We start from the raw sequence: 109,588 nt of genomic DNA, 5'->3' as shown, positions 1-109,588 counted from the left end.
GGAGCAGCAATACAAGTTGTTTACAAAATTTACATATATATTTAGTGTCAATTCAATGATCTAAAGCATGCAGTATTTTGTTAGCACAACTTTTTTGTTTTAAATTGCTGAACTTAAAAAAGTACAAAGCATTTAAGTTGATCTCAGTAAAGATATATTGTGATACCTCCATCCCCAAAGAGTAAAAAGTAAAAACAAGGCAGGGATTTTCTAATGTGGTTATATATTTGATGTGTTGGAAATAGAATTCAGCAAATGAAACAAAATTATGATTTTAGCAACTAAAATTATGTCGTTATTATCATTCCGACAATTTTTGATTTTGATATATTTTTGCAAAAGAACACAAATGATCAACATCATGTGCCCTTTTAAAGAGGGTGTACATACTTGTATATAGTTTTAGATACATAGTTGGATTAGGGTATGAGTATCATAATGTATATATTTATTTATGCGACCTGCTTCCCACTTCAAAGGTTCATTTATTTCTCAAAAGAATGCTATATTTTTGTCTTGTTTATTCCAAAATATAAGGGCCCAGTTCACATTTCAGGATGATCTAATTACCCTTATTCCACTGTAGTTGAAGTGTGAATGGACCCTTAACTTCTGTATATATCTGCTATCATGTACCAGATCAATTAAAACAAGAACAGCTCCGAAAAAGTTCCAAATTGTAATAAGATAAGTTTTGAAGGTGAATTTGGTGAATTTTTATTTTAAAGAGTCGTTTATCTATAGAAAATGTTTATAAAGGAGTAAATTTACACGAGAGAAGTACATGCTGACTTTAATACATGTATACTATTTCTTTTCTATATTTTGGAGCTTGTGATTTTAACAAGACTACTGATTAGATAAATATGTATTTCAGCAGTACAGTGGAAACTCATTGTAACGAAGTTGTCATGGACAGAGAAATTACTTTGTTATATCCAAATTTTGTTATATCAGGGTTGTAAAAACAATAAATAACATAAGAATTATGTATCTTGGTTCTGGAAAAATACTTCTTTATAATAGTTTTTCTTGTATCAGATTTCGTTATAATGAGGTTTTACTGTATTAGCAAAGGAGGATACTTCCCACTTTTTTTTTTTTTATAACAAATGGCATGCATGTATATATTAGATTGAAATGAAGTAACAGACAGACTAGTATTAGGTTTTAGCTAAAGTTGAGAATTACAAAATTAGATTCCTGTAAAATGGAAATGTTTGCAGAACATCATTTTGTGCCATTGTTGACAAAAACAGTATTCATCCATGTGTTTGCCCCTATAGACTAGCACGAGCATGGAAATGCTACATTGCACATCCACACTCTGCGCCTGTTACCGCATATTTTTTTCAAAGCAGTCTTGCCATCTTTCGCACAAATGCATAGAGCTGAAATTAAACCCTAAATACTCCATAATAGGCACAAATGGTATGCATGTGATTTGTGAAACGAGCAATAGAATGATCAGCGCTCATGAATATGTGCGAATTCTTATTTTATTCAAAGCACAGGGACTTTGCCTGTTGGTGAATGGTGATGGTCTGTAGTTCATTTGTCTATGGTTTAACCCCCGGTGGGTTCAGTTTGTATTTAAAGGTAGGACGTATGACCGTTCCAGGATTTGAAAATGACCCCTATTTCACGGGGAATCGAGGACATTTGCAGCAATTTTACCCCCTATTTTGCGCGAAATCAAGGAAAATTTGCCCCCAAATACCTCCCCTATTTTCATCATTTTGAGGACGCATTTTTATTTCACTCCCTTATCACAAGGAATCAAGGACATTTTTCCGAAATAAATACCCCTATTTTTACCATTTCAAGGACGCTTTTGAATTTCCCCCCTATTTCACTGAGAAATGAGGACAATAACGAAAACTGTAGCGGTAAAACACAGACAAAAGTACTAGAAATACACCCTATTTTTCATTTCAAGGACAATTTTGCTCAAAAACAGCGCTTAATTTGGACAATCATGAACAATTTTGTCCACGAAGATTCCATGAGACATTTCTTGAAAAGTACCCCTAATTGGAACCATCATGCGTACACATTGTCAGTGAAGACTGAACCCACCGGGATTTAACCACAGTGCTACTGTGTGATCCAGTTCAATGGCTTTCAAATTCACATGATGCAGTAAAGTATGTGTGGTATCTTAAATCTAGTACCTATACTGAGTGACACATGTTCAATTATGAGATCTTAACAATGTAATATCACTGGCCTAAAAAATAATGAAAAACAACCCTTGTATTTTTTGTATAGTTTTTGTATGAACACCAGTATGTTTTGAGGCACTGTTTTATAACCAGGGTGTATTTTACAACACATGGTAGAGTCCCAGCCCATCGTAACTCTTCCATAGGATATTATGAGAACTACCTGCTTATTGGACCAATCAGCAACATTGTTAGAATAAGTTCACCACACAAAAAAAAATGGGGTGAATTATTTGCAAAGCTCCATTCTGATTGGTGATTCAAATGAAGATATAATGTAATTGACCAATCAGAGAGAATGTTAGATCGGCAGGTAGTGCTCAGGGTGTTAAGAGTTACGGTGGGTTTGGTTTTGCAATGATTTATGATGTCGTGATTTATCATAAATATTTAAGCGAAATGCACCCCATGGTACTACGGGGGCTCGTTCCCCTTCCCAATAAAATGATTATGTAAATATTAATTGGTACTGCTTGAAAGTCAATGGTACATATTATTTTTTTGAATTGAAGAAATGCTGTGCAGCATGTAGCATACACTTGACTTGCACCAAATGAGATTGGACATGCAATCTCCACAATCAGAGTAAGTGATAAATAAATATGTAACATACTAAATTGAATTGTGCAATGTGTGATTTATTTGTGTGTACCCACAGACATATATCGTCGGACGCATCACATACTGGTCTATCTCGAAAAACACGCATTTCGAGGAAAATCGCAATTGAAAATCTTCATATTAAGTAAACCTTTCTATAATTTAATTAGACTTTGGATTTTAATGAAAGTGGTTTTAAATTAAAGCATATACTTAACAAATTTATTTAAGGGTCAGTCCATGTCAAAACAGACTGAGTGTACACCCACCCTCTTGGATTATGCTCTCCTTTGGCTCAGGGGTACCTTTCATGGACCCCTAGGTGAGGTCACAAGAAAAAATTCAAATTCAATTTCGTTTCGAATGGCGGGCCATCTAAGTTTGGCGACCTTGACCAAAATTGGGAATTTAAGGTGTCCAAATGACAAAGCGCTCTCTTTGAGAGGCATTTTCTTCTTAATTAAATTAGTTGTGACCCTCTTTTTGTTTGTTTTCACTCACTGGCTGTGTCTCAAATGCCTAATGCCAAAAAAGATTGATTTGAATTTCGTTGGGATTTCAGAGGGGGTCAAAATCAGCACTTCATACTGTTCAATCAAATTATCTTTGATTTTGAAGGACCCATGATAATGCCACAGTGCACTTATAGGTCCTAATTATGTTCAGAATGGATTAACCATGTGCCAATGTCTATGAGCAATTCAAAAAAGAGACATTTCTAGACCCCCTACAGAATTTTAGGCCCCCCTAAAGTGGTTCAGCCACAAATGGCGCTTAAAATCGGCAAATTTTGACACCTAATAACTTTAGGTGTACACCAGATATGAATTTCTAGTCTTTTGCATCTGAAAGAATGTAGTCTTATGTTACTAGGAACATACGATTTGTTTTGTATTTTTGTGTTTTGATACTTTCAAAAGGTCGTTGACCTATGAACATTTTTCGTCATAGCGCCCTCCTGAAAGGTCTGACACATAACAAACTATACATTTTGGAATCCTCATGACCATACGAGTAATTTGATATATTACTTGACATAATTGGGAGCATTCTGAAAATTTGACCCCCATAACCTGTACTTTACATGTGCATCGTTGCCAGGAAGTGCATTTTTGACCCCCTTAAAAATCCATACAGAGGATTAGAAAGTAGTTTTTTCTTATTACTTGACTCAAGAGCAACTTGAAATATCAGGATAAATAATACAAATGGCTATAAAGTGATCAAAAATATAAAAAATATCATACTAAAATTGGCATTTTGTACCGTATCCTGTATGCATGGTATGTTAGGCAAAAATGACTATTTTTGAAAGCGTCAACTTAATACTAAAACACAAAAAATACAAAACAAATCTTATGTTCCTAGTAACATTAAACAACATTCTTTCAGATGCAAAAGACTAGAAATTCATATCTGGTGTACACCTAAAGTTATTAGGGGTCAAAATTTGCCGACTTTAAGTGCCATTTGTGGCTGAACCACTTTAGGGGTGGCCTAAAATTCTGTAGGGGTCTAGAAATTTCTCTTTTTTTTAATTGCTCATAGACATTGGCATATGGTTAATCCATTCTGAACATAATTAGGACCTATAAGTGCACTGTGACATTATCATGGGTCCTTCAAAATCAAGATAATTTGATTGAACAGTACGAAGTGCTGATTTTGACATTGGCTTTTTTGGCATTAGGTATTTCAGACACAGCCAGTGAGTGACCACATTCAAAAAGAGGATCACAACTGATTCAATTAAGAAAAAAGTGCCCCTCAAAGAGAGCACTTTGTCATTTGGACCCCTTAAATTCACAATTTTGGTTGAGGTCGCCAAACTTTGATTGCCCGCCATTCATAAACGAAATGGAATTTGAATTTTTTCTTGTGACCTCACCTAGGGGTCCATGAAAGGTACCCCTGAGCCAAAGGAGAGCAAAATCCAAGAGGGTGGGTGTACACTCAATCTGTTTCGACATGGACTGACCCTTAAGTGGAATCTTGAATTATATTTATGTATGCAGTATTGCTTAAAACTACACTAAAGTTGTAGTTCTGTATGTGAAATAGTTAATTTCCCGATATCGTATTTAAAGTGTGTTTCATACTGGTCTATCTTGGGGCTATCTCGATTTTGCGAACAATGATGTGACTTTAGACGCATCACATACTGGTCTATCTCAAGATAGACCAGTATGTAATGCACTTTCAATACGATATCGGGAAATTCACGATTTCACATACAGAACTACAACTTCAGTGTAGTTTTAAGCAATATTACATACGTAAATATACTTAAAGATTCCACTTAAATAAATCTGTTAAGTACTATAGCCAAAATAACAATTTCTCGATCATGAGAGGATGTACCTTCTGTGTCAGCGTACTTTTCATAGAATAACACGATCGCGCGACCTGCATGACCGAATCTTGACCTTGCCTAGCAACGATCGTGTGATTGGTCAATTCTCAAAAGCTGTGTTTGCGCCCGTAAGCGCCGGTATTTGCGTGAATACGCTCGGCGCAAATAACTGTCGCGTACTTCCAAGTTGGCTCTCATGATCGAGAATTTAATATTTTGGCTATAGTATATGATTTAATTTAAAACCACTTTCATGAAAATCCATAGTCTAATTAAATTATAGAAAGGTAAACTTATATTAATACGAAGATTTTCAATTGCGATTTTCTAGAAATGTGTGGGTTTTTTTCGAGATAGACCAGTATGTGAAAATACGTATTTTGAAAAAATCATAGATAGTTTAAATTAAACATTTTATAACTAATTATCTAGGAAAAATTGAGGTCTGTAATTTGTTGTATTGGAAGAGCTCCGTAAAAATATACCAATTTTCGCAAAAATGTCAAAAATTCAAGATAGACCAGTATGTGATGCACCCGATGATATGATCTACTGCCAGTGGGGACAAAAGGAAGCAATTTTTGAATTTTAGTTACTATAATTATTACCAAATACAAACATTAGGCCGTCATGAAACACCAAAGGTCTAGCATAAAATATATGCATCTACGCATATCTCTCATAGGGGGGATAGGGCTAAACAAAAAAATAACCCAAGTCCATGGCAGTTTCACAAACGAATGTTGTTGTTTTTTTAAGTTTTCTAAAACCTAAAATTTTGAATAACATTTCATTTTCAAGTGTTCAAAAGTACACAGCATAAAATTGTGGTTGATTTACACAATTGAAGTACAAATATCAATAATTATTGTTCTATACTTAAACAATGTATCAAATCAAGCAACTTTTCTTCCATAGTACATACACATCCTATGTGGTTACCACAATTTTGTTCACACCAGTGACTATGGCGTTAAATTCGACTGGAGTAATGAGAAAATTATGTGCTTTGTTCTGATACCAAAATTTCAGTTATGACGAAGACAAATTTTGGATAAGGCTATCGATTGGGTCAAGGACCTTTGAGTTGGGGGGTATCAGTGTGATATTTAAGCCCTTACTCCCTCGACTTGTGACATTGATAAATATGCAAATAATGAGACAACAAACTCCCTGCACCATAACTGGGCTTAGTATTTGATCTGACCTTTGACATGTCATATGTTGCAACCAGCAGCTGTCTAATTGCCTGGGACAATAGCAATGTACATACATTCTTACTTTATTATAGACATGTTGTTTTGCAGCTTCGGAATTAGTATGTAGTACTTGTATTGTTTAAATGTTTAGCTCATTTAAATAAGGTCATGTTCACATATGAATCATTTACCCGGGACCCGAGTTAATCCGGGTTGCACCCGGGTCCCGGGTTGAAAAAAATTCTGTTCACACTATAGCCACTCTCATGAAGAAAATTGACCCGGGTTGATTATTTTGCCTAAGCCTACTGAAAAATGCAGGCGTATACATATTCTGTCATTACCGGTAGATATGCAAGCTCCCGACTGTAGTAATTATGCTAATTTTTTTAATTTTTATTTCCTAATTCCACCTTATGTAATTTATCTAGTTGCTTCTTAATTGCCCGGGGGGGGCACTCACATGTTAAGGTGGTACGGGTATGTGCGGCGGTCAAGGGTCCCTTTTTCAGGCTCTCCGGCAGTTCCTTAAGCCCTACATTTGAATCTAATCCAGTTCTTTGAGCCTCAAACTCTGACAATTGCAGCTCTTTAAGCTCAAATTTGGAAAAAATTGGAAATTTTAGCTCAACAGCCTATAATTTGGCCCAAATTTCAGTTCTTCAAGCCCCTATTTTGCCCGAAAATCAGTTCTCAGTTCCCAAAGTTCGGCGCTCCGCGCCGCACACCCCTACCAAAATTTAAGTTGAGTGCCCCCCCCGGGCTTAATTGTAGCTGTTTTGGGTTAAAAACTCACAAAAATAATTGTTACTTCTTGATTTCGATAATACTAGTAATTTGTTTGCATGAAAATAGTTTTCTTATCTCAGGAATAGATGTTTATTGATTTTATTGCCAAAGAACTGAATCATTCTTTTCCCAGTGCAGACAGAAACAATAGAAATGGGGTGATAATGGTTGCATTTACTTCTAGTAATGCGGGTCAAACAGTGAATTTCTGTTCACACTACAATTGACCCGGGTCATACCCGGGTTTGACCCGGGTTTTAACCTACTCTTTCCTAGGTTGAAAAAAATTGACCCGCATCGATTTTTTTGAGGTTTTTTCCTGTTCACACTTCTAACCAACCCGGGTCTAACCCGGGTTGTACCCGGGACCCAGGGCAAAACAGGCATAGTGTGAACACACCCTGAGACTTTATTACTACACTCCTTGATAAATTTGTAACTATTATAGCATTTTTCTCAAAAAATAATAACACACCGGTAACAATCGTTATGTATAATTATTATAGGGGCAAGGAATCCAGTCACTACACTGGAATTTCAGTGACTCAAGACAAGCGGTATGTTATTTATGATAAGAAAAGAGGTACCGCTAGAATGTACCTCATTTCTTAACATATATAATGAACCACTTGTCTTGAATCACTGAAATTTCAGTGAAGTAATTGATTCCTTGCCCCTATTATATACATAACTTTTGTTACCAGTGTGTAGTTATTTTTTTTTTTTTTTGCAAAATTAGTCACAAAATTTATCAGGTGGTGTAGTACCACCTTAAGTAAAAAGGCATTTCACAGACATTTGGTAAGAACAGGGGTGCAAATTGTGATTTCTTCCTCAGGAGCAAGGTTTTTAGGCTCAAGATTTCCTCAATCATACCAGACACAAAATAGCTATATTATGTACTTCAAAAGATGAGAATGGTAACATAGCGTGTATTTTCAGAGCAACATATTATGTTAAATTGTTAAGTCTTCGAGCTTCCAAAAAAGTGCTTATCAGGACAATGCGCGCGAATTTCATCTGTCATTTTTATTCAGAGGGAGCACAACTTGTTCAGTGCTTTATGGTTCTTCTTTTTAAATTTCCTCAATATTTTTCAGGTCGTTCTCTCCTAACTGGCATTAGTATTGATACACTGAATTCCTTCATGACTTTTGTTCCCCAAATCCTCATTGCTGCCTCTTTATTAGTTTCCTCAGATATGATTGCCGCCTCTCTATGAATTTCCTCAGTTTTCCTGTTATATTACATTGAATACCTCATCTGGTGATGAATTATAAACTTCCTCATATATGCATTATAAACTAATTTCCGTATTCTAATACCAACACCTTCCTCTTTTTGCTATGAATTCCTCCACATTTGGCACAACCAGTCTTTCCTCTCTTCCATTCAGTAGCTTCACAGCCTCACAGCTCTCCCCTATTAATAACTTGTTATCTTTTGCTGAGATCTGTCTCCCTCTACATAATCTTCAACCTCACTCCTCTTCTTTTTCTTTCCTCTTTTTCCCTCTTCCTCTCCGCTTTTCTTTTCTCCTCTCTCCCACTTTTTTCCTCTCTTTCTTTTTTCTTCCCAAGGCATTATTTCCTCAATTTTGACTGTCATTTCCTAGGAGCGGTGCTCCCCGCTCCCGCACAATTTGCATCCCTGGGTAAGAAAATGGAAAATCACAACATTTGTCCAATGTAGTTATTTTAATATATCCAATGATCCATTAAAATAATTATAATAATCCATCTAAAATATCATTATCATTTAACTTATCACTGATAATACATATGAACATGTCGTATAATGTCAAATGAATGGAAGACTGGCCGGGAAGACAGGTGAATACAAGTACACATACATAATTAAGGCTGGATACTACCATACATGGACATACCAAAAAATCACACTATTGGATCGTATAATATTATTTCACAGTCACATAAAGTGTATGTAGATCACCAATTTCATTTGGTTTTGTGATTATTTATTCTGGATTTTTTCCTGCCATGCATTGCATTAATTATTACTTGCTTAATTTAGCAATGGATAAAGAACAAGAGGGTGCCAACAAACTTTTTATCAATTATTTTCTTATTGGACAGAAATGCAACATGCAGAGATTTCAGTAGGGTTGTTGAGACTCAGTCCTGTTAGCCTTTTTCGAAATATGGCGGATGGCGCTGCACGAAGTGGGTCAAGTCTTTTGAATTTGCCAGGTTTTACCCAGATTGAAGACTGCCCTCCTTTTGTGTATGCCATACTTCAAAAAGGCTAATGGGGGCAATCCTCACTAAAAAGTGTCCCATATCTCATGTTTTTAGAAAATGAAAATGTTTTTCAAACCATTAAAAATAATACTAGTGCAACCTTTTGGTATGTTTTTTAAACATTCACTTTTTTTTTCAAAATTGGAGAGAAAAAAAGTAAAGTTACGGGATGGCAGTATCCTCAATGGTTGGTCAGGTTACAGTAAATGATTATCAGCTAGATTCTATAGTTTCTCTCATTACACTTTTTTGCATCCTCTTTTAATCTGAAAACTGTAGTTTTGTTTTTTGTATACTATTAGTTAGCCTTGCTGTCACATTTTTGTGGTAACTACAGTTTGTGGCAGAAAAGAATGGCAGTTGTTTACATTTTGAGAGCATGCACAGTGACAGCGTAAACACAGAAGTGGGGTTCTGATTGGCTGATTCAATCATCTGACAATCATAACGACAGACCGATAATCTGATTGGCCGATTACGTTGATTGGTGCATTTGAAGGGAACACAAAGCTCCGCATATGTCCCTAATTAAGGAACTGCTGTTCTTCTCTGAAATCAAGTGTAATAATGATGCACATTGACCTATTGGTATAATGTATTGAAAGAACTGAATGTTCTCCACTTGTAGTATAACACTGATGAGAAAATTGGTTACTCAAAAGGACATGCCAAAAAAGGCATGATTTCAATTCAATTCATTTCCTCAAAGTGTTAACCGATTACACGCATTAAGATTACTCATGTCCATTCATAAAAATGAGAAAATATTGAGATAAGAAATACAAGGAAGAATAAAAAGTGTGAATTTCCAACTCTGAACAATTTCAAACAAAAACATGCAATAAAACCTTAATGAGGAAGTGTAAATGAGATTCAAATTATGTCTTTTCTAAAAAAAAAGTCATAAATTTGGCCATAAACAGATTTTTGAAGAAAATTCATGATAAACACATATGCCACTCCAATTATTTAAAGTACTGTATTCGTTCCAATAAGCGCCCATGCCTTAATAAGCGCCCACCCAGGGTATTTTCAATTTGCTAAAGGGTACCATTAATGTTGAAGTGACAGTTAGATGTCGATACAGTGAAATAGCTGCAGGACTACAAGTCCTGCGTAAACTTGCAATACATTTTCTACATCAGAAAAGCTACTACATGTAGAACTTCTCAGGATCCTTTTATAACATAAGTAAATTTGTCTCTAATAAATGCCCCTTACAAAAAAATTTGGCAAACAAGGTAAAAAATAAGCGCCCACCCAAAATGACTTTGTTAAGTGCCCTGGGCGCTAATTGGAATGAATTCGGTATCAGAAACTGACAATCCTGATTTTCATTCTTTCTTTTCTATCCTCATGTTGTTAACAAAAGCATTTTTTGATGTCATGGGTCTTAAGTACTCAGTAGTGCAAGTCTTTACTGAAGAGAAACAACACTTCTCTGACCTACAATGTTACTGCTGTTTTGGAAAAATTGTAATTATTCAATTCTGATCCTTTAATTGTTAAAACATTTTAAATAGCTAAGTATTTTTCATGTTTTTGGTCATAGTCCTGTTCTTATGGAATCGCCCATTAGCTGTGTCTCTTAGCTAGCCACCCGTCTGGCTGTCATTTTAGACAGGGAGTTTGCTCCTGGGACAGGCAAAATTAATGCCTTTGACAGATGCTGCATTATAATTGTAGGTGTTGGCAAAGGCTATTGACTTTTTTAGTAGACCAGCTTTGCAAAACAAGGCCATAGTAAGACATATTTGACCTCTTTGAACCACTGGGCTATAAAAGTGTGGTAAATGTTTTAAAGGTGAAATTAGGACAGGCAATTTTATACAAATGGCAGGCAACCCTCATTTTAGCTAGGAGCGTGCCCATTAGTATTAGTATTTTTCATTTATATAATTTAGTACTTCCTTATCTTTTACCTTACTCCTTACTCCTTGTCACTATTCCTGCAAAAATTTTAATCACATGGGAAACATATTTTAAAATTGTACCTGGTTTCCCTGCATGTTTGTCATTTGTATCCCTGTACAAATTACATACTCAGATATAAAATTTAATTGTTCACAATAAAATATGGTATCTTTCATGATCATTTTTATGCATAATATTCATTGAAAATGATTAAAATGTATTAAACAAGTTTTACAATACACATTTTAGTAATTTGTAGTCCAACATAGTATACGCAGAAAATTGCAAAGATGATTACAGATAATAATTGATAATAATAGAAATGCTTGAATTAAAAAAATCTGATAAATCTGTAACATGATTATATATGTACAGCCATAAAAATCAAATGGATAATGAAAACACAATATAGGAATATTTGGTATATTCCAAATAAAATCCATACAACCCCTGAACCACATAGGGACATGAACTTAATTTCTGACACAAGGGGTGTTGATTTCAAATGGAGTTGCCCATTCAGGTGACCCCATTTGAAATTCACACTCCCTGTCTGGAAGATTATGGTTGTGTCTTCCATAGGGGGTGTATGGATCTCAACTCAAATAACCCATTTCAAGTGAGAAGAGAATACTCTACACTTCACTTGGAATAGGCTATATGCGTACATCCATATCAAAACGATGCACTTGTCGGCTGCTACATGTGTCTCATTTCACGTAATAGCTAGGAATAAATACCAGACTCATATCTCAAGTGGAGGTCACTTCCAATCATCCCCAAGTCATAGGGTTAAGGAATGTTCTCTGTATTCCTAAACCATGTGAGTGATGATGTGACTTGGGATGATTTGAAGTGACCTCCATTTGAGATCAGTCTGGTATTTATTCCTAGCTATTATGTGAAATGAGACACATGTAGCAGCCGACAAGTGCATCGCTTTGATATGGATGTACACATATGACTTTAGAAACACACATAGTGAATCAAATAAAAGACTTAATAATAATAATAATACAAAAAATAAATTTTAACTTCTCACTTATTGAAATTTTGCATGTTTTACTAGGAATTTTATGTTCTGCCTAAACAGGAAAAATCACTACTTACTCAGTATATGAAAGTAATAGTTGATATTGACAAGCAAGTCTTCCAAAACCATCTGACTCATGGTCCTGAGAATTGAACTCACAAATTGATTAATAGATACATTTCTTATCAAACCTATTATATTTAAAAATATTTTGGTCGGTGGGTAATAATACATAATTTTACATAAAAATTCTTCAAGTACTGTACATGTTTTAATTTGTGCGCTTAAAATCTCCTCTTTGACCACCTGTTTTACTAACCAATTTCACATCTTGTATAATAATATCATGTGTGACAGCCTTACACATATCATACACAGTCAATGCAGCCACAGAGACGGCAGTCAAAGCCTCCATTTCTACCCCTGTAACACCGCTTGTTTTCACGCTCGATGTTATCTTCACACTAAAATTGTCCGGATGTAACTCAAGTACTAAATCTACTTTTGTTATAGGGATGTTATGGCACAGCGGGATGAGATCGCTGGTACGCTTAGCGGCCATGATACCGGCTATCTGTGCTACTGTCAGAACATCCCCTTTGGCGAGTTTATTGTCTTGAACCAGACAATACGCCGTCTTTCCAAGAAGTACCTTACACTGTGCTGTAGCCGTACGCTTACTTACGGGCTTGTTACCCACATCTACCATACGGGCATGACCGGTGTTATCTACATGGGTTAAAGATGGAGTCTTTGTAGTGTCTTTGTTCTCCTCATTGTCATCGCTGTTGTTACTACTATCTTGAGTTGTTGACGAGGAAAAGCGAATTTGTGTCTTTGCTATTGGCAGTGATGGTTTGAGGTGTACTAGACCTGTTGATCGTTGTAGCTTGTGTGTATACTGTCTGAGATAATTGGTACTGTTATAAACCTGATCCTGATTATATCTTGAAGGCACATTAACAAGACTGTCTATACCTGTTGAAATTAGAAAAAACAGAAAACCATCCTTACATACATTGCTTATTTCCTAAAATTCACCTATGCAAAAGACCCCATGAGAACTACCTGCCGATTGGCCAAAAAGAAGTTTTCATTATCAATTGGACCAATCAGCAACATTGTTAGAATAATTTCACCACGCAAAAAAATTGGGGTGAATTATTTGCGAAGCTCCATTCTGATTGGTGATTAAAGTGAAGATATCATGTAGTCGTCCAATCAGAGGCAATGTTAGATCGGCAGGTAGTGCTCAGGGGGTTTAACTGTTCCTCAAATCTATTTTTCTTTTACCAAATCTAGTTTTCATTTCCTGTAACTGATTACTTGTCCATTTTGCAACATTGAAAACAAATATTTGAATTGTATATTACAAAATGATCACATGTAAATGTTGCAAAGATAACTGAATAGAAGGTGCCACTATAAAATAAATCGCATAAACTAAATTTATATTACTAATATTTTTATATAGATGTCTTCAGACTTTAGATAGATGGAGAACAACACCAGTCATGATCACGATGAAGACAGGTTGGAATTATGCCTTAGTAATAGGAAAATTGCTTTCCTGAGGACACGATCATGTCAACAATGTCTAGAAAAGTTGTCTTTTTACCTTGCGAAAGTGCCAACGTGATTTGCCATTTTCTGGGATTCCTTTTCTCCAATAAAGGCACCAGTTTAATCAACCTTCCTTTTATGCGCTACTGACTAATCAATAGCTGTGGTGGAGTTAAAGCCATAATGTATGATCTTATAATATGAAATTGGTTAAATTTTTCAAACATGATTTTTTTTGCATATTTGTAATGTTTACACACATTATCCCAACTTGCATCTAAATGGAATCAACCAAATTTGTTGTTATTTGTAGGTCAACAGAGCAAAGTTTGACATAAAGTCATAATTCATAGTTATGACTTTATGTCCTCCTATAGAACTGCATGTTAAACGCCAAAATAAGCAGTAGAGTTTCTTTCACTTTACCTTGTTATTTCAGCTCAAAATGGACAGAAACTCTTCCCGACAATTATTACTAGTATTATTTCAGCATTTTGAGTATAGAAGAACAAATTAAAAATTTGAAGGAAATCGTACATTAAGGCTTTTAAATCATCAGACACAAGCTTGTTTCTTTAGCACTGACTTTGATTATAGTGAGGTTAGGTGAGGTGTCTTTATCAATGACTATAATGAAAGACAAAGATAAAGACAATTTATCGCGTCTGACGTCACCTGTCAATCAAACTCGAGCACGGTTTGTTTACAAGTGTCGTGATGATGACTTGCTGAACGCGGATTTATAACCGGGCGCCTTATTGTTGATTTTGCACCTTGCGACATGCAAACCATCTCAAAAGTTAGGGCTTTATAGTAAGAAACTTTCTTTGGTGAAGGCACCATGTCCACAATCCCTAGAAAAGCTGCTTTTTGCCTTGTAAAAGTACGAACTTTTTCGCCATTTGCTGCTATTCCTTTTCTCCGATCAGCACCAGATAGATCGGTCTTCCTTTTACGCGCTGATTAACCTGTGTAAACCAATCAAGGATCGTAATTGACAGTGACATCAGACGCGATAAATTGCATTTATCTCTGTCTTTAATTATAATTGTACGTACAGTCATAGGAAGTAGTATTCACCCACCAATGAGAATCATAGGTCTATTCTTCATCTTGGCTATGTTGAACATACCTGTATGAATCAAAATAAAGAACAAATAGGTTCATGTCAGTCATCCAAAAACATTTCATTGGAGTTTTCTTACAGGTTAGTGCAAATTTCAAACATATATTTAGTAAATTAATAATACAATAATTATTACGGGAACTAAATGCGGGAGCATGGGATTTAAAACTGGCTATCCATGTACCGTAAAACCTCGTCTACAAGCATACATAGTGTTTTTGATGAAAGCTAAGTTAATACGATAATGCATAAATATGCCAATACTATAGATTGGTCTTACAATACTACTTGTTTGTATATGCTTGGATCTGTAATTTATTTGCTCAAATTCCATAATGGCGCCTGGATTAATTTAGCTTTCATCAGAAGCACTCTATATGCTTGTAGACGAGGTTTTACGGTATAGTGTATTACATATTAGCTATGATTTGGAGAGAGCTTGGTTGCTATCTTTATGACCATGATTGTAGCATCTTTTTAAATGATCTGTAAGCCCCAAAATGACCAAATTACTCACTTATGGAATTTAAGCAAATAAATTACAGATCCAAGCACATACAAACAAGTATTATTGTAACACCAATTTATTGTATTGGCATATTTACGCATGTATCGTATTAATTTAGCTTTCATCAAAACACTATATATGCTTGTAGACGAGGTTTTATGGTATTTGAACTTCTTGAACCCCTGGTTGGGTGCAGAAGTCTGGTTTAAAGTCATAATGTACGATCTTATAATATGAATTTGGTTAATTTTTTCAAACCTGATTTTTTGGCATATTTGTAATGTTTACACATGTCACAACTTGCACCTAAATGGAATCAGCCAAATTTGTTGTGTTTGTAGGTAAACAGAGTAAAGTTCGACATAAAGTCATAAATTTAAGAATTATGACTTTATGTCCGCCCATAGAACTGCGTGTTAAACGGCCAAAATAACAAGCAGGGTTTCTTTCACTTTACCGCGTTATTTCTACTCAAAATGGACAGAAATCATTCCCGATAATTATTACTAGTATTATTTCAGCATTTTGAGTATATAATGACAAATTTAAAATTTGAAGGAAATCGTACATTAAGCCTTTAAGTTGCCAATATCAAATTTTGCAAGTACAGGTTCATACAAATGATGTGTGCTTGCACATTTCATGATCATAGCAAAAATATATCTACTTATTGAAATATACAACGCAAAGATTTTGTAATAAAACTCACAAACACATTGACATGGTTTTTGTGTTGCATATGTACCCCTACATAGACTACAGGGAATAGTTGTTGTTGTTGTTGTTTTTTGGGGCGGGTCATCTTGAGTCCTCAAAAAACAGCTTTTCCCTGTGGTCTCTGTAGGAGTACATATGCAACATCAAATCCTTTCCAATATGAATGGCGCAATGCTGACATGTCAATGAATTGCAGCATAGCAACAATCACAGAAAAGTTTGTTCAAGTTTCAAGTTTCTTTCTTGTTCAAAAACCTTACAAATCAAGGTATACGAACACAATTTACAAAACATATGTACAGTAACAACAGTGTGATTTTTAAAGTAAATAAACATTTTTACAGTTTTGTATGTATATATGTGGCAATGCATAATACAAGATTATATGCTTAAAGCTTACAAATCTGAGAAAGCAACTTGAATAAACTAGGTCTCCCCGTCAGTCCGAAACACTGTAAGTCCGAACCACCGCTAGTCCGAATTCTTAGGGTTAGGGTTACATTTAGGGTTAGTGCAAGGGTTAGGTTTAGGGTTAGGGTTATGTTTAGGGTTAGCATTAGGTTTAGGGTTAGTTTTAAGGTTAGGGTTAGCGTTAGGTAAGCTTAAAATTCGGACTAGCAGGGTTTTCAGACTGAGGGGTGTACCCGAATAAACATACATACCAGCATGTTGTTTCTTTTTCCTGCCTACAGCAGCACCAATGACTTGTAAGAGTTCCTCATCATTCTGACCTTCTCTCATTGCATCTCTTAGGGATATCTCAGAAGCTCCAAATAAACAAACCTGATTGGAAACCACAATAAATAATAACAAGTCTTAATAATGTGGAATAGCAAGAAAACCTCACAAAATGTGACCATCCACCACATACGGGATGTAATGTTAGCAGAGCTTGTTTTTAAGATATGATCCATTGAACTGCTCAAAATACAATAGATTACAAAGGATTTCCCAACTCTTTTTACTGGCTTGTCACTACCTTGCAAACAAGCAACAGGGTCATGCAATATATCATTGTAAAGCTTAAAGCTTATTTTGAGGAGAATATGCCTGTCCAGTATCTTACAGAAGTGAAAATGCCGACATTACAGCCCATTTGCAGTGGACATTCACATACAGAAATAATAATGTCAGTTGAGTGTCCATATTGAGTTGAGGACTACCATAGACCTACATCTTCCAAGAACTCTGACCATGATATACATCTATAACACAACAGAGTTGTACTACTCGTAGGAACACTGCAGATTTTTTTTTAAACAACTTTTTCCTAATTTTTTTTTTACATTTTCTTCAATATTTGTTATAAGATGGGAATCTTGTGATATAAATTTACTGACAAGTGCAATATATTTTTTGATATTTTTCTTATGAATTGTATTCTACACATTATGTAATCATCATGAGATTACCTTCAAATTGCCATCAGCAGTGAGTCGTACGCGATTACAAGTTCCACAGAATGGCTTTGTCATTGATGCAATGAATCCCACCTGGCCATGATACCCTGGTACCCTGTATACCTGAAAGATATGTTGGAAATATACTACATACACTATGATGCACAACTGTAACCCACCTACTTTGACAATGTATTGAGATATTAACCCCATGAGAACTACCTGCCTATTGGTCGAAAGGGAGTATTCATTATCAATTGGACCAATCAGCAACATTGTTAGAATAATTTCTCCACACAAAAAAATTGGGGTGAATTATTTGCAAAACTCCATTCTGATTGGTCATCCTGCACATGTCAACACCCTTGCCGCACTGAGCAACCCGGAGGGGGTCTGAGGAGTCTTGGAATCTGCTTGGAATGTGTCCCTGGAACAGTGCCATAGATTTCTTTTTGACATGGGGTGGGGGATGAGGTTGGAAAAATTGTCTTGAAGTATGTGAATGCAGCACTTTTTGGCGACAAAAGAAGTTTATGGTACAAATGGGCGCGAAGCGCACAAACATTTTTGGCATATTGAAGCTAAACTGGTGACATATGGTACAAAAGTGGAATAAATGTGTGTGAAGCACGCAAAAATTGGGCGTTTTAAGGTTAAAATGACCAAATATGAGGTTAATTAATAACTCTCAGAAGTAGGCCTACTTTACCTTTTTTCATGGGGGGAGGAGCAGGGAGCAAGGGTTCAAATTGGGGGGGGGGGGCCCCCCCTGCCAACAAGTTTGTCTCAGATTGTAGTTTAGATATGGAGTTCTCCTCTTGTAAACAAAGCAAAATCTGTATAATTATAATCAAAAGCAAGGACTCACTTTTGCAGTAGCATTTGGTTCATCTTGTAGTGGCGTGAAATCTGGCCATCGTTTCTGGATCACACTCATCATTTCTTGATATCCAAACATTTTCTTATCATTCCACCTGTTACCATCAAATGGCATGTATTCTATGAAGCGTACTTCAATAGGCTGCAAAGAAAAAATGGCATACATGTAGTGTTAGCACACGATCAGCAGAGCATATAGTACTTATTCCCATATGATGTACACTACCAGTTGTTCTAGGATACGCAATGACACGGTAATTTTGGTCGAACTGACTTCTGGTAGAGAAACACATGATCCATGTATTCTCATGTGATTCAGCTTTCATGTTATTTATAGGAAATCAACATGGTTACAAATTAATGGAATAAGTTTGTTCTTTATTAAAAAGGATATAAGTATTGTCAAAATTGACAATAGTTTTGAACTATTTTTTGGTTTAAACATGCGGCAGTATCACATACTTGTTTACATTAAACTGAACATGTCTTATTTTTTTCTCCACTCTTTTTCATCAATCACTTGAAGCTTCCATAAGACCTGATGAAAGTGTATCCTTTACCTAATAAGTGTGCCCTTGACTTGTGTAGAATATGAGATTTGTGAAGAATGCTACTGCTCTCCAAATCTTTGTCGCAGACCTTTGTATTCACACTTGGGCAACCAAACCCTTCTTTTGCACATTGCATGACCAAATTTAACATGAAGGGTTTTTTTGGTCTAAAATGAAGAAAATGTTTCTTGGAAGCATTCTTCATAATAATCAGTAATGCTGTAATATTCTATGAGTCTGAACAGGTAATGGGCTATTCCACAAATTTTCCACACACCCCCACAGATGACATTGTGATTTCCCACAGCATCCCCCTCAATATTGCTTGTGCATTCCTATCATGAAAGTCGAAAGAACATCCCATTTCCCGTCCAGATGCACATCGGAATGTAAAAAATTGGGAATTCCGATCACTTTTTGGTGTAAATCCCAATTCCCAAATGTACACTCTAAATATTTGAAATCCCATTGTTATGTTATGGGTGGCTTGGGAAATCGCATATAATTTTGCAAAATTATTCATGGGAAATCTTACATTTTCTTTTAAATTTAACTTTGTCATCTGGGGGGGGGGTGGCAAATTTCTGGAATAGCCCAATACAGCTGCAGTATATCACTCACCTTATCTTTGGTATATTCTACAAAATCATTGATCTCATCTTCATTAAGACCCCTCATTACAACACAGTTGATTTTGAGAGGATTGAACCCCAGATCTAATGCTGTGTCTATACCACGCATCACATGAGAAAAACCTGATATGGTGTGAAAGATAAAAACAAAAAAAAAATGAGGACATATTCATCAATGTTACAACTTCCAAGACTTAACCCCATGAGAACTACCTGCCTATTAGTCAAAAAGAAGTTTTCATTATCAATTGGACCAATCAGCAATATTGTTAGAATTATTTCACCAAATAAAAATTTTTTTTGCAAAGCTCCATTCTGATTGGTGATTGAAATGAAGATATCATGGAATTGACCAATCAAAGGCAATGTTAGATCGGCAGGTAGTGCTCAGGGGGTTAAATTTAGTGATGTAATTATTTGTTCATGAAAGTTCATCTGTATATTCGGTATGCTGAATGATTAAAGTTTAAAACCGTTGATTCAAATACATTATTCATACCTCTCGGATTTTCATCAGCGAGACTGAGACTGTAATGTCTCAGGTCATGACCTTTTTGACCTTAGATTTGATTACAGTCTCATAGACTCCTGGAAGTTTGAACCTGTCCCCATCTGTGTTGAGAGATCAATCTCCATGATAAAAGCTGATGTATTATATCTATATATTTACACCATACATTGGCTGAACATTTCGAATAAACTGGTGGTATAATTGCGACAAAAATTTTCTGATGCGACGTTAAGTTCACACTTAATTCACCAGTTATGACCACTTTAGACCCACAGATAAATGTAATCACTTTACCCATTTATTATTAAAAGCACATTTATTTGGAATAATTATATGCTTTTCTGTTTGGGAAACATAAAAATGTGCATCCTGCAAAGTTATAATTGGAAAGTTTATTGCAGTGAACAGCAGATTCAATGGATAAACCTCTTAAACGGTTAACCCAATATTTGTGTACATTGTACATGTAAGAAAGGCCCAACTCCATGGAGTTGGGCCCTTCTTCCATGCAAACCATGATTAAATGTACTTGGAAGACTACTAAGTATTTAGAGAGTGGATTTGGTCCCTTCTTTCTCAGATAAGGAAGAACAGTCTGCTGGCAATAAAATGCTGGGTCTAACTCATTTTTGTAAAAAAGTGGAGCTGGGCCCTTCTTCCACTCGACAGGTATTCAATTGCATTTGTTCACTGTCAGTGAAGTTGTTATTTAACTATAGAGTGCATGTATATTGTGAGGAGTGTGAAGACCAAATCAAACCTACCTTTCCTCCTTGTTACAAATTCAAACTTCTGTGGCACCAGAGTATCTAAGCTAATATTGAGTTGATTAAGACCGGCAGCTTGTAATTTTGGTAGTTTCCTTGCTAGAGCTATACCATTAGTAGTCATTCCTATTGCTTTTAAACCATCCAATTTCCCTAATTCCTCTGAAAAGAAACAATCAATATGACAAATGCAAAATGTAGCTAACAAACCTGACACATTCATAAACTGTCTATCATTGAACATTTTGTGATTACAGGCAGATTATCAGAGCAGTGGCGGCACCAGGATTTTTTTTTGGGGGGGGGGGGGCATGGGGGAAAAGTGAATTTCTGGGGGGCAAAATCTGGGGGCCAAGAAAAATATTGGGGAAGAAATGCCCCCCAACTATCCAATTTGCATCTACTCATGTTAGTCTTGCCATTTCCCTGGGAAACAAGGAAGAGCAATGTGTGGCTTTAACATAGAGTCCGAAGTTTTCCGTTTTACGGAAAACGGAAGAAAATCACAGAATCGGAGGTACAACACGGAAAATGACATTTTTGTATGATGTGAAATTGATAAAAGAAAAGAGAAATAAATGTTAAAAACAATCATGAGTTGTGTATGTCAATTTTTATGATAAAAATACTGTTTAATAATACCGAAATAAAGGTATATTACCAAGGCATGAACCCCCTACATGTATATCCCTCCAAACATCGTAATAGTCGGCCTATTATCGTGAGAATATTTCAATCAGAGCATATTGATCGCGATATTGAACACTTTATTGTGACATTTTAATCATTGTTTATACATTTTAAGCTTTGTTCATGACACGCATTTACAGATTTTACAACACGGATTACAACACGGAAAATGGATTTTAGAAAACGGTAAACTTCGGACTCTACTTCCGGCAACACACCCTGTAATTTACAAACCAACCTGCTACTTAAAGGGGCATTTCGTGATCCTCATTCTCATCCCCCACTTTTCTCAAAAAAAGTTGAGATTTTTATACCACTGGAAAAAATTTCTTGCAGATTAATTCATTTAGCAAAAATATCGTCAAATTTGAATTTCGTTCTGGTATACCAGAACGAAATTACAACAGTGGCCTATGGAGCACAGGAGCAGTGTAATACACATAATCATGCATAACTCGCAAACGCAAAATCGGAATAAACTGAAATGTTGGGAATAAGAGTTTTTCGTGGATATCTACTGAAAAATGTCATAAAAAGAGGATGCTAGGATCACAAAATCCTACTTTAAATACTATATAAAATTAGATACAAAGAATTCTCACATAAAGAGCTTACTAACCTACTACTTCTATGACATCTTTTCTGACCAGTGGTTCGCCTCCAGTAAGCCTAATCTTGTCCACCCCTTGTTGAACAAAGAGTTTACTAAGTCGCACAATTTCTTCTGTAGACAATAAGTTGTCATTTGGGGTCAGATCAACTCCTTCTTCAGGCATACAATATTGACCTGAAAACATAAGTAACATAGATGTACATAGGTTATACTAACATGACCTTCCCTTCAAATTTCATTAAATTTTTAACAAAACAAGCGGGCGTCCACACTCACACATCCCTACCATTTTTTTGTGCGCCTGCAATTATGGACCTTGTGTATTGCTATTGAAACGAGGACGTCTAAAACAACATTTAATTGACATACCGAAGATCAAAATGGTGGATTTTGTGCCTGTATAGCTGTGTTGTAATACACTAGTATGAAATATGCCAGCCAACCATGGTTGGTTATCTTTATTGCACAATAGCAGACGAAGAACCAGGGGTATCTATTTTTCAAAAAATTTAAATTATTCCCTCACGCTACTGTGCTGTGGCCACATTCTTTCTGGCCCAACCTGAATCCAATGTGCAGAAATTGACCAAAAAGGGTAAATTGTATGCTGGCTGCTATCTACATGTACCTGTCCTTTACCTTATTGTTTCCTTCCCTTCCTTGACTGAATGTACATGTAGGTATTTGTCAGAACTTTTTTTATATGCCTGTTAGCTAATTGTGAGTTGTTCTGTTTTGATCGGGTTGAGGAGTGAAAAAAGTATATCCCTGCTCTTTAATATCAGATCACTTTCAACTAAGCCTGCAACTGAGTTGAAGATCATAGCATCAGCAGCCCAAATATTACCACAAATATTACCAACCACTGAGTAGACATGGCAGAAACAATCTTTACACTTACAGCGTAAATTACATTTCTCTGATAGTGAAATCCTCAAGTAGTTGTGTTGCCTTCCAAATGTGTCTGTGAGGAATGCTGAAAATGGAAGAATGTCATCTTTTACGAAGTACTTGGGTTCAGATGACTTTAAATCCTCCTGAAAAACAAACAAACAATTATCATAACATATGATAAGAAAACCAACTTACAGTACGGTACAATGAAAAAAATGATGTTTAGGGACCATTCACAAACACTTGTTAGGGGGTCTGATGCAAAAAGGGGGCCCTTAAAAGTTTTGACCCTCCTAAGGGGGGGGGGGGGCCCGGAAAAAATTGATCACAAATATTCCCAGGAAAATTGAGTTTATATACTATGGGCTTGACCCATAATTTTCATGTCAAAAAGGGGCCCTGAAATTTTTGAGATCTGAAATGGGGGCCACAAATAATGTTTGCGATGTAATTTGTTTGCATCAGGCCCCAACAAGTGTTTGTGAATGGTCCCTTATAAATTTACGAAAAACTCCATCCTGTTGTTTCTACCATTGCCAATAGAGGCTGTCAGCATGACGTCATATGCCGGCATCTTGTGGGTACACGCTGTGATGGTCGTTCGATCTCCATGCGTGAACAGCAAAATCACCGTGTTGATGTGTGATTAACAGCTGTGTGGCCCTGTGCATAGTGTGCGATGCATGAACACACAGATCATTTGTACCCACAAGATGGTGAAAGGCTGCTGGCCTCTATACCCCAGATTACAAGATCAGGAAATTACACAATTTTACAAAACGCTACATGCCCCCACCCCTGGGGGAACCAACTGGTTTATCACTATGTAATCCCAGCTTACAATCCCCACCAGTGCCCCTAAATTTCCCAGGATAGTCAATAGTCATGTCAATGAAGAAAACAAATGACAAGTAGGATGCCAAAATCTCCTGACCCTACCCCCCCCCCCCACTTTTGACTTGCCAAAATTGCTTGCCCCTCCCTTTTGCCCTGCCAAAAATTGCTTGTAGGCCCCCCAGCCGGCCGGCAGGGTGCAGATTGATAATGATATTCTTCTTCTTCCTATAAAGTGTAGACTTCAGGTCTGAAGATTTCACACTGCAAGTGGTAGCACGCGCACGTCCTCATGGACGCAGTCTCTAATTTCAGGTGCAGTTATATACAAGTGGGTGCAGTTAAAAAGCTTTGTTGCGTGCTGTCTAGGTGAGGCTGCCCTTCAATGCCGCTTTGAAGGCATTGAGGGATGGCAGTTGAGCAGGCTCCAGTTGGAGAGAATTCCAGTCTCTTGAAGTTCTTGGAAAGAAAGATGACAGGAAAACTTGTGAGCTGCAGTGATGCTTCTGGAAGCGGCTACTATGACCACGGGTGCGAGATGTAGACTGCACTAGGTAGTTTGCCCAGTTGAAGTCGACGAGGCCGAAGCGGATCTGGTAGAGCATTGATATTCTGGTCTGAGATCTTCTACTTTGCAAGGTTGGCCATTGAAGATCTTTTATCATGCTTGTGACGCTTGCTTTACGATCATAGTTATTCAAGACGAATCTTGCACCACCTCTTTGCACCTGTTCCACCTTCTGTATGTTTCGTTGGGTGTGCGGGTGACAGCGGGTCCCACACAGCTGCAGCATACTCTACTATAGGCCGAACGTATGTCATGAAAGCTGCCTCTTTGATCTTACGGCTACACTTGCTGATGTTGCGGGATAGAAATGCACGAGTTCCCTTAGCTTTCTTTGTTGTTACGTCGACATGGTTGTTGAAGTTTAGTTTGCTGTCCAGGTGCACTCCCAAATACTTGGCAGAGTCGACTTCTTCCAGCACTTGACCATGGATGTTGTAGTTGGCAGTTACTGGTTTGCGTTTACAGGTCACTCTCAAGACTTGGCACTTTGAGGCATTGAATTTCATCAGCCAGGTTTGTTCCCACTGCTGAAGGGCGTCCAAGTTTCTTTGAAGAAGTTGAGAATCATTAGTTGAGGTGATCTTTCTGTGCAGCACGCAGTCGTCTGCAGACATCCTTGTTGTTGATTTCTCCACACAATCTGGCAAGTCATTGATGAAAATCGTAAACAGCAGAGGTCCTAGGACGCTGCCTTGGGGGACACCAGATGTGACTTTGGCCTCTTCACTGATTTGACCTTCGACTACAACCTTCTGTGTGCGTTGGGTGAGAAAGTCTTTGATCCAGTTTAAGGTAAGGTAAGGTAATACTTCTAATACTTCTAAGGTAATACTGGACAGGACCAGGCGGTATAAATATCCAGACTTCCGATTACATCTCATCTTCTTACACACAAAACAACTGAGGGTGCAGATAACCAATAAAAAGGGGTGCGCAAATATACAGTGACTGGAGTGAAGTTTAGATGCTTGCAGAGGTGGAACGTCCGGCTGGCCTGCCCATGTACAGCTGTGCCTTGTGGTCATTCATGTACTTCCATGCATTTGTGTTGATGAAGGATTTGGCCGATGTTGATTGAGTGATGACACTCACACTGGCTGGGAGTAGACTCCACTGCTATTGCCCCAATATAATCAGCCAGGGCTGTCAACTCTCACACATTGGCCGTGAGTCTCACGCATTACGGCACTTTCTCACGGTCTGACGCCAAGGTAGTATAATCTCACGCCTAGGTAGTAAATCTCACGCTAAATGAGTAAAATCTCACGCATCGTCATGAATAATTTGTTACTCCTACCCCCCACTTTTCACTGTCTCGAGCGCCGTGGCTCAAATAATCATGGTACAAAATGAACATTGGAGTAGGCAAATCCCGGTACGCCTCTGTCTCACGCCAAGCAATTCCAAAAAGTTGACAGCCCTGATATAATAGTGCACCGTGTAACCCCTCAAACCTCTTTCCTCTTAATTGCAAAATGCAATGAATTAAAGCAAATTGACACCCTGAATGAATATTATTATTAAAGCTTATAATATTAGCTTAAGCTTACTGAAGTTTGTACTTGCTGAGAGTACACAGTGGATTGCGACAAGCATCGCTGCTGCCCTGTTTTTAACTTCTGTAGGCTACTTGCACATCGTCTACATGGTTGCAGCCATCTCGGTGAATATATGCAAACAGAACTGGATATTGACAACAACAATCTTCTGTAAATCATGACGAAAACTACTGTTTTATTGCGATAAAACACTGCGCATTCGATCTAAACTTTATCAGCTACCCTGTGACTGTCCTTGACCTTTGGAAGGTGTGTGGGGTTACAGGCTGTGTTTAGTAGGTTCAAAAACAACAAGAATCATGGAAGCAAGTGATGAAAAAGTTGATGCAAAAAGACCAAAATTAGAAGAAACCGCTGGTAAGATTTGCGATTTTGACATAATGAATGTATAAATATATTAATTTATAACCATTGCAGCTATTGGCGATGGGCCACAAAAGACAGAAACTAAGAAAAGCATGTTACTTGTTAGTCTGTGATTATGCACTTTCAGTTTCCCACAAGTTTGAATGGGAATTGTTTTGCATACATGATGTACTTTGGATTTAATAAAGACCTGAAAATTTTAGGTCTTTTGGGGAAAAAATGTTTATCTTCAATTTTTTTATGATCATCAGTTTTTCCTCCCAGCTGCCATGGCTGCAGTAAGTACATACCAGATTTAAGCTGGTTTCATACTACCCTGCCGCTTGCCGCTGAGCGGCGTGGCGCAGGCGCATTACAGACAAACGGGCACAATCAAGGCTTGTCATTGGTTGAAATGCCTTGCCGCTTGCCGCAGCGGCAAGCGGCAAGAAAGTATGCTGGGGGCATTATTATTATTTATGAACAAATTTGTTGCTAGTTTATATGCCTAGTGTTTCTCAAGTAATGACTTAAATATCAAAATATCAATTTTTTTTTATAACTTATATCACACATATAAAAAAATAAAAATTATTTGATATCAGAAGGACATCCCTCGTATTCAGAATACAATTCAATATGTCTGATGTGCTCTCATGTCCCAGAAAAACTACTGCAAACGTTGCTATCCGAGCCCTAAGTGTACAGCTAACCATCCACTCCATCCAGCGTGTATTTTTTTCCACAACTTCCACCAGCGTCGCGAGCATATGGTTAATGCATAAAAGAAACATTGCAATGACAGATACAGTATTTCGTCAAATAAACGCCCCCGGGGGCGTTACATTTTCCCAAGGGGGGGGGGCGTTTATTAGAGGTCATTTTTAGCACGACAATTCCCATTAAAATCATTAGGTACCGGTATAAGCTTAAAATCACGCTAAAATGACAAACTATGAACTTTTGACACTGACTTTTGGTTCACTTCCGGGTTTCAGATGCAGATTTTCGCCATTTATTGCTGCTATTATCAACCATGTGAGCAACTTGGTAAGCTTACTACACAAGATAGCATTGAAATATCGGAATTTTTGAAACATCTTGGTTGAAAAAAGTGGTGGGGGCGTTTATTTGAGGGGGGGCGACTATTTGACGAAATACGGTAGATTATACAATGCCTAAAAAAGAACTCTGCAGATGATCATCTGCTTCTGAGGCTAACTTCTTTCTATGCACTCAGGGCTGTGCAATAATTATGAGTCCTGGGGGAGGGTAAAATTGGGTGGGCAAGAATTTTTTTTTTTTTATATATGTGTTGCTAACACATTGGAAATAAAGTTGATATGTAAAATGGGGATAAGTGGTTCCTGATTTCTTTTATGACTTCATGAACTTGGTGCTCCACAACTATCAAAAAAGGAACTGGTTAAAATGCTTCTATTTTCAATGTTGAGCTATATTTTGTATTTTTAACTTGCGTAATTATTTCACAGAAACTTAATTAAGCCATAGGTAACAGGTTACCACAACCATATTACAGCAATGTTGAAAAAAATTGTATTTCTTGTCACCTATACCACCATATTGGGTAGTTTTCCGTAAGCTTAACTTTTGTGAATTTGGTAACTATTTTATATTTATTAGTGAAATCCATCTCAACTAGGCATTCTAAATTGTACTCACCATTTACATCCCAAGGTATATTAGTATATCCACCTTGCACTTCTCGATATATATCCAGTTAAAGACAGAATATCAAAATTATGCCTCATTATGATATCACAGACTCTCACATGTGTATTCAAAATTGATGCTTAAATTTGACCTGAACCAATTGACCTATAACCTGACATACGGTGACCTAATAGCCTTTTCTTCTCCTAACAACACATGTAGTATTAAATTGACTATAAATGACTATGCATCCATTGTGTAAGTGTTTATTTAATTTATTCAGTGTTAATATTAACTGTTATTTTGCATGCACCACTTGATTTTCTATAGAGAGTATAACAAAGGATTTAATTTATTCTATTCATGTACCGTACCCTACTTGAACATGTTGAATGGAATAAATTATGGTTTGTTATGAAACACACATTTGAGTTACTAGGATACAGTAAACAAAAAATATATAGGGCTAAAATGATTTACTAAAATGGGTTTAAAAGCACTTTGTATGTAGATATATTTTATAAGTTTAGGACATGAGGTGATGAATATATTTATGTACTTTATAAATTTGCAAGAAAAAAAAGAAGAGGGGTACTGATGAAAATCAGGGTATTATTCCCCCTTAAATATGCAAATTTTCCTGCTCGCTGCGCTCGCAACATATATCTAGACCATTTAAGGTTTGGAAATTGGCAACCCAAACATTTGGCATGTGTAAAGGGGGGGCAAAGATTTTTTTGGCGGGCCGAGAGGGGGGGGCAAGCGATTTTAGGCAGGCCGAGAGGGGGGGGCAAGCGATTTTTGGCGGGCCGTTCGGAAATTTTACCCCCGGGGGGCTCATAATTATTGCACAGCCCCTCATTGCTATGCAGTATGCCTCCAGGAAAATTTGTTGTGTACATTTTGATACTTCACTCAATCAGGCTGGGAAATAAGAAGCGCCGGACAAGGGGCTACTTTGTAAAAATATAGCCCCTGGTTCACAGGGTTTTACACGGAACCAGGGGCTTTTTTCAATGAACCAGGGGCTAAATGGCCCCTGGCCCCCACTTATTTCCCAGCCTGTATGCATCCCATTCAATCACACATAAACATGCAACGTGATTGCATGGCTTCTTCAAATTATAGTCAAGATCAATGTGCATTTATAGTATAAATGTGTATTTTTATAAATGTAGGAAAAGCAAAAGAAAGGTGGCACCCTGTCCCAGTGCTTTCTGATACAGCAACATCACTAGAATTTGGTAAGTGCTATCATAACTGCTCAAATCAATGTACATACACTATCCAAACACCCAACATATTTATGTATAAAACTTTTATAAATTCCTTGCAATCTTATATTCTTTAATAGATACAGATGCCAGGTTTACAGTTTCATCTCATGGAGCAATAAAAATAAATTTTGATTATTGCGAGTGCTAGTAAACTATTTATGGTAGAATATGAAAATCAACTTTGATCTAGAGCTCAGATTCTCATCAAAGGTACCATCTTGCTCATGACGACCTTGAACACAGTAATTATCAGTTACATTGATTGATTTTGAAAATGAATTACAGCAAATGTACTAGTATTTCAAAATTCATTTACATGTAGTATTTATCAGCCCAATTTCTTGTGAAAATTAATTACGGTATTTTTAAAAGAATAATTAACATTTCAAAAACAAGTTCATATAATATTTCAAACATCAACATTTTACAGACTTAGGGACCCTTCACAAAGTTCACAAACACTTGTTAAGGGGGGCCTGATGCAAAAAAAAATTCATCACAAAAAATTTGCAGGCCCCCCTTTCCAGATCTCAAAAATTTCAGCCCTCCTCCCTCTTTTTGACATGAAAATTATGGGTCAACCCCATATAAAAGCATATAAACCCAATTTTGGCAGGAAAATTTGTGGTCAATTTTTCAACCCCCCCTTAGGAGGGTCAAAACTTTTAAAGGCACCCCCCATTTTGCACCAGCCCCCTAACAAGTGTTTGTGAATGGTCCCTTATGTGCTATATATATATATATAAATATATATTTTATAGGATTGCATTGAATATTTATGTTATTTTTTGTATCATCCTTGTAGTTTCAGTTGTGGCAGCACCAATTTTAGATAAACGACAAACACCTCATCTTATAAGGCAAGTCTCATACTTTAATGTACACATATTATTCCAAAGTTAAACCATTAAACCAAACTGTGTGATATGATTAAGTGAAGGTGTAGGCATCAGTTATTTTGAGATTACTACATGATAAATGCAAACATTTTGCACATGAACCAATCAATTGTCTAGGGGTGCATGCAGTAGCACTCCAAATGATATCATGCTCAATTATGTGGAAGAATGGCAGCATACACTGCAGATTAGAAAGAGTCCCTTCTGTTTTTTATTTTGGCAGGCTTGTGGGAAATCAGGGATGGGTGGAGCCCATGGGGGTCACTCAAGTATGATAGTGTATGCATGCATGACCAAATTTTACTCTACCAGCAAATTTAGCCCCTTAATAAGGTAATTTATAATATACAATTTACCCCCTAATGAGTTTTTGGCTAGTAAAAATGAAAAAAATGTACCCTTTTTGGACTCGTAATTACCAAAAAATTGAAAAGGTACCCTAAACAAGTTGTTCAGTTTCAGAAACGACCCAAAATGCGTCACACGCGTAACTTGCCTTGCATAAAAAACACCCCTTTTTTTGGTCACGCATGCGTACAGACCATTTATGTGAGTGCCGGGGGGGTGGAGGCTATTGATTGCCTAAAATTGAGAAAATTACAGACTTTGTCAGATTGTAGAAAACCCAAGGATCATTGGGCTCCAAAGCTACTCCTGGTATCCTACTGGTGCCTTGCCTGTGCTTTAATAAAGACCTTTCACTAAATCTCCAGGGTAAATCTAAACAATAATTTCACTAATATTTCCTTCTCCACAGAGAGTTAGGAGCAGCCTTTCCACTCCTTGGTCTTTCTCATATAAAACGGGTACGAAAGAATCAGGCTAGTGGTAAGTAGTATTTGAAAAACAAAAGTTTGTTTAAAGAAGTGTGGTCTGATTTTTCATGCTAGCTGTTTTCTATCTTAGATTGAGGCAGGGGCGTAGCAAGCGGGTGGACAGGAGCCCAAGGGTTCAGGGACTTGAGCAAATGTGAAAATGTAAATAAGGCTGATAAAGGAGATGTTAAAAGAGCCTCGCACTGCTCTTTGTCCATGGGCCCCTGAGGATCTTGCTACGCCCCTGGATTATGGCATACCATTAAAACAATATGTCCAATTTTTGAGTTGTATTACTCCAGCGGTTTTGATATGGGAAGTAAAAATGTGTATAACAATGCCCCATTGGTTATACACTTCAGGTGTGGTCTGTGGCATAGTATACAAATATTGACTGCTATGAGGGGCATGGTTAAAATTATAGGCCCAAGGTGATCTCAAACCATGCTATGGTTTTGAGATCACCGCAGGCCTATAATTTTAACCATGACCCGAATAAAGCAGTCAATATATTTGCTTTATATACCTCATTAATATAGATTTTTGTCATCTGATTGGTTAAAAGGCCTATATATTATTGTTCATAGGCAATGGTAAAATTTACCAAGAAAGTTTTTTGTTATGAACCGATCGCGTCACTGCAACTAGCAGGCAGCGCGTCGGTGCCGTGTGCGTAACGTGAACACGCCATCGCGCGTGTAGAGTTTGATCAGGACGCACAACAATGAAGTGAAAATGACTATTTCCCGGGGAATAGTCTTTTTAAAGACTATTGCCCGAGGAATAGTTCAGTTTTTACGTAATTCTTAAAAAGGAGGGCATAGCTAATTCAATGACTGCACTTTTAACCAATCAGATGACAGGAATCTATATATGAGGTATATACATTTCTTTACGACATTTGGGGGTTGGGTTGGAAAAATTTCTTGAAGTATAGTTAATCCAGCACCTTTTGGCGCCAGAATAAGTTTTGGGCAAAAAATATTGACATGAACTGATGAAATATGGTGCAAAAGTGGAATAAATGTTTGCAAAGCGTGCAAAAATTGACACTTATGGGGTAAAATGACCAATGAGGTTAATTTGGTCAGAAATGCACATACAGGTGTCCACATTTTGGGGATGATTGTATGGATCATCTTCTCAGTGATCTAAAACATGTTTATGTTTGTTTGATAGGAGGAAGCTTAGAAATCATACTGTGTCTTCAAAATGATGCGCCATCACTCTCTGAAAATCTCAGTCTTGAAGAATTCACCAAGAATATGCCATCCATACAAAGCCAAGGATTAGGCCAGCCATTCATCACCAAGGTTACCAAACAACCACCCATTACCAAGCAGCAGTATGAGGCTGCAGTAGCATTCTGGCCAACTGCATTTCATGAGGATAAGAAGTAAGTTAACCCAATGAGAACTACCTGCCGATTGGCCATAAAGAAGTTTTCATTATCAATTGGACCAATCAGGAACATTGTTAGAATAATTTCACCATGCAAAATAATTGGGGTTTTTAGTCTATTGCATAAAGTTTGGAACCAAGGACCATATGGTTCCATATGTGACCAGCTCCAACAAAACCCGGAACAAGTCGCCAGACATGTTTTTGAGTTATAGGCCTTTAAAGATGCCATTCCCATAAAAAAAAATCTAATTTTGGAATGCTTAATTTCATGGTATTTGACCTTGGGACTGAGTGGACTTTCAAATCCTTGAAAGTACTTATTAAAAAGAAGTTTATTTAATCAATAATTGACAGTTGAACTACATGTATGATAATCCCTTTTCAATCCTGTGTAAGGCAGGAAACTAATTAGCACAATACTCATACTAGCAATTTTGCAAAAATATCAAGGTATCATTTACAAAATTATCCATATCTTGAAAAGTATTGATGCTATGTATATAATTTGGGTATCATTTTGAAGCTTATTGTCCCGTGCTTACATTTTATTCAAATCATGAAATGTCAAAAATGTGACTTGTTCCTGGTTTTGTCGGAACGGCTCACATATGTATCCACCTTTGGAGGTGTATGTGTTTTCATATGAATGTCTGTGATTTACAGCAAACATACACATACACCCAGCACACCCATGAACCCCCACACATTCATGTTTGATACAGCAAAATAGATTATAATATTTTCCTATATGCGTATCCTATATTTTCTTTTCAGAATTGCAAAAGCGATCAGTGGCGAATTATTCTCGAACAAAGATTTAGAAGTGATTGGAAAACATATGGAATCAGCCATTGAGCTTGCTAGAGTAGCAAAAGAGAGGGGAATGGTAAGCATTCCTGTGTACTGCAAAATACAGTTGGCCCCCATGCACACACAACATGGAATCAGCCATTAGATGGCAAACGTTGCAAAGGATTTATTAAGCATTACCTGTGTGCAGCAATAGGCAGTTGAATTTGACACCCCCACACATACAACATAATGGAATCAGTAATTGAGCAGAGGAGCAAAAGATAAGGAAATGACAGTCACATAGCCAGGGGGGGGCAGTTTCCCCTTCTGTGAGAAGTCTTGTCCCATCTTATCCCCCAGTGGGATGCTAGCTGCCCTGATATTTAGATTTTTAACCCCTTTTTGTACTTTTTTAGCCTATGTATTACTATTTTCCCCTGAAAGTTACCTTGCTCCATTTGTTCACCCTTCCCACCTCTGAAAAAGTCCTGGCCGCATCACTGGAGAGTGGTAAGCATTATATGTATGCTGCAAAATGCAGTTGAACTTGAGACTTGACACCCCTCTCTCACACACACACACACAACATATGAAATCAGCCATTGAGGTCACTATAGGAAAAGGTGGGGCATTTGGTAAGCATTATCAGTATGTTCCAAAATGTATTTTTCAAATACAATTATATGTACATGTACTTGCAAGCAAAGGGAAGGACTAAATTAGGTATTCAACTGTCAGCATCAAGGAGGAGGAGGTTAAAAGCAAGTCAGAGAAAGTAGATGTAGTTTGGCAGCAAAGAGGCCATGCATGAAATAAAACACCCAACCTTAGTATCAGAATGCCCATATCCATTCAAGCAAGTGATTTTCATTCTTCAATATATTTTGTTGACATCTTATCACAGCCACCCATTGGAGCAGTAGTTGTCAATCCAGTCAACAATGAAGTGATTGCATCATGCCATGATTTGCGTAACCATGGTGATAACCCACTACAACATGCCGTCATGGTTGCTGTTGATTTAGTTGCTTGTAGTCAAGGTGGTGGAGCGTGGGATGTCAAAGGTAAGGCCAAAAAAAAAGATTGTTTGCTTGTCCTCCACAACTTTTTTCAGAATTGGGTCGGTCGGTCGGGATTTAAAAAAAAAAAAATTTTTTAAAGGTCATTGCCAAAACATAACTGTTGCCTTTAATTAGCTTAATAAATAGCCCAAATAGTTGTGAATTGGGATATTTCTCTTCCGTATACCACTTCATTCATGTTTTAAAACAGTTTAGAAGTGTGTAGAAACTGTAAATAAACTTTTCAGGATGTCAAAAATGTTGAAAGAAAAAACAACACTTTTTTCCAGATTTTATGCCTAAAATTAAGTTATGTCAAGGGAACCAAGACTAGGGCTGTCGTCGGCAAGCTTTTTGCTTGGCGACATGTTGGGGAAAAAGTCAATCCCGACATCGACACGTTGTCGACAAATACAACTAATCAGATCAACCAAATTGACCAATGGTCCCGACTGCCAAAACAATGTGATCGTCACAAAAGTAAAAATAAAGTATGAAAAAAACTCCGAAAAAGTAGGGATTACCATTGAATATGCGCTATGCTTGCTCATTAACATAAAATGCGCTCTCGAATAAGAGCAGTTTGGAAAAGATGGTCGGGGAGATGGTGCAGTATTCCATTTTTGTTCTCTTATTAAACTTTTGCAGCTTAGCCATCGCAATCATTGTGTGATGCTGCCATGCTCAAGCGTATTACTACATGCCTGGTAAACATTTTTGTTCCTTCTTGCTTGTCGACAATTTGACTAGTATTGTTGACTGACGGGAAAATGTGCTTTGTCAACAAAGGCCTTGTCGATGACATCCCTAGCCAAGGCAAATTGTTACTGTATGTTTCAAGACTGTATTAATGTTTCAACTGTGGGAGAAGATCTTATGGGAGTGGTGTTCCTGAAAATAGGGCCAGACACACTAAATAAACTATCACCTATCTGTATGTTACTCCTATCCAGGTTTGAATGATAACCTTCCCTTGATGGTATATAGATGGAGATGCAGTCTATGATAACTATCAATCTGATGAAATGTTTTTTTGGTTTTTTTTCCAATGTACATTTCAATTCAATCCCATCAAAGTTAAGCATAGAAATGATCATTGTCCATCTAGCCCTAAATATAAGCAACGGGAAAATGCACACTTTTTTAGAGTAAATTTCGCGCGGCAGTTTTGAAAAATTTGCAATCTATAATATTCCCAAAATGTGTGCATTTCCCCAAAAAATTCAAAATTGCAGCTTAAAATTTGTTTAAATATTTTTTCTCCTTTTTTGTCTCAGAAATATTTCCCCTGGCAAAAATGAATACTTTAAAAATGGATAATTTGGAAAAATCTTAAAATTCGCAGCTTAACTTGAAATTTGCGATTATACCCAAAATTCTTGAATTTTAATGTTTTTTGTGCATCACAAATTCTACCGGTGCTTACCTAAATAGGACATTTCACGGATGGGTAAGAAGAGAGAAAGGATTTAATTACCGTAACCACTCAGGTATAAGTCCACCTTCGGCTATAAGCCCACCCCCTATTTCTCGAACCATTCGGGAAACAAGGGTGCACTCGGGTATAAGCCCAGTAGTCATTTTGGCTAAGTTTTTAAATCGTCAATGCTTTTCTTTCACATTTAAGGGGGTACTACACCCCTCGATAAATTTGTGTCTATTTTTGCATATTTCTCAAAAACTAATAACACAGTGGTAACAAAATTTATGTATATTATTGGGGCAAGGAATCCAATTACTACACTGGAATTTCAGTGACCCAAGACAAGCGGTTCGTTATTTATGATAAGAAATAAGGTACCGATACGATGTACCTCATTTCTTATCATAAATAACGAACCGCTTGTCTTGAATCACTGAAATTTCAGTGTAGTAATTGGATTCCTTGCCCCAATAATATACATAACGTTTGTTACCAGTGTTTTATTATTTTTTGAGAAAAATACAAAAATAGTCACAAATTTACCACAGGGGTGTAGTACCCCCTTAAGAACAAATATTTAAAAAATATCAGTTAAAAATTAACATTCCATACTTAAAGGAGTATTTCGTGATCCTAGCATCCTCTATTTATGTCATTTTTCATTAGATATCCACGAAAAAAACCTATTCCCAAAATTTCAGTTGATTCCGATTTTGCGTTCGCGAGTTATGCATGATTATGTGTATTACACTGCTCCATAGACAATGCGTTGTAATTTCGTTCTGGTGCACCATTCAAATTTCATGATATCTTTGCAAAACGAATTAATGGATGAGGCTGTGGATCACGAAATGCCCCTTTAAAATTTTAAAAATATTTAAAAAGATGATAGAAATTACTGATACATTGGGCATATACAAATGGGGAAGATTTTCTTATTTTTAAATTGAACTACTAGCCCCTCCTCGGTTATAAGCCCACCCCCATTTTTGAAGTGAAATTGCCCATCTAGGGGGGTGGGCTTATACCCGAGTGGTTACGGTAGTATATGTAAATGTTTTTGTCACCTTTGCAATATTTCATTTTTGCTGCAATATTATATTTTTCAAAAGTAATTTATGACAATTTTTGTGAAGCGAAGAGTAATTGATATTTATTGATTCTTTCAGGTCACAGCAACTTTTATTGGAAAGACACATTAAGTACAACTTTATTGAAATGTAAAAGTAGCACACGCAGAACTGGCAAGATGCATACGTATGATAAGGATTGTGTGCAACAGGATAGAACTTCAAATGTATTAGAACATGAAAAGACACCAAATACATCCCAAACATATGATGATAAGGATGCTATAATGACTACAAGCTCTGAAACACTTGTAAACAAGCAAAAACATCAAAGCAAGGATTCTTGCGCAAAGGGAATACCACAAAGTGAGGGAGATGGTACAAAAACAGGTCCATATTTATGCACTGGATATGAGCTGTATGTGACACAAGAACCCTGTGTTATGTAAGTATGTAATGTTATCAAGGTGTGTGACATATTGTGCTATTCCAGTTGAAATCGACACTCCCCCTATGGAAGACATGACCTTAATCTTCCACACAGGGAGTGTGATTTTCAAATGGAGTTACCTGAATGGGTGACCTCATTTGAAATATACATCCATTGTGTGTGGGAGATTGAGGTCATGTTTTCCACAGGGGTGTATGGATTTCAACTGGAATTGCCCATTATATCACAATAAAAGCTGCATTTGTTTTTTCTTCTATGAAGTTCAATTTCAAATGAAAGCAACATATAATGTAGATGTGAATTTTTATCATAAAATTTTGGGCAAAAATGTATTTCATGATTTATAGTTAACAAAGGTTATAATATAAGCTCAGAGTCAACAAATCAGTAGTGAATGTGGTTTCCCGGGTTCCCCATTTTGGAACTAAAAATAAAAAACAAATCTTGCCCGTCATGAAAACAGTAAGTTTCTCAAGTTTGTCTGAACACATTATTCTTCTTCTCAAGTTTGTCTGAATGCACATTCTTCTCACTCTGTCAGTACCCCCCCCAATAAAATATCCTGACAATTTTTGTGACATAAATGTTGCACTGAGATTTTACTGGGGGGCTTGACCACAAATGCACTTGAGTAATGCAATAGTTTCATAGTTGTACAGTGGAAAAAAGTGCTTCAAAATATGCCCTTTATATTCCACCACTTTGGAAGAGGAAACCGGGACGGCCGCACACACTGTACTTACAGTATGTCCAGCACCTCCTGGAAGATACTGAAGGGATGCTGCAGCCAAACAAAATTGTTTCGCTTGCCCAAGATCGCAATAGTTGGAGAAAACTTGTAGTCGACTGATGATGATGTACAGTGGAACTGAAAGGAAAGTAACATGCTTTTTGTTTTTGCAAATTTGTGTTTTTTCCTGTACAGGTGTGCTATGGCATTAGTGCATTCCAGGATACACAGGGTATACTATGGAGCTAGTCATCCTGATGGTGCACTAGGAACCACATATCAAATACACACACAGGCTGGTCTTAATCATCACTATGAAGTCTTTAAAGGAATCCTGGAACAACAATGTTTAGAACTCTTAGATTCAGGTAGCTGATGGCAAATAAGTGGCTTGAAACCAGGGTCTTAGCTAGAAATTGAGGGTTGCCCGTCATTTGAATAAAATTACTTGTCCTAATTTGACCTTTAAAACATTTACCAGACTTCAACAGCCCATTGGGGGTTCAAAGAGTTCAAATATGTGCTGATATGGCCTTGTTCTACAAATCTGGTCTACTAAAAAGGTCAATTAGCTTCTCAACTCATACAATTTATTATATAGCATCTGTCAAAGGCATTAATTTTGCCCATCCCAGGAGCAAACTCCCCATCTAAAATGAGTGCCATCTTATATTTGAAAGAACAGTTTTTAAATCAGATTTAAACATGTCAATAATACTCCTTTTTTATCGGAATAAGGCTAAAAAAATGTTTGGTTGCCCTCAACCAACCGACCCAAAAAATTGAAAATCTTGAGTCTGGGTTTTTTTCTTCAATCGCTTTTTAGAAGAAACCTTAAATTTGGACAGAATCAAGGACTTTTATGTTTGTTATTCACTCATTTTATTTATTAAATCCATATTTGATTGAAAACAAGAAGTATTTCCATTTAAATCCAGTCCAAAAACACACAATTTTTTACCATTAAATGATCAAGCATTTGTCAATACTAGGCTGTTCAAAATGGAGGAAAAATCGAGAAAGAGTCCATGAAAAAAAAAGGATCGACCTACCGACCCTCCAAATTTTTGTCTCGGAACCAAACAATTTTTTTTGGCCTAATTTAAGAGAAACCAAACTTGAAAATAATTGAATAGAAATCATCTCTTCCTTATCATATGATGTACCAAGGTTGTTTTGCTTATGCTTTGTGCTCTGGAACAGCGTTCGAAATAGGGCCGGTCAGCCGGCCATTGGCCTGTAACTTTTTTGGTCGGGCGGTAACTTTCCTGACTAGGGTCTAGTTGCCGGCCAGGCTAGCCGGTAACTTTTTAAAGCTCAAAGTTTTAGTTTTTAAACACGATTCGTGAATAATGAATGCATCGTCTATCTGTCATTATTTATTAAATCACTTACGAAGCACGGTATAAAATCAATTTAATAGTTTCAATCCGAAAAAATTCAGTCCCGATCTTGCCAGAAACATTTCAACGGTTCAACCACCGCTTCGACCAGCCTAAGTTTTATTCTGTGCATTTTAGTACCAACGTATTTCGTCATAGTAACGAGATGCCCGTTTTGAACAGCCTGAGTCGGACTCTATAAACAGTCTCTGACATCAGTAAAATATGGATCATAATTTAATTAGGGCCTATGTAAGAAGTTTACGGTGGAGGGGGCGTACTCGAATTTCATTTTGACAGCGTGTGCCGCTGGAACTCTGAAACTTCTACCCGTGGCCGTATTTAGGGATTTTTTAACCTAAAAAATGGCTGATTCGAGCATTTTAACCATATTATATTTCTCAAATCTGGACCCATGTTTGATTTTTTTACCTCAAAAACGACTGATTAAACAGTCTTCGACAAAATTTTCTCAAATCAGGACCCTGCATATTTAGGGATTTTTTTTCTCAAATCGGGACCCATGTTTAAGAATTTATTGCAGTTGCCACTTTAGTTCAGACTCCCAAACTTATACAGCTGGGACAAATTCCCGGGAACTGGGGTAAAACTACCCGTAGTAACCTACACGTCCCTAAAGTACCTATTCAGAATTATAATTATACAATTTAAATAAGTATGACAAATAATTCCTTGGTTTAAAACATTCACTACCAAGCAAACACAAAACGTTTTCGACATCATTCGCAAAAGGTTAGAATAGGTTGCCAGAAAATGTTTAAATGTCGGGTTATATAAAGGGTATAAAACATTTTCATAACATTCATAAACATTTGTTTGCAGAAAATATTTCAATAACATTTTAATAACATTTTAAAAATATATTTGTAGCAGGGCTGTCAACTCTCACGCATTGGCCGTGAGTCTCACGCATTGGGTCACTTTCTCACGGTCTCACGCCAAGGTAGTATAATCTCACGCCTATAGTAAATCTCACGCAAAAAGCTGGAAAATGAGTAAAATCTCACGCATCGTCATGAATAATTTGTTGCTCTTACCCCCCCCCCCCCTGCTTTTCACATTTTCTAGCACTGTGGCTCAAATAATCATGGTACAAAATGAACATTGAGTCGGCAAATCCGTGCACGCCTCTGTCTCACGCCAACAATTCCAAAAAGTTAACAGCCCTGTTTGTAGTGTGTTTTCATACGAACGTTTTCATGAACTTTATATGACCCGATATTTAATGTTATTAAAACGTTTTTACTAAAACCCAAAATATAACCTGTTTAAAACGTTTTAAAAATGTTTTGTGTTTGTTGGGTATTGAACTTGTTGTAACTTGACGAAAATATGTTGATATGTGTTCCAGCTTATAATTTCCTGTTTCAAAGCTCTAAAAAGTTTTGGCCGGTAACTTTTCACCTGGGCCAGTAACTTTTCAGAGTTAAAGGGCCCGCTGGCTTGCAACTTTTTGAGGCATATTTCGAACACTGCTCTGGAAGCACTTTTGAGGAACTTTTTGTATAATCTTGGATCTTGCCCACCCAAGGCAACAGGGCTGTATATAGGCTCCTTACTTAATGCTATATAAATAATGAGTGATGCATACCCAGTGTTGTCACTTAGCTTCACTTACCATTCAAAGGTGTAACCCATGATCGTTCCTGAAGTCAAAAATGACCCGCTATTTTGCACGCTTTCAAGGACATTTACAACATTTTTGTACCCTCTTTTGCACGAAAACAGGGACAAATTAGCCATAAAAATACACCCTTTTTGTGGGTTCAAGTACACTTTTACTATAAAGAACCCCATTTTTAACACTTCAAGAACACAATAAAACAATTTTGTATTAATATTTTTGTCTAAGGAGGAAACTCTGTTCTCCTTTTAATAGGCCTAGATGGAAACAAATAAAAGAACAGTTACATGTATATACATTCAAATGGATAATATGCCTTTCATGTACTGTATTCGTTCCAATAAGTGCCCATGACCCTGGGTATTTTCAATTTGCTAAAGGGTACCATTAATGTTGAAGTGACGGATAGACGTCGATACAGTGAAATAGCTGGGGTTTAGAAGTCCTGTGTAAATTTCCAATACATTTTCTACATCAGAAAAGCTACTAGAATGTCTCAGGACCCTTTTATAACATACATTAATTCATCTCTAATATTAAAACGCCTGTTTGGAAAAAAAAAATATAAAAGTAACCCATATAAAAAATAAGCGCCCACCCAAAATGACTTTGTTAAGCGCCCTGGGTGCTTATTGGAATGAATATAGTATGTTTAAATTTTGAGGATACCGTCATCAAAAAACACCCCAATTTTATAAATATCGCGAACATTTATGTCCACAGATATACTGGGTCAATGGTATTAAAAGGGCATTTCGTGATCCACAGCCTCATCCCCCCACTTTTCTCAAAAAAAGTTGAGATTTTTATACCACTGGAAACCTCTGGCTACATAATGTTTATATACAGTGGGTTGCCATCTGGGGGTAAAATTTCATAAAAGTCAACACAATGGCATCTAAAACAATGATGGGGGCTGAATGAATTAAGTTAGCAGGACAGTCCTGGGCAGGTAATATGAAAAACCGCTAATTATTCAATAAACTAATAAAAAATGGGATAGGGCTACCCTGGAAGAGCACAAAGTTCTGGCAAAAAGCTGGGACAATTTGTCAGCATTGCGTAGGTTGCGACCATGGACTCTGCCCCTGACAGGGGGAAGTAAATCATTTGTTCTGGAATTATTGGAGAGCCCTTCGGCAAACCTCAGACAATGATCCACCCTCCTGTCACAGAGAGAGTCCAGATCACAATCACTCAGTGCTTCAGAATAAGACGTGAAATTCCTGCCCAGGACTATCCTGCAAGCTCTTCTCTGCAGCTCTTCTCTGCAGCTGTTCAAGTGGCCAGCAGTTAAAGATGAGTGCCATGCTATGTCACAATACTCTAAAAGAGGTCTGATGTACCCTCTGTATACCGTAATAAGCTCCTGATGGTTGAAACATGCACAGCATGTACAGCCTGCGGTTGACTTTTTTAGTAATTTCAAAGATGTTTTTGTCCCATTTAAGATTGTTTTGAATCCATATGCCAAGGATTTTTGCATCATTATCATAATCAAGAGGGGTGTTATTTATCTCCAAGGCAGATGGAAGGGGCACATCTCTTTTAAAACACATCTGGAGGGCCTGACACTTGCTGGGATTCAAACACAGTTTATTCTCACTGGTCCATTGCGAAAAATCATCTAAAACCTCTTGGAGCTTGCCAGACGTGGAATGAGTGCGATTTTCAGCAAGTGTCAGTCAGGTCATCGACATATTTCCAACACTTAAAATTTGGAGCAAGATCAGTGGCAGCATCATTAATTATGGCTTGAAATCCCAGAGGACCAACTTTTGTTCCTTGTGGAAGGCCCCCTTTCAGTACTTTAAAATCTGAGAATGACTGATTATATTTAACACATTGCACACGCTCATTGATGAAATCACACAACCATGGTACGATGGCCCCCCTGACTCCCAAATGAATAAACTTCTGAATCATGAGAGTGTGGTCAACCATGTCGAACGCTTTCGAGAAATCAGTGAGGACCACCGTACCAATGTTGTTGATATCATCATCATCAGCACCTGTATGAAGAAAATGTAAAAGACTAACTAGGTAGTGGGAAGTTGATTCAAAAAAGTTTTTTTGCAGCTTGTAAAAATATTGTGAGAAAAGACCAAATTGTCTTGCCCCCCCCCCCCCATCGGCCTGCCAAAAATTGCTTGCGCCCCCCTCGGCCTGCCAATAAATCTTTGCCACCCCTCTTTGCACATGGCAAATTTTTGGGTCCCAATTTACAAATGGTCTAGATATATAATACAAGCACAACGAGTAGGAAACTTTACATACTGTTTTCCTGAGCCTTATTTTTTATCAAGCATTTTATTTAAAAGGTGCCTCATAAATGTGTGCCAAAAATTGCTTCCCCCCCCCCCTTGGCTTGCCAAAAATTCTTGGTCCCCTCAATTTTACCCTTCTCCCAGGGGTCATAATTATTGCACAGTCCCAAATGTACATGTAAATGTTAGTGGGTTCAGGTATGAGGTAAGTTGGGGTGGGTTAGGGTGTTGTGGCAGGTGGGGGGGGGGGGGGGTAAAGGTCATTTTGGAGTCATTCGGGGTCATGGGGTTAAATCACTATAGATTGTTGCAGGTTAATATGAACTTGGTAGGAACAACCACTGAAGTGAGACAAAAATGTCAAGATCATTTTGGGGTCATTCAGGGTCATATGGGGTCAAATTGTCATAGATTGTTTAAATTTGGTGGGAATGACCACAGAAGCAAGACAAATGTCAAGGTCATTTTGGGGTCATTCAGGGTCAAATCACCAGATGTTGCATGGGCATGAAATTTGGTGGGAACAGTAGAGAGGTGACCGTATTTGCGGAGCGGGTAATAGGTTTGGGGCTTCGCAAACACGGTCATCGTCACTCTCAAATGACCACAGAAGCAAGACAAGAAGTGTCAAGGTCATTTTAGGGTCATCCTGATGGGTCAATCACCATAGATTGTCACAAGTTATGAAATTGGGGGCGACCATCAAAAAGAAAAAAATGTCAAGTCATTTTGGGGTCAAATCACCATAGAGTTCATGTTCAAGAAATTTGGTATGAATGACAACTGAAATACCTAAAATGTCAAGGTCATCTGGGGTCAAATCACTTTAGATTGTTGCAGGTTCATGGAATGTGGTGAGAACGACCACTGAAGCAAGACTAAACAAATGTCAAGGTCATTTTGTAGTCATCCAAGGTCAAATCCCCATGGATTGGTGCATGTTGATGAAATTTGGTATGAAGGATTGGCACCGAAGCAAGACAAAAATGTCAAGGTCATGTTGGGGTTATCCAGGGTCAGATTGCTGTAGATTGTTGCATGTTCATGAAATTTGGTAGGAATGACCACAGAAGCAAGAAAATAAAATTGTTAAGGTCATTTTGGGATCATCCGAGGTCAGATTGCCATAAATTGTTGCATGTTTATAAAATTTGGCATGATCGACCACCAAAGACAAAAAGACATATTGGGACCATCTGGGGTCAAATCTCCATAGGTTGTTGCAGGTTCATGAGAACGACCACTGAAGCAAGACAAAATATGTCAGTTCATTTTGAGCGGATTCAGAGTCAGACAGGATAAAAATCGCCATAGATCATTTGTTGCATATTCATGTAATTTGCCCAGGTAATTTGCCGGGAATGACCACAGAAGCGAGATAGGCCTACAAAAAAAATGCGCACTTCATGATACATTTCAGAAGAAATAGTCATTTGAAAGATCAAATTACGACCAAAATTCAACTTCATTATATGGCTTTTTTTAATTAGTGGTACCGTATTTGTCAGGCCTGGTATTTGTGCAAATTTTTGTTCGCTCCGTCCGCAAGTTAATTTGGGCACTGGGCACCAGGCTAGGCCTGCCGGGCACCGAGTAGCTAGCTACGCCACTGCGAATAGGATTAAAACCACATATGACACTAATTTTACTGCTTCATAAGCCTGAAGCAGTAAAATTTAGACATGGTAATAAATTTCACATGGTACTAAATACTAATACACCATTGGGCGTCATGGGGCAAATCACTCGCAAATCATTCACAAATCAACCAACGTTTTTGATCGAGAAACTTCAGGTTTTTTACATCGGTACAGTCCCCGCGGGGGGGGGGGGGGCACTCCAACTTTGGAGGTGATCGTGAGGCCTATGTAGGGCTGTTAAGACTCCCTTTTCAGCATCGCTGTCACCCAAAGACCCCATTTTTTTACTAACACATGCTCCGTCACCAAGACCCCTGTTTTTCCATTTGATCTGTCATCCAAAGACCCTTACGGTTCAATTTGAACAGCAACTTTCATTTTTCACTGATTTTGTTACTTATTTTGAAAAAACAATGAAATTTGAAGCCATTTAGAACTAGAAATTCGATGTTCTCACCCAATGACCCCATATTTTTTACATTTTTGCTCTCACCGAATGCCAAAAATCATGCTCTCACCCAATGACCCCATATTTTTTACATTTTGCTCTCACTGAATGCCCCTTAGTGTGAAAGTACCAGCCCTACACCTATATCCATTTCATATTGAAGTGCCCCCCCCCTGGCATCAGTAGGCCTAATTAAACCATCAGGTTCTCTTTTATTGTGTAAAATATAATAAACGACTGAGCATTTGTGCCGCCCCTGTTTATCATGTCGCCCACCCCCACCCCAAGCCGGCCCACCACCCCAAGCCGGCCCACCACCCCAAGCCGGCCCACCACCTGCTGATGTCTTAAAACTTTTCTGAAAGCCTGGTGGTTCTGCTGCAGGTCTGTTCTGCTGAAAATTTTTCAAAAAGTGCGCCATCGTTCCGATGTACGACGGGCTGCTAATACAAGGTCAATGACCTATGCACGTCATTGCCAAAACAAAATATTGACATGATTGATGCTCTGAAAACGATCTAAATTTGTACAATTTTTGGTATTGTAAAGAAAACCTGGTTCGATTTAGGTTTGATATTCGAGTTCTCTATGTTCTGTACTACTAGTCATGCTAGTTAGTACAGTCTTTTAGCAATATGACGCCATCACAATGCTTCCTGAGCGTTTTACTAGCAGTAGCAGTGATTTTATCATGTCTTGTTTGCCATGCCAGCAAAGGACTAGGAGGTGGTCGTAAAGCTGATGTAAAAGATGAACAAGTACAAAAGGCAGTTCATTTTGCCGAGACAGAAATTAACAAGATGTCAAACAGCTACTACTACATGATGGTAACCAAAGTTGTCAAGGCTGAACAACAGGTAAGTCATAACATAATCGCCGTTAAAAAGCCATGAATTATTGAATATTATAACATCATGACATTTGCTGAGGAGATTAGGTATACTTTTTCTGGTTTTTACTCGATTGTAATGTACTTCAGTCAATAAAGATACTCAGCAAATATCAAGACTTTAGGTGCTGTAATTTTGTCAAAATCCGAGATTTTGAAAAAAACGCCAGTATTACGATGGAATTTTTTTACACGATTGTTATGTACCGGTACCGTACTTTAGTTACACGGACGGATCGAATCCATGGGTTCCTACACTACAGTCACCCATGGAAAACAGGGTACTGAAAAGCAGTACACCATGTCCATATGGGCCAAGGGATGGTTTGTTTACATGACAATAATTCCTTCAGAATACAGATTCAAAACATATAAAACTTACCTCATATCAGTTTTAGTTGCCCTTGGATCTCCAAATTGACATGACAATTAATTCTATTTGCTCAATTTCATGCCAAAATCAAGTAAAACATGGTTTTGTTATTGCAAAATAACATGAAAATAAGAAAGGTTATATCTGGTCATTTGCAGTAGGCCACTTCAGGTAATCAATATTGGTACTTGAATTGCGTGATTGCCAACTGATATCCTTTGTATTTGAGTTGTCTGATGATGGTATTAGAACTGTCATGGATGTAAACATTACGCAAAATGTCAACAAAACATGCTACTGCAGAACTCTATGCCTGTATGTGTGTGTCTGAGGGCCGATCTGATGACACACATTCGATGGATGTAACATACCCTGCAAAAATCAAGACTTGAGGTGCTGTAGTGTTGTGAAAATCCGAGATTTTGAATAACCCGAACTCGTTTTATTATTACGATAGAAATATTAGTCGAACGTGTACACGATGTGCATACACAATGTGCATAACAGAGTACGTACACATGGCATGTGGGCAGTCGTGACCATCGTGACATATCAAAGAACCGACTCGCGTTCGAATTAGTGGCTGGCATTGGCGACATATGCGCTGGTATTAAATAGCGATTTTCTTATTGCCTCATCTGTTTTGGCCCAAATTATAAGAGGACATATCTGACAGTGAAAACTAACATTTTATACCAAAAAAATACAAATTTTCTATTTCTTTATAGAACAGGAAATGTTATAACATGGCTTCAAGCTGAGTTTAAACTACATCACTGGTGATACCCATACGCAGGTGCGGTATGAGTATCATTTGAAATCAATAAATCGATGTTTTTCTTCTATTTGACAGCTTGTTTCAGGTATGAATTACTTCTTGACTCTGGAAATGACCTCGACAGATTGCAAGAAGAATACCAAATTCCCTACAGAGCTTGATTCCTGTAAACCTAGTGATAACAAAAATGCACATGCAGTAAGTATAAATAAGAAGAGAGGGTGTTTTAATTTTATTTTCCTTTTGATAATATCTATAGCCAAAAAATTGCTTAAATTGAACATGTTTAAGGCCTCATAGAATGCTATGTAAATAAAAATTGGGTTCTCAAGATACATTTTTGCTTTACAAATCTATAAACTTTAATAAAACTATCAAATGTTTGGCTTTACAAATCTATAAACTTTAATAAAACTATCAAATGTTTGGCTTTACAAATCTATAAACTTTATTCATAACCTCATTAATAAACGCGATGCGTGCGATCCAATTACATTTAGTTATTTGTGAAAACGCCGAACATAAATCGAGGTCATTAATATCTCACAATTGACCGCAAAATGCGTAATTGTTCCAATGTCGCACACAATTGACCGGCGTTTGCGTGTTGCTGTGTGTCGAACAAACTTCGCGCACGCTGGCTGCCATTTTTGGATTGCGTGCTACCATATTTGCACACATTGTGATACGCACTTTTGTTATTGGTCATCCTGTTTTAGCGTGATCGATTTTTGGAAAGGAAAGATGTAAAAATCATCTATTTTTATAAACTTTTGAGCAAAATTTTGTGTTGTTTTGTAAGGTGAAGAGATTAAAGTGACGGTTATGAATGAGGTTAATAACTTTGCATCGGTAATATGTCAGGCATTGTGAAAAATCTAAATATTTTGCTTTGGACCTCGGAATATGGGGCGTAGCCCCTGGGGATATTCCACGGTTCCAAAGGCAAAATGTTTAGATTTTTCACAATGCCCTCCAAATAACCGATGCGCAGTTATTAACCTCTAAATAAAACTATCAAATGTTTGATATCTAGAATGACCTATGGTCAGTGTTTCATTAAATTACATGTGGCTTTCCTATGTTCAGAAATAGTTTTAGGAAACATCTTAAATGTCAAAGTTGGAAAACAAAGTTTACCTTTTATTAGTTTCCTCATACAAACAATTTTTCTGTTTACTTCAATGAATTATCTCCCTATATTGTGTATTTTTCCAGACTCAGTTGTGTGATGTGACCGTTTGGGTGAAGGCATGGATAAAAAATGGGACATCGCTTTCTGATCTCAGCTGTCGACCGCCAAAGTAGAGAAACAAACCAAAATGTAATCAAATGTTGTGGAGTTTGAAATATAGTGTTTAGAGGTTAAACCACACTTTGTACGCAAAAATAAGTGTATCAAGTGCGGACAGAATAATGATCAATAATCAGAATAGCTTGTTTTGCCAAATGGTGAATCCTGTTGAAATATGAATGGTTGAGCTTGAATAACTTTCAAACATTTTTGAAGGCACAAAACTGTTCTGTTTCTGTAGGAACTTAGGTTTTCCTTGGAAATTTTAACTTTGAAACATTTTTGCAGCCAGAAAAAAACATCCACACAAAAAATGGACCAATGTTACAGTAGGTTATCATAAATATTAGATAAGAAAATTAATACAAATGTTTACTCGTACAAACAGGGTCAGAAATTTGCAACCAAGTACGAGAATCCTTTTGGATTCTCCCAGTGGAATTTTGCAAAAATCCATGGATTCTCGCCATATAAGTTTGTATGATAAACTGAAATATTTACGAGAATCCATTACGAATTTTGTTGACGCGAATCTTTGCGAGAATGGATTCTTGGATTCTCGCCAAATTTCTGACCTGAGTCTCAACCTCTTTTATCATCCACTGTTTGCCGGATAAGGGAAAAATCCGGATAGAGAATTACATGTTATTCTGCTTGAATGTCTGAATTGTTAAATTTGGACAATACAAAGATTACTCAATAGGGTAATAACACTGAAATATGGCATTTGAGTGCTGTATTTATAATACATTTGTAGATATCGGCAACCTGCTACGATAATTGCCTAACTCATTTTTTGTAGTTTTGAGAAAAAGTACAAAATATGGTTCAAGAATGCATATAAACATATTTATTCACCCAATAAGAACAATATAATGAGATGAATTAAAAGGAATCAGAAAATAATGATTAGGGTGATTACATAACTGATACATGTGACTTTCAGTGACTTTGGCCTGTGACAAAAATCAGAGCAAAATCTTCAGACAAACAGCTGATGAGTTAAGGCATAAATTCTGATGGTTTTTTTTTATCTTTCGACAAATTCTGATGTTAAAATGCCTAACTCAACATTTGTTACCTGTCAAAATTCACCCAAAAAATCTCCTTTATTATGATTGGTCAATGTCAATGCACAGCAGGTACACATGCTAATTGAAGACATGATGTAGGCAAAAGGCTCAATTTGGCTGAAAAGTGAGTTGGGCAATTATTGTAGCAGGACGACGAAATGGTTCAGATCAGAGCATGACATTTTTTTAAGGTGTCAAAAACATTAAAAACATGTTTTTCAATGAAGATCACACAGAGACAGAGAGATCTGTATAAAAGAGATCTGGGTAAAAGAGGTTGAACTGTATTTTATACAGGGCCGGATTTACCATTGGACCAAATGGGCCCGGGCCCATGGCCCCAAAAATTGCCCTGGGCATGTTCATTGTCAGCCCCAAACACCATGTTTTGGACCAAAATATGTTAAATTGCCAAGAATTTGTGTGTATCTCTCGCACTGACCCATTTACATACAATGTAGCAAAATTCACCTTCATTTTGGGCTGAAATTGACAAATTTTCATGCGCTAAGTGTCCAGTAAAATGGGAACAAAATGTACATGTCTATCTCAAAATTGTAATGCTTCTGTCGACTGATGATCTTTTAGTAGGCCCCCTATTTATAAACCAAAACTTGGCCACTTGAGTGCATATGCCTTCCTCACTGTGAGTTTGGGGCCTCCATATTTTGGCCTGGCCCAGGACCCCCAACAAGGTAAATCCAGCCCTGATTGTACAATATTTGTGCCAATGTAAATATCTAAAACCAATTACAGATCACTTTCTGGAACAATTATTACTCTTTGTATTATAGAAGATATCATATAATGCTGTGGCAAAGGTGCTTGGGAGTACACATGTAATATAGTATATTATAATATTTTGTAATGCTCTGTATTTTTTAGAGGAAGAGCATAATATATGTTAGTATATAAAAAAATGTGACGTACCCAATCAAAACCAAGCAGTTGTCTGCAACTTGTCATTGTAACACAAGTCCACTTTTGATCAATTTTTGTGGGTTAATAATATGACAGCAGAACTTGTGAACCCATTTTTTTCATAACAAAAATGGTTCTCATGGTTCGAGAACTGCCATGCTTCTGACTGTAGGAACGATTGCCGTATGACGATCTCCCCCAAGATTCTAATATGCAATGACAACAACTGCATCATATGAGGTTACTTCACATGATGCGAAAAGTGTAGGAGTGAAATTGAACTTGTGGTTGTTTCTCTTTATTTATTTTTCGGATATAGTGCAATACAGACTTGTGTGCGTGTATTTTATTTGTCAATTTCATTTTATAAACTTGGGATGCTATTTTCTATAGATTCATATTTTGTATATCTTTGTACTATTTGATATTATACCAAGGGTTTTTAAATAATATGTTATGCACATAACTGATGAAAGGTAGGATATATCAAGTAGCAATAATAAAATGTACAGAAATTGTGGATGGCTCTTCTCCTGAACTTCTCTCTCCCCTTCTTTCTCTCTTTGTCCCACCCCCTCTAATAAAATTCCAAATCGAACATTGCACCTCCACCTAATGATACTAATTGCTAATTCAAAGCAAATATTGTAACATTCGCTGAGGAGGATGCCTTCAAATTGTTGTCAAAACTCTTTTTCTCTCTCTCCCTCCCTCCCTCTCTCTCTCACCCCCTCTCCATCGCTATCTCTCTCACTCCTCGTCCCTCTCTCAGTGGCATTGCTAGGGGTTCTGGCACCCAGGGGCAAGGATACAAAATGGTGCCCTTCCTAAAAAATATGTTTGGAGTGTGTAAATTTGCACAAATACTAAATATTTGGTTATAATTAAGTTTAATTTTGGTCTTAAGGGGGTACTACACCCCTGTGGTAAATTTGTGACTATTGTTGCATTTTTCTCAAAAAATAATAACACACTGGTAACAAAAGTTATGTATATCATAGGGGCAAGGAATCCAATTACTACACTGAAATTTCAGTGACTCAAGACAAGTGGTTCAGTATATATAATAGGAAATAAGGTACATCCTAGCCGTACCATATTTTTATGCCTCCACCGCGAGGCATACTGTTTTTGCAATGTCCGTGCTTCCTTCCTTCCGTCTTTCCGTCCTTCCGTGCTTCCGTCCGGATGCGATATCTCGGGCATGGATGGGCGGATTGACTTCAGATTTTCAGGATAGGTGGGTCATGGTCAAAAACTCTGTCTACTTTTTTGGGTGAGGTTCAAGGTCATATACTGAGGTAAAAGGTCATTTGAGGTCAGAGGGCCCATTTTCCTTATTTACCTCTTTTTTCGGAGACTGGGTGTCGCACATTCCTCAAACTTGGTGGGTGGGTGCATCTTGACCCCAGACAGAACAAGTTTATATTGGTTAGTGGGTCAAGGTCTCCTGAGGTCATGCAGGGGTCATCTGAGGTCAAATTAGCAAAAATAGTCATATGGCCATGAAACTTGGTAGGTACAGTCAACATTTAGAGCCAAATTTTTGGAAGGTCATTTTGGGGTCATCTGGGGTCACCCAGGGGTCATCTGAGGTCAAGTTAGTAAAAACTGTCGTATGGGCATGAAACTTGGAGGGTACAGTCAACATTCAGAGCCTAATTTTTTGAAGGTCATGTTAGGGTCATCCAGGGTCACCCAGGGGTCATCTGAGGTCAAATTAGTAAAAACTGTCGTATGGGCATGAAATTTGGTGGGTACAGTCAATATTCAGAGCCAAATTTTTGGAAGGTCATTTCAGGGTCATCTGAGGTCATCCAGGGGTCATCTGAGGTCAAATTAGTAAAAACTGTCATATGGGCATGAAACTTGGTGGGTATAGTCAACATTTAGAACCAAATGTTTTTGAAGGTCATTTTGGGGTTACCAGGGGTCATCTGAGGTCAAATTAGTAAAAACTATCATATAGGCATGAAACTTGGTGGGTACAGTTAACATTTAGAGCCAAATTTTTGGAAGGTCATTTTGGGGTCATCTGAGGTCAAATTAGTATAATTACTATATGGACATGAAACTTGGTGGGTACAGTCAACATTTAGAGCCAAACTTTTGGGCGATCATTTTGGGGTCACCCAGGAGTCATTGAAAGGTTGTTTTCGGGTCATGCAGGTGTCATCTAAGGTCAAATTCAGTCTCCTCTTTTAGGCTTGATGCTTTGTGTCAACTTGTGAATTCCACATCACTCCCTTTGGTGGAGGCATCACGGTCGACGCTGTGCGTCGAAAACCGCGACATCCGAGAACCGCGGTCCATCTAGTTTATCATAAATAATGAACCGCCTGTCTTGGGTCACTGAAATTCCAGTGTAGTAATTGGATTCCTTGCCCCTATAATAGACATAACTTTGTTACCACTGTGTTATTAGTTTTTGAGAAAAATCCAAAATAGACACAAATTTATCGAGGGTGTAGTACCCCTTAAATAGTCTCTCAAATAACTATTTATGTTGAAATGTGCACACACATTTTTGAATTTCACATCTTGGAGGAGCAAAGAATCAATGGGTGTTGAATTTGTTGATTTGGTACCCCCTAAGAGGGTTCCAGGGCATGTGCCTTCCCTTGCCCCTTAGCTACACCACTGCTCTCCCCCTCTCTTCTCTCCCCCCCCCCCCACCCCACCCCCTCTCTCTCCCCTCCAACTGCAAAGGAAAGGTTATATTGTAACTTTTGTGTAAGGTGGTTTGAAAGGATGAATTTCTTGAGAAAATTGAAAAAAAAAATGAAAATGTGAAAAAATTGAGTTAGTTTGAAATTCCCCTGGACAAGGAACTTACTGCTAATTGTCTCGTTGTAACCCGTACGAAACTCAGGGAGCTGATCCTGGTTGCGAAGGTTATTTGTGGAATGTCTAGGGTGTGCGCTCTTGAAGCTGCAAAGTCCCTGAGTTGTTGTTAAATGGTTTATGGAATGATGTGGGGCCGTAGTGGTCAGCGACAACCTGTAAAGTGTGCTGAGGCTTGTGGATCAACGTCTAGGCGTTGTGCCTGTGCGTAGCGCACTATAAATCACTGCGCTCTTTTTTTTGCGCTTTTTTGAGAAGTTAAAAGAATACTTGGACAATGGACATGTTTATCTTTATCACAATGAGGTATACATTGATCAATATTTTCTGAATAAAATGCTGAATAGGCTAACACTATACCCAGAACTTTATTTTGTCAATCTTTGATGAAATAGATTCTCAGTAGTCAGTATTGGTCAAAATGTGCATAATGCCCCCTTTAAACTTCATGTAATTGTAGAACTCTAACCTGACATGATTGGCATAATTTACGAAATTCATAGGTATTATGTAATGGTGCAAATTGGCATTTTTCAAGTTTGAGAATATCCTTTTAAAGCACCAATTAAAGAAGTTAATGTTCATCAGAATGTTTATTATCAATAAATTGAGAAAAGGCTAAGAGTTTAGTAATTTGTCTTGGTGATTTGTCTGTTGCTGTGTTAATTACAATTTAATTACAAATCCTAATTGAGGCACTTGATTGAAACCAGACCCTCAAATCCTTCACTATTTTGTACTGCATGCTGCATAAATATGTCTAAAAATTGTCCAAATTCTTGTAGAAAAGCTGATTACATAGGGTCCCATTTTTGAGTGAAATTGTTCTAATCATGCAAGAAATCCCTTTGAAAGTGGTAAAAGCCTAGTTTTAATATACCAACATTCCTAAAAAAAAATTCCACTCTTTGAAGCCCCCCCAAAAAAAGTCCTGGCTACAGGCCTGATAGAAATGCCATTATTTCCTGTTCATTGTCCACCAGTCTTTAAAACGTGGGCCTTGGTTTTTTTTGAGCAATGTAAGTTTTCAGATTACAGGGAAATAATTTAAAATTATTTTTTTGATTTTTTTGTTTGTTTTACATTTCTGATAGTGATTGATGATATAATTTTTTCATCATAAAAAGAGCAAAAAAATGGGCGGGGGCAGATATAGTGCTCCGATCAAGCATTCGGCTTGCTCGCTTTGCTCGACAGTTTCTGGTGTTTTTTTGAACAGCTACATAAACATCCCTGGCAAGTTATTTTTTTCAAATTATGGTCATTATGAAATGAGCAAACATGTTGTTAATACTGTTTTGAATGAAGACACTCCCGATTTCATTAGGCGGAGGTGCCCTATTTAGCGTTAGCTTTGTATATTTAATTATTTTCCACCCGACATAATGGACATATACCGGTACCCAAGTGAAAAATCAATAAAATAATTGGGACTAATGTTAAATAGCACATCTTCGCCTAATGATACTGCTTAAAGTGCTAATTAAAGCAAATATAACCTTCAGGTCACCTTCAAATTGTTGTCAATACTCTTTATTTTTCCATAGGCCTGAAGTAATTTAATGTAAGGAAATCACAAAATGACGAAATCTTAACTCAGAGATTTTTAATAAAACTCAAGTCGTTTAATACGATCCTAACTAGACGTAGGCCTATAATAGGTTCATTCTAGGCGCTAAAAATAATGAGATAGCAAATTTCTTTGTTTAACCATTGTTAGGGCCTACTATGACCTCTTGCTCGGCTCAAAATTAAAGGACATACCGGTATCCCGGTAGGCCTATTATAGTTAGGCCCGGGAGTTAGGCCTATCCTGAGACGAATATTCGTCTCAGGCCTATCTGACAGACAGTGAAAATTAACATTTTGTGGAAAAAAGTTAAAATCTATTTTTTTTACAGGAATGTTACAATATTGCAATTAGGTGTCAGTGGTCTACCACTCTGAGGGTCTACTGCATTTTCTAGCAGCGCTTGTCTCTCTCTCTCTCTCTCCCCTGTTCCCCCTACTTCATGGCACGCCCACGCTCATGACGCTTATTTTCATTTTTGGAATGTATGGCAAGCCATAGGAGGCAGTGTTTTTGTTCTGTAAATTGAATTCATAACTAAGGATCTTTGAAATTTACGCTGTTTTTTTAATACGAAATGAAACAATTGTGAAGGTAGATCATGTACCAAATCCCTTGTATACTTGAAAGAATAGTGTGTTGATTTTGTCAACTTATAAATTAGTCGGAAAGTTGGCAAGAGTTAATAGAAACACTGCTAATTGATTGGCAAAATAAAAATGGCGACGTACATGGATATTCTGTTGCCCTGGTAGCGCGACGCTTTTTGGGTTACTATCGGATATATTTTACCTTTTGGCTCAATTTATACAAATGTAAGTTTGAAAAGGCTGATAGACCGAACTGATCTTCTTTGCTAAATTGAATATCGTTGGGTATATGACATGTATGACCGTATGTGCAGCTGCAAAATATTTCATCAAAATTCAAATTCATTTCCAAGCATGCAAGGCAATGGCAACCAATACCCAGAGAGACCAGGCAATTGACAAAAAATGACAATGCTATGAAAAATGATGCATGCATGGCAAATTGGCAATCATGCAATGCATGAATGATGAACGCTATAGCTAAAATAATAATTTCTCGATCATGAGAATATGAATGTACTGCGTGCACTGCGTAATGTTGCAAGTTTAGTGGAATGACACGATAGCGCAATCGATTGTGACAAGCGGCTACGGGATGACAGGTAAACTTGTCAATCAAACACTCACGCTATTGTTCCCTCTCCGTGCCTGTGACCGTTATCCACTCAATGACATCGATCGGAAGTCGGGGTCACGATGCATTGATGATAGGCATCGATCGCAAACCAGTAATAATATATGTCATGTCGCAAGCAGCACGTGTCGGCTGCCGGGCCGACTATGCCAAAATAGTTGAAGAGGAAAAAAAAAGAAAGAAAAGAAACAAGATAAAATAAAATACCATAAATAAACAAATAAATAAATTGATAATAATAATAAATACATTTAAATTAATTAATAATTAAAAAGAAAATAAACATTAGAAAAAATAGAATTATGTATTATAGGTCATATATATGCCCGCCCTAATCCTTGTAAAAATGTTAAAATCAAAATTGAAATAAAACAAATAAAGAATAAAATTACATTAAATAAAATCAAATCAAATCAAAATTGAAATAAAACAAAGAATAAACAAAGAATAAAATTACATAAAATAAAATAAAATAAAATAAAATAAAATAAAATAAAATAAATCAAATCAAAATTGAAATAAAACAAAGAATAAAATTACATAAAATAATAAAATGAAATAAAATAAAATTGAATTAAATTGAACTGAATTGAATTAAATGAAATGCAAAAATTTAATAGAAGATTAACTAAGTGAAAAAAAAATATAATTCGATATGAAATCCCTGCATTTATTTAGAGATTAAGATTTTGAAATTATTAAATAAAAAATAAAATAAATCAATTGGACCTGAATATAGGCCTATAATAGGTTAGAAAAGTATTTTAAAAATATTACAGGTCTATAATAAATGAATTGTGTATTATAAAGAAAAACAGTAAAGTAAAATAGGCAAATTAAGTAATGGAAAAGGAAATATAAAGGAACAAATCGAGAAAGAAAGTAAATATTTCGAATGAATAAAGAAATATGAAGAAAAAAATGCAAATGCGTACAAAGAAATGAATAAATAGAAAAAGATAAGAATAAGAACGAAAAGAACTACATAATTTTGAAGAAAAGGAAAAAAAATCTCCTGATGAGAAGAATAAAGAAAATGGAAGGGAGAAAGAAGAAAATAAAGTGTGGATATGCCGTTATTTTAAATTGCTCAAATCCATTAGCTTCGCCTTGGCCCTGGACCCCTACCATCTGCCGTGGCCTTTATCTCACCATAACATGGTGCCCTAAGGTGGGCCCTGGACAGGCCCGTAGCCAGGATTTATTTGGGGGGCATATTTTGAAAAGTGGACCTTTTTTTCAAAATTTGGACTAGGGGGCGGATTTTGAAGTACCCATTATGGGCAAAACGAGAATGGTTCTGTTTAATCAAAAAGATTAAAGGTCCCATTTAGAGCTCCTGACAAATGCTCCGATTTTAAGTTTTAAATTTTTAACCACAATGGATTCAAGTTGTTCGTCTTGCAAGAATAGTTTGAACGATCTAGTTACATAAGTAGGCCTCGCAAATAAGTCAAGGTTAATACAGTTCAATAGGTATTTGCTAAAAGGTTGTTCAAACTATACAGAAGTATTTCTCTGGTATCAATGATTCAGAAAATATATAGATTAGCTTAGATTGGCCTATCTGCGACGTATATTTCTCGCGTCATACGCAAAAAGGTTAAAAGGTCATATCCTATCACCCATTTACTTATGAAGCGAGACATGCTAGATGGTGCAAACTGTTTTTTATTTGAATTGGTATAAACAAAATACAATTAGAGACCATTTTTTTAAATGAAAACTGGAGAGTTTTTAAGGCTTTTACCCCTGTGCTGCCCATAAAATGCGACCTCTGGCACTTTTTCTTATAACTGCAGAACCGTACTTCTCAGATAGGTCAAACCATAGACCCTGGAAATTCTAGCTCCGGGGTCTGTGGTCAAACCATACTTTGTCTGAATCGTTATGATCATAGCAATACTTTGGCATGGTTTATAACATGATCTGATCAAGTTTGAATTTGACCCCTGTATGACCTTAACTTTTACTGAGCAAGGTGCATTTTTGCCACCCAAATGTTTCCTATTCCTTGAAGTCAAATGCAAAGGATTTTCCTTGCTTCTTTACTATCAAGCAAAAACGGAAAAAGAAATATTACGTGTTATTTTGTACTGTTTAAACACGCATAATTCTGATAAACCCTCGATTTAGGTATAGAATAGTGTAAAATCAAACATTTTTCACACGCTTCGCGCGAAATTAACAAAATGTACATCATTTTTTGCTTCAAATAGTATAAAATGGAATGAATATTCGCGCACCGCACGCACATATCTCATAACATTAATCCGAACTAATACTCACTGGTCAATCCCCCTCCCGACAAAAAGTTCAGGCACGCTTTCCATTTCGACTCTTTATTTTTGGGCCCCAGGATATTTTGCTGACAGGGCCCTTTTCCTTAAATCCGCCTCTGACTCAAGGGCTTTAATTTGATATATATAAATGATGCAGTTAGATGGTAAATTTGAATTCACCTAGCATACCTACATCATGGACTCGGCATTGTAACTTCCGGTTTTTGAGAGCAGTTTTGCGGGGTATATACTTCAATAATTAATTTATAAAATAACCATGTTTTTTTTGGTTTGTTTTACTTTTCATTCTCTTGTATTGTAAAACATTTTAAATTATATTTGCACAAAAAACAATTTGTCTGAATTTTCCCAATAGGTCAGAGGGCAAAAACTGTCATTCAATAACAATGCATTACAAACTTCCATTGCCGATTTGGCTTATTAACACCAAATGTTGTTGTTGTTGGTCATGATGGATGACTTTGACGGGTCTTTGACTGTTTGTATAAATGCGTCATCGTCCAAATTAAAGTAATTTTAAAATGGTGCGTCGGCATATACGGTCCAATTCGAGCATCTAAGTTTTAGCATTGTGGGGTTGAGTGGCCTGCTTTAATAAGTTTAAGGGCCCCTTAAAAATTTGGTTTCTGGATGTGCGTGGAGGCCATTTCCTGTTGTCTTTTTAACAAAATTTTAGGATATTTTAGGCTTTAACACGAAAATAAGGTTGCGCTTGAGTGAGAATCTTGAAAATACACTCAATTTATTGTAATTTTCTCCTGATTTGCAATGAGAAAGATGTAGATTAAGAAAGCTGCATAAAATAATAATCAAGTTTGGTTTGGGTAGGGGTGTGCAGCTAGAAAAGTGTGCAGCTAGATCACCTTAAAAATGTGTCTAAGGCTGCCTCCTTTGCCATTTACAGGATAGGTAAGATTCGCAAATATCTTGACCAAAACGCAACAGAACGGTTAGTTCATGCTTTCGTGTCTTCGCGATTGGATTGCTGTAATAGTCTTTTATTTGGTCTTCCTCAGTGTGACATTGCCAAGCTGCAGCGAATTCAAAATTCTGCGGCTAGATTGGTGTCAAGGGTCAAATATCGCGATCACATTACGCCAGTGCTTTTCGATCTCCACTGGCTCCCTGTTGTGTACCGTATTGAGTTCAAGATATTGCTTATCACTTTTAAAGCGTTAAATGATCTTGCTCCATCTTATATTACCCTTCTTTTAATCACATACAATCCCGGGCGATCTCTGCGCTCTGCGTCACAAAACCTACTCCGTCTACCAGCAAGGGGTAAAACTCAATTTTATGGTAGCGGGCTTTCTGTAATGCTGCACCCCTTCTGTGGAATAAACTGCCGGCTCACATTAAATCTTCTTCATCTCTTGCACACTTCAAAAGTCAGCTCAAAACACATTTGTTTAAAATTGCTTTTAATAATTCATAGGAGCCTTTTTTTTTTGGTCTACATTTTGATCCTTCATTCGCATCGACTTTTTAATTGTCTTTGCCTCCGCAGTTTGGTTCCCTGCGTTTTGATACTGTTTTTTCATGTGTAATTAATTATGCTGTATTTTTAAATGATTACTTAAGCTTTACCTTGCACATAATTTTTTTGTTTTGTTTCAGTGTACTTGAGCTCGTTAAATGTGCAATGTTAGCTTATCTTTTGCAGTGTTTTGGTATACATGTAGGTTTTAATTATTGTTCTTAATCATGTTAATTGGTTTTAAATATGTGCATACTTTTTAACCAGTGTAATTTATATATTTGCTTTCCATGTTTAAATTTGTATAATGTGTTATTATCATGTTTATTGTAAAGCGCTTTGAGATATTATATTGTACTGCGCTATATAAGAAATAAATTATTATTATTATTATATTATTATTATTATTAGAAAAGCATGAAAAGGGGGTCATTGATATACCGTAAGGCCGAAAATGCTACTGGTCAATGTTTGCGACACGTCCCCGTATGGTCATTTGTACTGAGTACAGTGGCATCCCCATAAAATGAGAGCACAGCGCCAGCAGGTTGTCTGTTATATCAATATGGCCCGCTCCCAGATTGACCCCTTTAAATGGCCCCACATGACCTGTCACATCGGTTGCGCTAACCCTGACACATATTGACATTTAGATGCAAAATGTATTAATGATTAGTTTGCATTGGGCAATGTTTATCTAGAGTTCAACTTGATCTGAAGACTTAAATGCAAGATGAACAGCAGTAGTCAATACAAAGAAGATGCAGATGAGGCTAAACCAAGTCATGATCCAGGAGGAGGTGGGGATATGACATTCCATCAGATGAAGGAAGAAAATGCTCCAGAGAGTCGCAAGGATGACAAAGAGTTACCACACCAGAAGCGCATCCTGGATGGTGAGTATGGTGGAGAATGGAGATACAAAAGTAGACAATCAGAATCACCAGGAAAAGATGATGGTGATGGGGAGAAGGGTGGTTCTCTACAAGATGATGGAAGTGATGATGCAATAATTACGCCTGACAGCAAGGCAAAACAAGAAGGTAACAACTATACTATAGGGGTCCACAACTTATAAGTTCCCCCTAATACTTTTTAAAGGGGCACTTCGTGATCCACAGCCTCATCCCCCCACTTTTCTCAAAAAAAGTTGAGATTTTTATATCACTGGAATACTCTGGTTACATAATGTTTATGTACAAAATATTTCTTGCAGATTAATTCGTTTAGCAAAGTAACTGAAATTACAACGTATTGTCTATGGAGCAGTGTAATACACATAATCATGCATAACTCATAAAATCGGAATCAACTGAAATTTTGGGAATATGCTTTTTCGTGGATATGTACTGAAAAATGTCATAAAAAGAGGATGCTAGGATCACGAAATACTCCTTTAAAATAAGAAGGTAACAACTATACTATAGGGGTCCACAACTTATAAGTTCCCCTAATACTTTTTAAAGGGCACCGTGATCCACAGCCTCATCCCCCACTTTTCTCAAAAAAGTTGAGATTTTTATATCACTGGAATACTCTGGTTACATAATGTTTATGTACAAAATATTTCTTGCAGATTAATTAGTTTAGCAAAGATATCATGAAATTTGAATTTCGTTCTGGTGCACCAGAACGAAATTACAACGTGTTGTCTATGGAGCAGTGTAATACACATAATCATGCATAACTCGCAAAATCGGAATCAACTGAAATTTTGGGAATATGCTTTTTTCGTGGATATGTACTGAAAAATGTCATAAAAAGAGGATGCTAGGATCACGAAATACTCCTTTAAAATAAGAAGGTAACAACTATACTATAGGGGTCCACAACTTATAAGTTCCCCCCTAATACTTTTTAAAATAAGTCAAAAAGTATTTTACGACATGTAAAAATGTGAAAAGTTATGTAGGCTATAGCCCTGTTTGTTTTACCCCTGTGGACCAATTTATAGCGTCACACATCATTACATTCAGTCACAATGGTTAATTATGTAAGAAAAGAGGCCGTTTTAAAAGTTGCACCTGAGTCCATAGCAGTCAGGTTTTCTTTTAAAACAAACACATGAATAGGCCTGGCCTATTGTTTGAGAGTCAACTCCTGTGGACTAGGATGCAACTTTTAACACTGTTTAAAATGGTCTCTTTTTGTACATAATGAACCATTGTGCCTGAACACAATGACGTGTGATGCTATAATTTGGTCCATGTTTAAAACAAATAAGGCTACACATATTGTTTTAAACATTTTCATTTTGTCAAATATTTTTCGATTTATTTTTAAAAGTATTTAGCGTGGGAACTTATAAGTTGTGGACCCTATAGTTTCCACAGAAGTATGGCAGTCTTTGCTCTGATGTATGTGAGCACCTTGTTAATGAATGATATACATTTTTGTACAGCGGTGGGAGCTTTGCGTTCCATTCAAGAGCGCAGCTCTGCGCCGCCACGCTTTGATGCGTAATCAGCCAATCAGATTATTGGTTTATTGTTATGATGATTAGACGATTGAATCAGCCAATCAGAACCCCACTTCCGTGTTTACGCTATGCACTCTCTCAAAATGTAAACAACTGCTGTTCTTCTCTGCTAGAGACTGTAAATGTAGTCATTTGGCGATGAAAATAAACCCTGTTTTACGGGCAGACAGACTTTTCAAGTAGGGTTAAAGGGTCGGCCAATTTGATTATATACTTATATTATTAAGGCTAAAATGAAAAAATATCACAGAAATTCATTGACAATATCATTGATTTTTCAAAATGTTTTCAAAATGTGAAAAATATTTTGAAAATTGTTTGAATTTTCTTCAAAACTTTCCAGTCAAAATCAATCAATTTTGGCCAAAAAACGGCTGATCTTACACAATTTTAGCACTGCCGATTACCTTTCAATGTTATTGGCTTTTTATATTGAACTCAAAAATGAAAGTCAATAATGATCATGATTTCATATAGAAGACATGACTTAATGCAAAAATATTATAATTGCCTTTTTGTATCTTTAGGTTTGCAGACAAATGAAGATGTTGATAGAAAGCTGGAAGATGACGATTGTGCTAAAGTAAATGAGGAAAGACAAGATGCAGATGGAAAGGAGAAATCTACATCTCATGGAACTGGTAGAGAAAAGATGGAGTTATCTGATGAAGTCAAAGGGCAGAAAAAAGAGGGTATGTTATTGCAAAATAGAGAGAATAAGCAGAAATTAGGTCTTGAAAAGTTCTTCAGCTGACAAATCTGTATTGCAGGATATGCAGACGGAAAAGAGTGTAAGGTGGTACTACACCCCCTGATAAATTTTGTGACTAATTTTGTGTTTTTTCTCAAAAAGAACTACACACTGGTAACAAAAGTTATGTATATTGTAAGGATATCAAGTATTAAGGGTCAGAATAAAGAAATGTCCAAAGTCATCCAAATTTGAGATGTTATTTTCACTCACCCATTTTGTATTTTTCCTATTCTCCTACTTTGATTAGCACTAAAGTGTCAAGGGTTTTCAACATTCTAAGTGATACTGAATACATTTTGCAGTACAGATACAGTGCCTAACAAAAGGTACAATATGTAGGCTTGCTTTTGTGTAAGGGTGTGGTTTGTGATACATGCTGATGAAAATGTGTGCATATTAGAAAATGATCAAAAGTTCTAAAATAAACGACGTTTTTTTATTTGAAGCAGGAACCCATTTCAGAAAATTTATTAGAGTAATAAATGCATGATTCCATGCATTAGTTTCAAGGTTCCAGTTGTCTTACAATTTTCATTGTACATCATGAATTCAAAGTAACTTTACAGAAAATTATATTCACCATCCAGTATCTTATACCCCGGGTCTTATACTTTATCATCTTTTGCAGATGGAGACAAATTTGACTTAAGAGACCCCAGGAAATTGGACAGACAACAAAGGAGTAATGTATACAACAAAGCCTGTGTATTACAACAAGAGGGCAAGAATGATGAAGCACTTAAGCATTATGTGGCAGCTATTACTGGATTAACAGAAAACAACTCATTTCATGAACTACCTCAGTGCCTTCACCATGTGAGTATAGTGCATGGGTATAGAGAGTATAGTGCATGAATATATAGAGAGTATAGTGCATGGATATAGAGAGTATAGTGCATGGGTATAGAGAGTATAGTGCATGGGTATAAAGAGTATAGTTCATGGGTATAGAGAGTATAGTGCATGAATATAGAGCATGGGTATAGAGAGTTTAGTGCATGGGTATAGAGAGTATAGTGCATGGGTATAGAGAGTATAGTGCATGAGTAAATAGGGAGTATAGTGCATGGATATAGAGAGTATAGTGCATGGGTATACATAAAGAGTATAGTGCATGGGTATAGAGAGTATAGTGCATGGGTATAGAGAATATAGTGCATGGGTATAGAGAGTATAGTGCATGGGTATAGAGAGTATAGTGCATGGGTATAGAGAGTATAGTGCATGGGTATAGAGAGTATAGTGCATAGGTATGGTTGTGCGTCATGAATTGGGGTATAGGAAAAGGTGGCGGTGTTACATTTTTACATTTTTTTCAGGACATTCTATACCCGATCTCAAGAATGGAGAGGGGTACTGAACTAGTTTTGGTCTCATTTTGTTTCTAATTTATCTAGCTAACATTTTGAAAGTAACAACTTCACACTACATTTCCTTCTTGAGATATTGCAATTCAAATGAAGTAGTGTCAGGGGTGGCGGCGAATACGGTTGAGGCGAATACGGTTGAGGCATGTGTTAAAGTATAGGGAATATTGAGTTTTAGTGCCTCTCAAATTTATTTTTTACTCTAACTTCGTAACCCATCAAGGTATTAGGATGGATTATGTACCATTGTATTGGTATTTATGTCTAGTAGGTAATGTGATCAATTTTACTCTAAGCTAGTTTAATTTGTTGTAAATGTGCTGCATTCTGTGTCATGGGTTCTAGGCTTTTCCTATACTTTACTGTACTAAGCATGCATTTATGCTCCGAAATGTTCTGAATGTCATATTTCTTGAATAAGTTACCCTACTTCTGTAAAAGTTATCATTTCTTACAAGGAAATTTGATGAGGAATTCAAATATGCCATTGGCATTGTGTAGGGCATGAAGGAAAAAAGTTTTGATTGAAAATATAATAAAAATCAAAAAAATTTTGTACAACTTTTGAACACCCTGTATCTCAGTTAGACAACATAACTCATCATTACAAGTTTGCTTTTTTTGAAAGTGTACAATGTTATTAGCATATCTAAAAAGGTTTTAACAGACCAGGTGTTTATGTTAGTAAATAAGAGAGGAACAAAATTGTATACTTTTTGAACCAAAATTTAACTTTGCCACCCTATATGACATTTGTGGCATGGGTATAGAGAGTATAGTGCATGGGTATAGAGGTGTGCATGGGTATAGAGAGTATAGTGCATGGGTATAGAGAGTATAGTGCATGGGTATAGAGTATAGTGCATGGGTATAAAGAGTATAGTGCATGGGTTTAGAGAGTATAGCGCATGGATATAGAGAGTGTAGTGCATGAGTATAGAGAGTATAGTGCATGGGTATAGGGAGTATAGTGCATGGGTATAGAGAGTATAGTGCATGGGTATAGAGAGTATAGTGCATGGGCATAGAGAGTATAGTGCATAGGTATAGAGAGTATAGTACATATGTATAGAGAATATAGTGTATGGGTATAGAGAGTATAGTGCATGGGTATAGAGGTGTGCATGGGTATAGAGAGTATAGTGCATGGGTATAGAGAGAATAGTGCATGGGTATAGAGTATAGTGCATGGGTATAAAGAGTATAGTGCATGGGTTTAGAGAGTATACTGCATGGATATAGAGAGTGTAGTGCATGGGTATAGAGAGTATAGTGCATGGGTATAGGGAGTATAGTGCATGGGTATAGAGAGTATAGTACATATGTATAGAGAATATAGTGTATGGGTATAGAGAGTATAGTGCATGGGTATAGAGAGTATAGTGCATGGATATAGAGAATATAGTGTGTGGGTATAGAGAGTATAGTGCATGGGTATAGAGAGTATAGTGCATGAGTAAATAGGGAGTATAGTGCATGGATATAGAGAGTATAGTGCATGGGTATACATAAAGAGTATAGTGCATGGGTATAGAGAGTATAGTGCATGGGTATAGAGAATATAGTGCATGGGTATAGAGAGTATAGTGCATGGGTATAGAGAGTATAGTGCATGGGTATAGAGAGTATAGTGCATGGGTATAGAGAGTATAGTGCATAGGTATAGAGAGTATAGTGCATGGGTATAGAGAGTATAGTGCATGGGTATAGAGGTGTGCATGGGTATAGAGAGTATAGTGCATGGGTATAGAGAGTATAGTGCATGGGTATAGAGTATAGTGCATGGGTATAGAGAGTATAGTGCATGGGTTTAGAGAGTATAGTGCATGGATATAGAGAGTGTAGTGCATGGGTATAGAGAGTATAGTGCATGGGTATAGGGAGTATAGTGCATGGGTATAGAGAGTATAGTGCATGGGTATAGAGAGTATAGTGCATGGGCATAGAGAGTATAGTGCATGGGTATAGAGAGTATAGTACATATGTATAGAGAATATAGTGTATGGGTATAGAGAGTATAGTGCATGGGCAGGGACAGGCGATTTGCGCGGAAAAAAATAGCAAATTGCACGGAATTGCGCGGAACTCTTTTTTCAGTGCAAATCATGTATCCCTGCCCATAGGAAAAAAAATAGCAAATTGTGCAGAAAAAAAGTTCCGCGCAAATCGCCTGTCCCTGTGCATGGGTATAGAGGTGTTCATGGGTATAGAGAGTATAGTGCATGGGTATAGAGAGTATAGTGCATGGGTATAGAGTATAGTGCATCGGTATAAAGAGTATAGTGCATGGGTTTAGAGAGTATAGTGCATGGATATAGAGAGTGTAGTGCATGGGTATAGAGAGTATAGTGCATGGGTATAGGGAGTATAGTGCATGGGTATAGAGAGTATAGTGCATGGGTATAGAGAGTATAGTGCATGGGCATAGAGAGTATAGTGCATGGGTATAGAGAGTATAGTACATATGTATAGAGAATATAGTGTATGGGTATAGAGAGTATAGTGCATGGGTATAGAGAGTATAGTGCATGGATATAGAGAATATAGTGTGTGGGTAAAGAGAGTATAGTGCATGGGTATAGAGAGTATAGTGCATGGGTATAGGGAGTATAGTGCATGGGTATAGAGAGTATAGTGCATGGGTATAGAGAGTATAGTGCATGGGCATAGAGAGTATAGTGCATGGGTATAGAGAGTATAGTACATATGTATAGAGAATATAGTGTATGGGTATAGAGAGTATAGTACATATGTATAGAGAGTATAGAGCATGGGTATAGAGAGTATAGTGCATGGGTATAGAGAGTATATTGCATGGGTATAGAGAGTATAGTGCATGGGTAGAGTATAGTGCATGGGTATAGAGAGTATGGTGCATTGGTGTAGAGAGTATAGTGCATGGGTATAGAGCTTGAAAGCTTATGTTATTAAATTGTTATAGTTAAAATTGACTATGTATCAATTTTTATATGTTTTCCTTAATCATCATTTTTTTTCCAGGTCAGACAATAAGAATTGAGGATATACATGTAAGGCCAAAACAAAAGTTTGTCTCAGCTTCCTTGGCAAAAAAACCCTGGGTGCTATGCCCCCAGTCAAAAAAGGCTATGCGGACAAAAGATTTTGACCCAATTTTTGCTGATTTTTAGAAAATTTACTGATAATAAAAAAAAATAAAAAATATGAAAAAAAATTCACTTAAGTGCAAATTTTAAATCTAATCATGTGAGAAGCCAAGACAAACCTCTTTTTTGCCGTAAGAAAGGGTAAAAGTGTTCCATGCACTTCTGACTTATTGAAATCAACCAGCTTTTCAACAAGTGAAAATGTTATCAACACATGTCTCAGAAAGATTTGTGCACTGTCGGCTGGGTCACTTTCCAAAATCTATGCCTATATCATAAAGAAAAGAAACAAGAGCACCAATGGTGCTGTAGACCACTGCATGATTTGCATTAATTATAAACATGAGTGTAAACTCTTTGACTTCTAAGTTGCCTGTAAAGCAAGCTAACTCATTTGTTGTTGTTTTATTTGATTTCAGGTGTCAAACATCTACTTTGAGAAGAATGAATGTATCCTTTTTGAAGACAATGTATATGTAATTATAACCCCAGAGGACAAAAGTGACAAATATGTCACAAGGTTGCTTGTTACATGTTGGGGTCCGGGACTCACCAAAATATAGTTCAGACCCCCTATTTTTTAATTTTCTGCAAGTTCGAGGTTCCCTATGGACTCTGAGTGTTTTGTTCCAGCGCTATCCTTGATTTCTGCCTTCAGTGTTGTAACTAATGGACAGATATACACTTGGCAATTTCAATTGGAAGGTCCATTAATTAGTGGGTGAGTTATGTTCCTACTTTTTTTATTATAAAATGTTAGAGTGAACAATAGCCCATGAGAAGTAACACAAGTCAAGAACTTATGTAGGCACCTATGCACTATAAAAGACAACCACATGGGCCAATCAGTGATTCACAACAGCTTAGGAGCAACAAGAGTGAAGGGGTACAGTAAAGCCAAGAATTTTCTGCTTTACAAATGCTAAATTCCGCTTTGTAATTTTAGCACATTTTTGCAGCCCGGCCAATGTGACGATCATTGCGATGTTGCAAAGTTGGGATAGGTGATTGGGCATCATGGCTGGAATGGGAGGTAGGACAGGCGTTGTACGGCAAATCTATGACGGATTTTACTTTATTTTGATGAATTTTGAACACCCATTTCATTTAGTATTTTATTTATTTCTTTTCAATTGTATTTTTTTTCTTTTTCTAGGTAATTTTTGCTTATTTTTATATTGTTTTCTCAGAAATGCGTTTTCCGCTTTACCTCCGAATTCCGCGAAATTCCGGTACAGTAACTAAAAGCATCATAAACAACACATTCACATTCACATACACTACTCTCGACACTACTCGTTCATATTACAATATTCACCACAGGATTGCATGGTGTGAACTCCAAAAGTTGAGCTTGTCTCAGCTTTTTTTGCATGGCCAATCGGCAGGTAGTTCTCATGGGGTTAAATCATGCAGTATGCATCTTTTTATATGTTGTCACAGGGCATGTACCACCAAGTGTTATAGGTTGTAAACCAGGATTGCCATAATTTTCTTAACCCTTCTCTCAGATGAAAAAGCAGTACATTTCATCCAAGCAGAAAAGATGTACTATGAAACAGCTCTACTAGATATTGTTAATTTGCAAAAGCAAATAAGTAAGTATGACACTTTCATATACTTTTGTGCCTGAATGTATTTTGTTGGTGTTTATTTTATATATTTATTTTCATTCTATTTATTCATATTTAATTAAGAATAGTTAATTTGAAATGTTTACTCCTCCCTTAACATTAATAATGGATGCAATAAACCTTGTCATCAGACTTGAATTCTGTGTTATTTTACTATTTTTTGTAAGTCTGTCTCAGACAACTGAGCGTATTGCTATGAGAGCTCCAATTAGCGCTTAGCACTATGCGTTGGACATAAAAAAACAAATCCCATATGTTAAATTTTTTTGGATATTTTCATTATCGTATCGCAATCAAAATTTGTCCTTTTTTTTTGGAGTTTGATTGTTGTTTTTTTGTACACATTTTGCCATGATTGTAAAAGAGACAAACAAAACTATTCATTGTGTATGTATATTACTACAGTCTGTCCACATAGAAGTACAAAATAAATACACTTCGGGAACTGGAGGTATGAGAATAATTATTTCAGGGTAATGTGTGTGTATATTGCTTACGCGTCAGGTTTTTTTTTTAACACGGATGGTGCGTGTGACGCAAAGCATCGACCCGCGATGCCACAGATTTGGTTTATACTTCTATGTGGACAGACTATGTGATTCTGTTTCTTAATATCAAAAAGTACATAAAGATTGTGCCTAATTGAATGTAAAAAAAATGTATATCGCATATCACATAGCTCATTCTCGAAAAAGAAAAAGCATAGACTTAGCTTTTTTTACCAAATGTGTCTGAGACAGAGTTTCGTTTTTTGGCCTTAGATTCATGACCAGGAATTTAACCCTAAATCACATCACAGATTATAGAAGGAAGTGATCACATTACTAAAACAAGCTCCTTGGAGGCATATATGGAAAGAGCAAGGTCCTTGTTGGGTGATACATGATTGCATGTTGCATTTCACAACAGCTTTCCATATTTTGTTGTTGATCCCTTTGATGATGTTCTGAACAAGCCAGGTTTCACCAAATAGGCAGAGGGGAAATCTATGTGTATTTGCATGGCTTGTTACATGATAATCCATTGATTATGGAATTGTCTTCACAGGTGAAAAACAAAAGCAAAAGCAAGGAGATGGGGATACATCCCCGGGCCCTGAAACCAGCACTAAAGATGCACACCAAACTAGCGAGGAGGTCATAGAAGCAAAAGATGCGAATCCAGAAATCACTAAAGCAAAGGAATTAGAAAATCTGGCAAGACTCTGTCTTAAGGAAGGGAAGTAAGTACCAAAGGGCATACATGTACAACATAACAACTTATGTTGCACATTGGTGTTTGTAATATTATTTGTCATATTATTTGAATGAAACTATGTACTTCATTGCTTACTTACTTTGCTTATTTCGGGTGGTTTTCCCGAACCACAACAGCTCTCCATATCTTCCTGTCCTGCATCGCCGTTTCCAAGTCAGATGCTTCCAGTCCGTGTCTTGCTTGTACATCTACATATGTAAGGGGTGGTCTACCAGGGTTTCTTGTTCCATGTTTGGGTGCCCAGTTTATCAGGTTGGCAACAGGTTCACACTTACTCCTGAAGTAGTGGCCAGCGAAGCATGTTCTCCTTTCTCTGATCTTCTCTGAGAGCCTTGGGAGGTCTCCATACAACTCTTTGTTGCTTATGTGCTGCTTCCAATGGATTTTGTACACGGCCCTAAGCATACGGGTGTAACAGCCATCCAGCTCTTAATTTAGATAGTTTGGGAGTTATGGTCCAGGCTTCACATCCGTACGTTAACACAGACTCCACTGCTGCACTGAAGATCCGCTTTGTTGAAATTCTTTGGTAGAGCAGACTTCCAGATCTTACGTAAGGCTGTTGCATGCTCTCCAAGCGGCTGCCTTGCGTGTTTTGACATCATGCTCTATGCTAGCCATCCATGCTTCGAGATATTTGAAGTTTTTCACCTCACCTAGCTTTGTACCATTATTTGTGCTGATGTTAACTTGCTGATCTTGGTTAAAGGACATGGACTTTGTCTTGGTGGCATCCACAAGTTGTTTTGGTATCCCATAGGCTCTGAGGATTTGTAGCATCTTGCCTCAGTGAATAGTGTCGAAGGCTTTTTGGAAGTCAATGAATGTTATAATGGCTGGTAGATTTTTGGCCTTCACTCCTCCCAGTATGTGGCTGACAGTAGTTCTTCCCACTCTGAAGCCATTCTGGTTGTTTCTCAGAAGTCCATCAACTTTGGGTCTTATCCTGTTGAGTATCAACCTATTGAAGGTTTTTGCCATTATTGAGGATAGGCTGATGCCACGGTAGTTACCTCCTTGACTTAGGTCTCCTGGCTTTGGTATTGGGATTATGTTAAGAATAGACCACTGATCAGGCATTCTTTCTTTTAGCAATGCATCGTTACAAAATCCTAGCACCAGGTCATCCAGGTCACATCTCTTTAAGACTTCTGGTGGGATGCTGTCTTCTCCACTACTCTTTCCTTCTGCTATTGCTGTCTTTGCCTTTGTGTATTCTTCATGGCTAAAAGGACCAACCTCAATCGTGAGATCATCTGTGATGGGCTCTATCGTATCATCTTCTCCCTCTATATCTGGGGAACTTCCTAGTAAGTCTTTGAAATGATGATACCAGTTGGTTAACCCTTTCCATCTGAGTGTCTCCTTTCTGCTGGCCCCTCATTGATGATTTTCTTCCTGCAATGTCATTCATCAGTCTCTCTGACTGTGTTTACAGTTGTCATGAGCCATTTCAACTTCTCTCAGCTTGATGTTGAGATCATCCTCTATTGCCTGATTATAGGCTCCTGCTAGTTCAGACTTTGCCTGATTATAACTGAGCCTGTTGTCTTTGGTCATGCATTCTTGATATGTCTCATAGCCTTCTTGATTTTCTGTCTTGCTGTACTTCATACCAAAAATAAAGATGGTATAGTTACCTATTGGTGAATAATTTAAATGAAATCTTACAAAAATATATAGATTAAATGCTAATACTGTTTTAAAAACACTTGATTTCAGACCTCAGCTTGCATTGGAGTACTGTGGAAAGGTAAATATCCCATTTTATTTGCTCACTCTAGATTGGTCCACAAAATACACTGGGTCACTGATTGATAATCTTATATATATATATTATGAGTTACAATGTTCCAATAATCAACTTCAAACTTGGTGTGTGGATTGGATATGGTGGCCTTATGTGCTGTCTAGTTTTATGTCATGTTATTTGCATATTTATGAATATTAATGAGATTATTTGCATATTGCATATTATTTGTATTTAGTACAAACCTCTGTTATTTACACACCTTTGTATGGGGGCCACCTTAATTACAAACCACGTAATTCGATTTCCCAAGAGATGGGCATAAGAGATTATGTCACATCTCTTTCCCAAGAGGATCTGACATAATCAAGAGGAATGAGTGTAATGTTGACAATTTTCAATGTTAATTATTTTTAAATATGCTTTAGTATGGTTCAAACCCCATTACAAAGTTATGAGCGATTCTCAAACTTCCAAAAACCAAATACCCCCACTTGAGGCAAAATCACGTAAATTTCCACTTTTTGCAGCAATTTTGCGCAAAATTTGTCGAGTTTGTCCCCCCTCCCGGAAAAAAATTTCCTGCTGCCGCCACTGATAATAACTAGTGGCCTTTCATTTTCTTTTCAGGCAACAAAAATCTACAGGTCACAATTGGGAGATGACCATCCAGTAACTGTAGGCTCATTGGATCTGTTTGCACTTGTCTATGCAGATGTAGGCAAGAAACTCTATCAAGGTAAATGTGCAGATACTCAGATGTAGGCCTCGAAATAAGATGGGCCCGTAGGCCAAATGTCCTTGGAAATATGCAAAGCCCCTTGGATTTCTTGGAGGGGCCCTCAAGCTTTTATACACAACATGGTATTTTTTTTGTATTGATGCCAAATTGAAAATGTACTTAAAGCCATAATATACAATCTTTTCAACCTGATTTTTTTGCCATATTTATAGTAATGTTTTACAGTTGATCCCTACTCTCTTAATTGGATTCAGTCAAATTCATTGTGTTTTAGGACAACAGAGCAAGTATGAATTAAAGTCATAATCATGACTTCAAAATGCCCCATAGAGTGCCTCATTTAAGCGGCTAAGATAGTAAGAGTTTTATTTTATTTTACCTCATTAGTGTGGTTTCAAATGACCAGAAAACTTTCCTGGCAGTTGTTACTAATAATATTTTATAATTTGGATTGGTGGTACAACTTTTAAATCCAGGGAGAGATGATTTTGTCCCCAAGTCAAGAAAAATTAATAGAAAGAAATCTTGAATTTTAGGTATTATTTTAAAAGTAAATGTTTCAAATTGTAGTTATATGACATCTTGAACTATATTATGGTACTTGAAAATGATTCTTTACATGAGGCTAATTGGAAATTTAACTAAAATGAGTCATTAAATTGTAAAAATGTGTGCATCCATATCAAAATGATGATACTTGTATGGCTTTACATGTGTCTCATTTCAATAGCTAAATACTCATTCTAGGAATTCTAGTCACATGGTTAAGGAATGTTCTCTGTATTCCTAAACCATGTGACTTGGGATGATTTGAAGTGACCTCACTTTGGAGATGAGTCTGGTATTTATTCCTAGTCATATGTGAAATGAGACACATGTAGGAGCTTTACAAGTGCATCATTTTGATATGGATGTACACAAATGTGTTTTTATTTGTATTTTTTTTCAATCCTGTACTTCCTACACTAATCAAGCATGCTAATTTCATACACTCTTAGAACCAAATAGCCAATTAGAAAAATGTTACAAAAATATTAACCGTGTCTACTCTAATTGCACTCTGTGTAGTATGGGCAGCGTTTGCATCAATTATGATTTATTTCACTCATAGTTTCAACATTTTAGTGAATATTTTGTCAGGGACTGCCTTTTGAGGAGTGAGAACAATCACTCTATACTGCTCTCCTTAAATCTGATACAGGAGAGTGATTTTTAGCTCTCCATAGTTGACCATTCTCTATTTACATTCTATTGTAAATGCTCTAAACAGCTCTCCTTAAAGGCTCCGGAAGAGCTACTTAGTGCTCTCCTGCAAATTCCAAAAGACAGTCAACCCTGTTTTGTTATATAAATAGCAAAAATTGCAGGATATTTTCTCATGTTTGGAATAGGTTCGGGGGAGTGCAATAGATGCATCAAGATCTGTGTGTGGGGGGTGTATGTGGGCGTCCATTATTGTGTCCAATTTCTCTCAACAAGTAATATGCTTTTATTAGGCTATAAATATATCATAAGACATTTAAGAATGCAGTCCCAAGGCTACAAAACACATGGAGTAAAATAAAATCCATCAGTTAGGAAATATTTTTATCAAACTTCATTATGATCAATTACTTAAACTTGGATTTTGATATGTTAGTATACTGAAATTCACCCCTCCTCATCATTTCTACCGTCTCTCCCAAATTAGATGCAATGATGAAATTTGGTGTGGATGAAGTGAAGGAAGGCAATAATGAGATAAAAGCAACATCCCAGCAAGAGTCCTCAACTGCACAAGATGGCTCTGTCACAGGTATTAGACAAAGGTGAGTGATTAAGACGTCATTGTCTACATACATATTGACATTTAAGTTATCATGTAGAATCTGTTCAAATAGTTCAAAGACCACTACAGGCAAAATATCTAATTCTCGATCATCAGAAGACAAACCTTCTGCGTACTAATCAGCAGCATACTTTTCGTGGAATAACAAGACCACCTACATTCATACCGAACCTCAACCTTGCCTTGCGATGACTGTATTCGAAGACCGTGATTGGCCAATTCTCAAAAGTTGTGCTTGCTCCAGAAGCGTGTGGTCTTTGCATAGTACGCTCAGCGCAAATAACTGTGCGTACCCAAGTTGACTATCCATGATCTCCTATATAACTGCATCGCATACTATGTTCTTGCTTACTTTTATGCAAATGTAGTTTACAAAGTATCATACCATTCCAGTTTTCAAAATTTGATCCATGTTTACCATTTTCGTCTTTCATAAACAAATTATGAAAGTAACAACAACATTCAAGTATTATATTAATAGTTCTCATATAATTTTTTGTGCATCTCACCAACAATTTGCTCAACATAAGAAGTTGACGTAATGACTTCACAAGTTCATATCAGAAAGGATTGAACTTTGTTGACAAAACATACCAGTTAATCAAAAGATGAATCAAAGAGGCCATCCACATCTATGCTAACCAACCTTCTCTGAACAAGGATGGGGGTGCATGGCTACAAATGAACAGATCTATATCAATCCAGTTCCGATGTCAGATGTCAAAAGTTGTCAAGTCAATCAACAAACTGGATCATTCTGCTGACGAAAGTTGAGACTCTTTCATGTGGTGTGAACAGAAGTTCAATCCTTCATAGACTTCATAATTTCTTTCATAAAACCACTATTTGATTTTTGAAAATGATAGTAATAGTATAATGGGCTATTCTATTTGAAATCCACACTACCCCTGTGGAAGATTTCAGAAACAACCTGGGGGAGACATCCCCCTCAGACACCCCTGCATATGTATAAACAGGGAGAGTATGAATTCCAAATAGAATTAGCACATTAGGCAGCTCCATTTGAATTTCATACACCCTCTGAGAAAGATTCAACTTGAATCTTCCTCAAAGGGAGGATAAGTTTCAAATGGAGCTGCTGATGTGTTAATTCCATTTGAAATTCATACTCCCCCTGTGGAACCTATATTTCCACAATGTTCCACAGGGGTAGTGTGGATTTTAAATGGAATAGCCTACTACTCTCTTTAACAGAAACAAGCCAGGAAAGGAGGCACTTGTGAAACCAGACCAGAGAAGGTCAGAGCGTCAAGTACGCCTTGAGGAGTATGAGCCCAGCCCACCTGCATCTGAGCAAGGTACAGTAATAATTCAATGGAATAACACTTTCCCTGTGAACCCATCACACACTGCTATACATAAAGCTACAATTATACCAATTAATCCATTTTAATTATTTGTCCAAGTTTAAAATCACTGTCAGTGTATACTTGAAAATGAATGATAATATTAATAATAATATTTATTTATTAACTCAGTCCAACCTCCAGTTGACACATAAATCATGACCTTAATCTCCTCACAGGGGGTGTAGGTTTCAAATGGAGTCACCTATTCAGATAACCCTATTTGAAATTCATACTACCTGTGTAGAAGGTTGTGTATGCATTTCAACAGGACTAGCCCAATTGGGATTGACATGATGATATGAACTCAACACTTTTTAATGGCCAGTGAAGAAGTCATCATCTTTATAATGATCAGAGTTCCCTTGTTACCGTCATGGAAGTGTCACAAATTGCCAAATACGGGAATAGATTTGATATACAAGTTGATGTTGTGTTACTGCATTCATTCCATTCAACATGTTAAATTACCAGTGCGTTTAAGGGTAGACTAGGTATTGTTGGTCGAAATAGACAAAAAATTGATTTTCATAATCTAAATCAATATATTATTGCAAAATAACACTTTGGTGTTTTGCAGAAGTTCATTCTACAAATCATATACTTTGAAAACTTGCTTGATTTATTGTTGTTAACGAGTTATACATTTTACAAAAGTGATGTTGTTTCAGCCCTCTTTATAACATCTCAAGAACCACAGGACCTACACTAGTATATTTGTGATATTTGAATTCTTCTAAATAAAATAAATATATAAATAAATGTTGGTATTTATACAGTGCCTTTCACATGTGAACATGTACCAAAGCGCTTTACATTTATTCCGCCGTCGTTAGAATATGTCAGGTGCCATACAATGCCCAAGGCATGCTCATATCTCCCCATGTCACACCTGGGTGGAGAGGAGTAATCAAGATAAAGTGCCTTACTCAAGGGCACAACACGATGGCGTCGCCGGGGCTCGAACCCACAACCTTCCGATTATGAGTCGTAGCCCGTTCCGCTCGGCCACCGTGCTCCTAGTACACGCTCGCTACGAATTGATCAATGCAATTTTTGCCAAAGCTACCATTCGAAAGATGCTGTGAACTATCAAATCGGAACAGTCCTAATTGTTAATTCAGACCCAGGGGTGGATCCAGACATTTTCAATAGGGGGCGCGCCATATGCTTTTGTGGGCGCCGAGCACTGCCTCTCTGCAAAAATTAGGGGGATGCCCCCCTAAATCTGCCTCTGAGTACAAATCTACGGACCTCATCAATCATCCAACTCAATCATGGTCATGATATAGAGGTTATCCGTGTTCTATAAGCTGCATATCCTATCAGCGACTGCTATACCTTGTTTAGGACTTTCAAAAGAAGTACCTGCATGTGCAACCATGACTTTTTCAAAATAGCACGCCAAAGTCATGCAGGTAACTCGTGCATTGAATTGGTTTGAATGAGGAATACTACGGGAACCAGCGTCTTTTGTTAGAAGTCACGCATGAGTAAAGTGGATAACCTCTATTAGAGTTAATAACTTATTTAAATCTTTATCATTTGTTTTCAGATGATTGGGTGACCACTGTCCTACTGATGATCTTATTCTTCCTTATCACTGTCCTCGTTGCTCTCATATTTTCTTTCTTCTATTGTCGCAATAATGAACGCTCGGAGATGTGTGCGGAGTTTAAAGGAGATCTTACATACTGGTTTATGAAGATACAACACACCGTTAAGTACTACACAAGTTCTGGTAGGAGATGAAACAGGTTGATTTGATTGAATCTTATCAGTGGCGTAGCCAGGGGGTTGAGCCCCAGGGGATGAGGGGGGCAAGGCACCTTTCAAGGGGGGGAAATTTGACAAAAATGGGCTAAAAAGTACAAAAAAGGCATACAAATTTTAAACATCTGGGTGGCTGGCATCCCATAGGTGGGGCAAAACTTCTCACAGGGGGAAGCTTCCCCTTGGCTACACCACTGCATCTCATGTTATCTACAGTCACATTTTTATCTCTTGTTTAATGACATGCAAGTGCCCGTTTTGAGGTACGAATATGGTATTTGGAAGGAATTACAAACTTTGTTAAGGGAACTGGAATGAGTGTTTCAACAGCATTTTTTGTGGGACATGAGAGCACATCAGACCTATCGAATTGCATTCTGAATACGAAGAATGTCTTTCTGCTATCAAATAATTTTCATTTTATGAAATTCACGATATAATACAAATTTTATGACAAATCATTAAAATTTGATATTTTTCACATTTTGGAGATATAACAGTCCTCGAAGTAAATTTTATAAATTTAATGATATAGTCTTAAAGTGTTATGTAGCTGGGAGGAAAAGCCGACGATCAATTGAAAATGTTGACCTTTATATTAAAGATATGGATTTTTTGCCAAAAAGACCTAATTTTTTTTTTTTTTTTTTTTGGGAAAAAAATCCATATCTTCAATACGAAAGGTCAAAATTTTCAATTGATCGTCGGCTTTTCATCCCACCTTTATACACTTTAGGTAGAAATCATCAGATTTATAAAGTTTACTTGAGTACTGTTAAATATCAAAATATCAATTTTAATGATTTGCCATAAAATGTGTATTACATTGCGAATTTCAAAATATCAAAATTATTTGATATCATAAGGCCATTCTTCGTATTCAGAATGCAATTCGATATGTCTGATGTGCTCTAATGTGCCACAATAAATACTGTCCAAACGTTCATACCCCAGCCCTTAAGTTTGCCTGAAATCTTTATAGGTTAACTTTGTTAAGCCACTTCAAAAGATTTTAAATTTACTCCAGGAATTTGTTTTTGTGTGCTTGTATGTATGCTATGCTACCATGTACATAGTTGTGGGTGTTCTGTGTATTTTCAGTCAAGGTTGTGATTGTAGATAGATTTTTACTATTAATTGTAAACAATGAAAACATCCTGTTGTATACAACTAGTGTGTCTAGAAGTGAACCATATTGTCCATGTAGCCAGGATTTATTTGGTGCAGCCAATTGATCATCGGTGCATAAAATGAGAGGATACCTCTCCAGTGCATACCCAGACCACGCAAGTATTTAAAAATTGCCTAGTTAAAGCCATATTATAACATTTGCTGAGGAGAACGCCCTCAAATTTTTTTTTAATTCTGTTTTTTACACGATTGTAATGTACTTTAGTCAATAAAGATACTCTGCAGAAATCAAGACTTTAGGTGCTGTAGTTTAGTCAAAATCCGAGATTTTAAATAAAACGATGGAACTGGCGTTTTATTATTACGATGGAAATATTAGTCAAACACGTATGCACAGTACGTACACGGCGTATGGGATACACACACACCCGAGGATCGTGCCGTATTACAACCGCTGGGAGTAACATGCATGGGCGCTAGTAGTGAATTCCAATTTTCTATGATTTACCTCACTAGTTCGGCTCAAAATTAAAAGGGGACATATCTGACAGTAAAAGCTAACATTTTATGGAAAATAAATACTTATCTATTTTTACAGAAATGTTATAATATGGCTTTAATAGTAATAATAAAGACTGCCTAGGTAGTACAATGTATGATAATAGTACATTTGACTACAAGCTATTAGTGTACCTAAAAGTGAACCACTTTGACATGTAACTTTAATGCCATAATAAGTGATTTGCTCCAGAGCAACATCCTAATTTTTTTCTTGAATTTCTACTTTTTGCATGATTGTAATTCCCAATGATGTACTAAAATAAAATACCTTGTGAAAGACTAAGCCTGAAGTGCTTTAATTTATACAGTAGTTTTTCAATTAAATCCAGAGATCTCCGGTTTTATTGTGAGTTCAATGATCGAATGATGACTAATACGTGTCGTGTGTGCGAGCTCATGTCATGTCTCATGCGTGTGAGCTCTTATTTATATGTCCCAGCTGTGTGAAGCTCTGCTGAAAAATATGTGTAATACAATCGACGAGCTTATACACGCATTGTAGGCGCTGGAATGAAATAGCAATTTTCTTCATTTTACCTCATTTGTTTGGGTCAATATTAAAAGGGGACAATGTAATCAATGAAAACTAACATTAATTAGATTGGAATCTATTCTTTATGCAAATCATTTATTATTGCTTTAATACAGACTTCTGCAGAAAAAGAAGAATCTGGCATGTAGGTAATGCTATCAAGCAATTAATGAGTCACTCAATGAGCAAAATAATTGATTTGAGTTTGTTTGTTTGTTTTTCATTTTAATGTTTGGACCTTGTCAGAGACCCGGTCCACACGAGTGTGTGTTTTTTTTCCTGTCAAGTACGATCATATCATAATTGCATTATGGTATGAAATCCATACACCCCCTGTGGAAGTCATGACCTTAATCTTCCACACATTCGGGTAACCCCATTTGAAATTCACATTGTGAAAGGCCTTGTCCATAGAGTGTTTGGGTTTGATGATTGGTACACAACACACAGCATTTTATAGCATTATAGAAGAATGTTCATCTGCAGTGGCAGTACTAGGGGGGAAGGGGAGAATCCCCCATAATATTTTCTTTCCCCCAGTTCCCCCCACCCCCACTTTTAAGGCAAAAACTCCCAAATTACAAAATGTCCACTTTTTGCAGTAATTTTGTGCAAAATTTGTTGACCCCCCCCCCCTGAAATTCAGTTTGCATCCCCCAATAAAAATTCCTGGTGCTGCCACTGATCATCTGGTTCACTGATTATGTAAATTATTAGGCATTTATATTTACAAAACAAAACAGCAAGTTAGATGCATGTATTCATTTTACCATATCTGCAAAGAGTTTATTTCTATAAAATACAAATACAAAAAATTAATATTCTATGCATAAATAATATAGATTTTGAGTTATTAATGAAAACAGGCAATACACCCTTATGTTTATTCTTGTTTTTTATATTTTCTTGAAGTTTTAATTAATGACCAGAAATCCACTTTTAATGGGGTTAGGGTTAGTATTTAAAACACAAATGTTCATCAAAAATTGACAGTGTCACATTTTGATACTAATAAATATGTTATTGCTTGTTCTACTGTACTATATTTATATATAGGAATATAAACATCAATAATCTGTAAAAATAGATTATGAGGTGACGAAAAAAGAAAACCCTGTTTTACGTGCCCGACCGACCCGAATTTTAACAAAATTGGGAAACAATTTTTTTATGTACAAATAAATGCCAACCCAAATTTAAAAAAATTCGGGAAGTAAATGTTTTCTTGGGTATTTCCCAAAGATTTTGATGATTTTTGGGCCCAACGGACCGGCCCTATTTGAAAGGTCCGTCCGCCTGTAGAACAGAGTTGGGTTTTTTTTGTCACCGAAGCATAGTTTTTGTTAACTATAACTATACTATGTATCAGCGTGTAATAGACAGGACTCACAGCATACACAGCTGCTGGGCACAGCACTTATGTGAGCTGAGTATTGCATGACTGATGCATGCTTTTTCAAATGTACGCAGGCGTAAGTTGGGACTTCATTGATGTGTGTAATAGGAAAAAAACAACTAATAATTCTCGCATATTATCAGCTGATCATAGTAGAGTGGCGTTTTCTGTACATAATTAAAAGCATACAGTGAGAGTTTCTGTACATAATTTTTAAAGCATACATATACTTGATACTTGTACATTCAATATTAATATTATTCTAATAATATGCAAATTACAATGCAAAGTAATGAGTGATAATTGATATTTACATGATTTTAATCTCTTCTCTCTGTATATATTATGTATTGCTTGAATTGTAATATATTTTCTGCCACTACATGTATCTATTAAATTCACCTTTGAATTGGTATAGTTTAAATTGTTACAGCAGCAACTTTGTTTAACATTTTGCAGCAAAGTGTTTGTTTATATTGACAACTTTTAGCAAAGAGTACAGACATTGGGTTATATCAGTTGAAATCCATACACCCCCTATGGATGACTAGGTTTTAATCTCCCACACAGGAGTGTATTTTTCAAATGGAGTCACCCATTCAGGTGACCCCATTTGAAATCCACATTCCCTGTGTGGAAGATTAAGGTCATGTCTTCCGTACGGGGAGTATGGATTTCAACTGGAATAGCCCATTTGTTGTACATTGGTATTCCTGGAATCTTGACATAACAAAGTAAGGAATTTCTAAAATTCTATCAAATTGATGAATTTCTCTGTTAAAAGTGCTAATTTTGGTGCAAAAGTTGAAATCTCAATGTTTTTACCCCGGGTTTTTACCTTGTAGCATCAAAGAGAGTTTTTAAAATGTTGAGATAAGATAATGTTAGCTATGGATGTGATCGCCAGCATGTCATCTTAACAGGCGATGCTGTGATGCCATTTTTGTGAGTGAATTTGAGAGGGATTTGTATTGCATTGCTATAAGCTCTGAAGATGCCAAGTTGATATCTCACCATTCATTTACCACAAAATGCTAGGATTAAGTTACTGCGATATCTTGCATATACTTTCTTAATAAATACCTTGTTAAATTATAAGATATTTCAGACTTTTTGCAACTTGGTTACTTTATTACTTTTTATTATGTACATAATGTTATTGTTAAACAATATAATAATACCGTAAAACCTCGTCTACAAGCATATATGTGCTCATCCACCACAAACTGGTCGTAAAGTCGGCATTTTCTATTTTGAGATACAATCAAAAACAGTATATGGATTTCTATGTAAAATATACTAGAAATTTGACCTTTGATGAACCATAACTTCACTTCCAGATGTCCGATGAAGCTGGTTGAGGTGTCCGACATTTCAAAGCTGAAAGTGCATTCTTTCAAAATCTGCAATAAACAGAAAATGATCTAGAGCCGACTTTACTACCACTTCGTGGTGGATGGTCACATATAGTGATTTTTATGAAAGCTAAATTAATTCGAAACAAGCGTAAATATGCCAATACAAAATAGTGGTCTTATAATAATACTTGTTTGTATATGCTTGGATCCGTAATTTATTTGCTCAAACTCCATAATGGTGCCTGGATTAAAGTAGGTTTCATCAGAAGCACTCTATATGCTTGTAGACGAGATTTTACAGTATATTGTTTAGTTATTTACAATCTTTGGTAACACCTTTGTTGTGTTATTTTATTTATTTATTTTCTGTAGTTATGGCATACATAAAATATATAAAGATGTTAAATTCAAAATGTTAAAAACTTATTTTTATTATTAGTTTGTAGACTTTGTGAGGCATACATAATCACAAGTTGGAGTTTCATGACTTATAAATTACATAATCTCCTATTGTGCCGGAAGAGGACATTTAAAGCGAACACGATAGTCCAGGCATCGCTGATTGTAAAGTGTATTCCAATAGTTGAAACAATTAAAACCAAGTCTTGGACAACACCAAGCTACTTGTCCTCTTTTCTCAGGAATGGATGGTATCAGGCCAACACTCCGCCAATCTTCACCAGTAAGTGTTTGACATTGGGCATCTACAGGTTCTCCAGTAGCACAAGGTGTTTCTGCTATCTGTTTACAAAATATAAACCGCTTATTTGTTAATCACTATTGGTGAAGCTCTTGGATCTAGGTTATTATGGGTAGTTTCAGGTTATTTTGTTGTTGAGGTTTGTATGATCAAGCAATTGTTATAGATCATTTGCTAAAAATATTCTGTTTTTAGGTTTCTGAATTCAGAAGACCATTTTAGGGCAAAAAAAATGAGGAGTTTGGACAGTAGCATAGCCAGCAAGGGGGGGGGGGATAAAAAAGAAAAAGTGCCCCTCTGACAAAAAAAGGAAGAGAAAATTAAGAAGGCAAAAGAAAAGGGACACTGAGCCCCCCTTTCCCAACAAAATTCTATCCTGATCAAAATAGCGAAAATACCAAATGTTGCTGCGCTACACACGCACATTGTCAATAAGGGCTCATATTGAAATTCCCTTACACAGGAAGGTGTGCGCCATCCTGCAGCTTTCCTGTGCTAGCCTTCTTTTGTTAAAATCCTGGGCAGGGTGTATCACCGATGCATATAATCCATCCGTTTTATGACCGAGCTTTCCTGAGGCGCACGCTTAGAGAGGGAATCCTGCCTTCTTTCTGTGTGAAAAGCGTGGTAGGGTATTTCAATATGAGCCCTAAAGCCTTTTTTGGTAACTCGCAGACTTATATCTCACTGATTAATACCGGATTAATGATGCAACCAGGATATTGTTTTCCATCTTCCCGAACCAAAAAGCTGGCTATGCTCCTGAGTTTGGATAAAATGTGTCGGAATCAAACAATTGTGTCAAAATCAGTCGGAAGTCTGAAATTTTGAGATATTGCCAATCGAAGGAAATATTTCCTTTTGTTTCCTACTATTTTGGAAATTCTTTAACTGCTCGTAATCTTTTGAACTGATTGTCCAATTTCATTGGGGTTTTCTGCAAAATGTAACTTTACAAATGCTTTTTGAAATCCTATAAGAAACTGAAAATTTAATATGACAGACTTCAGACTGATTGCCTGGATCACAAAAAATTATGCGTAACTTTAGATAAATTTAGATCTATAAGAGGTGCAGGTTTCAGATAAGAGATAGGTAAATTTAGATCTATAAGAGATGACATGAAAACAGATGTAAGAAAAACCGTAACTGTTGAGTTAAAAAGGAATTGCAGCAAATGTAAAACTATACATTTGTTTAATCCTTGTCATCAGACAAGTAATTTGACATATCTTTCAACAAAATTGAAGCATGCATTTTTTTTTACCCCTGTGTGACCTTTGGTGACCTCTAGCGATAAACGTACACTGCAATTTGAGTCCACTATCCACCTTTGTTTCATAACCATGAAGGTATAGGACATTTTTTGTTTTTGATATAGCCCCCCGAATGAAATTTATTTAATTATGTTTGTACTCACTCAGGTAGCATTGTGTGTGAATTTTACATTCGGACTAGAGGCTATTCTTTTTTTATGGGCATTTTAGTGTCTAAAATGGCCCAAAATAAGGGTTTTTCAATATTGCCGTCCATTTCTAATCGTCACCCCCATAGGCTTTACATGTAAAATAAAAAGGCTTGTAAAATTTTAATAGCCTCTAGTTCGGATGTAAAATTCACACAAAATGTATTTTGAGTGATTACAAAGATAATTAAATACTTTTCATTCGGGGCTATGTGGAATTTTTTTTTATGTATTCCTTGTACAAAGACATTTCACAATAAAATGTCCATTGGAAACAAAGGTGTATCCCTCTATAGCAGTGATCTAGAGGGAACATCCTAACACTTTATGGTATTAAACATTTTGGTAAACAAGGGTGTTGAACTCATGAGATTAAGCTCCTTGACTACTGGCATTGAATATAGCAGGTACATGTACCTATTTCGTACACCTGGGTGGGGAGAAGCAGGGGTGAAGAGCCATGCCTAAGTGCACAACACGTTGACGCCACAGGGTCTCGAACAAAGGACCTCAAGCTAACTCGCAATAATGAGTCAATGTCCCAGCAAATAAAAAAACGTTTTAAACAAGTTATATTTTGGGTTTGAGTTTAGGCAAAAAACGTTTTTAAAACATTAAATGTCGGGTTATATAAAGGTCATGAAAACACACCCTGCAACAATATTCTAAAAACGTTTTCAAAATAGTATTGTAAACTTTTTTTGCAAACATTTTAGCCAAATATTTTGTCAACATTTAAATAACATTATGTTAAAATATTTGCAGTAGGTTATCAAAAATGTTTTTTAATGTTATGAAAACGTTTTATACCTTTTATATACCCTTTATATAACCCGACATTAAACGTTTTCTGACAAACTTTTATAACCTTTTGCGAATTATGTCGAAAACGTTTTGTGTTTGATGGGGTCTTAGTCCGATGCGCCAATATGCCCCTAACACTGTTGAGTTGAAGGCATTGCAGCAATCTCTATTTGGGGAGGCACACAGTTTTAAAGATGCCATCTTACCTGATAACCACGTTCTTCACAATCACAATTACCACTTGGGTTGTCACCATCATACCACCGACTCCATTCTCCTGGCAAGTTTTCATGTCCTATTTGCAAACAAAATAAAAATTATAAGTAATGTCATCTTGTCATACTATTTTGGAGTCAATTAGTTAATCAAACTAAATACATAGAAATTAATACGGAAACAGATCTTTAATCAGAGGGACCATTATTCTGAAGGGCAATTATTCTAAAGGTTTGTTACTCCGAAGGGTTATATTACTCCGAATTTACAGTTCTTTAATCCGAAGGGTCAATACTATGAAGGCTTGTTACTTCACTAAAGAACATCTCAAATTATTTGTCTGGGTCTAACATATTTGCGTGTGGGATACATAGTTACCAAATTATGAGGCTCAACAGGTCCAAGGTCATGATGTTATAGGGATGTTATAGGCCTACAGGAGTGAAAAATAAATTAAAGTTGGTCCGATTTTCCCCAAGTTCAAGTGATTCAGAAAAAGAATAGTTTTAACTATCTGCGATGTCAAGTTCAGAAGATAGATGAAAAATAAATATGAATTCCATTGAATCCTATGGAATCCTACATATCTTTTGACACTTTGCTGTGTAACATGCTGACTAGACATCGCAGATAGTGCAAACTATTCTTTTTCAGAAACCTTTTAGCTAGGCGAACAATTTGCCTCAACTTTTACGAAAATTTGAGCAACCTTGACTTTTGACTCATATACAACAAGTAAATCGACCTGTGACCTTTGGTGCCCCATTCATTCTTAACGATAGGTCGTACACGCATAAACATTACATTTCTGTGATCCGCAGGGCTAGACACACAATTTGACATGTTTAAAAGTGTTATTGGGACAAAATTAATATTTATTATTTACCCCCTATATGGGGTCTTTTTGAGGGTATAACGGTTTCAAAATATTGCTTGGCAGACAACAGATTCGAGTTTAGCGCACTCAGATCAACAAAAATTTAAGCTGATTGCCAACTTTTTTTTCCAAAATAGAACCCGTCTATTACCTACTCCCCTCTGTTGAGAGTGCATGTTTCAGGTATAAATCTATCGTTTATAGCGTGCAGGTTCCAGAAAATCTATTGTTTATAGCGTGCAGGTTCCAGATAATCTATATTTTATAGCGTGCAGGTTCCAGATAATCTATTGTTTATAGCATGCAGGTTCCAGATAATCTATTGTTTATAGCATGCAGGTTCCAGAAAATCTATTGTTTATAGCGTGCAGGTTCCAGATAATCTATATTTTATATAGTGCAGGGTCCAGATAATCTATTGTTTATAGCGTGCAGGTTCCAGATAATCTATTGTTTATAGCGTGCAGGTTCCAGATAATCTATTGTTTATAGCGTGCAGGTTTCAGATAATCTATTGTTTACAGCGTGCAGGTTTCAGATAATCTATATTTTATAGCGTGCAGGTTCCAGATAATCTATTGTTTATAGCGTGCAGGTTCCAGATAATCTATTGTTTATAGCGTGCAGGTTCCAGATAATCTATTGTTTATAGCGTGCAGGTTCCAGATAATCTATTGTTTATAGCGTGCAGGTTTCAGATAATGGCTATGAAGGTAGAGGCCTAGTTCGTGAAATCATGGACGTAGTGAAATATAGCGCATGTGGGAAGAATACATTTCGGTGAATGGAAATGGGTACGAGAAGTATGTCAAATAAATTATGGTTTACCTGAATTTGTTTTTGATGGAAAAGTGAGTGTTTTACATACAAACAAGTACTTCACATTATAATTTTGGAACTTGGGGAAAAAAGATATAACAAGAAAAAAAAGAAAGAAAAAAAAACATTTCCCGACCAACTAGACTTCTTCGTAGTCCACTTGCCCATTTTGCATACTCTGGCTATTACATTTAAGCATAAAATGCTGATTTGTATAAATTTGTGTGCAATTGATAGATTTTCACATCTGATATTTTCAGACACCGTACTCCCTCTGTTTGTTAGCTTCCCAAGTTTTTTACTCGGGCTTTCGCGATCAATAAACTGGTAGATTCCAAAATCAGAATTGCTCAATATTAAGTGAGCAATTATAATTATACAAGATATGTTGCATTCAATATAACTTTTATTGTCACTAATCATCTAATTATATAAACTCTTTACGACCATTTTACTATTGAACACTTTAATTCTAATAAACATCAGTATAATTATTTTGAGTTCAACAGAATGACTTCAAGCCATTCATCATGATTACATATTTTTTTATCAAAATTCGACTATGGCATAATCTACCGACCAACCGACCCAACTTCTATGGACAAGCAAATAATTTGATTTGGCCTAAATAGGAAATATAAAGCGACCTACCTATGGCTCGAATAGTAACACTAAAAGCACAGCGTGTTTCAGTTCCATAGTAATCAAAAATAAAGTAGTTCACAACTTGTTCCCTACATCCATTAATGACAAACTCAGCACCAGGGTGGTGAGATTGGTACCCGAGTCCTGTTGCTATTGTATTTCCTGCACCATCTGTAAGAATAGGTTCCTCCCAGCAGATACGAGTAGATGTTCCTTCAGGTATCTCAAGATAGACATTCACAGGGCAGTTCTTAACAGTAGCTGTAACAGGAGCAGCTCCTTGTAAACCTGAAAATTATGTGTAAATATGGGTGGTTTAAACATACGAGCGTACTTTATCAAACAAATAAAGAATTTTAACAAGATAAAGAAATTGGAGAGAAGAACTTGCAAGTTTTATTTTGTTTTAGAATAAAAACGGGACCATGCACACAAAGGAACAAATAAAAGGTGGCCTACAGTACGTGGCCCCAAGGGGGGAGGCAAAAGGGGCAGCTACCCCATATAAGAAGTCTTGCCCTCCCCCGAGATGCTGGCCGCACTGATATTTAAGATTGTAGGCCTTTTTGTACTTTTTAGCTCATTTTTGACCATTTTCGTCAAAATTCCCCCCCCCCTTGCCCACCCTCTGAAAAAGTCAAAATGCTGGCTACGCCACTGGTGGCCTGACATTTATCTGAAGGGAGCTTGAATTTGAACAGAAAACCTACATGTTTCAACAACATTTTGGGTGCTGTAAAGCAAGGAAGGAGCTTCAAGCTGACCATCATTAGGTAGCATAACAAAAGGGCATGCAGAAAAGAAACCGAAAAAGAAAGAAATATTGTTTCACATCAAAAGGCCTAGGTTTAAAAATGAAGATGCACTTACGAACAATTATAATTCTGTAACAACTTGCTCTGTTCCCAGAAGTGTCATAGTAATAGGCATCAATTACGGTACGTCCAAGAGGAAAAGACTGAATTCCAGGTTGGTGTGTGGTGATGCGAACAGGAGTCTGTCCATCATTGTCGGTAGCTGTTGGCCACACAACGTTATAGTCGGCAGTAGTGCTCCCAGCTGTTGGATACAACGTCACAGTGTTTCCACATCCACTCGCTGTGGGAGGAACCGTGTCAGCAGCTACACCTAAATAAAAAGATCAGATATAAAAAAAAACAAAAAACATAATAAATCATTCAAATCACTCAATGAGTGCATTCATGCTCAGTTGACCTGTAGCAAATATATAACTTGCCTCGACCAGGACCCGGATCAGGATGAATCCCAAAATGTCACACTGACAAATCAGCACTAAATTCAGTCATGTTATATAGAGCTTTGAAGTTACATTATACTAAACTTCGCCAATATTTTTTAAGACAGTTCTTGTTACAATTCGATTTTCAGGCTTACCATTTGGATATACAGTAACAGCAAATTCACAAACAGCCTCGTTACCAGCGGCATCAGTAAATGTGTATTTAACAAGTTCATAGCCTCCTGCTGTAAATTGGTCTCCTGGTGAATGAGTTTGTTGAACTGTTACAGGTAGTCCAGAACCGTCTCTGGCAGTGGGTGGATCCCACAAAATATCCAGAGTTGTCTGACCGGGCTCCAAGACTTCGTATATGTGTTCTGGACAGTTGAAAATTACTGGCCGTATAGAGTCATCTTCAATGCCTATGAAAAAATGCAATGATATAAAATGGCGATTGTATATAAGAATAAAAGGTTAGGGCCTATATAGGAATCGGAGGTATGATCAAGTTTATGATAAATGAGTCCTTTTCTGAAACAATAATTATTTCTCTTTGACTAGATTTCCATTTCCAGTGCCATTATTATTATTCAATCTTTCATCTATTTGTATGGTTCATTAGGTTCAAACTAGGTTCTAAATCATTGACTGGCCAGGTATGATAGCTGCAAAGACATACACTGTAAAAGTCATAGAACAGTTGTAGTACCGGGTAGTGTTCTGTCTCTGTTTCCAAGATTAGTTATAATAAAATTCCCTTTAAAAGGAAAGCCAGCCTCAATGTAGAAGAGGTCTTGTAATTAGTTTTGGTCAATGTGAAAGGCATTTTAGGATCACGCTTACATCTACATGACAGTCCACCAAACCATCAACGATGAGAACATGCACACTGAAACAGCAGAAAACATTAATTCCTAATCTCATGTCAACTCTTTTTAATTCATTACATGTACTCCAAATTGTTCTGGTCTGTTTGTTTTGTTGTTGTTGTTGTTGTTGTTGTCGTTGGTTTTTTTTGTCTTTTCAGCTTTTTACCCACGATATCTCAATTTCCAATTTTGTAATACCAGAACTTACGAACTCAATATCTTCGCTTAGGAATGTCCGATTTCACTGCTTTCGATATATACACTGCCGGTTTGAGTTAACTTACATGTACATTTTATTTTAAAATAACTTAATTAATTCGAATGTATAGTTTAAGCCTACTATATTATAATAGATAGTGGCCAGCACATTTATAAAGGACTGGTTACTCACTACAATCTTCACTCTTAAACTGTGTTTTTCTGAATGTGCTGATCATGTTGATTGCTAGTCGGAAACTCCTGCGAAGCTATGGACATGGCATCTTACATACTCCATTCTATAACAGTCTGCCTAGTGCCTTGTGTGTTTTCTCTTCAATCATTTTGTTGAATGTAATTTTATGAATCAAATAGTTATGTGTCATTTTATTTATAATAAAGAAGTTATTAAATTAATAAAGTAAGACAATTTATTTATCTATAAGTGCATGTCAAATGGGGTACATTGTTCAATACTATATGCATAAATTATGCCCATATTATAGCTAGGCCCTAAAAACTTTATTTTGCATCGGATTTTTCCCGTTGAAAAGACAAAACTGATGTTTATGATAGCAACCATTTCATCAATAACATTTTGAGTCATTTTTATCCATAAAACGACACAGGATATGATAGATAACTACTTTCACATCAATATGGTCCATATGATCACAGATTGTTGAGAATCTGTGATATGATCCGGGATATGATGAAGATTTTGATTCTATAGATCTGTTATCAACATGATATCACGCTGTTCAGTGGTCAAGGAGTAAGGACCCCGGTCAAGGACACTGATATGACATCATAGGTGATGTCAGATTTTCTTCTGCTGACCATATGATGCTATATATATTAACTATTATTGTTACATTTAGGCCTTTAAACTTTTAAAGTCATAATTAATTAGTTCAAACATAACTTTGGTAATACTCACTCGTTTTCGTTCGTTGAAACGGCAAAACATACTTACTTTTCCTAACAAATCAATTAAAATATTTTTAAAAAATTTAACCACAAAAAGTAAAAAAAAAATCATTCCAATACCACTAAAATATAATCTCTTGAGTAAACTGACCCCAAACCTGAAACAGGTACCAGCACCAACTGGGCTGGCGAAAAGATGTCTGCATATCAATACTAAAATTTGCCTTAAATAGTGTCTCCTTACCTAGCACTATCACAAAAAGGAAACATTAATTATTTTAATATTTAATATTTGATTTTGAAAAATAAGACAACATTTACAAAACTTAGAATACATACATACCACCTTTTGAACACTTGACACATGTTCAAAAGTTCCTTATGTCTTTCTTTGTTACATTTGAACAAGTACTGGTGTTCTTGTAGTTTGTACACTGATTTTCTGAAATATTTTAGAACACTTATTACACATGTGTCATGTGTTCAACAATTTTTACAGTGAAGGCTATTAATTATCTATTGTGGAACATGAAGTTTGGATGACTGAGTACTTCCATTGTCATGCGGCGTATTTTGGGGGCTTTGCCTCGGGGTAAAAGTAGGGGCGGCAAAAACGAAAGGGGGCGGAAGAAGAAGAAGGCGGCAAAAACAGGGCGGCAAAACTAAGCGGGGCGGCAAAACTAATTAGCAAATAAAAAGGCGCAAAAAATTGAAAAAGCATAAAAAAAATTGAAAATAGGTTGCTTTTAGGGCGCTAGCGCCTAAAACCGTTTTTTTTTTTTTTTTTTTTTTTTGCTTTTCACTTTTCAAACGACCGTGAAAAAATTGGGTCAACCTTTTCGGGCTGTTAAGGAAGGGCGGCAAAATTGTTTCTTCTTCAGCCCCGGGTTGGGGACCACGCCATGCACGCCACTGATTGTGAATTCATTAACTTACGTATAACAGAGACGCTGACATCAAATTCGCATGTCTGTTGGTTTTGTGAAGAATCTGTGAAAGTATAGCTAATTGTAGTAGTACCGACAGAAAACTCAGCTCCTGGTGCATGGGTTTTCTCTACCTGAACAGTACCACCGCAGCCGTCAGTCGCAGAAGGTTCCGTCCAAGAAACTGGAACAGTACCGCAGAATGCAGGCTCTTGGTGTATGAAATCAGCGGGACAGTTCTCGATAGACAAACTGGGTTCACAACCGCAAGCATCTGGTGACGATATGACTTTGTCAACTTTAAAACAAACATAGGCAATTAATGAATTGATTGTTGCCTTCACAGCAAAAAACGTTTTAAATAAGTTATATTTTTTTACTAAAAAACCCCACAATATATTAATAACATTAAATGTCGGGTTATATAAAGGTCATGAAAACGTTTTAAACGCGTTTTGTATGAAAACACACTACAACAATATTTTTCAAACGTTTGAAAAATGTTATTGTATTAAAACTATTTTTGCAAACATTTTTTGCCAAATATTTGTCAACACTTTTAAGTGTTGACAAAAATAACATTATATTAAAATATTTGCACCCAGCAAACACACTGAGAAATGTACTTAAAATGTGTTTTTCTTTTCTTCAAAACGTTTTAATAACATTTAAATGTCGAGTTTTATAAAGGTCATGAAAACGTTTTTAAAACGTTATTGCAAATATTTTGGATAAACATTATTTTGCAAAATACTTTTTCAACCCCAAAATAACATTCTGTTTACACTGTTTTATATAAAGTTTTCAAAAATGTTTTTGGAATATTATAAAAATGTTTTTATACCCTTTATATAACCTGATATTTAAACGTTTGTAAAACATTTTGTGTTTGTTGGGCAGTAGATTATCAAAAAATGTTTTTTAATATTATGAAAACGTTCGTGATTGACAGCATCGTCCCCCATTTAACTCAAAAAAAGTTGAGATTTTTATATCACTGGAAACCTCTGGCTATATAATGTTTATGTACAAAAAAATTCTTGCAGATTGATTTGTTTAGCAAAGATATCGTGAAATTTGAATTTCGTTCTGGTATACCAGATTGTCTATGAAGCAGTGTAATACCGGTGAGAGCAAAATGTAAAAAATATGGGGTCAATGGGTGAGAGCATGACTTTTGGCATTCGGTGAGAGCAAAATTGAACAAATATGGGGTCATTGGGTGAGAACATTTTTGTTTTTTTTGGGTGAGAACATGACCTTTTTTTAAATCGAACCTTTGGGTGAGAGCCGAAACAGCGCCACAGAAACCTCGAACATCGAATTTCTAGTTCTGAATAGCTTCAAATTTCTTTGTTTTTTCGAAATAAGTAACAAAATTAGTGATATATGAAAGTTGCTGTTCAAATTGAAAAATAAGGGTCTTTGGGTGACAGATCAAATGGAAAAATAGGGGTCTTTGGGTGACAGAGCATGTGTTCGCACAAAAATATGAGGGTGAAAGTGACACTGAAAAAGGGGGTCTTGGCAACAGCCCTACATATCGTCACCTCCAAGTGGGAGTACCCCGGACCAAATGAGGTAATAAAATATGCAGAAAATATTCTCCATCTATTGACTACTTTATTTTGGTGATTTGGGTTTATGGTCTTTGAGCTATTGCTTTTGTTTCAAGTGAATGCATGGATAATTTTTGTGGGCATATTAAACAAGAAGAGTCTTTCAAAAAGACAGTTCACGGATCAGGTGTATAGCAATTTGTTCTAACTTTCCATTTTCATATCTAAAATATTCTGCACTGTGTGATGTGCCCTGAGTAATTTGATTTAATTTAATTATTTAACTTTGTTTACAAGCTGAAAGTATGTCATGAGATGGGAAAGCCCCTTGTGCGTGCAAGATAATGGTGTGGAAAGTCATTTTTGGAATTCCCCAAATTATTGTAAACAAAGTCAGATCTATGTTTGGAACTTGGAAAGCCCCAGTTCATTATTGCACCATCAGGAAAACCCCAGGAAGTGATGTAATGTGAAAGGTGAATGTGTATAATTAATATTGGGAAATCCCAAGATTGCAGCAATGTTGTGAAAATGTGATTGAAGTAATGGTTTATTAATAGATGATGGGATTTTTTGCATGAGTACTGATACAAAAAGCTGGAGGCTTTTGTTGGGACTTTACAGAATGCCATGGGAGATTGAAAACTCCACATGTGTGTGTTGGTCTTCGTGCTTCAAAAAAGAAGTACATTTTAACCAGTTTATATAGCCAATAATTGAGCTAATTTTAATACAGCAACGAAGAAGACAGCGAGCACACAAAAGTGCTCTTCCTCATAAAAGGATTAAAAGTTCTTCTGTCAAATTGCTGGAGTTTGCTGGGTTTGTGAAGGCCACGCATCTGTCAAAAAACAGCGGAGCTGTGTTAAAGAAACCTGTTCCTGGAAAAGAGTGATTGGTGAAAGAAACACCATTTTTGGAGAAAGCAGCGCAAGGAGATACATTCGTGGAGATAGCAGCATAAAGGAGATTGGAGGAAGCATCATCATTTTCGTATGAGGATTTTTATACATAAGGATTTATAAATGCAAGTGTACTATGGACATCGCTGATTTTCGCAGGACAAGCGAATAAGGATATATTACATCAGTCGTCCAGAACATTGCAAGAACTCTAGGATCACCAACAAGAAGACAGCTGGTTAAGTACTGATATAGTAAAACTGTCATTGTGTGATTTTATTGTATATGCGATATTGTTATTATATGTACCAATCATACTCTGTTTTCAATTAAAGACTTAGATTTTGTTAGCTTAAACAAACAGTGTATTTGTGTTGTGCATTCGTGTGAGTTCGGGAAAAAGGTGATTTTGGCCTTGAGTCAAGTACGACTCGTAACAAAATTGGGGGCTCGTCGTCCGGGAAATACACTGTAAAAAGGTTAACATTAATTTACTAAAGTCTTGAACGTGAAAGTACAGTATGGCAGAGTTTAAAGCAGAAGAGTTTCTTGAAACTATAAATTGGGAGAAGTTTGATGAGTTGAAGAAGCCTGATTTATTAGCATTTGCCAAACATTATAACTTGAAAGTAAAGCAAGCTACAAGAAAGCAAATAATCAAAAATGCATTGATTGATGTTTTGGTCGGAGAGGACATTTTGATGAATCCTATTGGGCAGAGAAACTTGACGTAGAAACTGAAATTGGTGGGGACTCAGCATTTAAATTGAAAGAGTTGGAAATTCAATTAGAACTGAGGAAAATGGAAATGGACCAAAAGAAAATAGAAATGGACCAAAAAGAAAAACTGGAAATGATCAAGTTAGAGAAAAAAAAAAAAAAAAAACAAGAACGGCTAGACATTGAAAAACAAAAACTAGCAATGGAAGAAGAAGCACGCCAAGAAAAGATGGCGCTTGAGCACCACAAATTAGAAATGGAAGAAAAGGAAAAACTAGCAAAAATTCAAATGGAAGCACATTTGAAAGAAAAAAGAAATTGAGTTTGAACAAGAGAAGTTGGCTAAGCTAGGTGACAAATACTCATCAAGTTTCTCCTCAAAGTCAAAGTCAGGCTTTGATGTTACAAAGTATGTAAAGCTTGTGCCTAAATTCAAAGAGAAAGAAGTTGACGAGTACTTTCAACATTTTGAAAAGGTAGCTACAAATTTGAAATGGCCTCCAGAGCATTGGACCCTACTGTTACAAAGTAGTTTTGTGGGGAAGGCCAGGAAACTTACTCAGCTCTACCAATAGAGAAGTGTAATGATTATGAAGAAGTCAAACAGGCAGTTCTCAAGGCCTATGAGCTGGTGCCTGAAGCATACAGACAAAAGTTCAGAGATTCAAGAAAGCAATCAGATCAAACCCATGTAGAATTTGCTAGAGTAAAAGAACAAATGTTTGACAGGTGGCTTGGTTCAAAAGAAGTCAAAGATGATTTCGCCAACTTAAGCAATTGGTTCTTATAGAAGAGTTCAAGAAATGTGTCCACGTTGACATTAAAACCCATTTGGATGAAAGCGCTAGCAAAATTAAGACGCTAAATGAGGCGGCGACAATGGCGGACGACTATGGCTTAACTCACAAATTGAATGGGAGTAGATTTGGTCATAACAGAAGTTATTCAAACAGGTTCAGCCATAACCAACCTAGAATAAATCAGGGTGGTACACAAGAGGGAGAACTCAGTCTAATTCACAGCATAGTGCTGGTGGTAGAGGGACCCCAGGAGTTCAGGTAACAAAGCAAAATTTGGGACTGAATTTAAATCCAAAGTAACTTGTACTCATTGCAAGAGACCAGGGCATACGATGACCCAGTGTTATTTCTTGAAAGGCAGACAAGACGCACAAAACAGCAGCAAACTGCTAGTAATACTGTGGGATGTGCAGTGTCACTTGAGTCAAAGAAAAGTCAGTCAAATCAAGAAACAAGAATTCCCACAAAAGGGAGGTGAGACAGACAAGGTGTGTGAAGAATTTGAACCATTTGTGTTAGAGGGAGTAGTATCACTTGGTGAGAATGGTAGTCCAAAGCCCATTAAGATTGTGCGAGATACGTGTTGTGCACGGTCTATGATTCTGGAAGGAACTTTACCCTTTAATGAGGATAGTTCAGCAGGTAATGCTTTGATCCAGGGTATTGGGATGGAAATAATTAGTGTACCTCTCCACAAAGTTAACTTGACATCTGACTTGGTTTCTGGTCCGGTAACCATAGGAGTTAGACATGAATTGCCAGTCAAAGGAGTGTCCATGTTGCTAGGAAATGATTTGGCAGGGGGAAGGTGTTTCCTGACCCAATAGTTACAGATAAGCCCTGTTTACAGGATGATAATAGTGAGGAAGAGGAGATATTTCCTGCATGTGCAGTGACACGGGCAATGAGTAAGAGAGCCTCATTAGAAACAATTGAGGACAACCAAATTGATGACTTAGGCTACAATTTGGAAGACACATTGTGTCACAGTTGAATGAGAAAGAAGATAAACTTCCTTCTCCAGGGGATAAGAAGACCCTCAAAATGACACAGCCTCTGAGCATGAACAAATTGGGGAAACCATGAGAGACCCATTAAGTCATGACAAGCTGATTCTGGAGCAACAAAATGACCCAGAACTCAAAGAGATCAATCAAAGGGCATTGACCCTAGAAGAAGCAGAACAAAATTCTGTCTGTTTTTACAAACATGATGGTGTGCTAATGAGAAAGTGGCGCCCACCTGATGTGCCTGCCGATGAAGAGTGGAAGGTAGTGCACCAAATTGTGGTACCAAAAGTCTACCACACTGAAGTTATTAACATAGCACATGATAGTCCCATGGCAGGGCATTTGGGTGTTAAGAAAACTCATGAAAGAATTCTGAGACATTTCTGGTGGCCCACTCTCAGAAAAGATGTTTCTGAATATTGCAAAACATGTCACATATGCCAAGTAGTAGGGAAGCCAAATCAGAAAATACCTCCTGCTCCATTGAAGCCAATTCCAGCCTTTGATGAACCATTTAGTAGGGTTATTATTGATTGTGTAGGCCCCCTACCAAAGACTAAGTCAGGTAATCAATACCTTCTGACAATTATGTGCGCGTCAACACGCTTTCCTGAAGCCATACCATTGAGAAATATTAAAGCAGTGACCATAGTGAAAGCTTTAACCAAGTTCTTCACATTTGTGGGGCTCCCCAAGTCCATACAGTCAGATCAAGGATCAAACTTTACTTCTGGAATATTTCAGCAGGTCATGTATCAATTAGGTATAGAACAGTATACCTCAAGTGCTTACCATCCAGAATCACAAGGTGCACTAGAAAGGTTCCACCAAACATTGAAAAACATGATCAGGACATACTGTTTGGAATTTCAGAGGGACTGGGATGAGGGAGTACACTTGTTGTTGTTTGCTGCTAGGGAAGCTGTTCAGGAAACTTTAGGATTTAGTCCTTTTGAGTTAGTGTTTGGACACACAGTGCGTGGGCCCTTAAAGTTGTTGAAAGAAAAGTGGCTCAATGAGAAATCAGATATCAATTTGTTGGATTATGTCTCCAATTTTAAGCATAGGCTTAACAGAGTAACTGATATTGCCAAAGAAAACTTGAAACAGGGTCAGGCCAAAATGAAACAATGGTACGATAAACATGCCAAAGAGAGAGTGTTCAAACCAGGTGACAAAGTTCTAGTACTGTTTCCAATTCCAGGACACCCATTACAAGCCAGATATCATGGCCCATGTGAGGTAGAGTCAAAAGTGGGTGAAGTAGATTATATTATCAAAACTCCTGGTAGACGCAAGAGCAGGCAGTTATGCCACATAAATATGCTCAAAGAGTATGTTGAAAGAAGTGACAGTGGCATTCCAAAACCTGTGTGTACAGTAAAATATGCTGATAATGTAGACAAACATGCCGATGTAGACAAGAGTAAAGATGACAATTCTGATGTCACATATGACCAGGATAAAGAGCTAGAGCACAAAGAGTATAATGTAAAATTGAACAATTCTGATGTGCTCACTAATTTGGACTCAAAGTTAGGTCATCTTTCTCAAGATCAACAAAGTCAAATTGCAAATTTGATTCACAAATTTGACAATATATTTCCTGATACGCCAAGTAGAACAAATGCTGCATTTCATGATGTAGATGTTGGTGATACAAAACCAATCAAGCAGCATCCTAACAGAGTCAATCCATTGAAAATGGAACATCTCAAAAATGAGATCAATTATATGCTAGACAATGATATCATAGAACCAAGTAGTAGTGAGTGGAGTTCACCATGCATACTTGTTCCCAAGCCTGATGGTTCATACCGATTGGTCGCATGAACATGAGAGCTGCAAATGTTCATTCAAAGACAGACTCGTACCCAATTCCAAGAATTGATGATTGCATAGACAAAATTGGGAATGCAAAATTTGTTAGCAAATTTGATCTTTTGAAAGGGTACTGGCAGGTTCCACTCACAGACCGTGCCAAAGAGATTTCTGCTTTTTGTACACCATTTGGTCTTTACCAATACAAAGTTATGCCATTTGGGTTGAAAAACGCCCCAGCAACATTTCAGAGAATGGTGAACCAAATTGTGGCAGACATAGAGGGATGTGAAGCGTATGTAGATGATTTGATAGTTTACAGTCAAACTTGGGAACAACACATGGAACAACTCCATCAATTGTTTAAGAAGCTGTCTGAAGTACAGTTGACAGTCAATCTGGTAAAAAGTGAGTTTTGCCATGCCACAGTCACATACTTAGGATATGTTGTAGGTCAAGGTCAGGTGAAACCTATCAAAGCCAAAGTTGAAGCAATTGAGCAATACCCACACCTGTAAACAAGAAGGCACTCATGAGATTTCTAGGAATGGTTGGCTATTATAGAAAGTTCTGCCCAAACTTTTCAGAGATAGCAAGTCCTTTGACTGATTTGTTGAAGAAAGATGCAAAATTCATTTGGTCAGAACAGTGTGAAAATGCTTTTCACAAAGTCAAATCTATACTCATGAGTTCACCAGTGCTTACTGCACCTGATTTTCAGAAGCAGTTCAAGTTGACTGTTGATGCCAGTGACATAGGCTGTGGAGGTGTTGTGATGCAAGAGGGTGAAGATCAAATTGACCACCCCATTTGTTACTTTTCAAGGAAATTCAACAAGCACCAGAGAAATTACTCCACAATTGAGAAGGAGTGTCTAGCATTGCTATTAGCATTGCTACATTTTGATGTGTATTTGGGTACTACAGTATACCCTGTGCTTGTTTTAACAGATCACAATCCCCTCACCTTCATCAACAGGATGAAGAACAAAAACCAAAGACTGGTGAGGTGGAGTTTGACCTTGCAAGAGTACAATCTGGACATCAAACATATTAAGGGAAAAGACAATGTAATGGCTGATGCCCTGTCCAGAATTGCATAAAAAGGGCTGATAAACAAAAATTCCTTTTAAAAGGGAACTTATGTGACAAGTAGTCACTGTGTATGATGAGTTAAATACTCAGAGTTAATAATATGTTGAAGTTGATGTAAAAGAGGAAAACATTAAAGAAAGTTTTCATTACATTCGAACTTTCTTCTTTTAAGGGGGAGGGTGTGATGTGCCCTGAGTAATTTGATTTAATTTAATTATTTAACTTTGTTTACAAGCTGAAAGTATGTCATGAGATGGGAAAGCCCCTTTTACGTTCAATAAATTGATGTGGAAATTCGTTTTGGAATTTTTTCTATTTATTGTAAACAAAGTCAGATCTATGTTTGGAACTTGGAAAGCCCCAGTTCATTATTGCACCATCAGGAAAACCCCCCAGGAAGTGATGTAATGTGAAAGGTGAATGTGTATAATTAATATTGGGAAATCCCAAGATTGCAGCAATGTTGTGAAAATGTGATTGAAGTAATGGTTTATTAATAGATGATGGGATTTTTTGCATGAGTACTGATACAAAAAGCTGGAGGCTTTTGTTGGGACTTTACAGAATGCCATGGGAGATTGAAAACTCCACATGTGTGTGTTGGTCTTCGTGCTTCAAAAAAGAAGTACATTTTAACCAGTTTATATAGCCAATAATTGAGCTAATTTTAATACAGCAACGAAGAAGACAGCGAGCACACAAAAGTGCTCTTCCTCATAAAAGGATTAAAAGTTCTTCTGTCAAATTGCTGGAGTTTGCTGGGTTTGTGAAGGCCACGCATCTGTCAAAAAACAGCGGAGCTGTGTTAAAGAAACCTGTTCCCTGGAAAAGAGTGATTGGTGAAAGAAACACCATTTTTGGAGAAAGCAGCGCAAGGAGATACATTCGTGGAGATAGCAGCGCAAAGGAGATTGGAGGAAGCATCATCATTTTCGTATGAGGATTTTATACATAAGGATTTATAAATGCAAGTGTACTATGGACATCGCTGATTTTCGCAGGACAAGTGAATAAGGATATATTACATCAGTCGTCCAGAACATTGCAAGAACTCTAGGATCACCAACAAGAAGACAGCTGGTTAAGTACTGATATAGTAAAACTGTCATTGTGTGATTTTATTGTATATGCGATATTGTTATTATATGTACCAATCATACTCTGTTTTCAATTAAAGACTTAGATTTTGTTAGCTTAAACAAACAGTGTATTTGTGTTGTGCATTCGTGTGAGTTCGGGAAAAAGGTGATTTTGGCCTTGAGTCAAGTACGACTCGTAACAACTGATCTTACAATAAATTAGTGATTTGAGGCATAATGATACCTACATCTGCCTACATCCTGACTCTGCCTTATATAACTCTCCATCCAGCAAGAAACTCATTGAAATACAAACTTTCAAATCATAGGCATGTTGAAATTCAATTATACCATGCAAATAATAACCTGGGACCAATAATTATTAGGTTTCCAATTAAGATAAGCAAACATTACTGGGTAGATAACAGGAACTAAATTTGGAAGTTGGAAGTATAATTAAGTAAATCGCCTGTAACAAAATAGCAGTGTATTTTTCATATATGCAGTAATATGCTCAGCCTTATCACAAAATAAACAATAGCATTGACCTTACCCACCAATCAGTAAAGCCTATTATAATCATGTGATGGCTCAATCCAATAGTAAACATGCTTAGAAAAAAGGCAAAAAACAGTCCCTGTCTCAATACAAGATAAGATGTGCTAAAAAGTCCTTGTCATATGGGGCAGGATTAGATAAAGGGATACAAACCTGGGTATGAGACATTAGGAATTATTTCCTAGCCTCTTAACCACAGGGTTGATGGGCTACAATGTGTATGTAAGGGATAAACTGTGTATATGAGATATGGGTTCAAGTGGGGGAAATGTTCACTCTGTGAACAAAAATTTTAACACTGATACACTCACCATTTATTGCGATATTGAAGAAACATTCACTGTTGGTGTTGTCATTGAATGCATACGTCACTGTAGTGTCCGTGTTAACCGGGAAACTGCTTCCAGGGGTGTGCGACTGACTTAGGATATCGACTAGATTTCCATCCGTTAAAGTTGGTTCCTTCCAAAATACTCTGATTGGGGACGTTGAAGCTGATATTTCGATGGAAATATCGTCGGGACAGGTGACAAGACCAGCGACACTTGAATTGATTGAACTTGGAGTAGTACCACAAACGAGTCCTGGAAAGGAAAATAAAGCCCATGGAAAAAATATGTAACTCAATTAAATTGGCAAAGTCATTATAGTTCATATAATATTATAACAGGCCTATTAGGCCTGGTTCGACTCTGCGGCGTAAATTTCAAAATATTATTGTGAATTAACTTTCCACCCCAAATTTGGAAAAGTATACAAAAAATCCAAAAATTTCAGAATTCAGGTTTTTTACGCTTTTTTGGACAAAAAATGCCAAGATTTTGTCCCCTTTTCATAAAATTGCCCCCCCCTCAGAAAAATGTCCACGTTTTCAAAATCAGCACCCCCAATCCTGCGTACGGGCCTGCCTCGTAGTATTATACCCGCATGCGAAGCATGGACGGGTATATTGTTATCCTGTGGTTTCTTCTCCTCCTCCTTCTCCTCCGGCTTCTCCATCAAACACATCATTCTGGCCCATATGTGGTACCCTTATGGGCCCTACCCGTAGAAGTGCCTTTTGCCCATCTTGGCCCCAGAGGTCAAAGGTCACGGGCCCCAGGGGCCCAAATGTGAAAATACAAAGCACGCTGTTTCTCATCAAATGAAGCAGCCTCAGGGCCCTGAGTTGGTAATAGCCCTAGGGATACTCTATATTTACAAATATACAAGAGCCCCATATGTTATATATTATGGGCCCCAGGGGCCCAAATGTTAAAATAAGGTGCAACAGATTGACAAGCCTAGCTCTAAAAGTACAAGTTTACTAGAGCTCATATGTGGCATACGTATGGGCCCTAGGTTGTAGATGTGCCTTTTGCCCATTTTGGCCCCAGATGTACAAGGCTGGGGGCCCCAGGGGCCCAAATGTTAAAACAAAGGGCCGGCCGTTTCTCAGCAAATAAGGTAGCTACAGAGTTCAGATGTGGTACACAGATAGGTTGTTAGTATTATATTGTCATATGTATATATAATCCCCATATGTCACATAATATGGGCCCCAGGGCCCCAAACGCTAAAACATAGGGCCGGCCATTACTCAGTAAATAAAGCAGCTACAATGCCCAGCTTGAGTCTACTGATAGCACTTGAGAATCATACTTCAACATATGTACATGAGCCCCATAAGTCATATATATTGGGCCCCAGGGCTCCAAATGTTAAAACAAAGGGCCCGGGCCATTTCTCATCATATAAAACAGCTTTATGGCTCAGAGTTTGTACACAGATTGCACCTGAGAACTACATTGTTATATGTACATATGAGCCCCATATATCACATAATATTGGCCCCAGGGCCCCAAGCGCTAAAACATAGGGCCAGCCGTTACTCAGTAAATAAAGTAGCTACAGTAGCCAGCTTGAGTCTACTGATAGCACTAGAAAATTATACTTCAACATAATTATGTACATGAGCCTTATAAGTCAAATATTATGGGCCCCAGGGCCCCAAATGTTAAAACAAAGGCGGGCCGTTTCTCATCAAAGAAAGCAGCTTCCGGGCTTAGTAGTTGTACACACATAGCACCTGAGAATTATATTGTTACTAATACCCACACACCCATCCACCCCACACACATAGGACTAAACAGACGTATTATATCATAATTGGAAATACCAGCGTGAAGCGTTAAGGCTGTCCCAGTTAAATAACATACCCATTGGCTGTTCCATTTAATTTACATACTCCCTCTGAAATGGCCCCCAAAAAAGCTGTTCCATTTAATTTACATACTCCCTCTGAAATGGCTGTTCCATTTAATTTACATACTCCCTCTGAATCATATTGCATAGCCTCACTGTGAGTAAGAGAGACTGACAACAGCAACCTATGGAGAGTAAAGAGACGACTCCCCTGGGAGGGGACTTTTTACAATTTCTTTATATTAAGTGCTACGACAGTGCAACCTACATTCAATTAAAGCTTGTGACTTGGACTTTCACTTTTTACACATACAATTTCTTTATTTTAAGTCCTCAGCAAAATGACTAAGTTTGGGTACACCGATAACATGCGGGTATAGCCGTATTTGTGTACAACTGAATAGCCTTCTAGTTATTATTGTAATACCTACCTTTTAGTGGCGTAACTGTAAGCCAGACAATAACAACAACAACTAAACAAATCAGACAGATAATGAAGGGAAGACAGCAGCAGAAGACGCGACATTTGCCACTATTTTTCTCTTTGCAGTTGGTACTAGCAGGAATCTGTGAAAAGAAGAAAGCGACACAGAACGACATTTCTTTACTTTTATGCAGTGGCACAGATTTCTTTTGGACATTTGGGGGATGGGGTTGGAACAAATTTCTTTAAAGGCTTAATGTACGATTTCCTTCAAATTTTAAATTTGTCATTATATACTCAAAATGCTGAAATAATACTAGTAGTAATAATCATCGGGAATGGTTTCTGTCCATTTTGAGCTGAAATAACGAGATAAACACTGCTGGTTATTTTGGCCGTTTAACACGCAGTTCTATAGGAGGACACCCAGTGCAGTGGGCACAGGTTAGGATTTCAACGTTGAATCAACGTTGATACAACGTCGAAGTTTCAACCTAACCTGATTTCAACCTGATTTCAACCTAGACGTTAGTTGAAATCGGGTTGAAATTTCAACGTTGATACAACGTTGAAATCTTAACCTGATTTCAACTAACCTCTAGGTTGAAATCGGATTGAAATCAGGTTGAAGTCCATCAGGTTGAGGTCCATAAAATTTGCAAATACAACGTGATTTCAACCTGATTTCAACGTCGAAATTGATTTCGACGTCGAAATTTCAACCTGATTTCAACGTGATTTCAACGTCAGTTGTGCCCACTGGGACATAAAGTCATAATTTCTTGAATTATGACTTTATGTCGGACTTTGCTCTGTTTACCTACAAACACAACAAATTTGGCTGATTCCATTTAGGTGCAAGTTGTTACACGTGTAAACATCACAAATATGCCAAAAAATCAGGTTTGAAAAAAATTAACCAAATTCATAAGTAAGATCGTACACCCCCGGGGGGGGGGCACTCCCTATCTGAAATGGCAGGGATGTGCCTCGGCCATGTTAAAAGTAGGGGCATTCAGGTCAAATGTACAATACAAAAATATGGGGTCATTCAGTACACAACCTGAATAAGAATGGGGTCATTCGGTATGAAACTTCGAAAAAAGGATGGTCATTGGGGTAACAAAAAGTAAAATGGGAGTCATTGAGTACAGGATTGCCAAAAGAGTATCATTAAGTACACATAAATAAGTGCCAAACTGCGTAAAAACAACTTGGCCACCTTGGAAATGTGAAAATCTCATTACTTCTGGAGGAGAACACAAATACCACCTAAATTTGGGAATTAAAAGGGGGGTCATTGGGTATAGCAGGAAATAGAAAAAGGGGGTCATTGAGTACATGGATTTTTATAAAATTGGTCATTGAGTAATAGGTAGGACCATAACACAAAAAAGGGGGTCATTGGGTACAAGCCGGTTTGAAAAAGGGGGTCATTCCCGAGGCACATGATGCGTATCCACTATGGAAGTGCCCCCCCCCGGGCGTACACCTTTTTAGTGCATGGCGACAAAATAAGTTAATGGTACAAATGTGCGCGAAAAATAGTGCCATAATATGTAGTCTCCTACACAGCCAGTTTGCGTCGGTCTGACACTCGTCGATCCTCCTAACAAACATGTAGGGTAAATTGGGGTAAATGGAACGGTGGGGTAAATGGAACGCTGAGAATACAATTCCCTCAATCAAGAAAAAAATTGGGCAACATCATACCGAGTGTTCCATTTACCCCAACGCCATATGATCTGCTTTCGTTTCATACCCCAAGCGTGGGTTTACTCGGTATTTGAGTGGAAGAAAATCTCAAATGTTGTCACTGACCATGAAGTGGTGCTACGGTTCAGTGAACATTACTAATTTAAGGGTATTGATTTCTAAATATTTGAATGTTGTGCTGAGAGTTGTCTTACAATATTGGCAATATGTTTGTTATATACAATAACATAATTGTTTTAAACAATAAAATAGCAGATTTTAATGATGAAATTATGCAAATTAATATGCTAATTAGCTAATTAATAAGTTTGGTGTTCCATTTACCCCACAACAGATCCACTTGGGGTAAATGGAACACGGTTGACTGACTTCAAATATATATAACATGTTAATATTTTTTTTACTAATTGGTTTAATTATTAGGAAATTATATACTACAAATAACTAATTCATGGTAGATTAGGCCTCCTATTGATTTTTAAAAAATCTGAAAACCATTTTTTCTGTTATGTACCGAGAGAAAGTGTATTTTTACGTGGTATTTTACCATGTTTATAAAAAAACATGAAAACAAAATTATTTTTGTTAATCTTTTGTTTAGTCACAAAATATATGTTAAATAAAATATTCTGATATCTTTTCAATGTAAATATAGCTATGAATGTAGGCTCCTTGCAAGTAATGCCCCTTGTTCCAATTACCCATCCCACTGTTCCATTTACCCCAATTTGTTGGGGTAACTGGAACACCGTGACCATGCATGTATTTGGACTGATACAAGAAACAAAGCCATAAAATGGGAGTTTATCTGTTAAAACAAGTTGTAAAAACATATTATCTACTTATTGAAACAAACAAAAATCATATATGGATACCCCCCTGACCGCAGAAAGTGATTTATTGCTTAAGCGTTCCATTCGTGATAGCCACATACATGCAGTCTGGCCGCGAGACTACCAGTACATAATATGGTGCAAAAGTGGACTAAATGCGCGCGAAGCGCGCAAAATTTGCACTTTGGGTGCTAAACAGGCCAAATGTTTAATTTGGTCAGAAACACACATACAGGCGTCAACATTGGAGGGGGGGGGTGATTGTATGGACCATTCCCCCTGACAAAATATTGGGGGGATTTATCCCCCGGGATCAGTACGTCTATGCTTTTATGACATTCAGTACGGGGCCACATACGCTCATCGACATACGAAAGCTTATGAAATAGTAGGCCCCTAATTTGGGATAACGCTGGAAATGGGAAGTCTACTTTAGGCCTATATTAAACTTAGGCTACATCTGACCTTGGACAAAAAAAGTGTGTTACAAGTTGTATTATCGGAATTATTCGTCTGTCCTCAAGGGCGCACCTAGGACTATATAGGGCCTAAAGGTTCTCCAAATGGTCTTTAGAGCCTCTATTGGTTCTATAAGGAACCTTTGGGTTCTTCAACAAAATAAAGAACATAATAAAAGCCAGGGAATAAAAGAACCCGCAGAGAATGAGGGTGCCCATGCTCCCTACATGTGTGACAAAAAGTTCAAAGTTGCACCTTTTTCTGAGAGCAAACGTACGTAGGCTAATATATTATATTATTGTACTTACCGCGGTCACGACCGTAGAGTTTTTTGAGCCATTCTCACTTTCAAATCCACCATTAGATTCCCCTTGCCCAGTTTTAGGAACTTTGTATGCATACGAATAGTCGTTATCCATGATTTTCTTGAGCGAATTAAAGTACACTTTATGCTGCAAGTGCGAATTCTGTAACTTGCGAAGATCTAAGACTTCTTGAAGTTAATGCGTACTCTTGAAAGAAAATGTCGTATGAATTTGTGTCGCAGTAGTATACGCAATTTATACCCTATGAAATCCTGTTGCTTATTATGATGTCATTAAATTAATTAAAACTATTATTAACATGCAAACTGTCTCGCTCGTTGATTGGTTCTATATGCATGTCCTGCACAGCAATGCCCTATGAAATCTTGTTTATATGATGTCATTGAATTAATTAACATATTGCAAACTTTTTGCTCGTTGATTTCTAATGCATGTCCTGCACAGCAATGCCCTATGAAATCTTGTTTTTATATGATGTCATTGAATTAATTAACATATTGCACTTGAAACTTTCTGGCTCGTTGATTGGTGTAAACATATCCTGCACATCACCATGATCACCAAGAAACTTTTGCACACGTCTTTTTTTCCAGGGTCTGATTCACCAGGACCCGGGACCAGGAATCTCACATGCACGGAATGTTTGGCACGGATAATGGGCCAAATATCAACCTGATCATGCTGATCAGGGCAAGGAACTTTTTGTATATGCCTGCATGTATAGTCAATGAAACTGTAAACAAAAATCCGACATTCTAATATTAAAACATGTCTGAGAACGGATTTTTGATGTCGTGAGAAAGTTTGGCCAAATTTGCCAAAATCCGGATTCTCTCCGAAGATTTATACTATACTTTACATTTAAATTACACATAAATAGCCAAATACAGCACGAACACGAGCCCGCGCATACACCCACAAACGTTTTTCAGAAGATCCAGAATGATCTACTCGGAAGATTTAATTTGCATTAGGCCTACACTACCATTGAACTGCATTTACAGCCATATGACAACACACCCCTAAACCCACCCATCTGTATACTGACATACCAAACATGAAACCGGCACCCACCCCGGACACAAAATAATTATGTTCGCAACAC

The 109,588-nt window shown here is 37.0% G+C and overlaps 5 protein-coding genes across 6 annotated transcripts; 3 read left to right on the top strand and 2 right to left on the bottom strand.

Annotated features, from left to right (window-relative positions):
• Positions 1-8,213: 8,213 nt before the first annotated feature.
• Positions 8,214-26,345, bottom strand: LOC140153612 (molybdenum cofactor biosynthesis protein 1-like). Of its 2 annotated transcripts, none has more exons than XM_072176399.1 (10): positions 26,178-26,345; positions 23,233-23,368; positions 22,338-22,505; positions 21,026-21,190; positions 19,740-19,873; positions 18,557-18,709; positions 17,701-17,811; positions 16,951-17,071; positions 15,022-15,069; positions 8,214-13,352 (listed from the first exon to the last, which is right to left on the bottom strand). In XM_072176399.1, the coding sequence occupies exons 1-10, from the start codon at positions 26,343-26,345 to the stop codon at positions 12,646-12,648; spliced, it is 1,911 nt and encodes a 636-aa protein (XP_072032500.1). In that variant the 3' UTR covers positions 8,214-12,645. The 2 variants fall into 2 exon arrangements, with proteins under 2 accessions (XP_072032500.1, XP_072032501.1); XM_072176400.1 differs by having other exon boundaries at positions 13,214-13,352; positions 14,996-15,069.
• Positions 26,346-26,398: 53 nt separating this feature from the next.
• Positions 26,399-39,399, top strand: LOC140153613 (probable inactive tRNA-specific adenosine deaminase-like protein 3). The gene is made up of 9 exons (XM_072176403.1): positions 26,399-26,543; positions 29,384-29,449; positions 30,288-30,342; positions 31,139-31,209; positions 32,376-32,592; positions 33,375-33,486; positions 34,297-34,456; positions 37,046-37,391; positions 38,323-39,399. The coding sequence occupies exons 1-9, from the start codon at positions 26,486-26,488 to the stop codon at positions 38,501-38,503; spliced, it is 1,266 nt and encodes a 421-aa protein (XP_072032504.1). The 5' UTR covers positions 26,399-26,485; the 3' UTR covers positions 38,504-39,399.
• Positions 39,400-46,125: 6,726 nt separating this feature from the next.
• Positions 46,126-50,830, top strand: LOC140153611 (cystatin-1-like). Its single transcript, XM_072176398.1, has 3 exons — positions 46,126-46,366; positions 47,625-47,747; positions 48,768-50,830. The coding sequence occupies exons 1-3, from the start codon at positions 46,145-46,147 to the stop codon at positions 48,855-48,857; spliced, it is 435 nt and encodes a 144-aa protein (XP_072032499.1). The 5' UTR covers positions 46,126-46,144; the 3' UTR covers positions 48,858-50,830.
• Positions 50,831-55,951: 5,121 nt separating this feature from the next.
• On the top strand, positions 55,952-78,719 carry LOC140153608 (uncharacterized). The gene is made up of 12 exons (XM_072176395.1): positions 55,952-56,066; positions 60,957-61,151; positions 63,262-63,426; positions 64,117-64,304; positions 68,400-68,430; positions 69,492-69,578; positions 70,662-70,836; positions 72,594-72,624; positions 73,252-73,360; positions 75,054-75,171; positions 76,407-76,510; positions 78,114-78,719. The coding sequence occupies exons 2-12, from the start codon at positions 60,989-60,991 to the stop codon at positions 78,308-78,310; spliced, it is 1,368 nt and encodes a 455-aa protein (XP_072032496.1). The 5' UTR covers positions 55,952-56,066; positions 60,957-60,988; the 3' UTR covers positions 78,311-78,719.
• Positions 78,720-81,315: 2,596 nt separating this feature from the next.
• LOC140153609 (hyalin-like) lies at positions 81,316-108,694 on the bottom strand. Its single transcript, XM_072176396.1, has 9 exons — positions 108,466-108,694; positions 105,157-105,292; positions 102,853-103,125; positions 93,009-93,296; positions 90,231-90,497; positions 89,706-89,963; positions 88,842-89,123; positions 86,485-86,573; positions 81,316-84,050 (listed from the first exon to the last, which is right to left on the bottom strand). Exons 1-9 carry the CDS (start codon positions 108,574-108,576, stop codon positions 83,817-83,819), a joined length of 1,938 nt encoding a protein of 645 aa, XP_072032497.1. The 5' UTR covers positions 108,577-108,694; the 3' UTR covers positions 81,316-83,816.
• Positions 108,695-109,588: the final 894 nt, after the last annotated feature.

This window comes from Amphiura filiformis, chromosome 5, assembly GCF_039555335.1.
Source record: "Amphiura filiformis chromosome 5, Afil_fr2py, whole genome shotgun sequence".
In the NCBI taxonomy this organism is placed as follows: Eukaryota; Metazoa; Echinodermata; class Ophiuroidea; order Amphilepidida; family Amphiuridae; genus Amphiura; species Amphiura filiformis.
Note: the sequence above shows the minus strand (reverse complement) of the source record. Positions and strands in the feature narration are given on the sequence as shown.

Bases quoted from the DNA above. Each gene is read 5' to 3' on its own strand.
- LOC140153613 (XM_072176403.1), top strand. From the start codon at position 26,486: ATGGAAGCAAGTGATGAAAAAGTTGATGCAAAAAGACCAAAATTAGAA. The intron at 31,210-32,375 runs GTAAGTAGTATT...TTTGTTTGATAG, and splicing joins ACGAAAGAATCAGGCTAGTG to GAGGAAGCTTAGAAATCATA. The intron at 37,392-38,322 runs GTAAGTATGTAA...TTTCCTGTACAG, and splicing joins ACACAAGAACCCTGTGTTAT to GTGTGCTATGGCATTAGTGC.
- LOC140153609 (XM_072176396.1), bottom strand. From the start codon at position 108,576: ATGGATAACGACTATTCGTATGCATACAAAGTTCCTAAAACTGGGCAA. The intron at 103,126-105,156 runs GTAGGTATTACA...TTTCCTTTCCAG, and splicing joins TACAGTTACGCCACTAAAAG to GACTCGTTTGTGGTACTACT. The intron at 89,124-89,705 runs GTAAGTGCATCT...CATAATTTTCAG, and splicing joins TTACAGAATTATAATTGTTC to GTTTACAAGGAGCTGCTCCT.
- LOC140153612 (XM_072176399.1), bottom strand. From the start codon at position 26,345: ATGATTTACAGAAGATTGTTGTTGTCAATATCCAGTTCTGTTTGCATA. The intron at 18,710-19,739 runs GTGAGTGATATA...TTTTCTTTGCAG, and splicing joins TAGAATATACCAAAGATAAG to CCTATTGAAGTACGCTTCAT. The intron at 13,353-15,021 runs GTGGGTGAATAC...TAATTTCAACAG, and splicing joins TAGACCTATGATTCTCATTG to GTATAGACAGTCTTGTTAAT.
- LOC140153611 (XM_072176398.1), top strand. From the start codon at position 46,145: ATGACGCCATCACAATGCTTCCTGAGCGTTTTACTAGCAGTAGCAGTG. The intron at 46,367-47,624 runs GTAAGTCATAAC...TCTATTTGACAG, and splicing joins TTGTCAAGGCTGAACAACAG to CTTGTTTCAGGTATGAATTA. The intron at 47,748-48,767 runs GTAAGTATAAAT...GTATTTTTCCAG, and splicing joins ATAACAAAAATGCACATGCA to ACTCAGTTGTGTGATGTGAC.
- LOC140153608 (XM_072176395.1), top strand. From the start codon at position 60,989: ATGAACAGCAGTAGTCAATACAAAGAAGATGCAGATGAGGCTAAACCA. The intron at 68,431-69,491 runs GTATCCTTTTTG...CCCTTCTCTCAG, and splicing joins CTACTTTGAGAAGAATGAAT to ATGAAAAAGCAGTACATTTC. The intron at 73,361-75,053 runs GTAAATGTGCAG...CTCCCAAATTAG, and splicing joins AGGCAAGAAACTCTATCAAG to ATGCAATGATGAAATTTGGT.